This window comes from the organism of the source record quoted next, unplaced genomic scaffold (assembly GCF_019419815.1).
Source record: "Pyrus x bretschneideri cultivar Hongxiangsu unplaced genomic scaffold, Pyrus_bretschneideri_v1 Contig8, whole genome shotgun sequence".
NCBI lineage: Eukaryota > Viridiplantae > Streptophyta > Magnoliopsida > Rosales > Rosaceae > Pyrus > Pyrus x bretschneideri.
The window spans coordinates 11,175,510-11,319,688 of record NW_025999820.1 but is presented as its reverse complement, the minus strand read 5'-3'; the positions used below and the strand labels follow the sequence as shown (position 1 = coordinate 11,319,688).

The 144,179-nt window shown below is 35.2% G+C and overlaps 9 protein-coding genes, 3 long non-coding RNA genes and 5 pseudogenes across 18 annotated transcripts; 5 read left to right on the top strand and 12 right to left on the bottom strand.

The window, feature by feature from the left end:
* Positions 1-2,842: 2,842 nt before the first annotated feature.
* LOC125473046 (beta-glucosidase 12-like) lies at positions 2,843-6,315 on the bottom strand. Its single transcript, XM_048575282.1, has 13 exons — positions 6,095-6,315; positions 5,829-5,898; positions 5,594-5,652; positions 5,381-5,456; positions 5,172-5,249; positions 4,926-5,013; positions 4,568-4,823; positions 4,289-4,404; positions 3,986-4,203; positions 3,860-3,891; positions 3,663-3,765; positions 3,384-3,492; positions 2,843-3,299 (listed from the first exon to the last, which is right to left on the bottom strand). Exons 1-13 carry the CDS (start codon positions 6,272-6,274, stop codon positions 3,071-3,073), a joined length of 1,614 nt encoding a protein of 537 aa, XP_048431239.1. The 5' UTR covers positions 6,275-6,315; the 3' UTR covers positions 2,843-3,070.
* A 17,713-nt stretch (positions 6,316-24,028) lies between these two features.
* On the bottom strand, positions 24,029-25,897 carry LOC103944962 (PRA1 family protein F2-like). The gene has a single exon (XM_048575713.1). The coding sequence runs from the start codon at positions 25,639-25,641 to the stop codon at positions 25,072-25,074; it is 570 nt and encodes a 189-aa protein (XP_048431670.1). The 5' UTR covers positions 25,642-25,897; the 3' UTR covers positions 24,029-25,071.
* A 3,231-nt stretch (positions 25,898-29,128) lies between these two features.
* On the top strand, positions 29,129-37,290 carry LOC125473077. The gene is made up of 5 exons (XR_007254993.1): positions 29,129-29,465; positions 34,600-34,666; positions 34,814-34,856; positions 36,106-36,150; positions 37,244-37,290. It is a non-coding gene; the product is annotated as an uncharacterized LOC125473077 (long non-coding RNA).
* A 2,283-nt stretch (positions 37,291-39,573) lies between these two features.
* LOC103936253 lies at positions 39,574-51,370 on the top strand. Of its 4 annotated transcripts, XR_007254991.1 has the most exons (10): positions 39,574-39,663; positions 41,406-41,499; positions 44,228-44,333; positions 44,686-45,050; positions 49,255-49,402; positions 49,738-49,901; positions 50,207-50,331; positions 50,402-50,481; positions 50,565-50,697; positions 50,874-51,370. XR_007254991.1 is itself a non-coding variant. In XM_048575362.1 (4 exons), exon 4 carries the CDS (start codon positions 45,380-45,382, stop codon positions 46,634-46,636), a length of 1,257 nt encoding a protein of 418 aa, XP_048431319.1. In that variant the 5' UTR covers positions 39,574-39,663; positions 41,411-41,499; positions 44,228-44,333; positions 44,686-45,379; the 3' UTR covers positions 46,637-47,131. The 4 variants fall into 4 exon arrangements, 2 of the variants coding, with proteins under 2 accessions (XP_048431319.1, XP_048431318.1); XR_007254992.1 differs by lacking the exon at positions 44,686-45,050; XM_048575362.1 differs by lacking the exons at positions 49,255-49,402; positions 49,738-49,901; positions 50,207-50,331; ... (1 more) ...; positions 50,565-50,697; positions 50,874-51,370 and having other exon boundaries at positions 41,411-41,499; positions 44,686-47,131.
* Positions 51,371-52,843: 1,473 nt separating this feature from the next.
* Positions 52,844-54,775, bottom strand: LOC103945038. Its single transcript, XR_007254994.1, has 4 exons — positions 53,812-54,775; positions 53,200-53,718; positions 53,027-53,088; positions 52,844-52,929 (listed from the first exon to the last, which is right to left on the bottom strand). It is a non-coding gene; the product is annotated as an uncharacterized LOC103945038 (long non-coding RNA).
* Positions 54,776-56,080: 1,305 nt separating this feature from the next.
* On the bottom strand, positions 56,081-58,591 carry LOC103951847 (thioredoxin-like 2, chloroplastic). Its single transcript, XM_009363314.3, has 4 exons — positions 58,311-58,591; positions 57,703-57,888; positions 56,820-56,984; positions 56,081-56,446 (listed from the first exon to the last, which is right to left on the bottom strand). The coding sequence occupies exons 1-4, from the start codon at positions 58,506-58,508 to the stop codon at positions 56,309-56,311; spliced, it is 687 nt and encodes a 228-aa protein (XP_009361589.1). The 5' UTR covers positions 58,509-58,591; the 3' UTR covers positions 56,081-56,308.
* A 2,312-nt stretch (positions 58,592-60,903) lies between these two features.
* LOC103951848 (ectonucleotide pyrophosphatase/phosphodiesterase family member 3-like) lies at positions 60,904-63,006 on the bottom strand. Its single transcript, XM_009363315.3, has one exon. It carries the CDS (start codon positions 62,863-62,865, stop codon positions 61,384-61,386), a length of 1,482 nt encoding a protein of 493 aa, XP_009361590.2. The 5' UTR covers positions 62,866-63,006; the 3' UTR covers positions 60,904-61,383.
* A 261-nt stretch (positions 63,007-63,267) lies between these two features.
* On the top strand, positions 63,268-66,664 carry LOC103951849 (annotated as a pseudogene).
* Positions 66,665-70,904: 4,240 nt separating this feature from the next.
* Positions 70,905-83,080, top strand: LOC103951852 (annotated as a pseudogene).
* A 500-nt stretch (positions 83,081-83,580) lies between these two features.
* Positions 83,581-86,045, top strand: LOC125473190. The gene is made up of 2 exons (XR_007255063.1): positions 83,581-84,333; positions 84,445-86,045. It is a non-coding gene; the product is annotated as an uncharacterized LOC125473190 (long non-coding RNA).
* A 3,677-nt stretch (positions 86,046-89,722) lies between these two features.
* Positions 89,723-92,822, bottom strand: LOC103951946 (annotated as a pseudogene).
* A 6,771-nt stretch (positions 92,823-99,593) lies between these two features.
* Positions 99,594-100,754, bottom strand: LOC125468073. Its single transcript, XM_048575663.1, has 4 exons — positions 100,600-100,754; positions 100,409-100,514; positions 100,001-100,084; positions 99,594-99,924 (listed from the first exon to the last, which is right to left on the bottom strand). Exons 2-4 carry the CDS (start codon positions 100,496-100,498, stop codon positions 99,631-99,633), a joined length of 468 nt encoding a protein of 155 aa, XP_048431620.1. The 5' UTR covers positions 100,499-100,514; positions 100,600-100,754; the 3' UTR covers positions 99,594-99,630.
* Positions 100,755-102,191: 1,437 nt separating this feature from the next.
* On the bottom strand, positions 102,192-103,678 carry LOC125473085 (annotated as a pseudogene).
* Positions 103,679-109,075: 5,397 nt separating this feature from the next.
* On the bottom strand, positions 109,076-116,222 carry LOC103951947 (annotated as a pseudogene).
* A 289-nt stretch (positions 116,223-116,511) lies between these two features.
* Positions 116,512-122,293, bottom strand: LOC103951948. Of its 4 annotated transcripts, none has more exons than XM_048575631.1 (11): positions 122,003-122,159; positions 121,761-121,850; positions 121,606-121,657; positions 121,454-121,527; positions 121,224-121,354; positions 120,984-121,107; positions 120,348-120,658; positions 119,122-119,934; positions 118,792-118,887; positions 118,514-118,581; positions 116,514-116,736 (listed from the first exon to the last, which is right to left on the bottom strand). In XM_048575631.1, the coding sequence occupies exons 1-11, from the start codon at positions 122,025-122,027 to the stop codon at positions 116,610-116,612; spliced, it is 1,911 nt and encodes a 636-aa protein (XP_048431588.1). In that variant the 5' UTR covers positions 122,028-122,159; the 3' UTR covers positions 116,514-116,609. The 4 variants fall into 4 exon arrangements, with proteins under 4 accessions (XP_048431586.1, XP_048431588.1, XP_048431587.1 ...); XM_048575632.1 differs by having other exon boundaries at positions 116,516-116,736; positions 121,761-121,814; positions 122,003-122,162; XM_048575629.1 differs by lacking the exon at positions 121,606-121,657 and having other exon boundaries at positions 116,512-116,736; positions 121,761-121,814; positions 122,003-122,293.
* Positions 122,294-122,602: 309 nt separating this feature from the next.
* On the bottom strand, positions 122,603-125,655 carry LOC103951853. Its single transcript, XM_009363318.3, has 2 exons — positions 125,391-125,655; positions 122,603-123,110 (listed from the first exon to the last, which is right to left on the bottom strand). Exons 1-2 carry the CDS (start codon positions 125,629-125,631, stop codon positions 122,917-122,919), a joined length of 435 nt encoding a protein of 144 aa, XP_009361593.2. The 5' UTR covers positions 125,632-125,655; the 3' UTR covers positions 122,603-122,916.
* Positions 125,656-127,581: 1,926 nt separating this feature from the next.
* Positions 127,582-129,621, bottom strand: LOC103941292 (GATA transcription factor 21-like). The gene is made up of 3 exons (XM_009351484.3): positions 129,150-129,621; positions 128,458-128,907; positions 127,582-128,299 (listed from the first exon to the last, which is right to left on the bottom strand). Exons 1-3 carry the CDS (start codon positions 129,366-129,368, stop codon positions 127,943-127,945), a joined length of 1,026 nt encoding a protein of 341 aa, XP_009349759.2. The 5' UTR covers positions 129,369-129,621; the 3' UTR covers positions 127,582-127,942.
* Between the last annotated feature and the right edge of the window lie 14,558 nt (positions 129,622-144,179).

The following is a 144,179-nucleotide window of genomic DNA, read 5'->3' as shown; positions in this document are numbered from 1 at the left end:
CTCCTTCGAAAAAATTCAACACAGTAACTGTGAAAGCCATTTTTAACAAAATAAAATTTTAATACGAAAATATTAAATAGTTCTAACACTTGCAACCAAAATTGTAAAACTTTATTTTTTTCATTTGAAAATGCTTGTTTTTATTTCCGAGAACTCTATAGGCTTATTAGTTTTGTAGTTTGCTGCTGGTGTTTGAAGGATATAGGCTTATGATTTTAACGCCCAAAAATATCAACTAGCAAAGTCCAAACAGAAACGACTATATCGGATATGAATTTGTTTGGTATCTAGAGGGACTTCAGTTCACTTTGTCAAACTGTAGCATACCCACCCATACGTATAGTTAGCAAGTAAGCAACAAACATCCACTTAATTTGAAACAAAATATTCCATTTTTTATTGACAAAATAAATAATCCTAAGCCAAATTCATTCGGATAAATCATTCAACATTAACCTAACATTATTCATTCAGATAAAATAGATCGATACATCTCATAAACTGCCATCCAACTTTGGAATGCAACAGGAACAACGGATATTTTCGTGTGAAGCAACGCTTTAGTCACGATGATGAAACTGCATTTTGAACATGCACCAAAAACAGATCCAACAAAAGTTCTAGGATACTCCAGCCGTTCTAATCGTTAATCTTTAATTACAATGACTAGAAAATCAAAAGGCATGAGAACCCAATGCATGAGTTGGGTTTTCTTTGTATAATCCCCTCCAAAAGATATCCTAATAATAGAGTTCAGATGAAGTTCAAAAGTCAAAGCAATTGAAGAGCAAGACAGAGAGATGAAATGGTGTTCATGCTCATAGCGGTGCGGTGTTGACAAAATCCAAACAAGTATAGAATCATAGTCGTGAAGTGTGATGATATTCGATAACAATAAACTCTCAATCCGAAAGTTGATTGCTTCTTTGAAGGAACGAGTTCTGAATCTCTGATTGACATGTAACCCCAAGAAAATGTTGCAACTACGAACAAAGAATTCAACTTAAATGTGAGAACCAAAACCACATAGAAAACCAAGTACAAAAATTTCAAAAAATAAGAAGTGAAGCAATAGAGGCAATGAGTTGAATCACAATTCAAATGTGATTTCATTTGGGCATCTAATCAAACTTTTTATAGGCGAATACAAGCTTCGCAATCGAAAACTCACAAAATAAAAATTATGTAAGCACCAAGGATTATATGTACCATCATATTTCATTTCTTGCGGAGGCGCACTTATTTCGGTCTACCTTACTCTGGATAGTTTTAGAGTAAGTTGGAGGAATATGCAATTCAGACTTCTTCATGTGCAGAAATCCAAATCCATAATGGCCATGTGATGTAGGATTCGTTCAAATTCATGAATTTTTCTTCTTCTTACTTGATGTAGTATGCCCCCCGACCTTTTCCATTACAAATTAGTAGTGGAAGAGGGCAAGTGTGAATTTGTCACGCAGTGCTTTGCGAGCGACTTTGCTTTCAGCTTGTCAGAGCGGACTTGAATTGGTTAACCCTCAGGTTAATCATTAACTTGATCATGACTGTGTGTGTCATGAACTCATAGATTGTTGCGGCACGTTATGCGTCGTTTAATATTAGTTCGGGGAAGAACTTGAAGAATTTTGCAGAGGATATTAATGGTCAACCGACAATAACGTTTCCCACATAGCTCGAAATTGAGTTCTGCAAAATTCTACAGAGTGCTAACATCCACATATTCATGATGGTGTATAAAAAGAAACTTAGTTTGCTTCGAGAAGGTACAATTTAATATGTCAAGTTGGAAGTGCTGTTCCAATGTGTTGCTTGGGCTGGCTTACCGCCCAGCTGCTTAGCATGCCAATTTTGGGATTGTTCTATTTTATGAAAATTTGGAAAAATAAGAATATTGAAGCTTTGCATCGTATCTTTCCAAGTGTATATGGCATGTCACTGAGAAACCTTTGAAATTTTCGTTTTTCCCTAGATGTGCAGTTTTGATAAAAATGCAATTTTGCCTGTTTTTAATTGAAAAATTGGAAGGATTGATTGTGTAGAAAATTATGAAAGTTCAACATTATAATTTTCAATGTCTTAGCTTTTGTGTCCAACTAGACTTGTGTCCAAATTCGTATGCAAAGTCGATTTTCTATTAAAAATCATCCAAGAAAGAATGGTGTGATGGGTGATATATCGTGAACCATTCTTGACGAATAGGCTATGGTGGGGCATTAAGGAGATTAGTTCTCCATGGACGTGTCTACGAGTAGACTGTGGTGAATATGACAGAATATGCGTGTTGCAGAGCATTATCTTTAGTTTCATTGGTTAGAGTATTTATAGATGTCTTGAGAGTTCTTGTTGGGAAAGTAATCCTAATTAAATTGGGGGACTATCTATGAGGAAATCTACGATAAGATATCCAATCTTCCTAGGATTACCTTGCCTATTTCCCAATATATCCTAATTTGACTTGAATTAGGGTTTTCAAACTTGGTTGGCAAGTAATATCTTCAGTGGACTTAACCCTAGTATGTTAGACTAAGAATGTAGGACTATGCTTCATGGGCTATGAGCATTTTGATCATTTTTGCTACCCAGGTGCCATGTGTCATGGTTTTAGAAAATTATGGTCCCCCACACTTCAAGTGCTTTTCGATGATTTACTTGCATTTTTACTAAAGATTGATTCCAAAAACATTTTCACTAGAAACACTTTCAACCATTTTAAATAGTTCCAAACGAACCCTTAGTATATTTTGGTTAAGGAATCACTAGCTGGTGTAATGTGGCTTAAGGCCATTGATTATCTATCGTAACTTTTTGGCAGAAGGCCACTGAGGGTAAGTGTACAGTTTAATTGAATACTGAACATTCAAAAACATTTATTTTCATAAATAGTACATTACATTCATATGGAATTCAACCGCGGCAGAGGCACTAGCCATAATGGTAGTACAAATATAGAGAGACACACACTAATAACATATACAACAAACTCATAACGATTTGTTGCAACTTATTCCAAATCAGAAGGAGTGAAGTTGAAAAAACTAAAAACAAGCCCCACAACATTCATCATTTGAAGTTACACTTGATAGAGAAAATCAGTGTCTCCAACATTATTGGCCAAAATATTTGAACTTCCTTTGCGCTTCTTGAGGAAATTTGTGAACCAATGGGTCGAATTTTTTGGGTACCTTTGGAGTCCGTCAAAATCCACATAGTTAATACCAAATCGAACTGTGTAGCCTTCACTCCATTGAAAGTTGTCTAAAATTGCCCATGCAAAGTATCCTTTCACATTACTACCCTTCCTGCACCGCAAAATAAATAAATGATGACTTGATAAAACTATAAAATGCAATATAGTCCTAATTAGTATTTCAACAAGCACTTACTTGATTGCTGCATGAACGTAACAAAGGTGGCGATTGTAGTAGTCAATCCTATTGGGATCATGGAGGGCATCATCTAGTGATAAGTTGGAATCATTGAACTCATCAACGCCTACAATATAATTCAGTACATATGTAATTAGTACTTTCTCTCAAAAAGAGAGATGTAGTTGGTTTTAAATTTAGATTTGGAATTACTCATCTGTATTTTACATCAATATATACATATATAAGTCAGAAATTAAAAAGTGAAATTAAGTGAGGCTTAAGAGTATCAATTACCATTCTCTGTAATGTAAATGATCGGATCACCATACTTATTCTTCGTGTAGAGTATAAAATCGTGAATTCCTTTCGGATAAACATATAACCAGTCTGAAGCAGCCTGTAATACGATTTGAAGATATTTGAGATTGTTAGGAATTGTATAAAATTAATCCTCCAAACACAAATAACTTAACCTAAAATTTGATGCGTACTTGAGGACCAATAGGAATGCCATCACGTTCAGCTGCCATAACACATATGAATGCGATCAATATTAGAATGTAATAATTCTAAGATATTAATTAATTAGTCGACAAAAGGTTTCCATTTGTACTCACTCAGTGTAATAACATGTGGATCGTATAAGTAACTTGCAGGTTTAGAATAATTCTTAGGTACATCAGTTGCATATAGAGCAGTATAATAGTTCAATCCAACAAAATCAAAAGACCCAGTTAACATCTTGGATTCTTCTTCCGTGAATTTTGGCAATCGTTCTTTAACAAGGCCTCGCATGCTGTACGGGTAGTCACCTCTTGTAATTGGATCCATAAACCTACAAAGATGTGAAAATTCCAATAATCAACTTTATAAGTCATAAAAAGTAACCCACTTGATTTATAAATTAATAATACACTTGCCATCCAAACATAAAATCCATAGCTCGATTTGCAGCATCTATATCTTCCTTTGCATCTGAGGCAGGCTCAAACCAATGTGACAATAGTGTTATTCCTATCACCCCATTTTGATATGCCTACAAAGAAAATTCAGAAAATGATTTGATGTAGTACCATACAAACTCCAAACTGTTTACCTCGCTATACAAAAGGTTTCCTCTTGTGGTGGAACCTAATACTAGTGACTCAGAGAGATTTCAGACCCAAAAAAAAGGGAACTAACTACTTAATTCATTATACCTGAAATTTATCTTTGTACACTTTTACAGCAGCTGCATGAGCAAGGAGTTGGTAGTGTGTTACCAAATAGGGTTCAGTAGCCGAATCTCCACCAAGGCAGGTTGGGTCATACCAAGCAGAGCATCGTCCCGGTGCGTACATCCCGATTGTATAACCATGGTTACTGATGGTATATGGTTCATTCAATGTGATCCAGTGCTTCACTCGATCACCAAAAAGTGAAAAGCAAAGTTCTGCGTAGTCTTTAAAGTCATCGCTGCGTGTCCAAATTTCAAAACATTTTTGTTATATGTGGTACGTTTTTATTTAATTAAGCAAATGACCAATATTACACTTAGGATAAAATTTGTTTACTTACACAATACGAGGGCTTAACAAACCACCATATGCATCTTCTAACGCTTGGGGAACATCCCAGTGAAAGATTGTCACAAATGGCTGTATGCCTATATATAACAATATCGGAACGAAAAAAAAATTAATAGTTTGATTCAATATTGTTTTATGAGGGCACGTTATTAAACTCTAATTATATATTAATGGATGGGATGATATATGAGATTAAATGGGAGGGATGGTATATGAGATTAGGTAGCTTTGTCACCATTGCGAAGGAGTTCATTGATGAGATTGTCGTAGTATTCAATTCCCTTCCTGTTGACACCCCCACTTAGCGTGCCATCTAATAATTAGAACAAAATAATCAAGTGAGTTAATACCTATCTATATATCGAAATCGAATTAAGTAAAACAGCTTAATCCATGAAGTAATTGGTCCCAAATCAAGTATATGGAAGCGGATGTCAACATTACTTGGTAACAATCTGGGCCATGAGATAGAGAACCTATAAGCATCCAACTTCATATCCTTCATAATTGCTACATCTTTCTGTAATGACAAGAAAGGCATACATAATTATAAGAAAGAAGCTAAAAATTAATTAAGGATCTCATGTTCAATGTGCTCTTCAACTTCATAGTGGGAATTTAGGGTTTGGAGAATAATATTATTCCTTGATTGACAACCTTATAGAGGTGGTATTGATCAATGGCGACATCTCCATTGCTGCGATCATCGATTTTTTCTGTCATTAACCATAAAAGTTTTTATTATTTAGAGCATAAAGATGGTAGGAATCATAGAATGAGAACTATTATATATGTCCATGTAGTGCATGTATAGTCCATATGTATCGAAAAATATACAGACATATACTACATGCCCGAGCGTATTTGATGATAATATGTAGAAGACTATAACCTGGATGGTTGTGGGTGAAGGTGTCCCATATGCTTGGTCCTCTACCATCTACGTTCCATGCACCTTCTACCTGAAATATGCATATGCACATTCAAACTGAAGATGTCAATATTCATGCTTGGAATGAAACTGAAATGTGCATGTGCATATATATATATATATGCTATAGTTTTTCTGACATTGAAATCAAATTAGACCTATGTGATTATATGAAACTCAAATTAATTAAAGGGTAATTAAATAGCTAAGCCCTAGCAGGGACTGGCCTGGTAAGCTGCTGTAGATCCACCAAAGACGAACCCTGGTTTTAGAGCATCAAACTTGGTCCTGTCAAGTGAGTTACAGACAATGGGTTTATCTGGCTTAGCAGCTTTGGTGTTTGTCAATGCAAAGCCATTGAGTAGCAAGACACACAAGAGCAAAGAGCCTAAATCATGCATTGCCATAGTTAACTGGAGGGCTTTTGGTGATCGAGATAGCTAGGTTGGTTCTTCCCCGCCTATTGCATGGGGTTTATATAGCGGGCTGCGTACCACGTCTAAACGTGAGAATAATTGATAAGCATTTATTTACTAAAATTTGATAAACACGTGCAGGCTTTAAAAAAGTGAAGACCACTTAAAAGTCCAAAGCAAAATATACTTTTGTCACAATAATAATTAAATATGAATACTGTTGGGATAATACATATTTATACCAAAAACTAAATATACTTTTGTAACAATAATAATTAAATATGAATACGTTTGCAATATTATATATATTTTTATTAAGTAAATAATTTCTCAAGCATGCATGTAACGTAAAACTTTGGTGGATTGGTTTTGGGAAATATATCAAGGAATGGAATTAAGTAAAGACAAATATTTAAAAAATAAATAAATAAATTGAAAAATGGAGAAACGCAGTTCAAGATACTATAAGATATGATACTTTTTCACCTTTCGACTTTTTATCCTGTTGGGACCTCACTTACAAGCAATGGCGGTACGCGCATACACGGAATGGACCAGAAAAGTTAGAATTCGACCTCGCCGGATCTTTTTTATGAAAATAAAAGAGATTATATTTTTTTTATATGTCAAAATTGATAGCACATAATCTTTATGTTAAATCATGTAGAATTGACAAATCGATTAAAACTTATATCTACTTTCAAATTTTATTACATAACATTCTCCTTAGAATAGACATCTCCTTTGAAAATGCCCAAATTTAGTAAATTATCATACAATTTATTTGACCAATACATAAATTAATACAATTTCAATATTTCAACGTGGTGAATGTGAGAATTGAAATTTCTTCATCTATTTTGAAGAATCAGCCCATATATTTCAACCGGTATTATCTGCATTAAGAGAGTGAATGAGTGGGTTAAGCCTCATAAGGAGACAGCAATAATGTGATTCAAATTCATATTTAGCGAGAATGAAACCTAAGACTTCTCACTTACACCAAGTGAGAAGGAATATCACTAAACCGTAGTACTAAGCGACTTCTATCGATAAAACTTAAACTCACACCTTTAAATTAGTTAAGGTTCATTTAATTCTTATTCTGTATATAATAATAGTTTTTCGGATAAAAGTAAATTAAATACTTAGTAATAATTAATTAGCTTTAAGACTAAATCTCGACCATTTATCAATGGATAATGCTAAAGAGATCAAATTTTCAAGTCACATAATGTGGATGTTGATCATTGATTCCAAAGCTTGAACCAATTTCAACAGAATGCGAGGAATTTTGATCAAGAACTAAAGCTTTCCCTTTGTTGATTGTTGTACTAGCCACCTTTGCAGACCCAAAAGATGTTGAAGACTCAAAATATTGACCAATTGTAGTCTCTTCTGTCAACAATTGAGACCTGAAATCCTTTAGTGAAATATTATTCTCTCCTCATCGTATAACACATCCAAAAGGTATTGAATTCTGCAAGAATACCTTTCAAGGCAAGAATGATTATATCATCATCATCAAAATGAACGCCTGCAGCTGCGCCTAGATGATCCCTTGCATCCTTGATCTTTTGCAGATATACAGAAATAGAGCCATACCCTTTCTTGATGTTTTGGAGTTCAGTTTTCATCTAAAAGATTGTGGCTTTTGTAACTTTTGAAAAAATTTCAGCAAGATTAACCCACATTTCATGAGAACTTCGGCTCCCAATGATGCATGACATTGTAGTTGTAGACAAAGTTGCAATGATTAATTGCATAAGGGCACGATCGTGCATCTTCCGAACGAGATAGTCATCTTTTTCAATCCCTTCATTTGTATAATCATCATCAAACCGTGGAGGACACTTTCTTGATCCATCCACAAACCCCATAATGCCAAAGTGTGATCTGAAAACTCCATGTAAGGTAGTTAGAATCATCGAGCTTGACGGTAACGGATGTAGAGATGGTGGAAATAAGACTGGTGATCGGAGATTGAACAATCTTGAGCTGATCAGCAGTAACCATTGTTGATGCTGTGTAGAATTCTTTCAGTAAGACAATTTATCAAACAGTTGATAGGCAGAAAAGAAGAGCAATTTCTTGAAGCTCTGTGGAGATCGGAAGAAGACAATTGTTTTTGTTTATCACATAAGAGATTGCAAACTAGAGGGTAAACAAGAGAAACAAATACTTTGATTGAGGGTGAAAGCGCCAAATCGATGTTTGACGAAGATACCATGTAAACATTGAAACAATAGCTTCAATGGAGAAAAATTAAGAAAAACAGACATGTACAGAGAGAGAGAGAGAGAGAGAAGCTTTCTTGTATTTCTTGAGTGTCAAGTTACTTTCCTTACACCTTTGCTATATGTATTTATATGATTACATTGCTTAATGCATAAGCTAGTGTTCTAACAACCAACAGATTCTAACAACATTATAACTTCCCTTGGATCTTGTGACACTTGTCATCATCTAGACCCTTAAATTCCCTTCACTTGGATTCTCATTTTTGTCTCTTACATACTTGAGGACCAATAGGAATGCCATCACGTTTAGCTGCCATAACATATATGAATGGAATCAATATTAGAATGTAATAATTCTAAGATATTAATTAATTGCTCGATAAAAGGTTTCCATTTGTACTCACTTAGTGTAGTAATATGTGGATCGTATAAGTAACTTGCATGTTTAGAATAATTCTTAGGTACATCAGTTGCATATCTAGCAGAATAATGGTTAAATCCAACAAAATCAAAAGACCCAGTTAACATCTTGGATTCTTCTTCCGTGAATTTTGGTAATCGTTCTCTAACAAGGCATCGCATGATGTACGGGTAGTCACCTCTTGTAATTGGACCCATAAACCTACAAAGATGTGAAAATTCCAATAATCAACTTTATAAGTCATAAAAAAGAAATATAACCCAATTGATTTATAAATTAATAATACACTTGCCATCCAAACATAAAATCCAAAGCTCGATTTGCAGCATCTATATCTTCCTTTGCATTTGAAGCAAGCTCAGACCAATGTGACACTAGTGTTATTCCTATCACCCCATTTTGATATGCCTGCAAAGAAAATTCAAAAAATTATTTGATTTAGTGCCATACAAACTCCAAACTGTTTACCTCGCTATACTAAAGGTTTCCTATGATAAGAGATCCAACGGCTAAAATGGCATTATAGATCAAGTCAGTTTTCAATAGTTAGATAGCTGCCAGCTCAATAGACAGTTAGTTAGTTAGTTAGTTAGCGAGAGAGCTTGCTAGCTAAGATCCTGTGTATAAAGTCTGACATACAACACAGATTGTGATCATCCATTCTTTCTCTAAGAATCAATACACATAATACTTTCATTCTTTCTTTATCTCTCTTTTGCATTCATTCTTCTGTTTGATGTTATTCACAGAACGATTTCTTAGTTCTGTTAACATGGTATCAATCGCTCAGGACGATTTGTTTGGTGTTTAACATTGAAGCTCCATACTCTGAGGGCGTTGTTACAAGAAAGATTTCTGGGTTCTTGCTGGTGCATTCATTTCGTTTCTAGGTTGCTGGTGTTCTCGATCTTTGATTCATTTTGGTGCTTGAAACTTGTAACTCAAAATATATACAAGAACCGAGTCAATGAAGATGCATTCCTTAGTATGTCGTCATCTCAACAATCTCTTTTTCTTCTTCTAAATTTGGGTTGATTAAACAATACCCTTAGTTTCATAATCTGTTACGCTTCTGCGATTCTCAACTTACATGCTACCAGCACCATAATCAGAAATAGTCTATATATAGAGCATAACCCCGCCAAAAATAAGAAGAGGAACATATGTGAAACGGAGGCCCCAATGTGACTGCCGTTTTCTAAACCCAGCAGGGCGTCATGCATTGTAACTTTTATACATGCAATTGCATGATTGCTTTGAGACACCTCCGTTTCTATGCAAGTCCTTCTCCTAAATAAGCGTTATGAATAAAATAGTAAAACAATTAAGAGAAGTTCATTCCAATTACAACACACAAATTGCATGTTAAATATATAAAAACATACACAGATCTAAGCTTAGAACACTAGAAGAAAAAAACTCATCTACCATGGTCGATGTTCATGATAAATTACAATCAATCACGGACACTATGTCCATTAATAATCTGAACATGATAAAAAGTCTCAAATTCTACTACGGGCTATGTCTGTTATCAAATATAAGGAAACCACAAATTGTGCCCGTTGACAAATTGAAGCAATCAATTGAAATAGAAAAATAATTTAATATTCAGCTTGCAATTTAAAATTTGTAAAACCTTATTGGTAAATCAATTCTAAAACTTCTAGACTGAACTTGAATAGGTAAAACTATTAATCAGTTATTCGAAGGTGATTTGATTAAAGAAAGCATTTATGTGCTTACATATAGTTCATCGCGAGTTGGATAACCGGGTGTTGATTGGTGTTAACATATTGTATAAAACATTCGGCAAGAAGAATCAATGGCCACGTTCCAAAAATATTGTTGAAGGGTTTTATCAATATAAATTCATTGAAATACTTTTAACTTTTCTGGTCTATTCCATGGAAAAAAAATTCATTATGACTGCCACACGAATAGTACACCACGTGTTTTTATATAAATAGTGAGAAATTTTATTTTTTGAGTTATTAAATTTTTAACACACATATCTCACAATTTGTATAATAACACATAATGTATCACTCCGTGTTCTAATCACATTAAAAAAATCTCTTCATTCCATGCATGCACGTACTGCCACTGCTTGCTAGTGGAGTATGGTCCCAACTGGATTAAAAGTCTAAAGATGAAAAATTATCATACCCTACAATATCTTGAACTGCGTTTCTCCACTTTTCAATTTTTAATTTTTTTTTAATACTTCTCTTTACTTAATTCTATTCCTTGATATATTTCCCAAAACCAATCTACCAAGGTTTTACGTTATATACATGCCTGAGAAATATTTATTTACCTATAAAATATATATATATATATATATATAATATTGCAAATGTGTGTGTATAATTAAATAACGAGACAAAACATGTTTGTATATAATCCGAGATCACAACCGTCAAACATGTCTTTAAAGTTATCGCTGTGTGTGCAAAATTCAAAAGATTTTTGTTAGATGTAGTACGTTTTATTTAATTAAGCAAATAATTATTATTAAATAAAAAATTTCTCTAGTGGAATTGTCTACTTTATAATGGGGCACAAGGAAAGTGAAAAAAAAATATATCAAGGGTATAATCCACACATTTTATTTCACAATTATCACATTTCTCATGTTGCACCAAATATAAAGTTCCCTCATTTTCTGTTAGGGCCAAACCACGGGCGGAGTCACCCACAAGGTTAAGGTGGGTTGTAGTCTAGGGAGGTTTTTTTTTTTTTTTTTAAATTTTTTTTTTAAAGTGTAGTGCTATTTAGACACTTAATTTTATTTCACACACATCTCTCTCAATTTTCGGCATTCAAATGAAATGAATTAATGAAGATTAATGACAAAAAATTAATAAAAATGTGTGAATATCATTAACCTTTTTTAAACTCATGCTTTAATGGCTTATGTTAACGCATGTAGCATATATAGCACATCAATTCCAAAACAGGTTAATATTAATAAATAACAATTTTTCTACTAAAAATAATAAATTAGTTCCATCTTCTCTCCTCCTTGCCGGAAAATGCTCCAATTTCACTCGAACCCATCGGAACCCTAAAATGGGTGGCTTTCAATTCCTGTTCACAGGTGCTTCAACGCCTCCAATTTTGATTGGGTTTTGTTCCTGGAATCCATTGAAGTCAGATGGTAGTGGTGGCTCTCGTCAGATCATGCAGATTTGCTAGAATTGACGATCGTGCACCCCGCAACGCCGTCGGTGTCAAACCCCACGAAATGGAGCCATTAACTCTCGGATTTGGAGTGCAAACTGAAGAAGGGCAGTAAAGGTGTTGTTCTTAAGTGGTGGCTGGCTTCGAATCGTCGGAAAACCGCCTAAAAAGGCGTCGGAAAAATTACAGGATCCGGGTCTGCAACCGGGTCGAACGCGGGTCGAAAACTGGGATCCAGGTAGGGTGGTTTTCACTCCCCCTCATTTCCCTCCTTTTCCCCTCTCTAATTGGCCATCGCCTTCCTCTCTCATTTCCAATTGGATCTCTATTTCCTTTTCCCTGATTTGGGCAGCCAATGCCTTTAATCTTAACTTCCCCCGCACCTCTCCTACTTTCCTCCCCTTTATTTTAACTCCTTTAACCTTTAACCCACATGTGGAAATAAATAATTCCCAATATATAGTTTTACAACTTCAAACGTCTGTAACTATATCGATATAATCCGGATTCACAAACGGCTTTCGCTTATGCTTTCATACCAACGAGTACTACACAAATGCGAGAAGTAAATAAGTCATATGTTTCTCTACACGTTGGTCAAAGAAAGTCAAAACCTTCATCTCTAGGACATTGAGCATAAATTCATTCTTTTAAAATTTATAAAATCGTAGAATTAGGGACGGATTGTCACATAATCTCATGGTAAAAAATTTGTGTCTAAATTCTGAGAATTATAGAATTCAGATTCCCATCGTATACTAAAAGTTTTCTAGAATCAGAGTAAGAATAGTAATGATGTCAAATATGTTTTTTTTACCGTGAGCCTTGTGATTCCTTCTCTAGAAAGCATTCCTGCTAATAAGTGCTTAACTGGTCAAACCATCGGTTCGCATTTTCATCTTTGATGTCATTTCTAACCAGAGATAACTTTGAAAGCTAATACGTGCAAGAATTGGAAACTTAATACATGTTAAAGAATTGGACCATCTTAATTAAATTCCATCCAACTAAATAAAATTTCATATGAAAATATTAACAATCACCTACATGAATGGAGTTTTGCTCTCAACATTTTGCAAATGAATACACACTAAGAGAGAGAGATTCAGTTAAAAAAGTACCGTATAGATATGTAGTTTTTGGTTTTGAATATTCTGTAGTGCATCAGCATTAGATGTACTTGACTAATCAGCGAGCACGATGTTATGAACTATTTAGTTGTTTGTGTAAACCAAGACAATAGTAATCACACTACACATTCCAGACCCCCCGTAGTCACTCAGTTGTGTTTTCATTCCTGAACAATTCCTGAATTCTCTTGAGTGCTCTAAATTATCATAATTTAGTTGTCCCACTTGAACCCAGATCTTTGAATCTCCAGACAACTTGGGTTTCCATTATGGTGACTCTTAATTACGGGCCCTTAACCCGTTCTCCTTAATAATTAACTTACTCTCTAGCCAAGCCATGGTACCACTCGGTTGACCATCTTTTTTGGTGTGCACTCTCCTTTTAAGTTCTTAAAAAAATAGTTGTTTTGCAACGTTAAGTTCTTCAAAAAACATATGTTACGACTTACAAAGTAATTTGCTATTAATAATAATAATAATAATAATAATAAAAAGAAGTTGATATAAAATCTCTAAGATAACCTTCTCAATTGTGGTTGCTTTAAATGCTACCATTAATTCATTCTTTTACTTAAGAAGTAAGAATATATATATATATATATATATATATATATATATATAAAGATAGACCCTTATTTTTTAAGCATCGCTAAGCCTCTACAATCCAGTCAACATCCTTACATGGATTCCAAAACTCACTAGTGGTTCCATTACATTACTTCTCTTTCTAGAAAGTGCTCATCATTCTGTTTCCCATAAAGAAAGAAAAAATGTACTCATGATTCTCCTTCGAAAAAATTCAACACAGTAACTGTGAAAGCCATTTTTAACAAAATAAAATTTTAATACGAAAATATTAAATAGTTCTAACACTTGCAACCAAAATTGTAAAACTTTATTTTTTTTTCATTTGAAAATGCTTGTTTTTATTTCCGAGAACCCTATAGGCTTATTAGTTTTGTAGTTTGCTGCTGGTGTTTGAAGGATATAGGCTTATGATTTTAACGCCCAAAAATATCAACTAGCAAAGTCCAAACAGAAACGACTATATCGGATATGAATTTGTTTGGTTTCTAGAGGGACTTCAGTTCACTTTATGATTTTTAAGTGAACTAGTCAAACTGTAGCATACCCACCCATACGTATAGTTAGCAAGTAAGCAACAAACATCCACTTAATGAAATATGATAATTACTATATTGAGAAATACATAATAAGATTACGTATCCTGAGAGAGCAGAACTAACGTTTAAATTTCCAATTAATTAGGTATATACCATCAAAGCATAATTAACCTTTTTTTTTTTAACGGACAATAGTATTCACACTAAGGGGTGAGAGAATAGGTTAAGCTTTAAAAAGGAAAAAGGATCTGGAGAGAATCCTCACAAAGAGGATCCGGAGAGGATCCTCATACAAAGATATGTACTAGCTGAAGAGTCTTTTCTCTCTTTTTCCTTTCTTAAAGCATTCAAACCCCACTGCAAGTGACACCCATCCGAAGATGGGATTCCATCTGGATTCAAATTGTGGAGACCCTAGAGATGGGATCCCCTCACAAGACATAACCCTAACCCCTTAGGGACAATGACATCTTTTATATGACTGCATTTTTTATGACAACAACTCATCAACTTTACCAAAAGAAAAAGAAGGGAAAGAGTGGGAATCTGATTCTTCATTCCACACGTGGCGTAATAGAACTGAAATGCACGTTGAAGAAAAAAGTGTCGTGGCTAGTGATTTTGTGCCGGGGTTTTGTATACCCGGTGATTCGAATGGGTAGTGCGAGGTTTATAGTTTGCTGGAAGAGGGAAGACTTTGATTTGGAACGGATTTTTCAATCTAAGGGCTTCTTGTCTTTGTGCACACTAGATTTGGCCAGATTTTTAATTAAGAAACTGAAAATGGTAGGATAAAAATGTCAATATAGATGGCTCCAAAGGGGTTAGTTTTTAACATTTCTCTAATAAGTATTGTTTGGAGTGTACGAGAAATGACACAACATGAGGAGGAGATAGAAGTTCCTTCCCAAACAAGAAGGCTAAGGAGAAGATTGCTAGCACTCTATAGAATTATTTACTTACTAAAACGACAACACTAATGCTATTAATTAGGCACACAAACTGACCACATGTATTTGCAATAGTTGGGCCTAGATGTATTTTTTTGAACAAACGATATTGTCTACACTAAAGGAATTGGGGAGTGAACTAAGAGGCTAAGCCTCAAAATAGGCTAGTAATAGTATGGTTCAAATTCGTCTTTGACGAAAATCAAACTAATACTTCTCAAATTCTCCTTTAGATAGTGTGGTAATAATGTTGTTAATTTTATTTGTCTAAATATCTCGATTATTAAAAGAGCAAATGGTTTATTTCTCAAATATCCATGTTTTTAATGAAATACGATAATTACTATATTGAGAAATACATAATAAGATTACGTATCCTGAGAGAGCAGAACTAACGTTTAAATTTCCAATTAATTAGGTATATACCATCAAAGCATAATTAACCTTTTTTTTTTTTTTAACGGACGATAGTATTCACACTAAGGGGTGAGAGAATAAGTTAAGCTTTACAATGAGCTTGCCATAATAATGTAGTTCAACTTCGTTTTTGGCGAGAATCGAACCAAAGACCTCTCGCTTATAGGTAGAGATGAATAACATTAGACCGTAGTACTATGTGGCAGAGGAGAACTAACTTTAACTTTAAAAAAAAAAATGGTAAAATGCATAATTTCTCTTTCCTTTTTTGAAACTCTTCTGACTTCATCTTCCACAAGCCACCAGAAGGAAGAAAACCCCAGCAAAACTCTCCTCCCTTACTTTGAAATTCCTAAAGATATCATTATCCCTCGTAAACTTGGGTTTGTTAATTGGTGGATATTGGAAGGCTATTAATTTATTCTCGGATCGCCGTTGCATATATAAAGTGGCCCGAAATGCTTTATTTGTACTTTCCAATAATAAGATTATGAATAAGGGAAATAGGATTGAAGTTTTGATTCTTGACAATTTATTAAGAAAAAAATTATTTATTGATACAAAGCCCTTCATCCCAAATCTTCTAGGTCAGTACGAAAATAATTTATTTCTATAATTTCGGTTGGTTGGAGTTTGGGAAGATGGGAGGGGTTAAAATAAAATCTGGTTCTTTCACTCAGTGTGAAAAATTAAAAATTAAGAACTGCAATGGTGAACTGAGGAAATTTGAGGGAAACAACGATGGGGAGTTTTTATATTGATAAATTTTATTTTTTTTTTGAACAACCGATATTATCTGCATTAAGAGAGTGAAGAAGTGGGTTAAGCCTCATAATGAGACAGCAATAATGTGATTCAAATTCATATTTAGCGAGAATGAAACCTAAGACCTCTCACACCAAGTGAGAAGGAATATCACTAAACCGTAGTACTAAGCGACTTCTATCGATAAAACTTAAACTCACACCTTTAAATTAGTTAAGGTTCATTTAATTCTTATTCTGTATATAATAATAGTTTTTCGGATAAAAGTAAATTAAATACTTAGTAATAATTAATTAGCTTTAAGGCTAAATCTCGACCATTTATTAATGGATAATGCTAAAGAGATCAAATTTTCAAGTCACATAATGTGGATGTTGATCATTGATTCCAGAGCTTGAACCAATTTCAACAGAATGCGAGGAATTTTGATCAAGAACTAAAGCTTTCCCTTTGTTGATTGCTGTACTAGCCACCTTTGCAGACCCAAAAGATGTTGAAGACTCAAAATATTGACCAATTGTAGTCTCTTCTGCCAACAATTGAGACCTGAAATCCTTTAGTAAAATATTATTCTCTCCTCGTCGTATAACACATCTAAAGGTATTGAATTCTGCAAGAATACCTTTCAAGGCAAGAATGATTATATCATCATCATCAAAATGAACGTCTGCAGCTGCGCCTAGATGATCCCTTGCATCCTTAATCTTTTGCAGATATACAGAAACAAAGCCAGACCCTTTCTTGATGTTTTGGAGTTCAGTTTTCATCTGAAAGATTGTGGCTTTTGTAACTTTTGAAAAAATTTCAGCAAGATTAACCCACATTTCATGAGAACTTCGGCTCCCAATGATGCAGGACATTGTAGTTGTAGACAAAGTTGCAATGATTAATTGCATAAGAAACGATCGTGCATCTTCCAAACGAGATAGTCATCTTTTTCAATCCCTTCATTTGTATAATCATCATCAAACCGTGGAGGACACTTTCTTGATCCAACCACAATCCCCATAATGCCAAAGTGTGATCTGAAAACTCCATGTAAGGTAGTTAGAATCATCGAGCTTGACGGTAACGGATGTAGAGATGGTGGAAATAAGACTGGTGATCGGAGATTGAACAATCTTGAGCTGATCAGCAGTAACCATTGTTGATGCTGTATAGAATTCTTTCAGTAAGATAATTTATCAAACAGTTGATAGGCAGAAAAGAAGAGCAATTTCTTAAAGCTCTATGGAGATCGGAAGAAGCCAATTGTTTTTGTTTATCACATAAGAGATTGCAAACTAGAGGGTAAACAAGAGAAACAAATACTTTGATTGAGGGTGAAAGCGCCAAATCAATGTTTGACGATGATACCATGTAAACATTGAAACAATAGCTTCAATGGAGAAAAATTAAGAAAAACAGACATGTACACAGAGAGAGAGACAGAGAGAGAGAGAGAGAGAGAGAGAGAAGCTTTCTTGTATTTCTTGAGTGTCAAGTTACTTTCCTTACACCTTTGCTATATGTATTTATATGATTACATTGCTTAATGCATAAGCTAGTATTCTAACAACATATTCTAACAACCAACAGATTCTAACAACATTATAACTTCCCTTGGATCTTGTGACACTTGTCATCATCTAGACCCTTAAATTCCCTTCACTTGGATTCTCATTTTTGTCTCTTACATACCTAAGGACCAATAGGAATGCCATCACGTTTAGCTGCCATAACATATATGAATGGAATCAATATTAGAATCTAATAATTCTAAGATATTAATTAATTGCTCGATAAAAGGTTTCCATTTGTACTCACTCAATGTAGTAACATGTGGATCGTATAAGTAACTTGCATGTTTAGAATACGTCTTAGGTACATCAGTTGCATATCTAGCAGAATAATGATTAAATCCAACAAAATCAAAAGACCCAGTTAACATCTTGGATTCTTCTTCCGTGAATTTTGGCAATCGTTCTCTAACAAGGCATCACATGATGTACGGGTAGTCACCTCTTGTAATTGGACCCATAAACCTACAAAGATGTGAAAATTCCAATAATCAACTTTATAAGTCATAAAAAAGAAATATAACCCAATTGATTTATAAATTAATAATACACTTGCCATCCAAACATAAAATCCAAAGCTCGATTTGCAGCATCTATATCTTCCCTTGCATTTGAAGCAGGCTCAGACCAATGTGACATGTTATTCCTATCACCCCATTTTGATATGCCTGCAAAGAAAATTCAAAAAATTATTTGATTTAGTGCCATACAAAAAATTATTTGCACATAACGCCAGTCTTCATGTGATAGTAGTACTAGAGTGTATATCATTGTTACACCCAGTCTTATTGATGTCAAAATACCTCTGCATGAACACATGTCGATGAGCACTCGATATGATATGTTTGCTTATGTGAGATTATATGATTACTGACGTCATGCACTTATTTACGAATTATTATGCCATATTGAATTCTTGTGATTTTGCAAGCTACGGTAAGTATTTTCTTACTATACGTAGTATGTATATTTTGGAAACTATACTTGTTTTATGGCGATGGGTTATAATGTTTTCAGAAAGGTTTTATTAAAACTTTATTTTCAGGCACACTCACCCTTGTTTTTCACCCCTCCAGGTTTTAGAAGCTGAGCTTTCGTATCGACGAGGATTCTTGGCAAACATCGGTATTGGAGATTACCTTCAACGGTATAATTCTCATCCTACTTTATTGTACTTTACTTATACTCTGACATCACGTATGAAATGGGTTCATTCCCGCTCACTAGCGCACTCTTACATTTAGACATTTTTAGGTTTAAATTTAATCACATTTTCGACATCACTACACTTTATGGCTTCTTCACCCTCAAAGTGTCGGCCAACATAACTCAATTCGAAGTCCAAGTGGACATTCCGGGTGGGGGTGCGTCAGTAGTTATTTATATTAATGAGATTTTAAATAAAATCCATAATTTGTGGGATTTGAAATATTAAAGGATAGAATATACTCTCCACTACATAAACAAGAGTACATACTTTCAACACTACAAAGAGGAAAAAAAAAAAAAAGAGGATACTAGGCTTAATAACATTATTAAATTTCTTCAATTAAACTTGACATGGATACATTATCAAATCAAATGAAATATAATGTACCCATATAAGTTTAGAAAATGGATTAGGACTAAAATGAATGGATTTTACATTAAAAAATGGGTACAATATTACAAAAATAATACATTTCACATGTAACAAATTGATATATTTAAGAATGGGTACATTCATGATTCAAAAAAATTAAAAAATTATACGAATGGGTAGATTTAAGATTAAAGAATTAAGTTTGTTTTTATAAAAAAAATTAATGGGTACAAACTTATTCTAATTTTTTTTATTTATTTTGAAAATTTTTTGAATTGAAAATTAATTAGGAGTTAATAAGGGTGTGAGTATTAAAATCCTAAATCAATTACTAATTTTATTTTAAAAAACTATGTAAATTCATTAATACATTAATGTTATGAACTTCGATCAAAATCTAAAAACTAATAAGGTTTTAGCGAATAAACATTAGTAACTAGGGACTATATACTAATTTTTCCTTTAGATATTTTTAAGTATTAGGTTTTCTTGGGTACTGTTGCTAATGCATTTGTCCAATCTGCTGATCGACGAACTCTTTGTCGCTACTGTGCTTTGATATGGTGGTATTGCAATCTTGCACCCACCGTTCCCACTAACTTTGGGTTGCACTACTGCATTCGTATCGACCCGCACAATATTCGTCGTTGTCCATGTCACGCTGCCTAGATAATGCTGATGCAAATTCATCTTCTGTTCCCAACGAACCCAATTACCACTACTGCTTGTTGCTAGACCACGAAACGAGATCACATCAAACCACTTCAGTCATTTTTTGCCTTACCAAACTCACATGTGTCGTAATCTGACCACTTGTGTCGTGATCTGATGAACCCATGAATTTGATTTTGCATTAGCACACCCACCAGGCATGCTGCGACACCTCATTTCTACCCGCATCGAGTTCATTCCACTTTGTCCCACAAAAGAATAAAAAAGAAATAAGGGAAAAGAAAAAAGGAAACGGAAAAAACAGAGAAAAACAGTTTTGTTGATAAGAAAGTATTTGTTGTTATTCTAGCCTATAAGGGTGGCGTGAGAAAGGTTGATGTTAGGTCTGTATATAGAGTATGTTGCCAAGGGGAGCCTTTGCACACTAGAAGTGCTCTAACGGAGTATGCATGTGCATTTGTTTGTTGTCAAACTCATGTCGTTTACCACCATGAGTTTCATAGGATTGTTGAAAAATATTAGTATTTTAGATTTATTTTAGGGGCATTATGATATAGATCCAAAAAATTGAAGTACTATTGGCTTTAGTCCAATTTTTTGAAATTTCTAATTTAGGTCCACTTAACTATTTTTTAAACATATTTTATCACTTGTTTTCAAATTTTGAATGTTTAAACATCTGCAATCTACTAAACATTTAAAAAACGTTTCAATTCTTTACCCTTTAATAAAATAAAATATTTTTATCATAGATTAAGTTGCAAAAATATACAACCTAATTAAAATGTACTTATACATAAATGTACATATACCTATAAGTAAGATATCAAACGAAAAAAATATATTTAATCAATAGATAAACGAATTGATAGGTACAAACACACAATTTACCTACCTATAAGCAAGATAAATTACTATGTAATATAGGAAAACATATAGAAGCAATCTGTGATAGAGATAGATAATAAAAAAAGAAAAATATAATCTACCTATAATAGAGGTAGGTTATATAACAAAATCTTGTGATACAGGTAGATTAATATCGGCCAAGAAATCTGTTGACGCACAAAATCGGCGAGGACTTTGGTACGACAGAAAGTGTCAAGTTTGTGACCTTCGCTAGGTTGCTCTGATCATTAGTGTGGATAAGTATGTAAATGAATAGAGATAGGGAAGCAAACAACACAAGATGTACGTGGTTCACCCAAATTGGCTACATCCACGGAGTAGAGGAGTTCTCATTAGTTGTGAAGGGTTTACACAGATACATAGGTTCAAGCTCTCTTTTAGTGAGTTCTAGTGAATAGTTTAGTACAAATGACATTAGGGATTATTGTGGGAGAATGATCCCCTTTTATAGAAGAGAGTTTCTAGTTTTGTTCTGACATTGACACGTGTCGTGTTGTGATTGGCCTCTGATATCGACACGTGTTGCGCTATGATTGGCCTCTGATACCGACATGTGTCGTGTTGTGATTGGCCTCTTGGTTGGAGGAAAAGTCTTATGGGTCCTTGACGGTATGCTGTTGACCAGTGCTTAGTAGTTTCGGGATTGGTCAAGTATGGTGCAAACAAAATCAATTAATTTGAGTAAAAATACAACTCAAATGAAGATCCAATTTTGACCATGAAATTAACTAATTTGAACACAACAAGCAATTTGATGAAAGAAGCCACCGACCTCTATTCTTGATCAAACATAATCAAATTTCATATATAGTGGAAGCCTGAGAAGAGAAGAGGAAAACTGAACAATGATAAAGAAGAAGAAGATTCGCAAGGCAAATGATAAATCCTAACTAAGAAAAAGGTTTTAGATAACAAACTAAAAGGAAATAATAGATAAATGAAGAAGAAATGAAGAGGCTTATATCCTCGCTTAGAGATATATAGGAAGTAATTTTATTCCAACAATTATCCTATCATTAAGGGAATTTTATTATTTAAACCTTAAATAGGTAAAACTTATCACAAATACCAATCCTAAAATCAAGGGATAATATTGATTACTTATAAGTAATTTTAGGAGTAAATTGGTATGAAAATGAAAAAAAACTGACATGGAATATAATTGGACTTATCTCAAAAATAACTCACAAAATTGGATTCGTATCAGATTTTCCCTTTATTTTATTATTTGGGTGTTTTATATTTTTGCATATTAACTCTTATAGGGTCACTTATTATAAACACAACTTGTAACTCAATATATATACGAGAACCGAGTCAATGAAGATGCATTCCTTAGTATGTCGTCATTTCAACAATCTTTTTTTCTTCTTCTAAATTTGGGTTGATTAAACAATACCCTTAGTTTCATACTCTGTTATACTCTGTCATTTCAGTTGTAAATGTTTTCCTTCATTATTCGTATTGATTTACAATCCTCACTTATATAGGTGTTTTCAATCCCAATCTTACAGAGTAAGTAATCCTCCTTTTAACTAATTAACTCCTTATGTCAACCAACAATCTCCTTATCCCAACTAACTATGTCTCTAACAACTAAGATTCCAACTAATATACCAACCTTTGTAATCTCTTGACAAGTGGCATTGTTTTAACCATTGATATCCTTCTCACTTGGATCACTATTTTCCACTTCATTCTTCTTACACTAAATAAGCGTTATGAATAAAATAGTAAAACAATTAAGAGAAGTTTGTTCCAATTACAACACATAAGTTGCATGTTAAATATATAAAAACATACACAACTCTAAACTTAGAACACTAGAACAAAAAAAAAACTCATAAAAAAAATTTAAAAAAAAATAACATTTGCCCTATGCAAATTAGCCTCTATACTTGTTACTCAAGAAAAGAAAAGAGAATTTTCTTTTAGTTCACAAGTAAATCCCTATATCCGCAGTTCCTTACTTTTCGTTACGATTTTCCAATGAATGTAATATTTGGTACATTCTTAATCGCTTTATTTACTTATTCTTGATTTATTTAGTAGGTTAATTATTTATATGGTCCTTGAAGTTGTTGGTTAGGGTCCTTGAAGTTGTTGGTTAGGGTTATGATTTCAAGAATTGTTTATATTCTATTGTTGTTTTTATATTGATTATTATATAATTTTATATAAGAAAAAAATAAACATATAATTTTATGGTACTAATTTTAGCTAGCCCACCAAAAAAAAAAAGAAGGGGAAACTTGATATAAGTCCAATTTTTTGAGCCAACAGTAAGAATAGTCCAGTTTATTAAAATAAGTCCAATTTGTTATATTTAATTTTTTAATTATCAATAGTTATCTATTCAATGATAAGATTTATTAAAAAAAATCAAATTTCTTCCCAATTATCTCTTTGCTTATTTATTTTTATTTTTCTTTTTGTTATTTCTCGTTCTTCCTTCTGCTTTAAACCCTATTTGTAGATTTAATTTTTAATTTTTATAATCTACCTATGTCATAGGTTAATTATATTTATCTACCTATATGATAGATTTTTGTTTTTTTTTATAATCAACCTATATCATAGGTATGTTATGTTTTTTCTACCTTTTAATTAGGTTTCATATCTCATGTATAGGTATAATATACATTCATATATTTGTTACTTAAGTTGGGGTAGAATGTTTTGCAGATAAATTTATGTTAGTATATTAGTTTTTTTGTTATAAGATATTAATTATATTTTTTGGAGTTGGAAAATGCATACTATTAAAAGATTTTAATTGATTTTTAATATTTGTAGAAAATATAAAATGAGTATAAAAGAATAAAAACATATAATTAGATAATTGGACTCACTCCTAAAAACACTATATGTTTTTGAACCTGGATCTAAAAACCCAAAAAAAAAAAATATATTGGCTCCGCCCACCAAACAAACAAACCAAAGGGTGCGAAATGCATTACAACTCCAAAACTCAAAACCCAATTCTTAACGTTAAAGATTGCTTTAAAACCTACAAGCAAAAAGATGAAAACATAAAGAAAAAAAATAGTTATCAAACGAGGGCTTAGTTTTCATATGAAAAGGATTCCAATATGAACATCCAATTCTCTTATGATATGCATTGGTATCATGACAGAGGCTTCAAGATAATTAACCAAATTCCAAAAGAAACTTGCCAAAGCCAATCATCCACACATCAACATATACACCATGTTTCCCATCCTCTACTCTAAACCTACATGTGAGACACATTCAAACTTGGGTGAAAAGAGGTGGGTACAATGCCCCAACAAACTGGTCTAACTCATATTTACGCTCTGCCCTAACCTTTGAATATATGTTCTTCTCCCATCTTGGAACTTTGGAGGAAAAGGGTGCATTCTTATCGACGCATCAGTCCACTGTGACGATGGGGGAAAAAGTTGGAGTTGGTTGAATTCTCATAGAGGAAGAATCTGAATTTTCCTTTGATCTCCGTGGAGTTTCTTGCAGTTTCAGCTCCAATTGTATGACACCATTTACATATGTAATTACAGATTTTGAGTCCTGGAGACACGTGTCATTGAACCCCATAATTCACCATCAAGAACAAGGAAATTACGAGTTTCCAAAAAAAAAAAAAAAGAACGAGGAAATTATGAAAAGAAAATAAAGAAAATGATTTCAGCACTCATGTTTTCTCCTTTGTTTATGTCCCTTGATTCTCTTTCAATTTTGTTAATCCAAGCAAAAGAAAAGAGAGGGGTGATGAGAGAGAAAAGGGGAGTGCAGAAATCATTTTTGTTTCGGAAAAAGAAAAGATGGAGAAAATAAGGCCTTGTTTGTGATTCTCACTATTTGTGAGGCACTTTGTGAACATGTGCACCACCTCCACCTGATCCTGGCCCTTCATCATCCACAACGAAGACATCCTCAGGCTCCCTCAGAGCTCCATGCACCAGAACAACCGCGAGGCCAATGCAGAGTCCGGCGACGATATGATATCTCGCGTTAGTAAGGTAAAGCGCGACGAGTGTGACCACCAACAGGGCCATCATCACCACTTGCAAGTTGATCCGGTACCCTAGAATCATCAAAGGTTGGTCATGCAGGAAAAATAGAAAGATCCATGCAACCATCATGACGATGAGGACGATCAACGAAATGGGGTGCCATAGGAGGCTTAGGAAGAGGATGGAAAATGTGATGATGGCGTAGTTCATGCGAAAGAAGACGACATTCGTCTTGATTCTATGGACTGATTGGTTGAAGGTGGAGGGAAGGGTGAGATTTTGCAGTTGTATAATTTCCTGCCATGGTCTTCGGTTGCTTAGGGCTGATTGGATCTGTTCTTTTGCGCGTGGGACGAAATGTTGGTTCAAGGATGCCAGGGATTCGGTCGGGATGGTCCCGTACGTTGTCATTGTCCGGTGGTGGAGACAGAGAGAAGAATAAAATGGTATGGAGGTCTGTGGCAAAGATAGTGCCGAATGTGTGTAGCTTGGATTTCTAATTTTGGGGGAGAAGTTTAGATCACTGATCACATATCAGCTACGTGTTAGGTTAATGTTTAAGCAAGTTTGTTACGATCACATGATGCTTTATTTATAACATTGGATGTACAACAAAGATTAGTTAAGTGAGATCAGCAGGCGCATTGAGAATTGGTGTCAGAACTACTATGAATTTATGGCACCAAAAATGCAAGCTGACAGAACGTAGAAATGAGACCTGATTCCTCGCCCATCACTCAATGGTTCCAGAAAGGAAACCAAATAGTCATCTTGAGATCGAACAGAAAGGAAACCCTATGGTGACTCGATGAAAACCATGAGAAATCTCCTCTTCATGTCAGAACCGGAAACACACACATCTTTCCCAAACCCTGTTCCTCCACTATCCGTAATTAAAATTTAGAAATCAGAGCGTAGCAGATCTATGATTAAATCATTAAAGCTCATGCTAACGATAAGCTAGACCTATTGGACTAATCAAAAAAGTGTGTAGCCAATTACGCATCAAACGCTACTCCTTCCAGCTCCAAAACCTGTTTCCAGGTCTGACACCTCTCAGCTATATACATATGGTATCAACTCATACAATGATATATATACCTTCAAGCACAAGAAACAATGCCATAAGGCATTCTATCAAATGACCTCCCCCAAACTACACATTGTTCAAATAAACTCAACAGGTTTACAGCAAATTTCAGTCCAATAAAAGATTCAAGAAGAAACCGATCTTCGTGCCATGGTTTCGTCTAATTTTCTAAGTACTAAATCTTAGATTTATCAGCAAATTGTTAGGACAGAGATCAATCAATCAATAGGCTTCAAAATTTCAGTACATTTATGCAACATTTGAAGCTGAACAAAAAGAAGGAAATTCTCCAACTTTATTTTTCCTATAAACTACGGCATCAAAACTAAAAACCCCATCTCAAATTTTGGGTTTTGATCAACTAAATTAACCCAGAAAATTAACAATAATAGCAATAAAAACAAGCAAAATAAAAAATAAAAAAAAATTAATACCGAGCAAAGTGATTACCTTGTAAAGCTGCTCAGTGATAGCAGAACCAATCACACCAGTGTTGAAAGCGGCGACGTAGATGGTAACCAATGGGGTGAACGATTTGGGCCTGCTGTAGGGCTCCACCATGTTCCAAAGAATCATTCTTTCCCACTTTGTATAAACGTAGTCTGCGTATTTCCTCCATAGATAGCTCGCCATTTCCGATCGGTTCGAGTTGGGTGTTTTTGCAGTGCCGCTGTGAGAGGTTTTGTCTTTGTAGTCTAGGGTTTGGTTTCATTGAATTTTTCTCTTCTTTTCCCGAGCTTTCTCGGCAGCCAAACGGACTATTTGAGTCGGCCGAAAGAGAAAACAGAGTTGGTTTCCCAAAAAAAATAAAAGGGAAAACAGAGTTGTAGTTGGAAGAGAAACAGAGTCACGTGACACGAACCAAAACATGGTTTTAAAACGACAAGTCGTTCACATTTTACTTTCTATTGGACATTTTATATCGAGTAAATTATAGCAATGGTCCCTTAACTTTAACTCAATTGGAGCAATGGTTCCTCAACTAAAAATTTATTACTATTGGTTCCTCAACTTTAATCCAACTGGAAAAATGATCCCTCAATTTTAACTCACTTGAAGCAATGGTCTCTTAACTTTAACTCAATTAAACCAATGGTCCCTCAATTAAAAATTCATTACTATTAGTCCCTCAATTTTAATCCAACTGAAAAAATGGTCCCTCAACTTTAACCCAATTGAAGCAACGGTCTCTCAACTTTAATCCAATTGTAGCAATGATCATTTTGACAAAATTCTAACGAAATTGACGAAAATGATCATAGCTACACGTTTTGATGAGTTGATGGACCCCAATTGTAGCAATGGTCCTTCCAACATAACTTATATTGACAACATTCTGACGAAGTTGACGAAAATGACTATAACTACACATTTTGTGAGTTGAGGGACCACTAGTAATGGATTTTTAGTTGAGGAACTATTACTCCATTTTTATTAAAGTTAGAGACCATTGTTACAATTTACTTTGTTATATATATATATATATTAAAAAATATCCAAAAGCCCCAAATTAAAATAAAAAAGCAATCCAATCTAATTGAAGCGGGAACCAAAACGCACGACCTTTACGTGTTTAGAGAGAGGAAGAAAACCTCCAGTATAGCAAATACCAGAAAATAAAAATATGAAAATCTAAGGACTTTAAGATCCAAAAACTTATTTGGTATGAGATTTGAGAGTGTTGACAATGAAAAAGAAAGCAAAGAAGGTCGGAAGAGGGGCAAATTGGAGAGGGGAGTATGAAGGAGAGAAAAAGAAAAGAGAAGAGGAGAGAAAGTAGTAAGGAGATCGCAGGTTAAGAGGAGAAAAGAGAAAGAGGGAGTATCAAAGGAAAGAGAGATTCGGCGTGAGGAGAGAGGAGAAAAAAAGGTGCGGACCTTTGAATTTAAAAACTCTAAAAAAAAATTTCTTTTTTCTTTTCAAGGAAAAGACTATTGTTTTAAGTTAGTCTTGAAATCAATTTCTAAAAATAGTTGTACTTGTACCAAATAAGTTTCAAGGCCTAAAATTTAAAAACTATTTTTGAGTTCAAAAGGTTGGATTTGAGTATAATACCAAACGAGTCCTAGTAATTCCGTGTCCAAAACAAAATCCTGAGATGTGGATCAAATAAATTCTCAAACGGAGAATAAAGAAGTAGAAATTTAGCATAAGAATACGAATATAAAAAGGAAAGAAAATAGAAAGAGGGTGCTAGCTAGTTACTTATATGCAGTACGGATTTAATGTCCAAACCCTAAACCACAGCCTAATTACAGTGCTTTATAACTGGTCCAGCGTTTTTATTTCTTGGGCAATACGGCACCACTTTTCTATACAATCTTCTAGCGACGACAATACCTTCCACTGACAAGAAGCAGGCCGGGTTACGAACCCAATCGTACTTCAAATCCCGCCGATAACCTGAAGCAAGAACACACGCATATGAGCTGACATGGTTAACCACACGGCCCTACTATGAGAACACTAGATGCATGAAAACATAAGTTTTCATCCTTTTCGATCAAAAAGGCGGCGAAAGAGGTTCCTCAGATAAGCATAATCGGGTTTTTCATCAAACCTTAAAGACCTGCCGTAGTTCAAGTATGCCCCAATTTCCTTTGGATATCCTCGGCATTACTTTAGTCTAAAGTAGGAGGGGAAATCGCACTATTCATATGAACAGTGTTTTGGACCACATTTCAGTTTAATTACAAGACTGCCACTTAAATGATTTTAAACAACTTTTTCTTTAACCCCCGATTTCCACCCTCTGCATTTCAACCTTTGACTTGAGGAGAGAGAGCGGAGGGAGACAAAACGGCTGACAAATTGGAGAGAGAAGACGATGCCTCTGATTTTTCACTGGGACACAGCTGGGTGTGGCTGTGCCGAAAGGAGAGGAAGGGGACAGAGCGAGTGGAGAGGATGGAAACAGAGAGGCTGACAGATTGGAGAGAGATGGGAGCTACGGGTTTAGTGCCAGGATCTATGGGATTTTCTGCCATTTTTGAGAGAGGAATTATCAGAGAGAGATACAGAACGGAAAGCATGCGTGTATGCATTGTTTAGGGTTAAGAGGTCACGCACAGAGTCGGTGAGGAGGGGATGGGTGAGGGAGGAATGACAGTGTGTGGGTTTTCAGCTTTCTCCCTTGATTCAAAAGGTAATGCACTGTATTTCCTTAATTGTTTAGTGTCTAATTTGCCATTTCCTTTGTTAGAATTGCCATTCATATTTGGTTCTTTCATTCAAATTGCAATGCATGTTAATAATTTGTTTGGTTGGGTGCTAGGATTAAGTCTCAATTTTTGTAAATTAGGGCCTTGCACTGATTTAATTTATTTGTTTCTTGATAAATTTTTGTATGATTCATCATTTTTCTGTTTAGCAATTGTTATAGATTTTGTGTTCTTTCATTAAAATTATCAATAGATCGTTGTAGATTTTTAGGTCATCTTAGGGTTAACTCTATTTCAAGTTATTGTTTTAAATTGTTGTTCACTGTTTGCTTTGCCATTGCATTTATTAAAATTGTCATAGATATTTTTTCCTATCATTAATGCTCTCATAGATATTTTATATTGTTTAGTTAACTATCAGGGTTTCCTCTTAGTCATTTGTAGGTTGTTTAGTTCACCTCTAGGTTAGCTGCATGTCCAAACTTATCCTAGAATTTAATCCATTGTCCTAATAACCAAACTGTACATTAGTTTCTGGTGCTCCATTGCATATAGGTAGTTGTTACCTGTTAAATATATCAATATTTGCATAAGAAGAACCAACATTTGACAAGTATAAGCAGCTGGATTAACACTGAGAGAAAACACTTGAATTTACAGCAAAATGAAAGGTTGACACCAAAACAAAAAGAATTTAAGTAAAAAAGCACCTTAATTTACAAAGTTTATTGTTTGAATTTTGCTGTTCACTGTACCGTTCCCTTTATTAAAATTGGCATGGCTAATTTTTCCTTCATTAAAGCTGTCTTAGATATTTTAAAATTGTTTACTTACCTATTAGACTTTCCTCTTAGTCTTTGCAAATAAGGGGACTACACAGTGTTGAAAATTCTGGTATTTCTGTTTTTCATAATTTTATTTTCCTTTGCTTATGAGTAAAAGACTCCTTTTTAAGTTTATTGCATGTAAATTAGGGTGTGTAGGCTGTTTATCTCACTGTTTAGTTCACTGTTTAGCTGATATTTCTGTCTTTATAAACAAAGGGGCTGCACTGTTTTCATTTTTTTGTGTTTCTTCATACTTTCCTACTGTTTGCTTCTTAACAAATCATCTTCAGGTTCATTTTCCACTTCACATCTTTCGAATCCATATGTTGCTAGGTTGTTTTTTCATTTCTTGGTTTCTTATATATTTCTGAAATTAACTTTTGATTTCATTCTTGATATGCATGTAAATCCAACACAACCATACAGATCAAACCATCCATTCACACAGCAGCCACAAGACAGACCATTAGTGAGGTATCTATCTATCCATTTTAAATTTTGTTTATACAAAGTAATTTCTGATGCAAATCTCTTTACTGTGTTTCAATACAAACTCTTTTTCCTTCTAATTCCTTTACTATGTGATGTATCCTTGCAGCTCAAGTATACACACTTTTTTCAGAAACAGAGTCTCATCCACTGGAATCTGAATTTCCTAGCAGCAGGTATATCCTAACCCTTTCACAATCATCTGTTTCAGGCATTAGAATTTTTTTCCTTCTAATTTTTTGTTGATACAACAATGATTGATTATGAATACTTGACTTCATCTTTAGGAATGGGTTTAACAACCAAACTTAACTTTTTTTACTTAAAGCATTGAATTTTTGCTTTTGGTTTTTTTGTTGCTTTGATTGTGGTTATCAAAATTTGTTGTATGTCTATGTACAAATGTATGTGCAAGTATATGTATCAATATATACCTAAGTATATATCTAAATATATATATATATATATTGGCATCTGTATAGCTATATGTATATGTGTGCATATATAAATGTGTATGTACATATGTATGTATGCATCTCTGTTTGTATGTACATGTATATGTATGTATGTATACATCTATGTGTGTATGTACATGCCTATATAGGTAGGCATGCATGCGTGCATGTGTATATATGCATCTGTTTGTGTACGTGCATGCATATCTATAGACATGACTAATGTTAAATAACAGCCACCAAAAGTTTTGTTTCGCAGAGTGAGTTTTATGGTTTTCCACTATGTTTTTTTGAGTTTTATGGTTTTCCACCATGTTTTTGAAGTTACCTATTTTCTGTTATGTTTTGCATAATTTTATGCCTGCAAGTGGTTTGGTTTAGGGTTCTAACAGAGAAAGGTTTGGGGTATCGCAAGAGGATTTGACAGATTAGATTTGGGGTTTGATTTGTGCGATTTGCAACGAGAGAGAGTAGAATTTTATGGATTTGGCTTTGGGTTCTGACACAGAGAGGTGGGGCATGTCCCAGAGAGGGGATTTCAGGGATTACGTTTGGGTGAGATTTCAGGGATTATATTTGGGGTTTTATTTGTGCGAGAGAGAGAGAGAGAGAGAGAGAGAGAGAGAGAGAGAGAGATGGGACAAGGGTAAGTGAGAAACAATGGACAAGGGTAAGTGAGAAAGAATGTAAAAGTCATTTTTAGGGCCCATTTCGAGGGATTTGTTTGCTTGCCCTTGCTGCATCCTTTTGATTCTAAAGGTAAAAAGGTGATCTTAAAGTCATTTGTTTCGAGATGTTGAATCCCATATTGGGAATTCAAGCCTTATGTAAATAGTTTGAATGATCTCGGGCATCTCCGCCCATCACCAATTGGTTTCGGATTGGATGCTCAAATTGTAATGGAATAAAAGGTATTGTTCTTTTGTTCTTTTTTTATTATCTTTGATTGTTTGAGTGAGGAATGTAAAGTTTATACAAATTGCTTCCTGATGGTGTTTATGACTGGTTTCTGTCAATTGGTGTATCTTTTGACATTTGTGCTAAATGCTTCGTGAAAATTGATGTATGTTGTCTAAATAGTTGTGTTTCAGTTGCCTTTTCTGAGCTTCTTCCTTCCTGTATGATATCTGTTTTTCTAACCTTTTTCGTAGGATATTTGCTCCATGATCTGCTGGTTGCCTGTGAAGTTTTGGTGTTTAATTTCACTCCCCAATTTCTAATTTTGTGGAATATGATTTTACCCAAGTTAATATTTTTACGAAAACCACACAAATTACATTAGTTAAGAAATTGTCTCGATGGGAAAGTGTAATTTGGGATTCTGCAAGTTTGTAACTTTTGATGTTGTTCTGATGCTTTCTGTTTCTTAAGCATAATGATGTTACCTAAACATGTAGATTTTGCATTGCTTTTGTATCATGCAATATTAACATTCTATGTAGCCTCTTAGATAATATTACAATGAATTTACATAAACTTTTAGTTAGTTTTCATAAGACAATTTCAATTTCTTCACTTTGTTTGAAAATTGATGTGTTTACCTTCTGACTACTTAATCGATTTAGCTTGCAGTTTAACTATTGCAGTTTTTATGGATTATGGTTTTATATGGATTCCATTTCTGAAATCAGCATGTGTATCTCATTGTATCTAGAAGTTATTTCGGTTGAAGTAACACGCTTAGCATTTGTACTTAGGAGTTGCGTAATTGTCCTTGATGTATTTTTTTGTTTGGAAAATTTTAGATGAGAAATATTGGATAATTTAATTATAGCCATAACTTGCAATTCTAAATGAAAGGCAGTTAAAAAAAACGTGGATAAACATGCTGTGAAAGGACTGATTCCAAAACACATTTTAACAGCTTTATCCGGCTGATAATTCAGAACATTATCAAGTATAAATGATTGGTCGTCAGTTAATCCTTTATGACATTTACCCTTTGTTTGTTGCACTTTCACAAATTTAATCCATTCCACCATCACAGTTTTTTTTTACTTTTACAGTTTTCCCATGGTTTCCAGAATGCGTTTTCGATCTTAATACTATCTGCTCTGTTGCTTGCAGTTATCAGTTTTTTAAAATTGAAACAACATAATAGTTCTAGGTAAAATTTGTGAAGACCAAGGATGTAACCATCTTCGGTTTCACATTGTTCGCCATTAGATTTCCTAATATAAGTTTTTTTTCACATGATCTTGCTGGTGAATTGTTAAAAGGCACAAAGAGAGAAAACAGCCTCCAATTTTATAAACTAAAGTTCACATGCATTTTCTTTAGTATGGGGTGTTCGAGAAAACAAGTTTAAGGATTAGGTTTGGTTGGATTTCAACCATTACATTTCATAGATTCCAAATCTGTTTACTATCTCATTCAATTGGTGTACGTTAGCTCATTTAACTCAAATTTAATGAGATTTGGTCCTCCAATTTCTCGGATTTGCTAACGGATTTACTTTCTTTGGAAATTTCAGGAACCCTGATTGTGGGAGGAACAAGCTGCTTCATTGCCATTTTTAGGTATACAATTCTGCACACTGATTGCATGTTCAAAGCCTAATTAGTTATACACCATCTTTTTGTTACCTTTGCAAAGCTTTTGTACTTGGATTCTAAATATGTGATTAGTTTGTGAAGAATAAACAAGAAAACTAATCATGGGGACATTCTTCTTTTTCGATGTTCTCCTCTCCGGGTGTAAATAAAAGGTCTAGGCGTAATGATTTCAGGGTTTAGAATTGATTCGAAAATATGAAAAAATGCTGCTTCTCTGTTTGTTTTTGCGGTTTGCTGTAGTGATTCCAACTTAGTATATACTCATTTTTATAGAACCATGAATGCTGGTTGTTAAATGTTGTGCCATTTGAAAATCCTTAGTTCTGCGTTCGTTGGTTTTTTTGCTGTTTTCTGTTGTGATTTCAGGTTAGTTTATACTTATTTTTATAGCACCATAAATGGTGGTTGTTAAATGCAGTCCAAATGTTCTGTTTTAACTCAAAACCCTCCTCTTCCAAAAATGAACATCATCTCTGCTGAAAATTCTTTCGTTTTTTTTACATCTGTGGTAACCTCTGCAATGCAAAACAACAAAAACCCTCTTTATAACTTTATTTATTGTCTCCATGAATGTTACATGTACAATACATTGGTAACTGCCTAATAAGAAAACTAACTGGACCTGTAATTAATGCATGTAAAAATTTATGTAAGCAATATTTACAGAAGCAGGTTTCAGTTCTCAGCAAGAACGAACTATTTTGGTGTTGCTTGCTAGGTTGTTATTTCATTTCTTGGTTTCTTATATATTTCTGAAATGCATTTTTTATTTGATTCTTGATATGCATGTAGATCCAACACAACCATACAGATCAAACCATCCATTCACACAGGAGCCACAAAACAGACCATTAGTGAGGTATCTGTCTGTCCATTTTAAATTTTCTTTATACAAAATAATTTCTAATACAAATCTCTTTACTATGTTTCAATACAAACTCTTTTTCCTTCTATTTTTTTGCTATATGATGTATCCTTGCAGCTCAAGTGTGTGCACTTTTTTCAGAAACAGAGTCTCATCCACTCGAATCTCGATTTCCTAGCAGCAGGTATATGCTAAGCCTTTCACAATCATCTATTTCAGTCATTAGAATTTTTTTTCCTTCTAATTTTTTGTTGATACAACAATGATTGATTATGCATACTTGACTACATCTTTATGAATGGGTTTGACAACCACACTTAACTTTTTCTACTTAAAGCATTGAATTTTTGCTTTTTGTTTTTTTGTTGTTGCCTTGATTTTGGTTATCAAAATTTGTTGTATTAGCAGCCCTACTGCATTTGTTGGGTTTTTTAGGCATGAGACTACACAAACAAAGAAAAGATAACATAGTTGTAAAGCTTAGGCTCCAATCAGGTAAATTGTGAGATTTCAAACACGGAGATTTAGTCCATGTTTAAAAACTGCCAAATACATTGGCAACTGTTAAGAGCACGAACTACAAATCTGTAAGGTAAAAAAGCTTGCACATAAGTTCAAACGATCAACTGTCAACCTATGATTGTTACTGTTTTTTAGCTGGACGTTATCATTCTAACATGGTATCAAAAGAGATTATAAGCGTGTGTGGTCTTAAACCACCTAACACCATGTATAAACAAATAATTAACATCTAAAGATGGAGACATGCAACACGAAACCTGCACATCATAGCAAAACCTAGATGGATCCTTAATATTCCTTATGACAGTGATTAAGTTATACACATAACTCTTGCTCCATAATTACATCACTTCCAAATGCAGCTATGGGGTGAAAACCTACCAACCCCAGCTAGCATGAAAAGAGAAAAGAAGGGTCCATATGGCAATCGAAATACCTCGGGCTTCTTAATGTAATGCTTAGAATCACACTGCTCTAGCCTTATCATTCTCCTCTTAGCGTCCTCATTCTGATATTTTGAGCCTGCACATAGAGAACAGCATAAAATTACAATTTATAAGGCATATTGATGCAGTGAACCTACATCACATATGCCGTGATTAGAAATGTTCTAATGTTCTATTTCAAAACATATCATTTACTATGAATGCTGTATCTTCTGTCAGTTAAGCATGAATGCCACATAATAAACACACTCATTACATAAATGCACACCATTGTACTGATAATACGTACATAACCTGGAACTAATGGCTATAGTGTATTACTAATTTGGTGTAGCTTTGCTGGGATCTCTGTTTCACCTATGTGTGATTAGTGGTAATAAAATTTTGCCACTGTCTCTGAGCTATTATTTTCATTGCTGTTCTGTGAGTTAGTGCTAATTGATTTGCTTTGTTTGCGATTTTCAGAAAGTTGGATCGTTAGCCGGAAAACATGCCCCTTTGACTTCTGAGGTATATTATTTAACACTGGTTTAATTACTGTTCTTACATTTTTTTGTGCACATCGGGATTATATGTAGCTATCTAATTATGCCATCCTTTGACTATGTATGAGCACGATAGCAGTAGAATGTGTAATTGTTACATCCTAAGTTGGTGTAATGTAAAAAAAATTTGTGCCATCAAAACTACACTGACACATAATTCTAAATAAAAGGCAGTTAAAAATGATCAGCGTGGATGAACATGCTGTGAGAGGACTGATTCCAAAATACATCTTAACAGCTTTATCCGGCTGATAATTCAGAACATTATCAAGTCTAAATGACTGGTTGTCAGTTAAACCCTTCTGAGATATACCCTTTGTTTGTTGCACTCTCACAAATTTAATCCGTTCCACCATCACAGTTTTTTTAGCTTTTACAGTTTTCCCACGGTTTCTGGAATGCTCTTTCGATCTTAATACTATCTGCTCTGTTGCTTGCTGTTATCAAGTTTTAAAAATTGAAACAACGTTATAGTTCTAACCAAAATTTGTGAAGGCCAAGGATGTAACCATCTTTGGTTTCACATTGTTAATTTGAATTATGAAGTTGTGAGTGAATAAATTGGGAGTCTGAAATGTGTGTCTGCCACATGGGTTGGGTTGGGTTGTATTAGTGACTCTGTGTGAGTGTAGAGGTGGGTGTGGAGGTGGAGGTGGAGGTGGTGGGGTGGTGGTTTTGTTTTTGCGCCATCCCAAGACCAAGGAGAATGCATGTGAGAAAATGTGATGAGTTTTAAACTCATCACTCACTTATTAGTCAAGTCAACCATTTTCCACTCAACTCTGATATGCCAATTTGCCAACTGCCATATGGTTTTAATTTGAATAGGTTTAAGGATTAGGTTTGATTGGATTTCAACCATTAGATTTCGGATTAAAAGCATTAGGTTGAACGATTAGATTTGGTTGGATTTCAACCATTACATTTCATAGATTTGAAATCTGTTTACTATCTCATTTAATTGGTGTATGTTACCTCATTTAACTTAAATTTAATGATATTTGGTCCTCCAATTTCTCGGATTTCCTAACGGATTTACTTTCTTTGGAAATTTCAAGGACCCTGATTCTGGGAGGAAGAATACACTGCATTGCCATCTTTAGGTATACAATTCTGCACACTGATTACATGTTCAAAAGCCTAATTAGTTATACACCATTTTTTTTATTACCTTTGCAAAGCTTTTGTACTTAGATTTTAAATATGTGATTAGTTTGGAAAGAATAAACGAGACAACTAATCATGGGTACATACTTCTTTTTCGATTTTATCCTCTGCATTGTTTCTTGAATGAAATTGGATTCATAGATGTAGGGATACAGCAACAACTGAGGTGTGAATAAAAGGTCTAGCCGTAACAATTTTAGGGTTTAGAATTGATTCGAAAATATGAGAAAATGCTGCATTCTCTGTTTTTTTTTTTTTTTTTTTTTTTTTGCTGTAGTGATTCCAACTTAGTATATACCCATTTTTATAGTACCATGAATAAAGAATATGCAATTGCTAGGATCTCAATTTGATAATCCGATTATAAATGGATCTATATAAATCAAGGCTAATTCAGTCCAACTTGATATAGTATGACTTAATATAACATATCCTTTGATCTTTATATTACTTATGGTTTTCTGTAGTGGTAGTTTAATTAAAATCGAAAAATATAATAAGAATGAGGTTACTCATTCATTATATTTTAATATTTTCTAGGTTTTAAATTAACTTTGATCTATCCTAATATGATGTTAATCGATTCTGAATCAATAAATAAGATTTGATGATCCAAATAGGATTCAAATCTGTTAATTCGATTTCAAATATGATGTTACATGTACTGTAGATTGGTCACAGCCTAATAAGAAGACTAACTGGAAGTGATTTAGCCCTTCATTCTCATTTTTTTTGTTCAGTCCAGTGCCAACAAAAAATAAGGGTGCCTGAAAATCATTTACCTAAGCATATATGTTTAACAGCTTCCTTCACTGTAGATTAATATCCAACGATTCTAACCTATATTATATCATTTATATACTTTTGGAAGTATGTCATAATCAATTTGATTTTTTATTGGTATGTGTGAAACCAATTTGATTCAGGTTACAAGGTTGAGGGTTGCGGATAGTTAATCATGTTCAATAACCTTAGTTACAGGGCCATTCACTTAAATTTTGTTTTCAAGTTATAGAAATACGGCTTTTCATTCTTACTTAATATAAGCTTTCATTACATCTTCAGTTTCACATCATTCATCATTGTATTTGCTAATATCAGTTTTTAGTGTGATAAGCTTACCGGTGTATTGTTAAAAGGTAGTGAAATAATCTGTGCTTGACGACTTACCTGCTCAAACAGCGCTTTTTGTGTGTTTTGTTAACTGCTAAGTAGGTTTTTAGGAACTTTGTATTTTCATGTTTTCACGAATTTAGAAAACAGTTTTGACGATGGAGATTGCCTGTTGAGTAGGAGGACTTGGCTTTTGGGGACATGATAAATTCAAATTTTAGCAGATGTTTGTTTCCTCCATTTTCCCAGTTTGTTGGTTTCTAATTTCTCTTTGGAATCAATTGAACCTCTTCAGTGTGGTCTGGTGTGAGTAGATAACATTGTAATTGGTATTGTTTAAAGAATCCACAAAATGCTGTCTGTTTATCTCCTGTCAGTTTAATCTTCTTCTTCTGGGTGAAGAGAATGAATTGGCAGAAAAAAGTTTTGATTTTGCTTATTGGGTTCAATCCTCTTCCTTCCACAAACTGTTTGGTTGCCGAGAAAATGATGGAACAGGAAGAAAATAAACATTGATTTGGTTGTATTAATTTTTCCTCATTTGGGTAATTACAGATGCGGTTTATATTCCTCTTATGTAAGAGATGAGTTCTTGAAACCAGAAGAAGTTATTGTTGAATTGATGCTGAATTAGATGCATTTAGATTTAATTAGTTATGAATTATCCATTTTTCTAATCAGCCATTCATTCTTTTCCTTTTCAACATGAATTGGCCAAAATTTTCTTTAACCATTGAATGAAGTGAAAACGGATGTTGGTCTGGTAGATGGTTTTATGAAATTCGGTTGATGAAACTGAACCATGTAGTTGAATTTAGCTCAGATGTGTGCTGGTTCGAGTTTTCTCATGTCTCTGTTTCTTCAGTTTCATATGGAAACAGACCTTCTGCTTATTTTTTCCTTTGAACAGTTGTGGTTACAAAATTAGCTACTTGAACGAGTCCTCAACACTTTCTATTTTTAATTACATCTTGAAATGGTTGCCTACACTGCATGACACATCGACATCCTCAAATGAATGCTTCTTCTTTTATTAGAGTTGCAATAATCTTCCCATACATGTTGTAATACCCACATGAGCTTGCCAAAGGTACTGACTGGGTGCTAATTTATGGTTCACGTACAAGGTAAAGTTCCATAAGGAGGTGCAAGCAGAAGAAGAATTGGCGTCACCCTTCAGTTTTTCAACCAAAAGGAGGTAACCTTTATAAATGATTTATACAAGCTTCTCTGTTTTGTATCTCTGAAATTTGAGTTCTTTCACTAAAAATGTGAATAGGGATTAGTAAATATTTCGCATTTTTTTTTTCTATGGGCCATTTGTGTTCTATTTCAGTTGTATTTTGAGTCGTGTAATATAAATTGCATACAAAAGGCTAAAGAAGTAAATCCAGTATACAAGCTCTCACGGTGAAGTTGAAGTTGAGACTACACTATGGAATGCTAAATATTTAGTCTAAATCTGAAGACCGAAAAATAAAATAACTGAAGCTAAAATGAGTAGAGTTAACTTTTTAGCCTCAAATATCCTTAGGCGGGCACAAAATTTTGACCACAAATCCAAAATTTTGATCCCAACAGCGTCGATAAACATGATGTCAGACGACTGATTCCAAAACACATTTTAACAGCTTTATCCAGCTGATAATTCAAAACATTATCAAGCATAAATGATTGGTTGTCAGTTAAACCCTTCTGAGATTTACCCTTTGTTTTCTTTAAAATTGTAATGGATGTTTATAGGCTGTTTAGTTGGGTGTTGGGGAGATTAGGCTGTTGAGTGCACTGTTTCGTACAATGTTAGAGTGAGGTTTCTGTCTTTAAGAAATGGAGAAACAATCTAATTTTTCTCATATAGTGGAAGGTATTAATTTAGACTAATCAATGTTATTTAAGATCCAATCTTTTTTTATCTTTTCTAAAATTTTTCGCACTCCTATCAAAATTATTTTTCCTTTGAATATCATATCAAGTGAGATAATGTAAAACATAATTCCTCATGCATGTTCTGTATTTTAATTTATTCTGGACAGATGCTGGCCAAAATTTATTTGTTGTTCTAAAATCCATAATTTCCTTATTTGTATTATGTCTGCTCAACTTCGGTTTAGCCAAAATAGTATATTTATCAATATATACCTAAGTATATGTCTAAATATATGTATAGGCATCTGCATAGCTATATGTATATGTATACATATATACATGTGTATGTACATATGTATGTATGCATCTGTGTGTGTATGTACATGCCTATATAGGTATGCATGCATAGATGTGGATATAACTATATATGCATCTGTTTTTTTACGTCCATGCATATAATATGATCATTGAATCTGTTGTCAAGACATACTATATTAAGGATCTTGCAATCATGAATTTGGCTGAAATGACTATTAGTACTGATTCAAGTGTTTAATCTTTTTGATTGTGGAATGTTTAATATTTAAAACTATTTAGTCATTATTCTTAAGATATAAAGTGAATAATGAAGGCAAGCGAATTGAGGTGTTTCTAATTTGTATCAGTTCAGCCTCTAAAAAATTAGTGTTTGTTTTTGACAATTTTTGATATTTTCTATTATTTTAGGCCGTACATGAAGTGTAATGTGGTATGCATGCTAGGTCGTGAACCATTATTTGCTCTATTTAGCCTATTCCTTCTAAAACCAACGTTCTCACACTCTAACCCCTGTACTCATTCAAAACCGACTATGATACCTCATCCTTACTTTAGGCCTTTAAATTAATATGGTGACAGAAGATGCATTCCCATTGTTAGCAACTTTTCTTTCGTTAAATGTAAATTTGTCGTACATTAAGTCCATTGAACTGTCCCAGTTAGAGTCCATTGCACTGTCGCAAATTGAGTTACTTTTCCTGTATCCATTTGTTTGCGCTTCGAATTCTAACTCTCAATCTCATTGATTTGTTGTAGTTTAGATCAAAGTCTCATTACAACGCCGTGATCTGCTCTTCTTGCTGCCTTTGATCTAGGGGTCCGGACCTATTGCATTTGAATCAAGGCTTTGGTATGTCACCTAAACTAAGCTGCAGTGTTTGCCCGTGCTTTCCATTTGAGTTAATGCAGATTTATCATTTTTCAATCGATTGTTTGGTTTTATCAGCTTATGTCATTCGTTTGCTCTCTGCTTTGTTTCTCATTCTCAGTTATCTCTGTGATCCTTTGATACTTCATGAGTTCATTGGTTTCTTTGTTTTTGTTGGTTTTAATTTAGTCTCAACCATTCTATTATTGTTCAAAGATGCATTGATGTCGTCTGTGATTTTGCTTTAACCAGGTGTTCCTAAGTCCAGTGTTGTTAGCCATTTTATATGTTTTTTTGTCAATTGTTTTCTTTCTTTGTTGCGTTTTCAATTTTCCAAACCATTCTTCAGACATCAGTTACTTTGGTTGGTATGGTTGGTGTTTTCGTTAGGTTTTCCTAAGAGTTAACCCTCATCCCTCCCTAAGTCCTTTAATGAGTGCTGTTAATAACTACGCTCTCCGAACAAAGCTAACTTATTTCCAAAAAAACTCACAGCTTCTATATTTGAGTTTAAAATTTTTTTTTTACAATGTTATTTTAAGACCTACAAGCTAACTAGAGTTTTCTTTCTAAAATACATAATATTAACGCTGTATTTAATGTCATTCAGGTTAATAAAATGGTGAAAGAGATTGAACGAAGCGAACAACAAATTCTAGGACGCGTTTTGGTAAAAAAATTTAAGGGAACTGATTAAGGCTCGACACAATGAAAAGAATGAAGGAACAATAAAGAAATATTCCGACACTGCCCCAGGACCCAATACAAAGAAATCAGTCAAAATAGAAAAAACAAGGTTCGGTTTGCATGTTTATGGTAAGGGCCCAAACCGAAACAAATTGGTGGTCCACACTATCTTTTCACCTGAAAATCGTAGTAATTCACTCAAAGAACAAGTTCCGTTGGATGAAGCAGTTTAGCTTCTGTTTAAAAGGTTTCTCAGTGGTATCTACACGTTTGGTTGCTGCAAGAAGATTCTAATTTTTTTGCTCTTCCTTTCCTCCACCGTAAGGGCTTTTTGGGCTTTAATTGTATAAAGACGGAACAGTTGTTAGATAAGATAAAGGCCGTGTAAATCTTTTTTGTTGGGTCATGATGCCAATTATGTAAACAATTAACCTTTTTACCGTTTTTTGAATAAACTATTGGCATTACTCTTTTTTGCACCTCTTTGTTACACTCCTATCTCGCGAATTAATGTTTTTTCCTAACAATAACCTAATCGATCTGGTATTATGTTTCTTTGCTTATATGTTTTTTGCATTTTTTGCTGTTGTAAATAACATCATTTGACTCATGCTTCTTTGCTAGGTATAAACTTTTAACACAGTTGTTATATTTATGTTTTGGAATTCTTGGTGAACATGCCGTTCTCATAAACATATCATTTATTTCACTATGTGCTCTCATGGCGAAATTGAGAGAATTTGTTTTTAAATTCCTACTTTAGTTGGTATTTATGAAAATTCTATTCTCTTTTTAAACTCTTCAAATTTTAGTTAGTTCCTCGACAATTTATAATTCGTTTCTCCAAAAAATATATTTGTGTGGATGTTTGGCTTTGTGAATATTTTTTTTTTGCAGCCATATCCAAATTGTTAAAACTGTGTTAATTAATGTGGTTTTTCGGTTTGTTTTTCAAGTGGGGAAGAAGTGAGCAACAGATTTATATTGTTACTTTCGGTTACTATGTAACTATTTCAATATGGAAGTCATGGATATCATGTAAAAAATGCAACAATAAAAAAATACAAAAGGTACATACGGTGTGAAAAAGGTGGGTTTAAAGATGGTCACGTTTGACTGCATGCCAAGAGTAATACTCATTGTTTCATAGTTGTGAATATAGTCGCAAAAAATGATGACAATGTTTTGGTCTTGAGTAACTACTCAACTTAGTAGTTTTTAACTGCTGCACAAATGTGATTCATAAAGTTGAATTTGATTCTACTCAAGGATGTCAATTTAAAATATGAATTGGGGTTTACATTTTTAGGATCTTCAACTATGGTTAAAAAACGGTTGATCATTTTTGAGCAGAATTTCAACTTGAATTACTACCATGATAAAATGTTTAATATGCTTACTCACCTCGCACTGACTTCAATCCATTTATTCCACTCTTAATGATTTTCATGATTGTTTTCATTTTTTGTTTTCCTTATAAATAAATTTGTTGCACTTGACTTATGGATTTGTTCAGATGTTTAAGTGGTGGTGCTTAAACTCAAAGTATTTGAGACTATATCTATCATTATTAATATATATCAAACTAAACGTCTACTAAGAGTCCGACCTAAGAGCTTTGTGGACAGGAACGATGAAATCACATCATGGGTTTCTATAAATCTCTAAACATATTTAATGAAACTGTTTTGAAACATCTACGAAATCAAACATAAATTGAATGCAAACTTTAATCCTCCGACTCTCTAATAATGCATATCCTTTAGGATGCATGACAATTGTTTTCAATGTATGTTGTTGATGTTTGAAATTAAAGCCTTACACTTTACATCTTGCATAATCTATTGGTCTTAAGTAAATCAAACATAAATAATTTTCTCCTTTTTGTCAATTTTATGAATCCATGTCTTGCAATATTAATGTTGTTGAGTTCTGCATTAGTTTTTATAGTTTGATATTTGTTCTATTTTTGGCTTCTCTCTAATTAAATATATTTTTATATTTTGTCTTCCTCTTCCTGTAGGTTCTGTTTTTATCGTTAGGGTCCTTTATTCTTTTTTGGTGGCATTCATACACGTGTACGCTTTTTGGTGGCATTCATACACGTGTGCGCTTTCATCTATATAACGGTTAGATTTCTATCACTTTAAAGAAGTTTTACCTTTTTCATTTGCTTTTACTTTTTTCTCAATTTTCACGTCCAATTGTTGATCCATGCTTTTTTAGATCATAATAACATCATTATTCGATACTTACGTTGGTTTCATTTATCACAATTTTTTAGCAATTGTCGTTCACTTCATTTGTTCATTTTCCACTCTTTTTACTTTTATATTCACACGTGGTTGCGATTTTGAAGACCTCTTGCTTTAATGGGCTATGGTTTACCGCTCATTTCATATGGTTAACATAGTTGTCCACCATCACTTTACTTTTATTAGAAAGTAAACAACTGCCGTTTGGTTTTTTCCGTTTATGTAGAATTATGTCCAGCAGAATAGGGGTATCCAAGCATAGCAGAATAGGGGTATCTAAGAAGGCCACTAGAACTCAACGTACCGATTTGCCTGCATCTATTGAGGTTGTTAATCTCAATGATATGGTGTTGCAAGATGTTCCCACCGCTTATGACGATGAATACAACAGTACTTCAACCTCTTTAGTATTTTCAAACAAAGGAAACAACAGTCTCCAAACATTTACACCAAGTTTTGAACAAAATACTCCCGTTGGTGGTGTTTTTACGTCACATTTGGTAGCTGGAACAAGTTCTCATCAAGTTTCTATACCTCTTCTTATCGCTGATCGTCCCACTGTGCATTGTCTGTTGGCCAGAAATACTCCAGGTATTCATTCTGTTACAAACCCGCTCATTACCGGGCAGGCCACCTATCAGAAAAAAAGAAAGCGTATGTACTCTTTCAATATAACTTTTTGTATTTCCTTATGGATTTCAAAATTTGACTTTCCTCTGTTAATTAACTTCTATCAATTCGTTTGATGTACTTTCTATTACTCTTTCTTATTTATAGGGATTGATCCAGAATATGTTGGTTTTGGATTAAGAAATTACCAATGTCAGTATTGCAGTGCTCTATTTTGGTCTGCAGAACAGACAAAAAAAAATCCTGAGCGTCCTTCTTCTGTTTCTACCCCGCAGTTTACTGCGTGTTGCATGACTCAAAAAGTGCAATTCCCACGTCCTAAACCCACGCCCGCTTTTTTGGATCGTTTGTTAAACCCCACAAATTCTCAAAGTTTTTTGCAGTTCAAAAAAAATATTAGATCATATAATTCAATGATGGCATTAACTTCAATGGGGGCCAAAGTTGATGGATCGATCAACAAGGGTCAGGGTCCATATGTTTTTAAAATAAATGGTCAAGTACATCATTTGATGGGTTCTTTGTTGCCTCCAGAAGGTGACAATCCTAAATTTACACAACTGTACATTTATGACACTCAGAATGAAGTCAGCAATCGTATCGGTTGTTTCAACAGATCAGAAGCATCTGAAAAACTCGATCAACAAGTTGTTGGTGGCCTCATTAAAATGCTAGATGAGTGTAATGAAGTCGTTCAACTTTTTAGGCAAGCCAGGGATAGAATTGATGAAAGATCCACAAGTAATTTACGCCTACGTTTGTACGGTGCACATAGCAACCATGATATGCAATACAATCTACCGACATGTGACGGGATTGGTGGCTTGATAGTTGGGGACATTGGCCAATTTCACACCGAAAGGGATATTGTTGTGGAGCATAAAACAGATGGCCTACAGAGAATCACAAAGTTACATCCTAAGTACATGGCTCTTCAATATCCTCTTCTTTTCCCATATGGTGAAGATGGGTACAGAAAAGGACTTCCTTGGAATCCAAATTTTAGGGGGAAAAAACCCAAGAATGGGGGGGTAACAATGAGAGCATTTTTGGGTTATCAAATTCAGGATAGACCAGGACAAAGTGACACCCTGTTAAAAGGCGGCAGATTGTTTCAACAATACTTAGTTGACGCATATGCGACTCTTGAAGAAGATCGGTTAGACTTCATTAGGTTAAATCAAGATTCTTTTAGAGCAGAAGGTCTTAAAGGAATTCATGAAGCTCTCAAAGCAGGAAATGCAAGCAGTTCTGGTGTTGGCAAGAGAGTTATTCTGCCAACTTTGTTTACTGGCAGTGTTAGATATATGATAAATAATTATCAGGATGCTATGGCTATATGTCGCCACCATGGAAATCCTGATTTATTTATCACTTTCACCTGCAATGCTAAATGGCCCGAGATTATTGAAGATCTACGTGATAAACCTGGTTGTAAAGCTGAAGACAGGCCAGATTTAACTTCCAGAATTTTTAAAGCAAAACTTGACCATTTGATAAAATACCTCAAGTCAGGAAAACCTTTTGGTGTTGTCGAATCAGGTTAGTTCGTTACACTTGACTAATTTTTTCTGTTGATTTGTTTCAATCTTATCACTACAAGTCCTGAGAGTCCATGGTTTTAATATATCTACATGTTTGTTTGTTTTGTTTTTTTTTTTTTTTTTTTAACAGTGATTTACACGGTGGAGTTTCAAAAAAGAGGTCTTCCTCATTGTCATATCTTGCTCTGGGTTAATAAACATTATAAGTGTCATTCGCCTTATGATGTTGATTCTATCATTTCGGCTGAGATTCCTAATGAAGGATGTGACAAAGCTGGGTATGATGCAGTTTCGCAATACATGATACACGGCCCATGTGGTGTTCCGAATCAATTTTCACCTTGCATGAAAGAAAACAAATGTTCAAAAAAATTTCCTAAATCTTTCACAAGTGAAACCACTTTTTCCACAGAGGGATTCGTTGCATATAAGCGTCGAGATATAGAGAATCTGTTTGTTCTAAAAAAAGGAATCAAGCTTGATAATGCATTTGTTGTCCCTTATACTTAACCGTGAGGTTGCTGCTAAATTACCAAAAAGGTAGCTCCAGTTTTGATCATTTGAGGACCGTCAAAGGCATTCTTGAACCAACATTCCGAGCTGCATGCACCTCGCTTGGCTTACTAGGAGATGATAAGGAATGGAATAGTGCCATGTTAGAAGCGGTTGTCACAGCGTCATCTTTCCAATTAAGGCAATTGTTTGTCACATTGGTTCTCTTTTGTGATGTTGCTGATCCATCAACTTTGTTTGAAACACATTGGAAAACGATGTGTGATGACATTTCGAAAAATATGATCAATGCTTTTGGCCTGCAAGATCTCTCTAACTACCAAGACCAACTTAGAAACTCACTTTTGTACGAGTTAAAGAAATTGTTTACTGCTTCAAATAGTTCTTTGTCGAAGCATCACCTACCACAACCAAACAATTTGATGATGGATAAACTTACAAATAGGAGTTTAAGGGAGGAGTTAGATTACGATGTTGACTCACTAAAACATGAGCACTCGATCCTAATCAGCCAATTAAATAGAGAGCAAAAATATGTTTATGACAATGTCATGGAAACAATTCAGAACAACAGATCTGGATTGTTCTTTGTGCATGGTCATGGTGGAACAGGCAAAACTTTTTTGTGGACCACCATTATAGCTAGAATTAGATCCCAAAATCAAATTGTTTTGGCAGTCGCTTCATCTGGAATTGCCTCCCTTTTACTTCCTGGTGGAAGAACGGCTCATTCTAGATTTAAGATTCCTATCAACATCACGAATTGTTCGGTTTGTGAAATTAAAAAAGGGACTCATCTTGCAAAACTAATTGCTGAAGCTGCTCTCATAATTTGGGATGAAGCCCCCATGAATCATAAACGATGTTTTGAAACTCTAGATAGATCCCTTCGTGATGTTCTTAAAGGATCAAAACCAGGTTTAGACCATTTACCGTTTGGAGGTAAGCCAATTCTTTTCGGAGGTGATTTTAGGCAAATTCTTCCTGTCGTTCCAAATGGAAGTGTCGCTGATATTGTTGAAGCTTCATTGACGAGTTCATACCTTTGGCCCTGTTTAACAATTTTTTTCTTAAAGCAAAACATAAGGCTTTCGAAAACAAATCTAGATGAAGCAGAAAAACAAGAACTCACAAATTTTGCAAAGTGGATATTAGACATTGGAAACGGTACTATTGCCAATTCTTTATCTTCAACTAATGAAGAAAGCTCTTGGGTTCAAATTCCAGACCAATTCCTTATTCGTTTTGATGAAGATCCCATCAAAACCATGGTTTCAGCTGTGTACACAAATTTCAAAACTAATTTTCGAGATGTACCATATTTGAAAGAAAGAGCTATTGTGACACCACGCAATGATACAGCGACCGAAATAAACAATTTTATGTTGGGTATGGTGCATGGCGAAAATCGTACCTATCTCAGTTTTGATTCGGTGTCTTCTTCAACAGAAAATTTAGAAAATTTAGATGTGCTTTATCCAAATGAATTTCTAAACCAACTTGATTTACCTGGTTTACCGCACCACAAGTTAGATTTAAAAGTTGGTACTCCAGTGATGTTGCTTAGAAATTTAAACCAAAGCAGTGGATTATGCAATGGAACACGATTGGTTGTGATGCAATTGAACAACAAAATTATACAAGCACAAATCATAACGGGAAGCAACATTGGTGAAAGAGTTTATATCCCCAGAATTATTACTGAATCATCTCAGCATAAATATCCCTTTACTCTGCGAAGGCGACAATTCCCTCTAAAGATTTGTTATGCAATGACAATCAATAAAAGCCAAGGACAATCCTTGAAAATTGTTGGTCTTTATCTGTCGCAAACTGTTTTTTCACATGGCCAACTATATGTTGCGCTATCCAGGGTCACCTCCACAAAGGGTCTCAAAATCGTTATTGCTCACGATAGCGACATGCCCTACGGTTATACAAAAAACATAGTTTATAAAGATATTTTGAAACATTTACATGAAGGTATAAGTTTGCGTTATTATTTTATCCTTTACTTTATTTTTGTAAACATGACTACAACATTTCTTTGATAAATCACTGTATCCAGTTTCAAATTTTATATGCTTCTTGATTGTTTGTATATGTAGATTAATGGAGCAGCAACCAATCCGTTTTCTGAAGTCATACTAGCCGGCAAACAACCTCCAAATCAGGGTATGCAAAATGTGAACCACAAAGAGCATCGGAGATAATCCTTAACCTCTAAGTCTTGATTGTGTCTTTGTTGATATACATGTAAGCCATCTACACCTTTTTACATATCGTTCAATGCTAGCATTCTTTCGTATCCATAATGTACACACCATATTCTTAATACAATAAACATAAGATCTTAAATGTTATCTAAGTAGCCACAACTACACTATACCTACTGTTTTCGCTATTCTTAAAACTACATGCGTTAAATGTTATACTGCTCATTTAGTGTTATCTCTTATTTTTAATTTCTTCTTCTAAAAGGGAGATGTGGTTCACAGAACCATGAATGCTCGAGACAACCAATTTTTTTTGGACCATCTAAGTGTCGGCAATGCTTATGAACTTAACAAATTTCGTGTCTTACACAACAGGAGATCAAGCAAGGTTATCCCTCATGCTGCCATGATTGAATTGAATAGGAAAACCACAATCGTTCCTATTCAGAACACAAGTAAAGAGCTCCCAATGCATTGGTTCAATTTAATTTAACTTGATCAACTTGATCAAAGAATCAACAACGATGTTGAGCTTACAGGTAACAAATTTAGTTTCAAATGTCGCTCTAACATCTAACATGATAATTTAATTTAATTTTTTTTTTTTTTTGGCTTCAGTGTGCTCATTCCCGCCGCTTAATATTATATGTAGATGTGTTTGTTTGCCTAATAGTTGTACAGCTGACTAAAGAGATCATTATCCAAAATACAAGAGTTGCAAAAAAGAGAAATCTTAACCTGAAAAATATTAGATAATTTTTGTTTACATTAAACTCTGAATATTATTTATATGGAACTGTATTTATAACATATACAAAACCCTCATCGTTTGTATTACTTACAGAGATGAATTAGTGAGAATCACCTTATGGGGAGAGACTGCAACAAATTTTGAGAACAATAGAATACAATCACTTTTGCCACCCGTATTTATGGCTTTAACAAGCCTCAATGTCAACCAATACCGAGGTTGTGCCCTGCCATAATTTATCTAACTATTTAAAGTTTCAATTTGTTGATTTTTATGCTTTGTTTATAGGAGATCCTGTTCTCGGAAGCACAGGATCAACCGTTTGTGTTTTCAATCCAGAGATTCCGCAACTCTCCGAATACGCACAAGTAAAATGACAACCCTTCTTTAATAACTTTTGCGTTTATATTTCTTCGATTAATCTTTCTCACCCTAAACATGCACAAAACAGGTTTAAGCATCTTAGATCACCTGTTCAAATCCTACCCACCTCAGCTAAGATGTATACAGGGCGTGCAGTCGGTGCTAATGCTGAATAAAAAACAATTGACCAATTGCTACAACTTGATCATGCATTGCACAAGGTTAGTTAGTCATCACCAACCTATTCACCAAAATCACCTCTTTTTCAAAATAGAATTTTCATGTTGCATCTAACTTGACAATATCTTGCTTTGTTTCTCTATTTGTTGATACTCCATGTTTGCAAAATGATGATTAATATCTTTAATGAGTTGAAAACCCTGTTTTTCCATAACAGAATACAAGTTTCGTAAGCCAATCAACTATTGTTGGATTCGATTTGACTAGGGGTTGGTGGTACAAATCATGCCCGTTCGGCCATAAAGTTGTTAGAAGCAAATCTGAATCGTTTGAGTGCAATGAACATGGTTTCATAAACAGATTACCCGAACCATGGTAATATGCTTTTACACCTATTTTATATCTAATGGCTATATTAAGTTGGTGAGTCCTTTTTTATTATCTTGGGATTATGACAAATAAGGGTCATCTCCCCAATCATTACGTTGTTACAACTGTTTCACCTTTGGGGGTATATTATTAGCATCATTGTAAATGTCTCTGCTATAATGTATCATGGTAGTGTGCACCTATACTGTTTTCCCCACCTTTAAATAAGAAACTAAAGAGTTTGAAGAACAACCATATTCATAATACATAAATGATACTTCAAACTTTCAATCATATACTTTTCATTTTGCATAATATGTTGACGTGACGTAAATTATTTCTTAATAATTTGTGACTTTCCATCAATTTTATACATGCATACCCTACATTACAATAGTTCTACTTCACTTCCTACATTTCTCACAAGAGTGATATTAGCAGTAATGTTTACCTAACAACCGTATATCCTCATCTTACCTAGGTTCAAAATAGATCTTATTGTGGAAGACAATACAAATCAACACAACTTCCTCATGATAGGAAAGCATGCTGAAAAAATACTTCGTGTTTCTTGCCACACTATGGTGATAGAGGATGGATATGAGGATCTTTTCAAAGTTACACCAACTCTAAAAAATTTGGTCAGCAAGACAAAACAATTTTAGCTCTCTTTTGGAAACCAAAACACTAACTTTGGGAAAACAGACTTCATCGTTCATAGATCAACCACACTCGAACCCAACAATTGCCTTAGTCACACCACAAACACCTGTTACCACTGTAGCAAAACAAATTTTAATTGAAGCAATCCCCAGCCCATCTACTCCTTCCCAGCAACTGCATCAAGAACCCCAACCAACTACACCCACAAAGACTTCAAAGAGAGCATTGTTTCCTGATCAAACGGAGAAATCTGATGGGTAAAGTTCTCTTCGTGCTTAATGAACTCATGTGTAATTCTTACAAACCATGCTTCTCTTAGGTATATGAATATGTTTTCCTACTCATGAAAAAGCTTCACACCACTCTTTCACGCTCTTTTGTCACTCTCGCAATCATCTCTAACCTTTTAAATTTGTACCTTCACTCATAGCAAAAAACCTCATGATGACCAAACAGAGACAACCAATTCTGCTAGAATTGCTAGAGAATTGCACAATCTGGTTGTCCCCAAAATTGAATCAACCGACAAAGTACCGTTAGCCGCACTCAAAACATAATCTCAAAGCAAAAAACCCAAAGATAGGTAACTTACAATTTATTTTTCATGCACACACCTATATAACAAACATTATAGTATTCTTAAACTATGATTTATATTTTTTGCTATAGTGCGGAAGATGTCCACTCTCAAAAAAAGTGAACAATGCAATCTCTGTAAGCCGTTCTACATCTTTTCAGCTAGCAACATTTTTGCTTCAACACCTGCATGTTCTTTGCTTTGCACGTTTGTGCTTGGAAACTTAGATGCTAGAATGAGAACAAAACAGTCTTTATCTTTTTTGTCAACTACTCAAACATGTACCTAACCTAGAAGATATACAGTTTTTCACCTTCGCTACAAAGGCAACATGTCTATGTCTGTAAACTATGTGTTACTTTTGTTTATTCTAGGTATTAGCGAACCAAAACGTTTCGTTTCGTCCTTTTAATTGTACAATGCAGTTCAAGGTGATGCATTCAAGCCCCGCAGCATCGCGCGGGCATTTCTTCTAGTAACTCCTATGAACGGATTAAGAGAGCAATGACTAATCAATACTTGTAAGTAACTCTTAGCACGCACGTTAATTGTACTTCAATCATCAATGTTTCAGCTTACCTCTATTGAAATTGACTCTTTTATTTCACACATCTTCTCACACTCTTCCTCTCTAGTACTTGCTGACACCTCTTGCCAAGGCAGACTGGAAAAATAAAATTATAGAGAAAGAAACACCGTAACTAAACACAATGATCCCAATAAAACATACATAAAGCATAACAGCAAGGCACAAGGTTTACCTTCCTCGTAGAAAGTACGTAAGCACATATCCAAGTGATTCTAAATCATCCCGGCAGCTTTGCTCTATGAACATTGAAGTAAAACAGTTTAAAGACAGATGGACGGAGGGAGAGGAAGAGAAAGAATGTAGGGGACAAGGGGAGATTAAAAGACGGTGAGAGAATTCACTTACCAACGCCACGGTGAGCATTGATGCTTGAATATGCTACATTATGTTTCCACTTCTTACCGTCTCTGCGTTATATACATGAGAACTTGACATTAGAAACTCGGTAGCCACAAGTTCACTTATAATCATAATGTGTGGATCCATTCTCAGTGGACTACACATCTAATCTAGCTTAAGCGCCGGAAAATAAACATTTGGGTTTTCAAAAACACTTTAATCATTGAAAATAGAGACAGTGGAACCCAAACTGACGGCATTTCCGAAGTGCAACTTTGAAGCAAGATACAATCAGCCGCTGAACAATAAAGACAACACCGAAAGAATAAAACAAGCCACCAACCTATAAGGAATATGCATCAGCATATTCAGAACACGGAATAAAGCTATAGTGTTTACACAGGACATAAAAAAACATATCGAAAGAACCTCATTAGGTTGTTTAATGGCACCAAATAGGAAGTTTTCTGGCTTGATATCCTGGTGTAGAAATGATTTGGAATGGACAAACTCCACACGATTGATCTGACACAAATTTCAAGACGAAGATAATCAGGCTGCAAGTTAGACGACTAGATTTCAAAAAATATGCATTCGTGAAAAAAAAAACATGTCTACCATTTTTTCAGCAAGCATGAGGACAGTCTTCAAAGAGAATTTCTTGCTGCAGCAGGTGAAAAATTCTCGAGACTAAGTCCCATTACGTCCATCACAAGAGCATTGTGGTCTCCTTCCACTCCAATCCATCTCACTTTTGAAATTCCAGCTGCCAAAGTCCAATACAGAAGCCCACCAACGAAGAGTTCATAGGGGTTAGAACTAAACTATATAAACATATGTGTACATATAGTAAACAACAAATAAACAAATATACAAAAAGCTTCAGGGATAGTGGCTGAGGCCATGACCTCCTCCCTTTAGTCTGTTATACACCTCTGATTCATGGATCAACGCGGGATACTCCGCGTTCACATTTTCCTGAAAAAATGTACAACAGAATTCCAGCTATATATATAAACTGATAACTACAAGGAGTAAAGCATTGCGGTCCTTTCGATTAAAGACAAAGTAGGCATAAAGATGAGCAACATGATCCATATATGAAAACGAAAGATGAAATATTCCAAAGTCAGAAAATATTGAACACAACGGAATGTATTTTGATTGTGACCTTAATCTTTGGGAAAAAAATATGGAAATTCAAGAGAATAATATCCTAGATAAATTGGAGACCGAATCGTGGTCATAAAGCCCCAAATGATTGTTGACAACTTGTATTGGACAGTAACTAGAAGCCACGAACAGAGGCGAAGTAGGCAAACAATTGTTATACCCGCAATTTCAACCATACAAAACACATAAGATTTAGGTGATTAGCGCAGCGAAGGACGTTTTCAGAAGAAATTGTGTCGCAATAAAACATCAAACCACCGAAAACTTCCAACAATCGTCCCTACATTGTTCGTTTCTATACAGCATGATCATGGAACAAGTATCGATACAAACACAAAGTTTCAAATTTATCAATACTTTTTTTATTTCAATTAGAAAAGATAATTTAATAGAACAAAAAATCGAAAAAAAAGATCTCACCAGCTTAATCTCAACCAACTGCTTCGTGAAAGTATCAGTTCCTGAAAATCAAAGAACAGAAATTGAAAAAGAAATTTAAAAAAAATTACCAAAAATTAAAAAGAAAGGACGAACAGTAAAAGAAATTGCAAGAATTAAAGAGAAATAATCATAGCCAAAAAATTGAAAAAAAAAATTCAAACGAAAGAGAGAAAGAAACCATGGTAGACCACTCCGAACTGCGAGAAACGGATTATCGGGCCGACTTGAAACCTTCCGCTCACAACAGGTCGAGACTTCCTATCAAACCATCCCTTCCCTCCAACAACAGACTCCATATCTCAAAACCCGAATCAAAGCCCTAAACTCTCAAACAAACAACGACCGATCTCTCTCTCTCTCTCTCCCTCCGTATCAGGTTTTTGCCCGCCTTTTTCTATAGCGGCTATATATATGTATGAAGTTAAATATTTAAAAACCCCAAAATATCCCCACATAAAACTGAAAATTAAAGGATAGAATAGTAAAATCAGTGGGTTTTTATTTTGAGAGGTTTAATCACACTCCGGGATTGTTCACTTTTAACAAAAAACCACATTTATACATTTTCCTGGTACTATTCACTATACCTTTAAAAAGGGCTTTTCATTAAAATGGAAGTTTTTTTGAACTTTTCGTTAGTTTTTCTTTTTATTTTCTCGCTTCATACGTTTCCTACTACTCGTACAATTGTGTTTACGTATGTTCCCTACTTCTCATACTAGTGTAACTTTTTGAGTGACTGCGCATGTATGTCACGCTCCCATTCCAATTGACGCTTAAGATCGAAACGTGACGTCAAAACATAGTAGTAAATTATATATATGAAATATAATTACATAGCTTTCTAACTCAAAAACAGATTTATCCAGCGGGCGTATAATTCCTAAGCTTTGATTTTATGAAGTGAAAAAAATTGGTGAGTATTGTAAACTACTCTAATGACTCATTTGGAAAGTGTTTTCAAATGTCTGAAAGTACTTTTAAAGAAAATGTTTATGAGTTTAAAAAACACTTGAAGTTCTTTCCAAAGCTTCTTCCATGAAACACTTCAAGTATTTATTCAAGATAAACCTCCATTTTTTTTACTAAAGAACTAAGTTTAAAAATGTTTTCTCTAAAAGCACTTTCATTTATTTAGAAGCACTTTCCAAACAAGTCATAATTCAAACAAGAGGAGAATTCGAGCTCAAGTACATGATGCGAACATATTCGATGGTGACGATAGAATGTTTGGCAAACTGAAACCTGGATGTTCACTTGTCCAAAACTCTGGTAAAAAGAATAACTCATATCATATTACGTACCTGGAATTTCTTTATCCACAGAAATTTCAATTACATACATGACATCCAGAACAAGAATGGAAAACAAGGTGGCAGAAAATAGCAACTTGTGCTTACAAAAATATACAGAATACGAGTAGAAAGCGTAAGCCGACTATCGAGGGGCTTTATACTATGGACCTGTTTTCTGTACTACAATTGCTTGAGTCGAACAAGTTCTATGATGAGGCAGATTCCGAGGGCTTGTCCTTCGAAGCTGAGGATGGTTCCAGTGTAAGATCTCCAACTCCCTTCGCAGGACCAATGCTGCAACGAGCTGTGTTGTGTAATGCAATAGCATCCTTTAACTTCTGGAACTGCAGAAGATTATGAACACAATCAGGTGGTTTCAGATGAAAATGGATGTGAAACTTCCTAAAAGCATTAAAGTAATACTAAAACTTGGGCATCCGCATTACTCGCATGAAAATTCTACACGCTTACAAGAGTATAACGGAAAGATGATTGTTTCTGACAGTATCTCAACAAGTTTACTGTAATCCTATTCGGCTTTCTAATCGGGGTTGGAGTTTTAAGCCAATGATGGTTCCCATTTTCAGAAAACTAGGTGCTTCAGAAGGTGTATTCAGTTCTTAAAGATAAAAAAAAATATAACAGAGACTATAGAAAAATTCTGTTCCGCTCCTCTTCCCCGGTGTCTAACTGATAAAAAAGAAGTTCAAGAACTACCTTAGCGAGTGAACAAGAAAAGGATTCAAGCTGTCCCTCAGATCCACGATAAAAGTGGAAATACGGAAGCACCTTCACGTTCATACTTTTGCACATTGGTTTGTTCTCGTCAAAATTCACTTTCAGGAATAAAATCTCAGGGTGGTCTTCAGCTGTTCTGCAGAGCTGACACATGTAGTAAACAGTGATATCAGGAACATAGCTCCTCAACCATATAAAAGCAAATTTGAAACAGTGTAATACGTTTAACTTTATCTAAGTTTCGATTGAAGAGCGTTAGATTCCAGGACATTCACAAAATGAAATTCAAAATTGAAGGGTTCTTATGTTCCATTAAACATTTAAGTTGAAATTTTGGGCAGAGCCATCTCCTCTGTTCAAGAACCAGTTACCACAGATTATTTCCGATCAGTCAAAATCTTTCACAAGTAATAATACGTCTAGATAACAGAAGGCAACAGTCCAAAAACAATAAAACAGCTCAACAAGGTATGCTCACCATCTAGATACGATTAATACAGTTTATACCATAGGGGCCTATAATTAGTGTTGGAAAAATATTAATGCTTTAAGAGTTTATATGTTATGCTGGCATTGCACATAAGACACAGTTCTCGAACAAACGAGGAACACCATTAAGGATGCATGTCCAGACAAATTTATAACAACAAAATCAGTTTCTGTCTGGATCCCAATTGCACAAACATATGTACAGCATTTGGATGACACCAGTCCTATAATACACGTATGTATTCACATATAAGCGCATGGACATTACCTTCTTCACTGCTTGTTGTAATGTCCAAAAAGGATTATTGTCTCGGGAGTTGTAACAAAATTTTCAAGCAGAAAGCAACTAGAAACAACTGAATTATGAGATTACCTTAGGAAACAATGCTCGGCAAGAAGCACACCACGTTCCATAGAATTCTACAATAACTAATCTATCACCAGCTTGGCCCAAAGCACTCAAAAACTCTTGAGTGGAATGAATGTCGACCATATTCGGAACACTTCTTTCCCACCATTTTGGCTGGTCCTTGTCTCTTTCGGCAACAGTTGCCTGCACCTGCATTCAGTACACAATAACCCATTACACAAAATTTTGGACACAAAATCAGCAATCAGCATAGCCCAAAACTTGAGGAAAACTAACAAAACATCAATTTCCACTGGATTTTCGACTTCCCTTTTAATCTTTTCCTTTTGTGCAACTGCCACCATAAGCCAGGTTATCAAAATTATAAAACTTGGCAGCTAAAGCAGCGAAATGCAATGGAATATGACAACTTCATCAAAAGGGGTTCCCAAAAATGCTTCTAATTTGCAGAAAACTTGCCAATTGAAGCCCAATTCACGAACAAAATTACCAAAAGCTATTACATGCGGCCAAATTACAACATTTCAAAAAATAGGTAATCGTGAATTCAATCAAATACTAAGCAGATAACAAAAAAATGAAAGAAAAATGCCAAGTATGGATAGAATTACCTTGATATTAACCAGCTGCTTTCTGGGTCTGAAAGCGAAGTGAGCAACAGACGAATACGAAAGGGGATAAACCCTCCTGTATGGGTTTTGATTGGCTGGGAGGCCCGGTTGCAGAGAACTGACAGAGGAGGCGAAGGACGTGAGCAGAGACGAAGAGAAACGAAGTGAATGGAATGGTAATCTCAGGACATCAGCCATTTAATTGAAAGAAAGAAGAGGAAACTACAGTGCTCTGGAGAAATCTGAGAAAAGGGTAAGAGGTGGGAGAGGTCAAGTCTTCACGGAGATTGAGGGTCAAGGCAGAGAAGAAGAAAGGCCATGGCTTTTCGGAAAAAAAGAGGGGGGTTTTGTAATAGTATCTGCTCTGCTTCGTGTGTGAACCATATGGTACCAGAGGAAGACCAAGTTGTTTGGGTCCTTCTACTTTTTTTTTTTTCTCTTTTTGTAATTTTACAACTTTTTAATTTTTTAACTTTCCAATTTCACGGGTTTGTTCAATTGGCTTTTTTTACGTTAAATTATTTTTTTTTTAGATTTTATTTTAATAAATTATATTTATTTATTAAAATATGCAAAAAAGAAATGAAGCCTACCACAGAAAACCTGGGTACTTTTTCATTTTTTTAATGTGTAATTTTCATTCAAAATTTAAACGGTCTTGAATTACTATTTTGTCTCTTATTAAGTAAATTGTCTTTTTCAAATGCTTTAATAAGGAAGGGGCGTTTAGTGGCATTTTGAATGTTTGCCCTTTTATCCTTCTCACTCTACAGCAACAACATTAAATGGTTGGGTCGTTAGTTGTTAAGAAAATTAGTGTGCATAATAATTGTTTTTCATCGTTGAGGTAAAACACCATATGCACAAAGTGTCACTAATTTATCGTACAAACATCATAATCAAATCTTTTATTCTTTTTATCATCATCTAAGGATCATCTTTAAAACTTTAAGAAATTCATTTAATATTAAAACCATTTAATCATCTATACGAATCAAACAAATTAAAACTCATCACAAAAATGTTACTATTATCATAATTGTCTATTTGTTCGACACATATATATGTATTGTTAAATGGTTTCCAAATAATATTTCTAAAAATAATCTCCCGTGAAAAATGCGTATCTTTTATTGTTTAGAGTCTAAACTCGTCCATACACAGGATCTCGTCCTCCACATTGGTCTCGTCCTCATCGTCGTCATCGATGCTGATATGGTAGTCTTATTCTATTTCTTCGGCATCATCCCAGTACCGTGATAGGGTAGTCTTATGCTATTTCTCCGCAGAGCGCAGAGGCCCAAACTCCGCAGCGACGTATTTGCGAAGGCCATTCATTATTTCAAGTGCCTGAAACCAAAATGTAGTGCCCTCAAATCAGAAAACTAATGAGAAAATAGTTCAAAAAGAAAAGAGGCAGTTCAAAGATCATAATTGAAGTACAGATACGGGTACATTTTTGTTTTCGTAAAAAATGCACCCGTATCTGGTACTTGGCCAAGCATTTTTGGTCCTTGGTCTCATCCCTTGCTGTTGGGATAATACTGGAAATTGCTCTCCGTTCATATATAGGAGTTATGCCGAGGATGTACAAACGAATTTGCGGCATACTTTTTCTACCGCAGGTCTTTGAGGTTTGATGAAAAACCAGATTACGCTCATCTGAGGAAGCTCTTTGGCCGCCTTTTCGATCGAAAAGGTTGAAAACTTTGTACTTAGTATGTTTTTCATGCATGTACTGTTCTCATAGCAGTGCCATGCAGTCAACCATGTCAGCTTATATGCTTGTTTTCTTCAGGCTGTGGGCGTGATTTTAAGTATGATTGGGTTCTTGGACATACCCGCTTGTTACATAGCCTGAAAACGCTTGCAGGTGGTGATGAAGGCCTCTCGTTACATAGCCTGAGAACGGTCGCGGGTGTTGAGGAAGGCCGCTTCTTACAGTGCCTGAGAACGGTTGCAGGTGGGGAGGAAGGTGTGTCGCTTGAAGATCTCCGAACCTTGCTCCAAAGTTACCCAAGCTAGTAATTAATTAGGATGATAATTAATCGCCTCAAATAGGCTTATTATACTAACACTCTACAAATTGTTAAATAAACTCTACATACTTAATACACCCCACATTTACTTTTTCAATGAAAAATTATCTTAATACACTTCACATTCTCAATATACACCTTACATTTTCTACATCCATCCCATATTTTCTATACACCCTACATTTCTTAAATCTTATAAAGCTTTTATTTGGACAAAAAATGCCTGATTGGAATTTTGACAAAAGATGCCGCCTGAGATTGAAAGCATATGTGGGTTGTTTTCAATTGCACCATTAAAACCCATGTCGTCTGTTTTTAATATTTGGTAGTAATTTTAGATGTTTAATTCTTCATGTAATCCCTGTAATCCCTAAAAAATGAATACGAAAATAGAAGCTTGAATAACGCAGCAAAAGCAAGATTAAATAATTATCGATGTCATCAAAATCACTAAAACAATAAAGAATATGAAGTCTTACCTTATGTGAAGCTTCCGAAACATCAATTTCGTGTTTCATTCATCAAAAATAATTTTCTCATGAAGGACTGTTGAATAATGACAATATAAAATGCTGATATAGAAATAAGTCGATGGACTTCAATCAAAAGTTTAAAAGACGCAAAGTTTCGATCAAGGAAATGTCGTCACCAGGAATTGGAACCTAATTTTTACTAGTATCATCTACCGAATGATGCCTCTTTACAGAAGTACAAAATTACAACTCAGCATTTCGAGGGTGCTCCCATTACATGAAACGAGTAGACAGAAGAACGACGTTGCCAGGGAAACTAAGATGTCGCAACAAGTGAGCTCACAGATCATGGCTAAGAAAACTAAGCACGTCGCAATTAGTGAGCTCCCAGATCATGAAATAACTGATACTGCTACCTTTCTGCGATGCTGGATCGTAACTATTCATGACCTCATAATCTCGCAAGCACATAATCTTGCGGGTTACATAATAGCGAAACCTCTCTGACCACCGCTCAAACTTCACTAAGCTGACTCCACCGAGATACTCTTTGTGTGGACATCAAGCAGCAGGCAAAAGAACAGAATTTGGAAATGATAGAGATCCATTATTAGGAGCACCCTGAATATTGAGAATCGTCGTGACCAAATTGTATATGTGGACATTTTCAAAACTAGGAACCTTGCGACCTCTTGCAAACTGAGGACCATGCCCAACGAATATGGTCCTCATGGAAAAAACAGCATTGTCATAACCATGTGATCCTCCACACTCTCTCCGCTTCGTCCTCTTTTGCTCTACCTTAAATCCCTCTCCAACCAACCCTACTATAGGTGTAATTCGATCACTCGCTGCATAATGGAGCCGACTAGGAAGCTCCTCCTTAAGATACACTCTCAAATTCTTCCCATTCTCAACCTTGCCCGATTTCAACCCTTCATTCATCTTCTCAACAACATTAGCAGGATCAACTCCCGAAGGCGGACGAATGGAAAGCAATGGAGTATGTGACTGGACCCAATCATCAGGAACTTCAATCCAAGGGGCCAAATCACTTAAAAAAATTAGCTTTTTATCGCATGTACCAACCATCCCATGATCACCTACCATAATTATAGTAACATCCTCGAAAACCCCTCTTTTCTCTAAACCTTCAATCAACCTGCCAATCATTTTATCAATTCTAGCAACAGCTTCAGTAATCTCCGGATCATCAGACCCGACATGGTGACCCTGATGATCCGGATCCTCGAAATACAGAGTCATAAACACTGGAATTTCGTTACTAGGCAGATCAAAGTAATTCAAAACGGCATCAACCCGTTGTTCGAAAGGAACAGAGCTATTATACTGCATACAAAGCTTATCAGGGCAAGTCCAAGAACCTTTATTTACCTCAGCACCAGGCCAGAAGTAAGTGGCAGCCTTCAAACCGTGATTGACCACCGTCTCCCACAGCGGCTCGCCGAGCCACCACTTGGGTTCGTGGCTTCCCATGTAGAAGGACTCCCCTGTGTGCGGGTCCACAAAGTGATTGTTGACAATGCCATGGTAAGCAGGGTAAAGACCTGTGACAATCGAGTAATGGTTAGGAAATGTTAGAGTTGGAAACACCGGAATCAGACCCTCTTCCGCCTCCGTCCCATTGGCGATGAGGCGGCGGATATTCGGCGTCGGGGCCTTGAATTGGTATCCGAATCGAAACCCATCTGAGGAAACCAACAGAACCACCGGATGATCGAGCTTTCTCAAAGGTCGAGCCTTGGATTCCACTGACGAGGAGTCGGAAACGGGGGCGGATTTTGGTGAGTTGGAGAAGAAGAGGAAGGCAAATGCAGCGGCGGCGGAGAGAGCAATGCAGGTGGTGAGGAGGAGAGAGATGAATATAACAGTGGTGCTGTGTTTGTGAGAAGGGGAAGACGATGGGATCGGAGAGGCGGATGAGTCGGTGTTGAAAGAGAGCAGCGCCTCCGATTGGTCCGGCGAGTCCTCGTCGTGGGTGGGGATCGGAGTGGCTTTCATGGGTGGCAAATCCGAACCCATCTGAAGAAACCAGGTGATTGATTCTGGTTTTTTCTTCGATGGGTCGGAGAACTGAAGAATTTGGGAGGTGGGTATTGGTGGTGAGGCGTTTAGAGAGAGAAAGTGGGGGGTTGGAGTGAGAAGCAAGGATTAAAGGTCGAGTCTTTCGGTGGAGCTGCAGACGCTGGTTTGGTGGAGGTGAGCTTTCACAGCTTTTGGAGAAGAAGACTTGTCAATGGCTGTTGGTGGACTTGAATTGAGCTGGAAGGAAGGTTTTCTACGACACCGAGTTTGATGTCAAATTTGGCGCATCGCACTTGGATTGGATATTCCAAGACAAACGGTAAAAAAAAACATATGGAAAGGGAAATATTTATACGCAACGTCATGTCGTTTTCTGCACCTCCTTCCTTTCCTGTTCGTTCCAGGAAAATCAAGAAAACAAACAATGGCGGAGCAGAACGACGCCGTCGCGACCCTTCTGAAAACATAGTAAGCAAGTAATAAAGGCGCGTGCTTGCAGCTACTGAGAGAGTGTTTGATCGAGCGGAGAGAGAGATGGCGTACTTGAGCATGGGAGAAGCTCACAGAAGAATCACCGACTACCTCAACCGCTTCTCCGACGCCGTTTCCACCCAGGACGGAGCTTCCCTCAAGCACCTCCTCTCTCTCTCCTCCAACAGCCCCGCCCTCCTCTCCCTCGCCGACGCCCTCAACGTTTTCCAGGTAATACATTTACTCCAATGTGTGTATTTATATACGTATTTGTATTTGTTTCAATTGGGGAATTTAGGGTTTTGAATGGTGCTGTTTCTGGGTGTGTGACAGGACTTTAATAGATTGATCAAACAGTCCGATAACGACTCGCAATTTGGAGAAATTCTGGTTCATCTGTTCCGGGCTTTTCAGAGTTACCGAATTGGGAATTTCATTGATTCCTACCAAGCATTTGAAAAATCCGCAAAGTATTGATCTTTTTGGTTAATTATTTACTTTTATTTAAGTCTGTTCTGTGTGTGTATAATTTTGTGTTTGGTGGTGCTTTTTGAACTAATGTTGGTGTGCAGTGCTTTTATTCGGGAGTTTCGGAACTGAGACACGGCGTGGGCTTTGCCAGCATTGTATGTCATTGCTTATGAGATTAGGGTTCTAGCTGAGAGGGTGAGACCCACAATTTCCTTTCTTTTGAATAAAAAGATATGTGCTTTATTTCGTAATTGGTTGTTGATGTCTTGGGAAGACAAATTTAGCAAGACTGTTATGTGTGGCTTTGTAGGCTGATAAGGAGTTAGCTTCGAATGGAAAGTCTCCGGAGAAATTGAAGGGAGCTGGTTCTTTACTGATGAAAATCTTTGGGGTTCTTGCAGTAAGATTCTTTCTTTTAAAGTTCTATTAATTTTGCTGATCTTACTAAACTCTGTTCTGTATTATGTTCTCTTTGCAATAAAAGTTCGTTGCTTTACTCAAACTTGTATAAAACAAGATTTGACAATTTCTTGGGTGTTTATGAACAATACTTTGAATGTCTAGTGCTAACTCTTTCATTGGTGTATCCACGTAGGGAAAAGGCCCGAAACGTGTTGGAGCATTGTACGTTACTTGCCAGTTGTTTAAAGTTTACTTTAAGGTAATACTTAATGCACACTTATGAGTTTGCCAACTGCTTTTCTGAATTAGCTATTAGGCCTCTTCTGAATGCTGGATAAAATGCCTCAGCTGCATTATGATGAATTATCTTTATTATTTTGCAGCTTGGTACAGTTCACCTTTGCTGCAGTGTCATAAGGAGCATTGAAACTGCACGAATATTTGACTTTGAGGAATTCCCTAAAAGGGATAAGGTCAGAATTGCCGTTGTTTGGGCAGATGCTATTTTCTTTTCTTGTACTCCCTCACCTTTTCAATGGGTTCTCTATCAACTAATTTTTTTGGTTTATTCTCGCTGTTGTACTGTGAAATGCAGGTGGCCTACATGTATTATACAGGTCGTCTAGAAGTTTTCAATGAAAATTTCCCTGCTGTAAGTATCCTTATTTCCATGATGTTAATGATGCACAAGCTTCTTGTTTGCTAAGCTATTTAAGTGGTGTTATGGTTTTGGTTCGGGGGGTCACCATCTGGAGTCTTGAATTCTACAAATTAGACATTGGATAGAGAAGTGAGCAGCTCCACCCTTAATCACTTGAAATAAAGAAATTTCTCCCAACTATTAACATGGAAGTCTCAGAAGATGCGTGCTCGAATTAAGGATTTGATCTCAGTGGATAATTTGCCCAATTTCACTTATTTCTATGCATGAAAAAAGCTCAACTGAAATCTGAGTTTCCATCAGGCGTGTGCTATTCACTAAATCTACTTTTGGTACCTTGCAGGCTGATCATAAATTATCTTATGCCTTGACGCATTGCAACCCTCAGCGTGAAGCAAATATAAGGTTAGGTTCATGTGTGCTTGTTGCATATATGTTGTATCTGCATGATAGACTTTAAGGAGGCATCTTTGTAGACAAAAATGTTGTTGTTCTGCCTATATATTCTTCAGCTTGAATCGTCTTTTTATTTGTATGATGTTGAACATCTTGCAATAGGAAGTCAAACATTAGATTTATTAGGTGGTGTACCATCTTTTATTGTCCGTCTCATTTTTTTCTCTTTTTGTATTTGCGTAGGATGATACTGAAGTATTTGATACCTGTGAAGCTTTCGCTAGGCATCTTACCAAATGATTGGCTTCTGGAAAAGTATAACCTGGTTGAGGTATGTCGGAATTGTTATTTCTGCAAGAGATCTTATTTAAGCTTGATGATGGGAAATAAGATATTCTGGTATCCCCCGGTTGTGTTGGTTATATGCTACATAAATGTATTTATTAGTGTCTCAATGAAGATGAATGTTGACTTTAGCTTACCCTCCCTCCACTTTCCATAGTTGTGTCTAAATCCTAGTTTACAACTTGCCTCCGCAGTATAGGAATATTGTACAAGCTCTAAAAAGAGGCGATCTTCAACTTCTCCTGCATGCTCTTGAAGAGCACTAAGATCGGTATGCTTATCTTTTATTTTGAAAATCTTGGGATTGATACAACCGATTTCTGAAGTTGGAACTTATGTCTTCAAAATGAAACAGGTTCTTGAGATCAGGTGTATATCTTGTCCTAGAGAAGCTAGAACTCCAAATCCATCAAAGGCTAATAAAGAAAATGTAAGTTCTCATTCCACTTTGTAAAATTGACGGTAAAATTCCTCTGAAGAGTTCATGACGTCCACATGCTCATTGTGCAGTTACTTCATTCAAAAGCAAAAGGACCCGGTTAAAGCTCATCAGCTGAAATTAGAAGTAATTGTTAAATCTTTGAAATGGCTTGAGATAGCCATGGATGTCGATGAGGTACTTGTTCTCTCCGCCTCTCTCTCTATCTCTCTGGTAGCTGATCTTGGTTTCTCCGTCTCTTTCGCTGTATTCAAGTCTCTGGTGTTATTTGCAGGTGGAGTGCATAGTGGCCATATTAATTTACAAAAATCTTGTAAGGGGTTACTTTGCTCACAAGAGCAAAGTTGTGGTTTTGAGCAAGCAAGATCCTTTCCCTAAATTAAATGGGAAGCCCGTCAACTCATAGAGAAGATCGGTACAAGTAGGCAGGTGATGAAAAATACAATACTAAGATGAGATATGCCGGCAAGTTCATCGTCATTGGAAACCATTTTTGTCGGCCTCGTGAAGAAATCATGTCTACTTCACCTAGTCATGCTCGCTATCTCGTCAAACTGAACATTTTTTACACATGTTTGACATAGTTTTTGTATCCTCTGTTCCTTATGGTTTCCATTTTCTTACACATTTTTTACCAACGATTGCTGACAAATAAATACGGTAAAATCCCAAGAGATGCATAACGTAAATTAACTCAGGCGGATGAATATATTGAAAAGGAATCAACAAAAACACCTGGTTAAAAAGGGGACGGAAAACCGAAAACAACTGTCGCTTCAAATATGTAATTGCTTCGGTTCATAAGCCATCCCACCATTGGAATACGATCTGATGAAAGAAACTGATAAACTTCGAGTTTCAAGCAACATTAGAGATCAGAGGGAAGGGTGATCTGTATGTTTGAAGGCATCAGAATATTATAACCATCAGCCGCAGTTGAAACGAGCATGCCAGGAATCTGAGTATGCCAATGAAGTTCTTTCAAGTCCTTCTGTCCCTGTTCACCATAATTTACCACGAGTTCAATGACTGAAAAACTGGGGGGCTCTTGGAGTAGAACAGTCGGTCGGAAATGATTACCTGTTGAACAAATGTTTACCTTATCACATCACATTAGAAACCAAACCTAGGCTTCTTCGTAATCTTTACCAATGCATGCATCCTGATCCCCACCATTATCTCTTTTTAACTGACCACATCTGCCCAAACAATGATGGCATTCTCACATCATCATGTGATCCATGGTCAAGAGATCACCTCGTCGCTAATGAAATTTTTTTTCCTTGTAATCAGAACACGAATGGTATACCACGTGTTTTTATACAAATGGTGAAAAATTGTATTTTTTAAGTTATTAACTTTTTAACACACATATCACACCATTTGTATAATGACATGTGATGTACCATCTCATATTCCTGTCACACTGAAAAATCTCTCTCTCCAATGCATCCATAGGCTGAAGCGTATTCTTTTGTTCAGATGTCACCTAATCACATCAACATCTCATAATTTTACCTTTATCCCATGCATAGAATAATTTCACAAAATTGATCCAGTAATAACTATATTGCCGCGTGAATCTACCAACACCAATATACTGAGTATTCCCAATTAATTCTAAACTGTAGTTTGCATCACGTTTATCCTGTACAAGATAATTCATTACTTATCATAAAACAACCAGCTGGATATAGCTAATATTAGGCTTAGATAATCTAATATATATTAAAAGAAAATATTATGATTAAACCCACAATATTATCCCTTAATAATAATAATAATTGAAAATCATCTCAACCACTTTGTCATCCAACGGTCTAAAACTCTACTCATCCAACGATCTCGATTACTCAGACCGATAGTGTAAAATTAGGTCCAAATATTGCCTCTAGTTTCCTTGAGCTTTGGTTCGTAAGCCGAATGATTAAAAAAATTAATTATTCGTAGCCAACAAAATATCGCCGTGTGTGTGTAGCAAACCCCATTATACCGCTAATCACGATGTTCTTTGGCTATAACATGTTTGTTCTGCCAACACTATGATCTTCCTCGATTGCCACAATTCTATACAAGGCTCAACAACTTTGCTAGAAAAACCTTGTAATTACTTCAAACATCCAACTCATACGGTGGAAAGACTCAAAACTTGCAAATGGGGCTGAGAAATACTGGACCCAGAGTAACCTGACTCTTGGTCGCTCGGCAGTCCCGCATCATCATGAATGTTGTAATCACTTTTTCTGAAACAATCACATGCGGACAGCTCGGCCAAGTTTGGTCTATCATTCAGCCATCCACTCCTCAGCATCATTAAATTACTGTAGTTGCATCCTGATGTGACATTGCTATGTGTATATATATAATCAAGGTCATAAAAAACAAAATCAAATCTTGTCTTGTTGGCCAATGATTGGAATGATGTTGTTGGCCTGCACATTTCTATCACATTTTTATTCTTTTCGGTACACAACTTGTAGACTGACCGCCGAGCCAGTGTGAAATTACCATAAATATCTGGACTCTGAAAAACCTCTCTGCTTCGTTCGGTCGTCTCAAATGGAATCACAATTAGCACCACCATTTTACTAATAACAAGCATGGTCTTCGCGGTGAAGTGATCTATTTCTCCATCGAATATGAATTTGGCTTGGTACTCGAATAGAGCTTCCACGATGGGGTGGCCTTTTGCAAACATCTTTCCTCGGCTCGGCTAATGCATTAAAAAACAACATTTTAAGTCGAGCACACCATCTTTTGGGTTGCGGCATCATCTTGTTGTCCCTTTTATTTTCTTATGCATCGGTGCTCACGGCCGAATGATTAAGAAAATAATTTGTTTTCGCCGACACCACCACATGAACTGACACCACTAAACTCGGCAAATGCTGCATGATTTCTGTCCAAACACCAAAACTCTACAAAATATGTAGTCTCGGCAAGACTAAAATATTAATCGCCGAGCATACAGTTTGCACCTTTATTTTTATGCATCAGCTTGAAAGGGCGAATGGTTAAGAAATTTTTTTTTTTTTTTTTTTTTTTTTAAGAAAATGAAAATGGCCGAACCATAATCAGGAAGAGGCCAACAATGCTTTATTCCAAGCCGAGATCTTTTTATATCAAACTTTTCAAATTGATTTCGCTAGGCTGAATAAAGACTTTTCTCCAAATATTTCTGACTTGGTGAAATATTTTTCATTTTCGGCCGTCGAATATGTTGAACAATTATTATGCCCCTTAGACATAATAATTTCACAAATTTCGGCTTTTAACTCAAACAACTTAGCCGAACGAGATTTATCTATATCGACTTTATCGTCAATAATCATATCAATTGGCGTAGTTTCGGCGTCTAAGACCATGTCTTGGCCATGCCCATCATTAGAACACTCATCTAACGTATCCTTTTCTTAATCGACTTTTGGTTCATAAACTTGAACTCTTTCTCCTAGGCCTACCACACCTTCAGTCTCGACTGAGACAACAGGTGGCCTAGCTGTTTCTTCAACTGTCTTGGCAATTTCCTGAGGCCAAATTTTGATTGTGGCCGAAGCGAAAAATTATCTGTAAAAGAGCTTCAATTATTTTAAAAGTACGTCCAAACAAGCCCTAAAGCTAGCACCAACTTTTTAGATAGGTTAATGTTCGGAATATTATATTTTTACTTATAGAAAATAAGAAAAATTAATAGAAATAATATGAACATTTTGAGTTTTAACGATAAGAATAAAATAAAGGGTATAATAAATCGTACCAGAATTGACTTTTTAATGTAAAAATATAATTTTTCGTTAAAGTAAATAGTATTAGAAGATTTTCATTAAAATTCCGTAAAAAATAAATATGCTAATCAAAATTTAACTAATAATATAATCATCAACATTTATAAATTTCAGTTTATAAAAGTAATAGTGATAGGACAATCTGCAGTAATGATTTTTTTTAGGCATGCAATTAGGTAAGAGGGACAAGATTCGGCTGCGTACTGTGTAATAGTGACAGGACTGTCTTCACCATTGATTTTTTAGGCATACGTGGGTGGAAGTACGGCGACACTCGTTTTCGGAGGGAGTTTCGTGACATTTCATTTTTAAATTTGAAAATGCTACTGTTATCATCATTTGCAACGTTTAAGCAGTAAGTGTAGCATTAATCTTTTAAATTAATTTAAAAAAACCTGTTTTAGTGGGTTGTATATTTTATTTTTTAAACAAATAATATTCTTGTTATATATACTTATGTTTCGGTCCTATTAGATTAAAAATATGATTGTGTAAATCCTAATATATATTAGAATATCTTTTATATTTCTATTACGAGTAGATTACCTATTAAATATTGTAATCGTAAAGGAAAATGTTTTTACCTATCATACTACTATGAATAAAGATACAATGGGGTGGAATAGAACACCTTACAATTACATATATCTTTCTTCTTCTCTCTATGCCACACCCTCTCTCTATACGACCTTCATAATTGTTCAGTAAATTATACCTACAACAACTTATACTATTAAGAGAATCCTTTTTGTCAATTTTCTATTTTACCCTTATTTTTTATACACATTATTAACAAGATAAGGACAAAATAGTTTGTGCCTTTTGACAAAATGACAAGTAAAGCTAAACATTATTTGCAATGGACCACTTCAAGATATTTTGGGTGCTCTTCATTGGGAAGGGATTTTTCAATTTATCGGTAAATAAGGTGGTATACTATGTGTCATTATATAAATGAAGAGATATTTGTATGAAAAAATTAATAATTTAAAAAATATAATTTCTTACTACTTATATAAAAACGCGTAATTTAACACTTGTGTTTTAATCATAATGAAAAGTTTCTCTCTACTGAGTACCAAAGTATTTTGTATTTAAAGAATCATTCTTTATGAGAAAGCTTACTTCTTACTCTCTCCCTCCCTGTCCTCTCTCTCTCACTCCCACTCTCCCTTCTCTCTGTAACGCAGAGGCTAAACCGCCTCCGACCAATCGAGCCTCCAAACCCACCACCATCGCAATCGGCTCCTCAAATACAACACAGCCGTGACTTCGGTGTTCGCAAACTCGGACCCAAAACCCGAGAACCACGAACTCAGTCGCCCTCGAACTTTCCGACGAGTTTTCCGTCGTTTTTTCGGCTAATGTAAGCTTTTAATCGCCTCGAATCGTTGCATTTCATCGAGTAGTTTAAATTTCCTATTTGGTTGGTTGCAAATGGCGAGTTTTGACACAGATCAATGGAGAAGTGCACTGCAGAACTCCGGCGAGTTGCAGAGAGAAACCGCTGATTTTCCGACCAAGCGTCGTCCCGTTCGACGCACCAGCATCCCTAGGCTCAGTGTCAAATAACCAGTGGGTTCGAAATTCCGAAATTCAGACCGAGAATTCTCCGGCCAACTTCGAGATTTTCCAGCCACTTTTTGGCCAAACCAAGGTGATATCCCGAATCTACACCCTCAAATTGGGCTACGTTGTGAATTTCGTGAATTTTGGATGCGTCTTTTTGTAACTCACCGTGTTCTGGAAATTTTTTCCGCCCAAAATTTTAACATAATAGGTCGATCCTCCTAAATTCTGTTAGCAAAGGATATAGCATCATTTGAACTTGAGTTATGGCGGACTCCATTGAAACTATAAGGTTGGTTTTTTTAAGTCTGTAACTGTAAGATCACTTCTTGTTTTCTTTCTTTTTTTTATTTATCAGAAAAATGACATAATTATATTAAGTTGAAAGAAGAATATTGTTAAATGAGAGGGGAGGGGAGGGGAGGGTTACTGTTATTCATATGTTTGGCGTATCTATGATCTTATTCATGGACGGGTTTGCCCAGGGTTCGGACTGAGGACTCCATCACTGTTGCCAAGAGTTTGGACTGAGGACTCCACTGCTTCAGCACTTGAAGTCTCAGGTAGTAGGGCTTCAGTACTTGTCTCTCTATTGGTGTATCTGACTGTTAGTTTGCCATGCACATGCATATTTTGACATCTACACTTATCATTTATTTATTATAATGAGTTTTAACGGAAAATTTACGGTACTGTTCATTTTAACGAAAAATCAAATTTTTATACTAAAAAGTCAATCCTACTATTTACTTTACCTTTTATTTTATCCTTATCGTTGAAACTCAAAGTTTTCAAGCACTTTTCATTAGTTTTTCTTTATTTATAACATTTCTCTAGTAAAAGTAGGATCTGCTAATGCGGATCTCATCTCTTGTAAAGAGATGAGATGGTACAATTAGATGGTAAAAATATTTTTGTTGGCAAACTAATCATTGATATTATGAAAATGTTATTTTTATCATTTATTTGTTCTATTATTTATAATAAAAAGATAATACAAATAAATAATAAGTGCAGTAATACTCTGGATTTTATTTTGTGGTACTTATAGAACTTTACCAAGCTAGCTATTGTGTGGTACTTGTAGAACTTTGCCAAGGTAGCTCGCTCCTAAGATTCGTTACCACAAGATATAAAGGTATCATACGAACGTCAGTTATGGCGGACTCCATCGCAACCCTAAGGTTAGGTTATTTAATTCTGTAACTTTTAAGATCATTTATTGTTTTCTTTCTTTTCTTTAATTATACATAATTATTATAAGTTGAAAGAAGAATATCTTAAACAATTACTTATCCATTCCAGATCCAAAATAAGGAGAGATTTTTCAGTGTGACGGATACACGAAGTGGTACATTACGTGTTATTATATAAATTGTGTATTAAAAAAATTAATAACTTAAAAAATAAAAATTTTCACTATTTACATAAAAAGATGTTATATACCATCTGTATTTCCGTAACAATACAAAATTTCTTCCAAATCAGGTCTAATCCAACCCTATTACAACTCATCTATCAAAAAAACTCCTAACAACAACGAAAAACTCCAAACAATTATTTTTCTTTAATTATACATAATTATTATAAGTTTACTTGAATGACTCATAATCCTACTTTTACTTGGAAAATAATTCAGCTAGCTTGTGAGCATGTTTAGAAGGGATTATTCAGTGTGATCGGAATTTTGGATGGTACACTATTTGTCATTATAAAAAATTAAGAACTAGAACAATAAAATGTATCATCACTTATATAAATATATGTTGTGTACCACTTGTGTTCCGATCATAATAAAAAAAAAAAATTCCATGTTTTGGGGCAGTATGTGGGGTCTAGGCAAATCTGAGTGCTCTTTCTTAAATATACAAATTATATATAAAAGTATCGGGATGGGTTATGTTTCATTTGGTTGAGTTTTTTTGCCAACATAGAAAATCAAACCGAAAGTACGATTCAGATCGGGTTTTTTTATTTATAAAATCTGGAAAATTGTTATAAAAAAAACTGATAACTCAAGTTTTTTTTTTTTTATAAAACGATATATTTTACATTAAGGGAAAGAAAGTTCGACTAAAACATACAATGAGCAACCTAATTTTGTATTGAATTCATCATATACAATATATGAACCTAAGATCTTTGATTTATAAATGAAAAATAATATCATCAGAACGTAATACTGAGTGATTGAAACCCCAAGTCATGTATTTAAAACCCAATTCCCAATTCATCAAAACCCAATCCCCTGATAAAAGCAGCACCAAGTCTCTCGATAATATTTTCAGACCTCTAAACTCAAATTCAATAAGTCCCTGTATTCAAAAAATACAATAATTCGAACTCAAATTCTGAGAAAACCAATGCATAGATAATCGAAAAGCACAGCATAAAACTCCAATTCATAAAAATGAAGTGATGTCCTCTTCCACGGTCCTTTATACTATAAAGCGGACGGCATGAATTCATCCAAAGTGGCTCTTCATTGCATATGTTATGTACATCACACTGCGAATTCCAAATTGCAGTAAATACAAGAAATTCAGAAAAGTAATCAATACAAATCAAGAAACAAAAATACAATAAAATTTGATTAACCTAAAATCAAAGACCAAAACGCCAAACTGGAGCACGGAGTGGGGGAGAGGCTGAACGATCGAATAGAGATTTTAGTTACTTCCGTTGGCAATGGAAACTGCAGCCTGAACTGGAGAATGATTTGGCAGTGGCGTTAGTAGAAGGACGCGAGAAGGAGAGGAGAAAGAAGAGGAAAAAAAAAGAAAGAAAGTAGGAAGATGGGGCTGTTGGGAGAAATAAAATAATAAAGCAGAGGCAGAGAAGATGTTTTCTTCTGGGAGAAAGAGAGAAAATGATAGGAAATTAAAAAAAATTTAAGGTAAAATGATGGAGGTTGAAATAATATACTTTTATTATTAAAAATTTGTGAATTTTTTTGTTTTATTAACTTAAAAGAATAATGAAATTTCAAAAATAGAATTTGTTATTTTTAATTCTCAATCAAAGAAATTTGAAAAATGACATTTATTTGCATGAAATTTGAACTTAGGAATTAGAGGTATAAAATTTCAAGTTTTTGTTCCACATGGAAATTTTAATTTTTTATGATTATAAATCCAAACAAGAGAATGAATGTATATCAATTTATAAATTCTAGCTTTTGTAAAAATTTGAAGTTTATTTTCTTTATCCAAACCTAAAGTTAGGGTTTGTAGTTAATAAGGCTTTGATTATGAATCCAAACAAGAGAATTGATATATATCAATTTATAAATTCTAGTTTTTGTAAAAATTTGAAGTTAATTTTTTTCATCCAAACATAGAGTTAAGATTTGTAGTTAATAAGGTTTTTTTAATATACTAGTATTAGTGGCCGCGCATTACTGTAGAATTTAAAAGTGTACAAAACACGTACAAAGTTTTATACATATGCACAACCATATTAGGTGTTTAACGGTGGGTCTTCCAATCCTATTTACAATTGAATTTACACATGTGCAGTGATTAGTAACTCAAAACTTTGTTGTTCATCACTTCACAGCATTTTTTTGTTTTTTGTTTTTTTTTTATCATTGTTACAATTTGAAAAAAAAAGTTGTTAATGTTAATGAATAACAATTTCTGCAGTTGTTAATGTATATGAATAACTTTCGAAAATAACCATTGATAAAAATCTGTTCTAATTTCAGGGCTTAACAATGTAATATTGGAATTTGCATTTGATTCAAATAAGGAAAATTGATAAAGCAAAAGGTAACAAAATCTATATCGATTTAATTATTCACCCAAAAATACATTTGAATGAATATATTTATAAGGATCCAAACTGCTATTAAACTAAACAATTAAAAGTAAAAAAAACATTCATAGAAGATATATATAACGTATTTGGTTCTTATACCTAAAAGAAAAACATTGGCTTTCTTGTATACGCTGAAGTATGTAAGTGGCGGAAATTTACAATCCATAGAGTCAATCTCATAATCAAAAGACATGTAAAGGATAAGTAATAAGAAAAGTAAGTAGTGGTTTTTCCTGTACTCCTTGTGCGGACTCCAATTTCCAATCATAATTCAAAATTCAAGAGGCTTATAAATCAAATATATAGGAAAAGATTAGTAGAGGAAAAAGAAAAACAATCGAAATCAAAATAGCATCTAACAAATCATTTAGAACCAACAAAGAAATTTTTTTTTTTTGCAGAAAAGTAATTTAATAGAATACCATCAGGTCATGCATATATATGACATATCCAATTAGAAAAGTAGCATGTCAATAATTGATGATCAATAATACGCAGTGCATCGTTTAATGCACGGGTTGACCGTCAATTTCATAAAAAGTATAATTTTCTGCAGCTCAAACAAGTGGCAGAATAGGCAAAAACTATCTCATGGCTTGTAAATGTAAACAACTCAATATTAAACTTCTGTTGACCCTAAAAAGTATAAAGTCTATGTGGCACACAGGTCGAGTAACTAATAAGCTAACTACGTCGTTGGGTTGTATGCGGGGCATGCCAACTCGTCGGCCGATCTCGATCGAGGAGTAAAATTTGTTGATGTTGTGTTGAGCGCGTTGTTGACTTCTTTATCTTGCGACTACGGTCGAGGAAGGAACAAATCTCAGCCTTTGGATTCTCGAGCTTGAAGACAAGGCTGCTAGTTCTGTGAAGTTCACAACTCGTTGGCGTCGGATTCGGTCACGGTGATTATATTCGTGAGAGTATAAGCACGTCGAATCGACACCAAATTGAAGGTGCTCCTCGATCGGCTGATTCTACGGCAACAGTGTTGTTTATCCAAACTGAAGGTATTCGCCGGTTGCCTTCACAGTGCTATTTATCCAAATTGAAGATGTGTTGGCAGGAAAAGGAAAATAAAAAAAATCTCAAGATGTTTGAGAGGTTTTGCGCAGGATAGTTGTGTGTTGAATTGGAGATCCTTTGTTTGTTGCATGATGTCTTGTATTTATAGCATCAAATCCTCCTTGAGATCGAGTTGAAACTACATTCAGATTTGGACTTCTTGTTTTAATCAAACTTTATCTCGACCAATCCTACTTTTATTAGGACTTTGAACCCACCCCCTTTTCAGGCCGTATTCATTTCCAGGCGAGAATCCATATTGCATTAAGACTCGGCCACCTTCACTAAACGGCTTAGGGCTACCGGGCCCATAATACATTTGGAAAAGCTTTGGGCCCAAACAATATCCATTTTTCATCAAGATGTGTTAAGGGCTATGCTCATTCAACGGTCTAGATTACTCGGACTGATAGTGTAAAATCGGGTCCAAACAACTTCACAACCACAAATAAACCAAAATTCCTCCTATCACCGTTAGTCAGCGTTGGAGGCTTCTACCTTTCCATTAATTCAATACTGAAATTAAATTAGTGAAATCAGCCAAATATGTAAACAAATACACATTGTGGTGATAAATGAAGCTTTGAACTAGAAGTTGAGACAGTGGATTGACAACCTATTAAATCAAACGAAAAATAATAATAATGAAGGAGATGAACTCTAATTGTCTCTTCTTGCACCATTTTTCAGTTGGTCTTATAAGAACTCAGAAGTCACCATTTTTTCAGTTAATCTTATAAGAACTCATAATTCTAACAAAATAAGGCGGTGACATCAAATTGAAAGTCGAACCGAAAATTAATCTGCCAAACGACGCAAACAACACTCCGAATAAAAGTAAAGAATAGATAAGGGAAAGTATGGCACATACCATTTTTTTGGTCTTAACCAATCTCATTCGAGAATCTTCTTTAAACCCTAAACGTCATTAAAAATCAAGGATCCGAAAGAATTTGACAAAATCAAAGATTTGAAAGCAAAGATCAAACCCGCTGAAAGAACAAACTATCCATTAAAATGATTGAAAACTTAAAAATTAGATGAATTAAGAAAAAAATCTTATTGTAGGTCGAGTACCGGCTCCAAGCAATAACAATCGATAATCGGCATTGGTTCTACTCAATTATAGACTTCAACAAAGGATTGAAGTAGCTGCACATTAACTCCATCCAAAGATAAAAAAAAATGTCAACACCACACTACAAAATTTGAAGTTGAATTAAATCTCTAGATTGATTGACAATCCACACAGATTTCGAATGAACAAAACCCAATTTCGAATGAAATTATAAAATTTGAAACAATCCACACAGAACGGAGTTCAGGGTCAAATGTACCTGAAAATTTAACAAAAACCCAAATTCGAATAAGAAATTCTAAAATTCGAAATAATCTGCAAATCTAAAGCCAAAAGCAATAAACAGAGCTAAAAACACTAAAAACAGAGAAACACATGTATGCTGGGAAATCAAAAGAGAAGGAAATAGTGGGGCTTTTTTTTCAGTCCACTGTCCGTGAACAGGGCACCCGAGTTTGGGTTTGAAGTTAGGGTTTCAACACATGTGGATTTGGAAATTGGGCTTAATATTGGTCCGGGAAAATATATATATATTTATGTGTAAATTTATGTGCTTTGATTTGGTTCCCTTTTTTTTTTCTGTTTTTGTGAATATTTAAATTTATGTGGTTTTTGTTCTAAAACTAGGATTTTTAAGAGCCTATCTCTCGAGAACTCTAATTTTTAAATTCTTATAAATTAATCGAGGCGTTAGCCAGTTGACTAGCGGACTAGGTGAAGATTTTTAGAACACTATTTATATATGTTGTATATTTCTTTTTATAGGGGAAAAATGTTGGGATAGTATGTTTATTGTGTCTTGTACAGTGATCTAGGTCATAGCAGTAACACTTTAGAGGAGGGGATAGCTACCACGGAAGATGGAGGACACAGAAGCATAACCACTGCAAAATCGCCAAAAATTGGGCGACAACGTCATCTATCAAAAATATTCTTTCCAACCTGGGATATTATCTTTGCTGTATCATCAGCATTCTCTCTCTTTGTTGATCCCTTGATCTGCTATATTCCGTTCGTTGTCGAGAAAGACACTTGCTTCTTGTGGGACCTACGGTTGATGTGGACATTTTTGGCTTTACGATCAATCGGGGATCTTTTTTATTATATGGACATCGTTGTTTTTCTGAAGAGATTTCACACCGAACTTAGTGCCAAGTCTTCTACATGGGCCTCCGCAAACACTAATGACGATGGTCTTGTTACAACAGTTCGTAATTTCATCCACAAGAAACCAGTAAGGTTCTTAGCCATTATAGGTCGCATTTGGGTTGCTCTTCCTTTTCTACAGGTAAGACCTAAAAAGAAGGTGATCTCTTGCAAGTAATTAAATTTCACAGTTAAATGCATGCATGCGTGCATGATACTTCGATTTTATTTGAAAAAAATTAGTATCGGGTCTCTAGTTACTAATGTTTTTTGAGTCAGACCTTATTAGTTTTAGTTTTTGATCGAAATATGTAGCATTAATGTATTAATAAAATTTAAATGTCAGTTACATAGTTCGCCTGAGTTTTAGGCCCAAAATTGACATGCCAAATGAAAGTTGAGTTAATCCAAGTCCAAAACATTCGCTTTAGGAATTTGACAGCAACAAATAATTTATTAACCCTTAAATTACTAATTCTCCAATCATTTTTCTTTGTCAAACGTCATTTCCTCCATCTAACTTTTTATTGAACAAAATATATTACCTACATTAAGGAGAAAGAGGTGGGTTTAGCCTCCATTTAACTTTATTGAATATAAAATAACATAATTCTTGTCCCACACCAATGCTATATTTTTTAGGATCAAGGCCCCTTGACTTTTTCTCATGTTATTATTTGAATGTTAATTATATTATTTACAAGTCATTATATGTCAATTCTAAAAATAAAAACCCTATTAATCATTTTCAAATATATCTTTTTAGTATTTTTCATATATTTCTTTTTATAATTTGTATCTTTTCTTTATCTGTACAGTTTTCCTTTTTAGTTTTAATTTGGGCCCATAATTTTGAATTTTAATACGAACCCTTTTATATTTTTTGTGAATGTACTTATGCTTATTATATGTATTTATTTTATGTTTTAAAATATATCAATAATTATTTCTTAAACTATATTAATAATTATATGGGTACATTATTTTTGTGCTAAAACTATGTGAAAACAATATTTCTCTATTATTGATTTTTAAGTATTTGTTACATTGTAAAGTATTATTTGAATTTGTTTATATTTCATAATTTGTGGAAAATTGAATGTATAAATGCATGAGTGAAATTTCTTAAATGATGTTGCGGACCTCAACCAAACTATTTAAATAAATAAGGCTTCGTTGTTATAGTTAGATTGATTAGGGATTGGAACCAAAATGACCATATTTATTATGTTCATTTCTCTTTTTTTTAGTAAAACGATTTATTTTTACAATGAAAGGAAGGGTCGTTCGGTAAAGCCACACAATGGATAACATGTACATTCCTATTAAGTTTGTCATTTTGCTACCTATTTATGGTTGTAAGGTAGCGTTTGCCTTGTGGGTCTAGGATGAGACTTTAAAACTTTAACACACATTAGATGGATTATTTAGTAAAGGATTTTTAGCCAAAATAATTTTTGAGATTTGCATAACTCTTCATTTTGATAATTGAGATTTGAAATCAATAGAAATTGTCTTTCAGTTTGTCCACTATTAATTATTTTAATCCTTTAGTGAGAAATTATGTTAAATAAAGATCAAAATAACAAAAATACCCTCAATTTAACAAACAATGGGTCAAAATGATTTGACAAAAATTGAGAGTACTTTGGTCATTTTACTTTATTTAATGGAGATTTTTTAGAAAATGACAAAAATGATTGATGGTGGACAAACTCAGAGACCACTTCTATTGATTTTAAATCTCAGGATCAAAAGTGAGAAGTTATGCAAATCTTAGGGGTCGTTTTGGCTAAAAAGCCGTAAGTAAATTAATGATTTAATAACATTGGTTAGCTAATAGACCAATATAACTGTTTGTTCGAATGTCTCCAGGCACTGTTGCTCATTGGAAGGTATACATACTTGGATAATTCTAAGCTTGTTTCACTAATTCCATTCCAGTATATACTGAGGGCTTATAACCATTACAAATGGCTTGATCGGCGTGCTAACATAGAGACTGTACCAAGAAGATTCCTTAAAGCTATATTAGACTTCCTTCCGTTCATCATTGCTTCTCATGTAAGTTCAAATCTTCATTATTTCGGATATTTGGGGTGAAAAATCTAAATTTTGTTGAAATCTTATTGTTATTGTTGAGATATACGAGTGTAAATATGATGAACTTTTTAAAACTAGCATGGTCACCACCAACATATTTACTAATATTGTTCTCCATGTAACCACATACCACTAGGTGCGGAGTTTTCCACTAAAAGCGTTTGTGCTAGTAGCATTGAACCTTTCTCATATAAACTGTAAATTATCTTTTTAAATCTTCAATGTGAGACTCTATTCTCCAACAATAGATATAGCAATGCCCAACCATTAACCGGTTAGTAACCAACAACATCATCTCATAATCAACATCCAAAGAAGGAAAACTTTCACAATAACAATGCAAATAGTGAAATGATGTCCGATTTGGATAACTTTTGCAAGCTTGATCTTTGAAATGACCTAAATTATGAGCCAGCTAAATAATGAGATGACGTTGTGTAGCGGGCTTAAATATATAGTTAGTATCATATTTACATATTAACTTATTAGTACTTGAGCACTCCTAATAATAGGTACAATTAACTTCTCATATGGTTTTGAATAAACAAAGGGAAAACATATGACAATACTGAATAGGAGTAAGAGCATGTTTACTTCTTCTTTAAAGGCCATCTTGTTTGAGGGGTGTGGTGCTTTCATTTCATTATCTTTTATCTTTTTTCAGTACTTTTCAGAAACATTGATTATTAACTATATCGTCGTGTTTGTCCTTCAGCTATACGGATCCTTGTGGTACTTTTTTGCTGTGGATCGAAAGATAATATGTTGGCAGGACTATATCTGTAAACATGGACAAATATGTGATGATTACATCCATAGTTTCCATTGCGGTCGTACTAGTCGGACATACAATGGGCGGATCAATATCCCACTTTTAAAACTATCATGCTCTGCACCACTTCCAAACACTAGGACATCGTTCGATCACGATTATGGTATATATCTGTCTGCTCTCCAATCTAATATGTCAACATCAAGATATCTTCCAAGAAAGATGTTGCAGTGTTTTTGGTGGGGCTTGCGAAATCTTAGGTTTGTATTGGTATGACTTTTCATGTTTGATCACCTAGAAATATTTATGTTGTATTCTCATAATTTGTCTCCTTGCAGTTAAATCCTATAAAAAATTTATGCCAGTTTTCTAAAAGAACGTAATCAATAATTAATATATTGCCCCCCATTTCATTTTTTTGCAGTTCTTTTGGTTCAAACCTTGAGACCAGTTTCGACACGGCCCAAATCGTCTTTTCTGATGTGGTCTCTATAAGTGGCGTGATACTATTTTTAGTATATCTCAATTCGAGGGTGCAGGTTAGTGCCGTGATCAGTAGTCTTTTAAGCAAAATTTTTGTCATTAATTAAGCTTAAAGCTCCTCCATGCAATTTTTTTTTGTGTATTAATGCACGTACGTATGCTTTTGGATTTATTGAACTCGTCATGAAATCGCTTTATCAAGTTACTAAACATGCAGTGGTACCAAAAAGCAGCCGAGCGGCGGATATTGAGAAACAAGAAGGAAAAGACATATCCAGTCTTAATAGAACAAACGCTTATCGTGCCCCGTCACTGCGTGAATTCACTAAAGAAAGTATGTAACTAGAAAATTTTGAATTTAATAGTCAATAAAGATAATATACGTCATGCGTAATAAATTTTATCTAATTGAACATTGGTATGCAGGTTCCAATTATTGGAAGTATAGATAAAAAAGGGTTGCAGGCAATATCTGAGCGTCTAAAACCCGTGATTTATAATGAGGACGTGTATATTATTAGGGAAGGTGAACCGTTGCGGAAGATGTTGTTCATTTGGCGAGGCACTACTTTGACCTACACCACTACTAAAGGTGCAACAAACGTATGCAAATGCCTTGAGAAAAATGATTTCTATGGAGAACAACTTGTAATTTGGGCATTGAAATCTGCCTCATTTTCTGAGTTGCCTATCTGCACTACAACCCTGGTGTCCCAATCAAAAGTTGAAGCATTTTCAATCACGGCAAACGACTTGAAGTCTGTAGTCGCTAAGTTTTGGTTGCACTTTAGAAGGGATCTTCTTCACTCTCAGGTGGAGTGTTTTGCAGCTTCTTCCATACAAGTAGCATGGCGCCGCTACCACGCAAAAAAGCTAAGAGATCAACTGGCTGGGAAAAGTGGAGTATTTTGCAGCTTCTTCCTTCCATACATGTAGTCTGGCGTCGCCACCACTCAAAAGAGCCAAGATCAACTGGCTGGGACTAATATGTATTTTGAGTTGGTATCACTTTTGTTTTGTGTGTGCGTTTTGAGTTGGTATTGCATGCTTTGGTTCCTATTTATATTGCTTTAATCTCTTTTGGCTTTGGTTTCCCTTCAATTTCGTGGTGTCTTGCGTTTTGGTTTTTGTGGTATGAAAAGTGTGTAATCATTGAGGTTAATGAGAACGATATTATGTATGAATTAAAAGCTCAAATTTTGGATAATCTTCTTCAAATTGAACATGGAATGGTGGAACTGGTGTTTATGTTCATTAATATTTGTAGCATAATGTGAATACTGGTGCTGGTATTAATGTTGTAAGAAATAAATCAAACTAGTATATGCCCACACACAGTGTGTGTGTGTGTGAGAAATTACATTACTGCTTTAACTTTTTTGCCGTGACAGAAAATTAAATGATCTTTTCATCCTCTTTTGATTGACAAAGATGATTATGTTAATATATAGTTTAGATTCTTATGTTGTAGCATAAGGGTTTATGGTTTATATAGCTACAATAACTCTGCTGTTTTTACAACGACTATGAAGAGCGCCAACATGCAAGCTATAGCTAGGGCCGGGTGCACAAACGGCTGGAATTCATGGTTACGGTATCGGGTATCCCTATCACCATAAAGATATTCAAGATCACATAAGAAGTTTCGGTTTCTCCATATTTGTCTCATACCCAAATACCCATTTATAAATCCTCCCCAAACGACTGTGTACCTGGGTGAAATGATTTTAACAGGTAGGAAAATGTCATCCCTAATGTCAACAGTTACCCTTGCACTCTAGTTTCCAAAGTTGTATCAAAAGTCGAAGGATAATGCTATTCACATGCTGATTTTTACTCCTCAACACACCCTTCTTAATTTTCAACCGTCGAATCAATAAACTGTAAAAGATCAATTGTAAAAAAATTAATAAGGGTGTGTGAGGTAAGAAAAAAGTGTGAATAGTACTATACATGTTGAAATAGGGATGATTTGAAATCAAGCACAATCCCATGCACGGTTACTCTAAGAATTGCATGATAATTATTTTTGAGTGCCAGTAAACAAATGAAAAGAAGCTCATGCCTATCCACCATGAATTGCATGATAATTGTTTTTGAGTGCCAGTAAACAAATGAAAAGAAGCTCATGCCTATCCACCATGGTGTCAATTCAATCCCTAATAAGTCTCTTTTCTTCAAACAACTAACTATTAAACTCACTTTAAAAAAAAAAAAAAAAAAAAAAAAAAAACCCATTGCACCTAAGTCGTATTACTTTTGGGCTGAAAAAAAACAGCATATTATTGTTATTATCATAAAAGGCTGGAGCCCAATAAGCTAAAACCCTGGCCCCACCTAAACCCTTCAGTTTTGCTTTCTCATCTTTCCTTCATCAGAGTCTCTGTTTCTGAAAAACCTGAAGAATTAGAAATGGTCAGAAGCATCAAGAACCCTAAGAAAGCCAAAAGAAAGGCCACGGTCAGCTCCAAATTCCACTACCTTCTCCGTTTATTATTTATTTTTTCGTAAATTTAGGGTTTTATCTTTTTCCCAATTGATTTGATTGAATTGACTTGAATTTTTGTTTAGGGCTCAAAGAAAGAAGATGCGTCTTCTTCCTCTTCGGAACCGTCGATGCCAGCGAAGGTATGGCAACCGGGAGTGGACAAGCTGGAGGAGGGCCAAGATTTTGGTGTAGTATGCATGTCGAGTGAGTGCATGTATACATAGCAGAATTACACCAATTAATCTGTGGGAGGAAGGATATAGAACAACTCATCAGGTAAAGAAAAAGAATCATGATTTGAAAGTTTGGAAGCCATTACATACTCATTTCTTGCTGCTCTCTGTAAAAGATGTTTTCAAGAGCTTCTTGGTAATCTAAATTTATAGTTCCATTTTTTTTTCAACGATATCCAATATGATTATGTATTTTACTGCTCGATATATTTCCTACTCATGATCATTTCTCAGAGGCTGTCAATACTGGGTTATCTGCGGTTATTGAGGGTTGTTTGGCTTGCGACGAACTCAAATACAATAGTATTAGGAATTATTGGTTTAAATCTCTGTATGAATTGGTTGTTTGTAGAACTAGATCATAAAAGCTTGTTTTAGCCCTACCCATAGTTTAATTGGTATTTTGGATGTGCATGTAAAACCAAGCTGAATAATTTCTTACGAATGGTATTACTATTTGATTTGATTAGATTTCGTAATATTGGAATTTATGTTTTTTTTTAATATTTAACCTATTGGGCACAATAAGTAAAAGTTGTGTTAATATGGATGGCAAAGTAAATCTGACAACTTGTCAGAGCGGAGGCACAAAACCCTTCATTTGTGCTGACATTATTGAGCGCCAAAAACTAGTATTGTGCTCTCTAATCAATGGTAACGCCCATATAGAAACATGGTTGCTTCATTGTTATCATTGACCTATGAGCACATATGTTGGTGCCTTTGGCATTAAAGGGCACATATAATTATAATTTATTGTGTGCAGTGCCCAGTTTTGTTGTAGTGGGGACTGCTAAGATGCGTTTGTTCCTGCGCTTTGCTTCTTCTCTCTCTCCCTTGCTCTATCTTTTTGCACCGACAACCCAGACGCGGAACGATGTCGACGCCACCCACTCCTCTTCGCCGAGGTGATAGAACACTTCCTGGGTGGTGAATCAATTAGAAAAGAGAAAATTTATTTGATTATCGTGATCGGCTGAGGGCTGGGGTCGACGGCGGCGGACCGAAGGCTAGGTTTGAAGACTGAGTTCGAAGATGGCGGCCTAAAGGCTAAGGTCGACCATGGCTGCACGAAGGCAACGAAGATGCATTTGTGGCGCCGTCAATTGGATTTGTGGATTTGTTGTTGTGACGCCGTCGTCGTTCCAATTTGTGGCACAATACACTTTCTGGGCTTACATTTCAGAGCCTCAAATGGCGATGGGCAAAAGGATTCCATACAATATTTTCCCCAATTTTTTTTGGTGGATTTGTGAGAAATCTATTATTATGTTTTAATTCTGAAAAATTGTTTGGTTTTGGTTTGAATTGGGTGTTGGTAGAGAAAAGTGGATTTGGTTAATTTCAATTTTCCTTCCTGTAATTTGAGATTTGATTGTAGGTTGGTTAGTTTATGATGTCGTAGTGTTGAATTTTGTTGTTGTGATTGTTCAAATACTGTTTTATTTTCACTGATTTTCAATGCTTCTTAATCCCCAATAATGCGTCAAACACTTTACTAAAACAATTCAATTTAGTTTATTTTAAGCTAGTTCAGTTTAATCTTTGAAGCTAATTTAGTTTAAAATAGTTAGGTACAACAAATGTACCTTAAATATTTTCCAAGCACGATTATGAGTCATTCAAGTCGAAGTCGGACTATGAATCATTACTTCCCGACTTTGGATATGTTTGTTGTTTAGACTTCAGAGTTCTTTTTAGCTATATAAGCTATATTAGAGTAGGATTAGCCCGTATCGAATGGATAATTATTTTTATAGAAAACTAGATTTTAATCTCTAAATAAGAGTTTAGAAAAATGTCTTATACAAGATTAAAAATTGATTTTAGTCCCTAGAATCTACTTAATGCCAGCATCTCAATGTTTCTTTTTTTATTTATGAATTAATTTATGAAAATATTATAAATTTTAATTCTCATTATGATAGGCATCTTATATAAGAAAATATTTTCATAGAGATTTTTCGGTACATTTATGTTTTTGCATATTTTCTTATCTACTACTAATTCATAACAATATATTTAGGTACGAATATTTTGATACAATGGGTTAGTATAATATGTTTAGGTATGGACATTTTGGTACACTAGTTTAGTATAATATATTTAGGTACCAACATTTCGGTACACTAGTTTAGTATCATATAGTTAGGTACGAAATTTTGGTACACTTATGTTTTTACATATTTTCTTATTTGTCACTAATTCACTATAATATATTTAGGTACAGGCATTTCGGTACACTAATTTAATAAAATATATTATTGTCACATCCCGGCCCTAGGCTGATCACTTCTCGTTGGGCTCCCAGCACACCCTCACGGTTTTGTTTCTGGGAACGTACACTAATTTAGTAAAATATATTATTGTCACATCCCGGCTCTGGACGGATCACTTCTTGAGTCCGCTCCACCACCGTAGCACAATATTGTCCACTTTGGGCTCCCAGCACACCCTCACGGTTTTGTTTCAAGGAACTCACACGAGAACTTCCCAGTGGGTTACCCATCATGGGAGTGCTCTCGCGCGCTACTCACTTAACTTCAGAGTTCCCATGAAACCCGAAGCCAGTGAGCTCCCAAAAGGCATTGTGTTAGATAGGGATAGGAATATACATATAAGGATCACTCCCCTGGGCGATGTGGGATCTTACAATCCACCCCTCTTAGGGGCCTGACATCCTCGTCGGCACATCACGACCAGTGTTAGGCTCTGATACCAATTGTTATATCCCAGCCCGGGACGGATCACTTCTCGAGCCCGCTCCACCACTGTAGCACAGTATTGTCGGCTTTGGGCTTACTATTCCCTCATGGTTTTGTTTTTGGGAACTCACGAGTAACTTCCAGTGGATCACCCATCATGGGATTGCTCTAGCCCCCCTCTCGCTTAACTTCGGAGTTCCTATGGAACTCGAAGCCAGTGAGCTCCCAAAAGGCCTCGCGGTAGGGATGAGAATATACATTTAAAGATCACTCCCCTGGGCGATGTGGGATCTTACAATTATGATATAGACGTTTAGGTACACTAATTGGAGAAAATTAAATAAAATTGTATAATAATAAATTTAAAATTTAATGTAATAACATTAAATAAGTTATCTATTAAACATAAAAACAAATATATAATATGAATTTGAATTAAGTACACATTAAAGGTCTAAAATCAATAATCAATCTAAACCAGGTTTTTATTAAATTTTAATCTTCTTGAATGATTAAAATTCAAAACCCCCTTATTTTTATGGCATGTGAAATGAAAAAAATTATGACCAAATTGGAGTTAGGAGATGAATTAGTCAACAACAAAAATTATCCATTCCAATCATTCTCAAAAATAAAGTGGGTTTCCAATCATTCTCAAATTGGAGTTAGGGGATGTAGGGATAGATTCTGGTCCATCCCAGGCGACGGTTTGGTGTTGACATAGGGCCTGAAGTGTGTTTCCTCTGGCTATTTAGCACAGGGATGGGGAGCCGGCATGGGGCCTGGAGTGTATTTTTTTCTGACTGTCTTCTTAGAGACGGTGTGTCAGCATGGGGCCTGGGGGTTATCAAACATTCACTAGTGATTATTATATATACAAGTTATGATTTGAGACATTACACTACATGCTATGTTTCGGAAAAACCTATGTTTATCATAATATATGTGTTTTCATAAAACCTGAGGGTTAGTATGTTGATAACTGTTTTATTATATATATCAACTCGGTTCACTCATGTTTGTTTTGCGCCCCCTTAAGGACTTAGAATCGCCTACATATATTATACAGGTCGTCTAGAAGTTTTCAATGAAAATTTCCCTGCTGTAAGTATCCTAATTTCCATGATGTTAATGATGCGCAAGCTTCTTGTTTGCTAAGCTATTTAAGTCGTGTTTTGGTTTTTGGTTCGGGGGGTCACCATCTGGAGTCCTGAATTCTACAAATTAGATAAAGAAGTCAGCAGTCCACCCTGTGCCTTACAATCACTTTAAATAAAGAGATTTCTCCCAACTAATAACATGGGAATCTCAGAAGATATGTGCTCGAATTAAAGATTTGATCTTGGTGGATAATTTGCCTGATTTCACTTATTTCTACGTATGCAAAAAGCTCTGGAACTGAAAATCTGAGTTTCCATCCAAGTGTGTGCTATTCACTAAATCTACTTTTGGTACCTTGCAGGCTGAGCATAAATTATCATATGCCTTGAAGCATTGCAACCCTCAGCACGAAGCAAATATAAGGTTAGGTCCACATGTGCTTGCTGCACGTATTTGGCATATGTATGAGAGACTTTAAGGAGGCATCTTTGTAGGCAAAAAGGTGGTTGTTGTGCCTTTATATTCTTCAGCTTGAATCCTCTTATTATTTTTATGACGTTGAACATCTTGTGATTGGTAAGATCGATTTCTGAAGATGGAACTAATTTCTTCAAAATGAAACAGGTTCTTACGGTCAGGTGTATATCTTGTCCTAGAGAAGCTAGAACTCCAAGCCTACCAGAGATTAATAAAGAAAATGTAACTTCTCATTCCATTTTCTAAAATCGACGGTAAAATTCGTCTGAAGATTCAGTTCATGACGTCCGCATGCTCGTTCTGCAGTTACTTCATTCAAAAGCAAAAGGACCCGTTTAAAGCTCATCAGCTGAAACTACAAGTAATTGTTAAAGCTTTAAAATGGCTTGAGATAGCCATGGATGTCGATGAGGTACTTGTTCTGTCCGCCTCTCTCTCTATCTCTCTGGTAGCTTATCTTGGTTTCTCCGTCTCTTTCGCTCTAATCAAATCTCTGGTGTAATTTGCAAAGTTGTGGTTTTGAGCAAGCCCGTCAACTCATAGAAGTAGGCGGGTGATGAAAAATACACTGCTAAGATGAGATACGCCGGCAAGTTCGTCGTCATTGGAAACCATTTTTGTCGGCCTCGTGAAGAAATCATGTCTTACTTCACTAGTGATGTTCGCTATCTCATCAAACTGAACATTTTTTTACACATTTTTGACATAGTTTTTTAATCCTCTGTTCCTTACGGTTTCCATTCTCTTATACATTTTTTACCAACGACTACTGCCAAATAAATACGGGTAAAATCCGATGAGATGCATAACGTAAATAAACCCAACGGACGAAGATATTGAAAAGGTATCAACAAAAACACCTGGTTCTGCTAAAATCATTAAGCCAAAATTGCAGAGGTCACTCCATACAACTAAACCAAACCACCCAAAAAGGGGAAGGAAAACGAAAACCGAAAACAACTGTCACTTCAAATATGTAATTGCTTCGGTACATAAGCCATCCCACTATTGGAATATGATCTGATATATATCTACTTTCCGGTGCACGAAAGAAACTTATAAACTTCGAGTTTCAAGGAACATTAGAGATCAGAGGGAAGGGTCATCCGTACGTTTTAAGGCATCAGAATATTATAACCATCAGCCGCAGTTCAAACGAGCATGCCAGGAATCTGAGTATGCCAATGAAGTTCTTTCAAGTCTTTCTGTCCCTGTTTACCATAACTTACCACGAGTTAAATGACTGAAGAACTGGGGGGATCTTGGAGTAGAACAGTCGGTCCGAAATGTCTACCTGATGAACAAACAGAAGCTGCGGAGGTAAATCTTTGGGAGCATTCACTTCCTCTTTTGTCTTAGCTTTGAATTCTGCCTCTTCCTCCTCGTCATTTTCTAAAGATAGATCCCATATTCTGGTAACAAAAGCCAAATGACAAATATATTGAGTTCATACATAAACACCAGGAAAGTTAAAAGTGTTTGTGTCAGGCACGCCATTTATCACTTCAATCTGATCTCTGTATATTACTTACGTCAGCTGATTGTCAGAAGACGTCACGGCCAAAGTGGAGGCTTCGTGTGGACTCCACTCGATGGATGTGATAGGGTCCTTCCTACATTCAGATAGAGGAAAGAGGACTATATCATTTTAGAATTATCAACTTAAATGAATCACTCAAAAGTCAAAACAATTTCATTGAACCCAATTTAACACTAGTGGGAATTCCAACAAGACGTACCTTCAGCAATCTAAGATCGCGAATGGAAAAGGTGCCATCGTCACTTCCAGATGCCAGCATACAACTAGCCAGCCTAATAAAAAAAAAAAAAAAACAATACCAAGGTCGTCATTTCATACGTGGAATAAAATGTATTGAAACAAATAACAAGTAAGAAACAGCGAAGGTTAAATAAACACCTATTCCAAGACATAACATTCACATCTGCATTATGCGCCTTAAAAGAAGTTGCTGGTGCCTTCCCTATGCGGATATCCCATATTGCTGTATTCCCATCAACAGAACAAGAAGCAAATACATCAGGTTCTGTAGGACTCCACTGCAAAGATAAAAGTGAAAAAGAATACCGTTAGACGATTGGAAAACTACTCTACTGAGATCACGAGACTGAACATATGCTTTATATCAACAGATCAAACTTTAGCTTCCCATCTTAGTTACATACTTGTAGATCCTCCACGCTTGCAATATGTCCAATATATGGAGTAGTATTAACAGTCCATGTTGAACCAGATGTAGGTTCCCATAAATGTATACAATTCTTGCAGTCCCCTTTTAAAATCAGACATAAACGAATCATTGGTTTCAAATCAAGAAAGCAATATACAATATACCATTAAATAGACTTGATAAAGAAAAAAAAAATTAAAGTAAGTTATACCATTAAATATGATAAAGAAAAAAAAATATATTTAAAGTTAATAATAGTACCAGATAGAAACCGTCCAGGTACAAGTGGACTCCAGTCTAGAGCAAACCCTTCATCTTTATGCCCAAACTTAACCAATGGAGCCTGGTTAAAAACGGAAGGAGCTCCCTGGCTAGCTTCAGTCTCCGACTCCGCTAATGCATTCAAATGGGAACTGAAGTCCCAAACCTGCAAGAGTAGCAGGATTAAGTCAAGTACAAAGTATATATAAATGGTCATTATTCAAGCGTCAGTATGATATATATACTCATATTCTTGACATAAAGTCTGACCTGCACATGACCGGTGTCTGCCCAAGATGCACATATATGTGGATTTTGTGTCATGGCGCTTATACGATTCACACATCCTTCATGAGCTACCTTGCGCAACTGTACATGGAAAGAAGAAAAATGGAAGGGCACAGAGATGAGATAAAAATTAAGAAAGATGAAGGTGAGCTGAATCAAGTGTGGGCTATTAAAAAAATATTGCCTGTGCACTGGATCCACCGGACTCGCTATCGTCGTCACTATCACTGTCCTCACTATCCATATTAGAGTCATCATTTCCGGCATTGGCTGGCACTAGTTCCCGCTTTTACCCGGAAATGTTAGATACTTTAAATATTCCAATAGAGTTCCAAGCAGCTTTCTCTGCCTACAGAACAACAAGTTTATGTTTTCACCATCAATATTGAATTGGTAAAAGAAATTAGATGAATAAATCAGTCAGACAAACAAAAAGATAAAGCTCACCTGAGTCCCAGCAACGAAATACACGGTATGGGGGAACTCAGTCCGAACCAACCCCAATGTATCCCGCACAATATCAAAGCTGTAAAAAGAAATTCACTTTTAGCAGTGAACTGGAAACCTCTCTTGTTAAAGATTGAAAATTTAACTCTGAAGACATAGCAAATTTCGCAAATAAACTTTACCCAGAAATTAAGTATAAAACTGGAACTTCAAAACATAATTCAACATTACTAGTAAAAGCGAGCTTTTCCGAAAAGTAGAAGTTATAATTATTAACACAAGCTATAGGTTTACTATTAGTTCAATTAAGTTATACTCAGTTCAGCTAATCATGCATTCATGCTCCAATAATTCAAACACACCATCCAAAATTCAAACTTTATGCTTTTCCTGCACTTTCTATGCAAACCAAAAAGAAGAATTCATAAATTCAGAGCTACCTTAAACAAGGCCAACCGATGTGGAAGGCATGGAGAGAATTGTAAGCCGAAGGGTCACACTGGAGCTCTTCGCCCTCCTCCAGCTTGTCCACTCCCGGTTGCCATACCTTCGCCGGCATCGACGGTCCCGAAGAGGAAGAAGACTCATCTCCTTTCTTTGAGCCCTAAACAAAAATCCAAGTCAATTCAATCAAATCAACTGGGGCAAAGATAAAACCCTAGATTTACTAAAATAATAAATAATAAACGGAGAAGGTAGTGGAATTTGGAGCTGACCCCTTTCTTTTGGCTTTCTTAGGGTTCTTGATGTTTCTGACCATTTCTGATTCTTCAGGATTTCCTGAAACAGAGACTCTGATGAAAGAAAGAGGAGAAGGGAAAACTGAAGAGGGTTTTGGTGGGGCAGGGTTTTTAGCTTGTTGGGCTCCAGCCTTTTATGATAATAATAATATGCTTTTTTTTAGCCCAAAAATAATACATGACTTTATTCTAATGTTCTTTTTTCTTTTCTTTTTTTTTGACAAACAATAGAGTTAATGTGTTAAATAATTAGTTACTAGGGGAGAGAATCGGTGGAGATCAAACATGAGCTTGTTTTCATTTGTTTACTAGCATTCAAAAACAATCATCATGCAATTGTTGGTTAACTGTGCATGGGATTGTGTTGGATTTCCAATCATAACCCTAAAAATTTCGACATTTGACTTACTTTGGAAACTAGTATGCAAAGGTGACCTTGCATATATTCATGGTGATAGGGATACCGTAACCATCAATTCCAGTCAGTCGTGCACCTATATAGCTTGCATGTTGGCGTTCTTCAAGTCGTTATAAAAACAGGAGAGTTATTGTAGCTATATAAACCCTAAAGCCTTATGCTACAACATAAGAATTTGATTTATTTCTTTGTGGTGATCAACTACAGCATTAATACCAGCACCACTATTCACATTATGCTTCAAATATTAATGGACATTAGGTGTTAAAACACCAGTTCCACCACTCCATGTTCAATTTGAATAAGACCATCAATAATTTGAGCTTTTAATTCGTACATAATATCGTTCTCATGAATGTCAATGACTGCACACTTATCATACCACAAAAAATAGCATTAATGCGTTTAATGGTTAGTTATTAAATGAAAAGAAAGCAATGAGTATCGAACCGACACCATAATGGATAGGCATGAGCTTGTTTTCATTTGCTTACTGGCACTCAAAAAGAATCATCATGCAATTGTTAGGGTAACATACATGGGATTGTGTTGGATTTCGAATCATAACCCTAAAAATTTCGACATTTGACATAACTTTGGAAACTAGTATGCAAAGGTAACTATGCACATATTTATGGTGATAGGGATACCGTAACCATCAATTCCTGGCAGTCGTGCACCTATATAGCTTGCATGTTAGCGCTGTTCAAGTCATTATAAAAACAGCATAGTTATTGTAGCTATATAAACCCTAAAGCCTTATGCTACAACATAAGAATTTGATTTATTTATTTGTGGTGATCATCTACAACATTTATACCAGCACCACTATTCACATTATGCTACAAATGTTAATGGGCATAAGGTGTTAAAACACCAGTTCCACCGCTCCATGTTCAATTTGAAGAAAATCATCTGTTGAATCCCACATCGGCTAGAGAGTTGAAAGAAGAAGAGTTTAAATAGAATTACTCTACTCTAATTAAAATCGAGACCTTTTATCATTAAACCCCATATCTGGCGGATTGGTCAAGTAGTAATTACCAAGTTGAGACAATTTTGAATAGACAATTAATTTTTGTTCATAGATATTCTTTGATTTATTCGAACCGAAAATTACAAATTAAGAAGTGTGGGTAAGGGGTGGGGTAGTCTAGGTTTTAGGTTCGAGGTTTGGGGCAATTAAAAAAAAAAAAAAAAGAATACGAGGGAATATGGGAGTGTGAGAGTTTGAAGGACGAAATAGAAATTTTATTGATAATTGAATGCCTTTTTTAGAATTGAATCAATAATTTGTTACATAGAGGGACTCTTTATAATTACAATAGCACCTTTACATAAAAGACACAATCCTTGAATTATATCCATACAGACACAACCTTAGACTTCTAAAGAAATACAACTCTTCATAAATATGGCTTTTCCTAAGATACACAACTCTACATAGCAACTGATACAACTAATCTGAACTTCCATACTTGTAGATCCTCCATGCTTGCAATATATCCAATATATGGAGTAATATCAACATTCCACGTTGAACCTCTTTGGGTTCATATTTGACACTGGGCTTTGTAACGATGAAGGCCCAAGAATGCAAAAGCAAAAGGAATTTGAAAATCTTTTCAGCAAGGCATGGGTCATATGCCTATGTTTGAAGTGATAATTGACAGAGGGCAGCTCATCCCAGCACAAAGCACTTTTCAAGGGTATGGATGAGTAAATAAGTGATGATTCATCACCCTTTGAAAGCCATCAGCTAAAGGCAAAGTTTGGACAGTCGGGCTAACTTGTCTATAACGGCAGAGGGACACCAGAGACAAAGACACTCAACCATTCAATCAAAAGATATTCAAAACTTTGCTCTCAGACAAGTTCGTACCTAGATGATTGTATTTTGTCCAGATTTCTCCTCTTTTAGTCATAGATTCCACTTAGAAAGTCTTTTTTTTTTTTGTAGTTTAGTAGCTCTACTACTCTCCCCCAGTGTTGTAGTATCAATTCTCTCTAAGTAAAACCTATTTACACTTTGTTCCCCAGATTCTACAAATCCATGTAAACCCAAAGAGAAGTGGTTGCAAGAAGTTGAACATTGCCCAACATAGTTAAATCTTGCCCAAATCTCTTTTGTTTGTACTTACTTAAAGTAGATCTATTGTTTAAGAAAGATTATATTTACACACTCCAAATTACTTCTCCTACACCCTTTTAATTTTTTAATTTTTTCTACACACCACTAACACTTGAGAGCAAAATATTAAAAAATTAAAAAAGTGTGGGAGAAGTAATTTGAGATGTGTTAATATAATCTCCCATTGTTTAATGCATATCTCGTTTTGTTTTTAAATCATTTCCAACTGTTTTCCATTTAAATCATTTCCAACTGTTTTCCACTCAAAAGTCGCATCTGTAATCAAAACTGAATAAGCTAATGAACCCGCATTCATTAAAGTGAACTTTGATCAAGGAAATGGTTGGAAGGATCCTGAACCCCTTTTATTTTGGGACATACAATATTACGAGTTAAAAGTCCTTGTTTACAAGGTAAGAAAATGAACTTTATATAGACTTAACTCATCTGTGACAATCCATTGATAATCAAGAAGTCTAAACAACTTGTGGCGCAAGTAATCAACTCATTTCACAACTAAACAACAATTTGTTATATAAATATAATAGTGGCACGCTCAGATCCTTGTTAGTTTTGATTATGAGCCTCAAGGCCTAACCAAAGGCCCTACAAAGACACCATTCAAACTAACAGCAACTCATATTGCAGCACACCAAGCAGCAAACCTTGTCCGACAGGCAAGAGCCCCAGAAGGCTGTGTGAGGGACAGATCCGGTCCGAACAGAACCAGATGCAGGTTCCCATAAATGTATACAATTCTTGCAGTCCCCTTTTAAAATCACACAAAGTATGACCTGTACATGAACGGTGTCTGCCCAAGATGCACATATATGTGGATTTTGTGTCATGGCGCGTATACGATTAACACATCCTTCATGAGCTACCTTGCGCAACTGTACATCAGAAGAAGAGAAATGGAAAGGCACGCAGATGCGACAAAAACTAAGAAAGATGAAGGTAAGCTGAATCAATTGTGGGCTGTAAAAAAATATTACCTGCAAAACAGGTGCACAAGATCCACCAGACTCCTCATCCTCGCTATCATCGTCACAATCACTGTCCTCGCTATCCATATTAGAGTCATCATCTGTGGCTTTGGCTGGCACTAGTTCGCTTTTTCCCGGAAATGTTAGATACTTCAAATATTCCAAGAGAGTTCCAAGCAGCTTACTCTGCCTGCAGAACAACAGGTTTATGTTTTCACCATCAATATTGAGTTGGTAAAAGAAATTAGATAAATAAATCAGTTAGACAAACAAAAAGATAAAGCTCACCTGAGTCCCTGCAACGAAATTCGCTTTTAGCGGTGAACTGGAAACCTTTAACTCTCTTGGAAAGCTTGAAACTTTAATTATTAACTACAACCATTACCCACAAATTAAGTATAAAACTGGAACTTCAATACATAATCAATGAAGGCATTTCTGAAAAGTAGAAATTATAATTTATTAACACAAGCTACAGGTTTAAGATTAGTTCAATTAAGTTATACTAAGTTCAACTAATCATGCTCCAATAATTCAATCCCACAATCCAAAATTCAAACTTTATGCTTTTCCTGCACTTTCTATGCAAACCAAAAAGAAGAGTTCATAAAATTCAGAGCAACCTTAAACAAGGCCAACCGATTGGAAGGCATGGAGAGAATTGTAAACTGAAGGGTCACACTGGAGCTCTTCGCCCTCCTCCAGCTTGTCCAAACCCGGCTGCCATACCTTCGCCGGCATCGACGGTCCCGAAGAGGAAGAAGACCCATCTCCTTTCTTTGAGCCCTAAGCAAAAATTCAAGTCAATTCAATCAAATCAATTGGGGAAAAGATAAAACCCGAAATTTACTAAAAAGTTAAATAATAAATGGAGAAGGTAGTGGACTATGGAGCTGACGTTGGCCCTTATTAGCGTTCTTAATGCTTCTGACCATTTCTGATTCTTCAGGTTTTCAGAAACAGAGACTGATGAAGGAAAAAGGAGAAAGCAAAACTGAAGAGGGATTTGGTGGGGGCTACGGTTTTAGCGTATTGCGCTGCCAGCAGTGCTCTCCTAAGCTCTTTTTTTTTTTTAAGGATCTGTAAGGACCTCTTTTATCTTAGTCAGAATTAATCTAACAGTAGAAAAACTATTGAGTTTATATTATCCTATTACACTAAAATAAAATCAAAATAACAAAAAAAATAAAAATAGGGTTCACGCTCATATTTTTGATGTTGAAGGAGAGCAACGTGACCCGATTTTACAGTTTCCTCGGAAAATTAAAATTCTCTTCGAAGCTACAAAAAGGTATTTCCTTTGTGGTTGTATTGATTTCAATTTCTCCCTCCTCGCTGTTGAAAAAAAAGTAGAATGGAAACTGTAATTTAATCGAGAGCACCATTCTTCTTTTAATTGGGTTTCATCTAATGCTCTCCTAATAGCACCATTCTATTTTATATTCCTTTGTGGTGATGGTTCAACCTCGACCCCATTCTTCCTTTTTTATTTGCTTCACTTTTAATTTTAATTGCAGATTGTTGTATGAGGGAAGCACAATCTTCCCAGGGACGATCTCTAACTGTTAGCGATGATCTTCAAGTGTGGGAGCATAGCAGTAAAGAGGGAGGGTCGGGACAACGTCCTTGACAAAAGATTTCCTCTGAGATTGAACGGGTTGCAAATTTTCTCCTCTCTCACGAAGCAGGAAGGAAGGATGAACGTGAAGCCTATTAGCGTGTTTTGATTTTGTTTTGGTGTAATAGGTTTATATAAATTCATAAATTTTTTTACCGTAAGATTAATCCTATGACTCATATAAAAGAAGTCCTCATACGTCCTCAGAAAAATAACCTTAGGAGAGCATTGTTGATGTCATGAATACTAATTATTGAATTATTACTAAGTGTTGGTAAACGTGTTTATTTTTTATTGTGACACATCATATAGTTTGCAATGTGGTCTAAAATGTTGATCTCTAGCATTAATTTTTTCTAATTGTTCAAATTTAAAAAAACAAATGGGATATTTGAACAGAAATTCTCATGGAAGCGGCATCAACGATCAATGCTCCATGTGGAGTAAAAAATAATTCAAATTTTTTTTAAACTGACACATAGATTTTTATCCACATGTGACGATAATGCCTCTGTAGGACCGTAGTAACACCTTTCCGTCCAGGAGCAATGATGTCAAAGAACATCATCCTCACATGTAGAAATGAAAAAGAAGAAATACTTTTGCATAGACGCAGCATGAATGCCATAATTTGACTAAAGATGAAATACTTTTGCATAGAGCAGCAATTATTGGATGAAAAAGAAGAAACAAAAGGAAGAAACAAAAGAAGAAATGAAGGGCGTGGAGAAAGGAACCAATAGTGAAGAAATGCACTATTTTCTTAATTTAGAGATTAAAATAAGATTTTTGAGATATGCTCTGCACAGACACACGACATGCACACTAATATAATAGAAATGAGATTTTTCTAAAATATGAAATGACCAAATTGCCCTTCCATATAAACGGATTATTGCAAAAACTCACTTAGTAGTTTCTCCTTCCTTGTCATCTCTTGCGATCCCCAGCTCGACAAACACTAACCCCAACGGCGCGACCCAAATCCTTCTCCAATTTTCCGACCCACGCCAAGTTTCCAATTTTTCACATGGCGCAACACAAATCCACACGGCGCAACCCAAATCCAAAAGAAAACAAAACCTGAGAGCTGTCGATCCCAAACGAGAAAAGCCTAATCCCATTTGCTCTAAAAAAACTCTCCGCACTCCTCTGGCACAAATATCTAACCCAATCAAAACAATGATTGGTTGAAATTTTCCAAATTTAATGAAACGAAAACCAAATTTGAATCTAAATTAATCAACAGAAACAAAGTTTATTGGAATTTGACTTGCATGATGGAACGGAGGCCTAGGGATTTCAACAAGCTGAAATTGGGGGAATGAGGGAAGCCGGACCTAAACACACCATTGTCGACCATAGCGAAGTTCGGAGGTGGCATATATGTCACTCCGCACCTCTCATTCTCGTCTCTGATCTCCAAGTTTCTAGTTTGGGATCAATGGCTCTCTCCGAAATCAGAAAAATGACGCAATGAGCTGTGAGTTTTTACAATAATCCGTTTATATGGAAGGGCAATTTGGTCATTTCATCATTTTGCTTTTGTGCATAGTGAGCATGGAGAGTGCATAGTCGTTTGACTGCCGGTGGTAAAAATTCTATCACTAATATGTGGATTTTGTGCCATGGCGTGTATACGATTAACACATCCTTCATGAGCTACCTCCCGCAACTATACATCAGAAGAAGAAAAATGGAAAGGCACACAGATGAGATAAATACTAAGAAAGATGAAGGTGAGCTGAATCAACTGTGGGATGTAAAAAAATATTGCGTGCAAAACAGGTGCACCAGATCCACCGGACTCCTCATCCTCGCTATCGTCGTCACTATCACTGTCCTCGCTATCCATATTAGAGTCATCATCTGTGGCTTTGGCTGGCACTAGTTCGCGCTTTTTCCCGGAAATGTTAGATACTTTAAATATTCCATGAGAGTTCCAAGCAGCTTTCTCTGCATGCAGAACCTTCACCATCAATATTGAGTTGGTAAAAGAAATTAGATAAATAAATCATTCACACAAACAAAAAGATAAAGCTCACCTGAGTCCCTGCAACGAAATTCGCTTTTAGCGGTGAACTGGAAACCTTTAACTCCCTTGGAAAGCTTGAAACTTTAATTCTTAACTACAACCATTACCCGCAAATTAAGTTTAAAACTGGAACTTCAAAACATAATTCAATACTACGAGTACAATGCGAGCATTTGTGAAAAGTAGAAATTATAATTTATTAACACAAGCTACAGGTTTAAGACTAGTTCAATTAAGTTATACTAAGTTCAGCTAATCATGCTCCAATAATTCAAACCCACAATCCAAAATTCAAACTTTATGCTTTTCCTGCAATTTCTATGCAAACCAAAAAGAAGAATTCATAAAATTCAGAGCAACCTTAAACAAGGCCAACCGATATGGAAGGCATGGAGAGTATTGTAAGCTGAAGGCTCACATTGGAGCTCTTCACCATCCTCCAGCTTGTCCACTCCCGGTTGCCATACCTTCGCCGGCATCGACGGTCCCGAAGAGGAAGAAGACGCATCCCCTTTCTTTGAGCCCTAAACAAAATTTCAATTCAATTCAATCGAATAAATTGGGGAAAAGATAAAACCCTAATTTTATTAAAATAATTAAATAACCAACGGAGAAGGTAGTGGAATTTGGAGCTGGCCTTGGCCTTTCTTTTGGCTTTCTTGGGGTTCTTGATGCTTCTGACCATTTCTGATTCTGCAGGTTTTCCAGAAACAGATACTCTGATGAAGGAAAGAGGATAAAGCAAAACTGAAGAGGGTTTTGGTGGGCTAGGGTTTTAGCTTATTGGGCTCCTGCCCCTTATGATAATAATATGCTATTTTTTCAGCCCAAAAATAATATATGACGCTTCAGTCCAATGGGCTTGTTTATTTTTTTTTTTTGGACAAACGATAATGTTAGTTGGTTAAATAGTTAGTTGTAAGTAGGAGGATATTCGATGGAGATCAAACTCGCACCATGGCGCATGTGCATGTTTTTATTTGTTTATTAGCAACTCAAAAACAATCATCATGCAATCCTTGGGGTAACCATGCATGTGATTCTTTTGGATTTCCAATTATAACCCTATGGGCTGGTTTGAGGTTGTGATGTTTCTAAAAAAAAACAACTTATTAAAAAACAGGGACATCAAATGTGTTTGGTTAAACAAAACAAAAAAATAAAAAATAAACTTTTTTAAAAATATTGTTGTTATTGGCAATAGAAAAATATAGAAAAGCAGAAGCAGAGTCTACTATGCTTCTTAAAAAAGTGTCTTTTTTTAAAGCATGCAGGTGAACAGTTCTCATTTAATGAAATTTTCAAATGGCAAATACACATTCGCATATGTTACAAAACTACATCCTTTGCCCCTACATTTATTATATTACATTCAATACCATATATTTTTTAGTCATTTAGCATAGTCACAACAGTTTTATATAAAAGTTTACCAAACACTTAGACACTGGTTGATTTTTTTTTTTTTTTTTTTTTGTGAAATACACTTTTACGAAAAAATTTTACCAAACTCTCAACAACTTTATTTACAGTTGTTTATTCTCACAACACAACAAAAGCAATTTAAAAAAAAAATAACAATACCAAACTAATCCTAAAAATTTCGACATTTGATCTTTAGAAACTAGAGTGCAAGGGTAATTGTTAAGGTTAGGGATGTCATTTTATTACCTGTTAAATTCTTTTCCCGCTGGTACTTACCACTCTTTTGGGGAGGATTTATGAATGGGTATATTTGAGTACGAGACAGATATGAAAAAACAGAAACTTGTTATTTGATCCTGAATATCTTTATCGTGATAATATACCGTAACCATCTTCCAGACAGTTCTTCTCCCAGCCCTAGTTATCGCTTGCATGGTGGCGCTCTTCAAGTGGTTAGAAAAACAAGAGAGTTATTGTAATACCAGCACCACTATTCATATATTATGCTACAAATATCAATAGACATAAAATAGTAAAGCTCCAGTTCCACCACTCCATGTCCAATTTGAAGATGATCCATAATTTGAGCTTTTAATTCAGAATATCGTTCTCATGCATGTCAAAGATTATACACTTTTCATAACAAAGACACACCACCGCATTGAAGGGAAACCAAGGCCGAGTAAAGCAACATAGAGAGGAAGCAAACCAATACCAACTCAAAACACACACACACAACAAAGAAATGCTCCAATTTACTCTTACTAATCTACTAATTATTTGTCCCAGCCAGTTGATCTCTTAGCTTTTTTTGTGCGGTGAGCACGCCAGACTACTTGTATGGAAGAAGCCGCAAAATACTCCACCTGAGAGTGAGGAAACTCCCTTTTAAAGTGCCACCAAAACTCAGCGACTACAGACTTCAAGTGGTTTGCCGTGATTGAAAATGCTTCAACTTTTGATTGGGACACAATGGTTGTAGTGCAGATAGGCAACTCAGGAAATGAGGCAACTTTGAATGCCCAAATTAGAAGTTCTTCTCCATAGAAATTATTTTTCTCAAGGCATTTGCAAACCCTTGTTTTACCTTTACTATTTGTGTAGGTCAAAGCAGTGCCTTGCCGGATGAACAGCATCTTCCTCAACGGTTCACCCTCTCGAATAATAGACACATCCCTAGTATAAATCTCCGACTTTAGATACTCAGATATTGCTTTCAACCCTTTTTCATTTGTACTTCCAAGAATTGGAACCTACACACCAGTGTGTAATTAGATACAATTAATTACGCATGATAAATATTATCTTTAATGAATGTACGTTACATTCAAAAATTTCTCGTTACATACTTTCTTTAGTGAGCTCATGCGGAGAGAGCACGTGGTTCTTGTTTGTTTTAATAAGATTGAATATGTCATTTTCATCTTCTGTCTCAATTTGCTCTACTCGGCTATTTTTTCCAATCCCTGCATGTTTAATAATCTATAAAGCAATTTCATGACGAGTTCATTAAATCCAAAAATAACGTACTTCATGAATACACAAAAAATTTGCATGAAGGAGCTTTAAGCCTTAAGCTTAATTAATGACAAAAATTTTGCTTGAAGTAGCACTGATCAGCGCACCAACCTGATTCACCCTCGAATTGAGATATACTAAAAATAGTGCCAAGCCACTTATAGAGATCATAACTGAAAAGATGATTTCGCGCACGTAGAAACTAGTCTGAAGGTTTGAACCAAAAGAACTGCAAACAAAAAAAAAAAAAAAAAAAGAAACGGAGAGCAATATATTTATTGATGACATTCTTTCAGAAAACATGACAGAAATTTTTTATGGAATTTATCTACAAAGACGAAGTTGATGAGAGGGTAATGATAAAAAAGACATTGATGAGCTTACGACATAAATATGCATATTAATTTCTAGGTGATTAAACATGAAAAAGTCATAAAAATGCAATCCTCAGGTTTCGGAGACCCCACCAAAAACAGTGCAAGATCTTTCTTGGATAATCTCTTGACGAAGCCAAATTAGATTGGAGAGCAGACTGATATATACCATAATCAAAAGCGAACGATGACGTATTTTTTTGAAGCTCTACCGAGCATTGTACACGTGGGGTACTGACATTGATTTTCAGAGAAGAACGACCACAATAAAAGTAAGAGTAAAATCTGTCAAGGTCACATATTGTTTCATCTTTACAGACATGCTCCCTCCAGCATTCTAGCTCTCGAATCACTGCAAAAATGTACCACATGAGTAGTCATTTAATGACTTAAATAAAAATTTTGTGTCCCTAAAAAAAAAATATTGCCTTTAATGGTAAAATCCTTATAATATAATCCTTATAGTATAATCCTTAAATTTGAAGTTTTTATGATTTTATGTGATAATTTGATTAGATGCACATTTTTTTTTGTTTTTGTTAACCTTTTTTTATTAATTAAAAGCATTAAATCTTCAATCAAGATTGTAAGTCTCGTTTTTCAATTAAGATGCACATTTTTTGTTTATGTTAACTATTTTTTTATTAATTAAAAGCATAAAAACTAAAAACATTAAAAACTTCAATCAAGATTGTGGGTCTCATTTTCCACTAAAGGTTGTTCTTATATAGTCCATATATGTGATGATATATACTATGTATCAGGCAAGTTCCTATACTTTAAGGACTCATTTTTCAATTCATTAGAGATTCATTCTGTCTCTATATTTATTTTATACAATAATTGTCCTTATTTAGAGACACCACTAGATATGCTGTTACTATTTGGGTGCGTGGCCTATGTGCACTGTCACAAAATCAACAAGATACATTGGACCCGTGCACAGTTTGATGTGTATTTTTAAAATTAAATGGCCAACAAAAAAGATACAGGTGTTACCACCCACAGACCAAGCATACGTATGTCACCATCGATGCTACATTCTCTGAAAACTTTTTTCATCACTGATCACACCCACTATACTCTTCAGGGGAGACGAATACACGAGAAAATTATAATTGGATTGATCTTCCAACTGGGCAAAACAGCCCTCGCCAGCGTGACAGCACTGGGCAAGACAACCCTTGCCAGCGTGACAGCAGTACCTGCTAGCAAGGCCAGCAGCAGCCTCAGTTGGATCTGTCTGAGCCCAGCTTGAGTGGGCCCAATTTGGGCTTGCCTACTCCAGTCATAAAAGAGCCAGTATGTAGGCCCTAGCCTGAAAATGGGCCTGACAAACTGCAGCTGCCCACTGAACAGTGGCAATAAGGCACCGAGTGGCAGCAACAGAATGAAGAGGTTACTGACAGCCCAAGCGCACAAAAACAAATAAAATAATAACCCTCCTCTAGCGGTATCTGTCCATGTCCTCGAGAATATCCATGAGGTACGTACATCTCAATCTGATGTAACTCAAAAGTTGAACAATATTGATAGTACTTATATGTTACCTCCTAGATAAAATCGTGGAAAACCACCTGATAGGTAATCTCCCAATGAAAAAGTGAGATATGCCTTTGCAAAGTATGTGTCTACTCATCGATGGTCACCTAAGTACCAAGCCTTGGTGAATAATATGGAAGGAATAAAGATTCCAACAAAAGTCGAAAAGGCCTTGCGAGATCCTCAGTAGACAGAGGCCATAGAGGTCGAAATGGAGGCCTTATAGAAAATAGAACTTGGAGTGTGGAGTCATTACCACAAAGGAAAAGACTTGTGGGATGTAAATGGGTTTTCACTATCAAACACAAAGCAGATGGAACCATAGACAGATACAAGGCAAGATTAGTAGCTAAGGGATACACACAAACGTTCTGAGTCGATTATCAGGAAACATTTGCCCCGGTTGCGAAAATGAACACTATTAAAGTTCTTCTATCCTTAGGTGCTAACTTTGATTGGCCATTGAGATGGTTTGGCATAAAAAAAATGCTTTTTTACATGGGAATTTGGAAGAAGTGTACATGGATTTTCCACCTGGGTACGAAGTGAAAGATGGAGTAGGCAAAGTATGCAGACTGTGAAAAGCTCTTTATGGACTCAAAGAGTCACCAAAGGCCTGGTTTGGAAGATTCACTGATGCGATGAAGAAATAAGGCTACCGATAAGGGAATGCAGATTACACCTTGTTTATCAAATGCAGGGAAGGTAAGGTCATCTTGTTAATAATATATGTAGATGATATGATGGTTACAAGTTACGACACAGATGAAATAAAAAGATTACAAGAGTATCTCTCTTCGAAGTTTGAGATGAAAGATCTAGATCATTAAATTTGTGATAGCGTCCAATGACAAATCACATAAACCAACAAAACTCACCAATCACAGTCCGCCAGAACATCCCCATGTGGCTCAAGATGACAATCATCAGCCGCCAAGTAAGTATGGAGATCCATATAATAACCAATTTAGCTAACTACTACGTTTGATTAAAGTCTTTCTGCCATGAACGTTGAACAAGCTTCTTCATGTCTCAGCTGAGTTCTACTAATTTATATATATTGAAAGTAGACTATCGATCGACGAATCCTGTAAAGTGCAAAGCTGTCGGTCCGTGATAGTCGCACTGCCAATTTCCATATCGAGCTATGGTCCACAAATGATCACAATCAAATTATTCAAACGTGATGGCATATGTTTCGTTCATAAAAAACTAGAGGAAGGAGCCACTCTTTTGGGGCTGGGAAAACTCATTGAGGCAGTTCAGCCTCCATAACCATCATGTGATTTATTAGCGTTAGAAATCAAACCTAGAACATACCGTATGAAATATAAGCCTGAAAAGAAGAAATAGAAACCTAGCTAGGGCATATGTCTAGTTGCCATAGCAAAAAAAAACACTAGGGTATATCTAGAAGGTTGGCATAATTATAAGATATAAAAATAAAATAGTTGACATTTGGCTTGGAAAATGATTTAAATTATGGGGTTTGGTGTAACCGTGTCCGTGTGTGTCAAGATATATTGTCAACAAGCAACTCTGCTACAGAGGAGAAATCCCAACCATTATATTCACACTAAACCCTAGAAATGAATAGATCAAATTAAATGATGAAAAATAAAAAATATTGATGCTAGATCAAATTAGAAACAAAGTCGGCCCTAAGAATTTGGGGGTTCTAGGCGAGCCTTCGAAGTAGAGCCCTAGAGTTCTTCAACCCCTCGTCTTTTGTACAATGATATGCATAAAAAAAATTCACTAAATACATGAAAAGTCTATTTCTTCATCAACTATCATTAAAATTTAATATCAAAAGAAGAAAGATCGATATACAAATATTACTTAAATATTACGTACAATTCTCGTGTTTTTAGACGCAAATATACTAATTAAGTTTACATAATCTAATTTTCAACCAATTCTTTTTCAATTCCTATGATTTTATTTATTTATTTGATATTTTAATTGAATTTGAATTGTAAATATGTTAAGGTTTTGTAATTGTATCAATTTAATGAGTTTTTTTAGTCAATTTGGTACAAATGTGTCTTACATGTCAACCCAATTATAGGTTTCGCGCTCATGATAGACACTCTACATTAGGCTACTTCACATTTGTGGCAGGAAATCTTGTAACTTGGAGAAGCAAGCAACAAAGCGTGGGCTAGGTCCATGGGAAGGCAGAATACCGAGGAATTGCACATGGAATTTGTGAATTATAGTGGTTGAGGATTCTTCTTACGGAAATTGGATTCAAACCACAAGGAGCTATGTTATTGTACTGTGATAACCAAGCTGAGAGACAGATAGCTAATAATCCAGTTCAACATGATTGCACAAAACATGTTGAAGTGGATGGACATTTTCTCAAGGCAAAGTTAGATGTCAAGTTGATTGACATTCTGTACGTGAGGTCTGAAGAACAGTTAGCCGACGTATTAACTCATGCAATATCAGCGAGAGTGTTGCAAAACTCACTTGACAAGTTGGGCTTAGGAGATATCTACGCACCAACTTGAGGAGTGTTGGCGTGAGTAGTTAACCTTGGATTTAAGGAATATAGATTTATTTTGGGTATGAAATCATGTAATTGATATCCTTGTATAATTGGGATTCTTATTTCCTAATTCAGAGGAACTTGTATAAGTATATATATCCCTCTCATGAGAAGAAAGGCAAAACACTTTAAACCCTAGAATTACAATTATATCTAAGCATACTGGATTCAAAAGATTTAGAGGATAATCCTATATATTTATTCTAATTGTTTGTCAAATTGGGCAAAGGACAATTGGAAAGAGTAATTTGCATGTAAAAGAGACAATAAATAATATCTCTTATTATGAATAACTTTTAAAGTGTGAAGAGGTTAAAGACTTTCTTTTACTTCCTAGCAAATTACTTATTAGTAAGTCCGAACATATGTTTTGATGACTTAAACATTATGAATAATCTACCTAAATGGCGCCAATTATTAAAGGTTAGACTAGAGAGTAAGTTGATCATCGAGGGGGATGAGGTTAAAGCCAACATAACTAATGAATCAACAAGGCGGAAACCTAACTTAGTTGATTGGAGATCCCATGGTCTAAGTTCAATAGGCAAACTGGTTGGACATGATTCAAAGAAGTTAGCAAATTATATACCTCATTCCTATGATAGAAGAAGTGTGTTGTTTGTACACATTTTAGGTTGTATATTTATACTTAATGACAATGATATCTTATAAATAAGAGGAATATTGCAGAATATTCTTAATCAGTGGTCACTTATGTGAAAATAGAAGTGGGTCGCTTCTATGAGAATGAGATGGCTAAATTCTCTAAAACTCTCATTGAATCCAGGAATTTTTAGGACCAAAATGAACACAACCGTATGAACTGTAATATATTAGGATTAGTGATGTGTGTTGCTTATTTTCTCGGTTTACAGCTACGGTGAACAGTTTAAGATCTTCCACATCCACTGCGTCACCAAGTAAATCTAATAAGTATTCACTATGGTAGGTTCAAGTTCAAAAGACACATTTCCTAATGTATCTCTTATCTGCATGTACTCTCAAATTCTTCTAATTTTTCATTCATGTGGGGGATTGTTGGGAATTATATATTATAATATGAAATATTGTAATATATAATTTTAATAATTGAATGAAAAATAGTGTTAGTTGTATTTCTTAGAAAAGGTTACGTTGTTATATGTGCATTCTCTTGCTAAATGATACTTAATGAAAAGTTACATTCTTTAGTAAGCAGTACTTGGGTTTTATATAAACTCATGAAACCATTGGCATTAAGGATGAAATATTAGAGTTAATTTTTACTCTTGAGGAATAGGGTTTTCCCACTTTGTTTCTCTCGTTCTTCGTTTGTCAAATTTCGACTCCTATCTTGAGAGTACGAAATATATAAAGTTCGTCAGAATCCGAAGATTGAAGTGCTTCAACATAGGATTATAGATTATTGAATGCTGGGAGACGGACGCCTACCGAACTACAGACACAAGAGTAGGGGCAAAATTCTGCCTTTAGGACATTGCATTTGTGTAAGCCTCAATCTTCATGTTTGTCAGTATTTCTAACTTTCTCTCTTGTTGTTTATATTAATCTCATACATAAGTGATGTTGTGAACTTCTTTATGATTATTATTATTGGAATTCTTGTGTTGTGAACTTCCAACACAAATATCAATGGACATAAACTGTTAAAACACCAGTTCCACTCCATGTTCAATTTGAAGTAGATCATCCATACTTTGAGCTTTTAATTTAGAATACCGTTCTCATGAAAGTAGATTAAGCAACATAAAAAGGAACCAAAGCAATACCAACTCAAAACACACACACACAAAACACAAGCAACACCAACTCAAAACACACACACCAAAACAATGCTCCAATTTACTCTTACTAATCTACTAATTATTTGTCCCAGCCGATTGATCTCTTAGCTTTTGTGCATGGTGGCGGCGCCAGGATGCTTGAATGGAAGAAGCTGCAAAACACTTCACCTGAGAGTGAGGAAGATCCCTTCTAAAGTGCCACCATAACTTAGCGACTATAGACTTCAATGGCTTGCCGTGATTGAAAATGCTTCAACTTTTGATTCGGACACAACGGTTGTAGTGCAGATAGGCAACTCAGGAAACGAGGCATATTTCAATGCCCAAATTACAAGTTCTTCCCCATAGAAATCATTTTTCTGAAGGCACTTGCAAACACTCGTGGCACCTTTACTAGTTGTGTAGGCCAAAGCAGTACCTCGCCGGATGAACAACATCTTCCGCAACGGTTCACCCTGTCGTATAATGTACGCATCCTCAGTAAACATCACCGACTTTAGGTGCTGACAAAATGCTTTCAACACTGTTTCATCTTTACTTCCAAGAATTGGAACCTACGTACATACCATGTTTAATTAGATAGAATTAATTACGCAAGAAGAATATTCATCTTTACTAACTGTTCCATTTAAAAATATCTCATTTCATACTTTGTTTAGTGAATCCATACGGAGAGGGCACACAATAAATTTTGTTCTATTAGGACTGGATAAGTCGTTTTCATCTTCTGTCTCAATTTGCGCCGCTCAGCTATTTTTTGGAATCCCTGCATGTTTAGTAACTCTATAAAGCGATTTCATGAAGAGTTCATTAAATCAGAAATATAGGTAAGTGCATGAATACACAAAAAAAATTGCATGGAGGAGCTTTAAGCTTAATTAATGACAAAAACTTTGCTTAAAAGAGTACTGATCACCGCACCAACCTGCACCCTCGAATTCAGATATACTAAAAATAGTGCCAAGCCGCTTATAGAGATCACAACTGAAAAGACAATTTCGGTCGCGTCAAAACTGGTCTGAAGGTTTGAACCAAAAGAACTGCAAAAAAATGAAACGGAGAGCAATATATATATTAATTACTGATGACATTCTTTTAGAAAATTTAGATAAGTTTTTAATGGAATTTAACTCTAAGAACGACATTGATGAGAGGGTTAATGGATGAAAGACGACATTGATGAGTTTATAACATAAGTATGCACATTAATTTCTAGGTGATCAAACATGAAAAGGTCATACAAATGCAAACCTCAGATTTTGCAAGCCCCACCAAAAACATTGCAAGATCTTTCTTAGAAGATCTCTTGACGTCGACATATTAGATTGGAGAGCAGGAAGAAATATACCATAATCGAAAGGGAAAGATATCATATTTTTTGGAAGTTCTATAGGGCATGATAGTTTTAAACGTGGGAGATTGATCTCCTGATTGTTTTGCTGAGTATTATCACCACAATAGAAGAAATAATTAACTACGTTCCGATCACATATTTTTTCATGCAGACAATAATCCTCCCAACATATTATCTCTCGATCCACAGCAAAGAAGTACCACATGGATCCGTAAAGCTGAAGGACAAACAAGAGCGTAGTTAATAATCAATATGTTTGGAAAGAATTGAAAAAAGATAAAAAGATAATGAAGTGCTGAAGAACTAACCAGTTAACATGTTAATATGATACTAACTACTTGTTTAAGCCCACTATATAATGTTATCTCATTATCCAACCGGCCATTTTTAGGTCAATTCCAAGATCACTTTTGAAAAAATTATCCAAATCGAACATCATTTGACTAGCTATTTGCATTGTTATTGTGAAAGTTTTCCTTCTTTGGACTTTGATTTCAAAAATTGTTGGTTAAAATTATGAGATGACGTTGTTGGTTACTTGTTGGATAATAGATTTTCACATCGAATTCTTAACAAGATAATTTACAGTTTATATGTGGATGGGAATGCCTTTAGTGGAAAAACCCGCACCTAGTAATATGTGGTTATGTTACAATATTAGTAAATATGTTGGTGGTAGACCATGCTAGTTTAAAAAGGTTTATCATATATACACTCATATAGCCCAACAATAAGGCTACAAGAAAATTTAGATTTCTCTCCCCAAATATCGGAAGTAATTAAGATTTGAACTTACATGAGAGGCCATGATGAACGGAAGGAAGTCTAACATAGCTTTAAGCAATCTTCTTGTTACAGTCTCTACGTTAGCACGCCGAGCAAGCCATTTGTAGTGGTTATAAGCCCTCAGTATATACTGGAATGGAATTAGTGAAATAAGCGTAGGATTATCGAAGTTTGTATACTTTCCAATGAGCAAAATTGCCTGGAGACATTTCAACAAACAGTTAAATTGGGCTATCGGCTAACCAGTGTTATTACATCATTAATTTACATAATACTCTTATCTAATGTGTGTCAAATTTTTAAGCAGGTATCAAAATGACAAATCGTTAATTGACATAATAATCTACCTAACTACCATGACTAGATAGCAAGATGTGAGGAAATAAATAATACGCTAAAAGTGATTTGGGGTGTATGTATAAATTTTTATTTTTTTTAAAACCTAATAAGATCAAAATTGTCATTGCATAGTGGTGTAAATAAGTCATTTAATATTAAATTTTAATGTGGGGTGCATTCAACATTTTATGGGATGTTAATATAAAAAACCCAAATTTAATAGGAATGTATGTAAAAAATATATATAGCGTCATGGTTTATAATAGGGTATTTAGCGTGTTCATGTAAGAGAAGAATTGCGTTATTTTATATGCAATAAAGTTAAAAGAAGAAAGCGATGTTTAATGAAAAATTGACTGGAGAATTAATAGTTCAATAGTTAATAGATTATTGGTTGCTGTCATATCATGAAAGTGGACATTTTGGATTTTTTAGGCTGTTCATATTAACACAACTTTTGTTTGGTGTGTTAATTTTGGGCCCGAAATTCGGGCAAATTATGTCGTTTACCATGTTAAATTCAGATCTTTTTTTTTTAATGTTTCTTTATTTGTCTATTTCCTTTTTTTATCTATATTCTTAGGGTTTCCATGGTTAAGAACATTACGGCGAGGGATTGGAAAAGCTGACTCGTACGACAAGTTCAAGCTAGCTGCGTAAATAGTATATTTCAAGTTTTTGGTGTTCAATTTGGACCCATGATACATTTTCAGAAACAGAACAATGTGACGAATGCAACTCGCCACTTTGTTGTGCAATAAGATGGATTAAAAACGTTTGAAGGGTCAAAAACAGCTTTTAAGTTTTAAGGGTGTTTTTTGGAACTTTTGTAATTTTCTAGTTTTATTTCCTTTACAAAGACTATATAAACAATTTTAGGGTTGTATTTTCGTCACCTTATCATGTTATTAATCAAAATTCTAGAGCTTTTCTCAAATTTTTGGTATTCCAGAAACCTATTTATGGATGACCGTTCATGATTCCTTTTATTTGTAACTTGATGTGTCACATTATAAATAGGTCATCTTACCCTTAGGTTTGTAATCAATTCATTACCCCAAATAAAATCTAGGTATCATGCATGCATGCAGTTAAATGTGAAATTTAATTACTTGCAAGAGAAGGTCTTACCTGTAGAAAGGGAAGAGCAACCCAAATGTGAATTAGAATGGCTAAGAACCTAACTGGTTTCTTTTGGATGAAACTACGAACTGTTGACAAATGATGATCATCAATGGTTTTTGTGGAGGAGGCCCTTGCAGAAGACTTGGCACTAAGTTTGGTTTAAATCTCTTCAGAAAAACAACAATGTCCATAACATTAAAGAGATCTCCGATTGATCGTAAGGCCAAAAATGTCCACATCAACGGTTGGTCCCAAATATAGCAAGTGTCTTTCTCGACGATGACCGGAATATAGCAGATCAACGGATCAATGAAGAGAGAAAATGCAGATGATACTATAAAGATAATATCCCACGATGGAAAGAATATTTTTGGTTGATGACGTTGTGCCTCAATTGTTGGCCTTTCTGCAGTAGTTCTACTTGTGTGTCCCCCGTCTTCCTTGGAAGCTTCCCCCTCCTCTAAAGTATTCCAACGACCTAGATCACTGTACAAGACACAATAAACATATTATTCAACATTTCCCCATATATATATATATATATATATATCTGCAGGGCCTTTAAAGAAAAGGATTCCTATTTTTTTCAAAATATAGGGATTAATTTTTAGAACCCACACAACATCAAACTTTAACAATTCAAAACATCTATTTTTCAAGTTGTACTTCATTGATCATCCTTGTAAAATACCAGCCAAATCGAAAATGCTTGAGGCATCTAATTGAGATTCAAAGAATTGGCGAACAATATGTTTAAACATTGAAATTTCATCATGACAATTAAAGAGGCAAATATTTTTTAATTAAATTGATTTTTTGCGAGGATTTGTATATTAATATAGAGACTTAATGAGTTCGATTTGGTGTACGTGGGTCCCATAACTAATTTCTATTTTTTTTATTAAAAGAAATAAGAATCCCTTCCCTTGAAACTCTGTATATATATGAGTGTATACAAGTGTTGAAAGATTTCCAAAATATATGAAGGGCGACCGGTTGAGAGTCAATACTTAGTGAAGGAAACTGATATGTTTCATAAATTGTTGAACAAGATTAGCATTCTCAATAACATACCTTTCCAAACTATATATATGAATTTATGAATAACCTATCAGTTTCGGCCGTTTAAAATTTCGTTCCAATATTTAATAGGGTGTATAACTTATAAGTACATGATAAATTTTTAAAACCCTACAAGACCACAACTTTATTCACTGAAGTGATTTATTACTTCATTTTCTCTATTTTCAGTTTTTAACGGGAAAACGACTTTTCGGAAGAGAAGAAAGCTAATATGTTGAAGATGCGTACTAACGTGATTTTTCTAGAATTGATTACAATGCATGGCTCACAAGCTGGCTGAGTTGTTTTCCAAGTCAAAATAGGATTATGAGTCACTCAAGTCAAAGTCGGAGTATGAATCATTACTTCCCTACTTTAGATTTCTTTGTTGTTTAGGGAATTTTTTTTTTCCTGTTACATAAGATCTATTAGAGTAGAATTAGGTCTCGCTTGGTATAAAGAATTGGATTGAAATAGATAGGTTGTTTTTAAGGCTTATTAAAAGAAGAAATGAAAAAATTGTGATCAAATTGGTGTTAGATGATAAATTACTCAAGAACAAAAGTTATTGTTTCTAATTCTTCCCCAAAATAGAAGGATTAGAAGGAAGAATATTTCATATCTAATTCTCTTCTAATCCTCTCAAATTAAAAATTATTCTCATAAGGGTTCCTTTATATAAAGCCGGCGAAATCTCTACTACAAATACATTCTTTATCTTCTTTTATGTTTGTGTTTCAAATAAATATTATGACTATGCAGAAGTAATCTAGCAGTAACCCTCCCCCTCCCCTCTCATTTAACAATATTCTTCTTTCAACTTATAATAACTATGTCATTTCTCATAGTTAAAGAAAAAGAAAGAAAACAAGAAATGATGTTAAAGTTAGAGAAACAGACGAACCTTATGATTACAGTGAGTCTGCCATAACTCAAGTTAATAAGGAATGCACCATTTAAGATTTAAACTTGACGTGGTCCTTGCTTGTTAAAATAATATCAATGATTAGCAGTCAAATATGCATGTGCATGGCAAACTAAAACTTAAACACCAGTAGAGAGAAGACAAGTGCTGAAGCCCTTGTACTGAGGTGATGCTTACATAAATAGAAGAGAGAGAGAGAGAGAGAGAGAGAGAGAGAGAGTTTTCAACTTTAATTATTAAAATCGGAATTCAATTCCAAGAACGTGGTGAAAAAAAGGTAGAAAAAGAAATTAAGCATAAAAAAAGTTGAAAAAGAATGTATAATTGTACTTCCATGTCCCAAAATTATTCTCTCCCTCTCTCTCTCTCTTTTTTTTTCTTCAGTCGTCAATAATAATTTCTTCTGATTTTTTGGAAAACGATGAGATACTTTGCTTTTCAGTGTGACTATACAATTTCTGCTTTAGTATGGAATCAAATTCTTTCTTAAGGCTGCTAGGGATTGCCAAGTTTCAAGAAATTAAGCTCAAATATGTAGTAAGAAATGAATTACAAAAAATTAAAATGGTGAAATTAAAAAAATTCTTCACGAGAATTACAAAGACATGTAAGATAAATTTATAAATAATAATTTTTAAGTAAAGTTTTATTGATTATTCACACACACCTTTCCAATGCTCTTAGAGGAATCTTCTAACCTCTTCTATCTAATTTTTTGCGAGCAATTTCTTGCTAACTTGACCTCAATTATTTAGGGGTAGACGGCTAGGAAATCCTTGACCCACCCATAACCTAAAAGCATATTGCTTTATTCCTCCCAAAAAAAAAAAAAAATGCATATTGCTTGAAGAGTGGTTCTCCATCCATATCTTTACTTCTCATCCACGTATTGCATTCTGATTAAAGAAAAAAAATTGACAAGACTTGCCACTTGTGTCTTTATACTGTTCCTCCTAATATTACATTTCCGTATCTGAAATTTCTATATTACAAGAGGTTTTGTGGAAAAATTGTACTTGTGTTTCCTATGAACTTACTTGTTCTTCCATTGACGATTTATGTTTTTTACCGTATGAATATCATAATGGTAATTATTTATTCTCTTTATCATTATGTCAAGATCATATATGCGAAAACAAAAAAAATCATCCATATAAATCAAACAAATACATGGTTCATCCTGAGAATATTACTTACTACTTAGACCGTTGATTAATTTGACATGTATAAATAACTAACCACCTGTAATTTAAAACTTAGATATAGTTATCAAGTTAAATTACAACCTAACACGCCTCAACACAACCACCACTCACTCTCGCATTTTTTTTTCAAACACACAATTTAGCGCTTTTGCTTCTGGATATAGCTGTACATACTTTTGAAAATTACATTCAATATTTTCATCTGCAGCGAGGTCAAGAGATTCTGCCAGTTCCATTGGAGGGGCCTCCTTCTCCACTATGGCGTGTTTCCGAAACGGGAATGAGGTAAGTGGAATCGAAATTGCATTCCTTTCAATGCATTCATTTGTTTACTTGTATTTGGAGAATGCAAATAGGGAACTTTCATGAAAAGGGCTTGGACTAAGTTTATTTTAATAAAAAATCATGCTATAACTTTATTTAATATAAAAGACTTAAATTTTAATGCAAAACCCTTAAATTTTAATAAAAAGGACAAAAGAACTTAAATTTTAATGAAAAAGACATAATTTTAATAAAAATGACAAAAAATCTGACGTGCAGACTCACAGTACATTGTTTATGAAACTTACTACACTGTTTATGAAAACTTACGACATTGTTTATGAAACTTACAACACTATTTATGAAAACTTACTAAAATGAAACTCTGAAGGGTCCTCTCTTTCTGCACATAAATCCTTCTCCTCTACATTCTTCTCCCTCTTTGAACCAGACTGCTCAACACCGAAGAAGAGTTTTTGAGTTTTCCTGTAAGTGGTAGGAAAATATTACAATATATAAACTTTAGGTGCAAGTAATCTAAACTATATATATGGGGCTACCGTAAATATGTCTCTAACAGTGTGCTTAAAGAACCAAGTGCACAATTTGGGATTTCGCATTCTTTTGACATAGTTGAGCCTCAACCTTCAGCCCTACCACCCATGTTTAATCCATTAGCTACAAAGGCAGCTACAATTTGTATCTCAGTCTTTGGTCCTGGAGGGCCATTCAGTTTCGATGCATGGAAGAAACAGCAAAGGAAATCTAATTCCTCGAAAAAAGATTCTAATAATCACGAGGCATTGGGTAATGAGTGGCTGCAATCTGGAAGCTGTCCGATAGCAAAGTCATACGGTGCTGTTAGCAGTGTCATTCCACTAGTCGCAAAGGTTTTGCAGCCCCCTCCAGGAATGAAACTCAAGTGCCCGCCAGCAATAGTTGCAGCTCGAGCAGCCCTGTCGCGAACTGCATTTGCAAAAAAACCTCCGCCCTCAAAGATGGGAAAAAGATGGAGTGTTTGAAGTTGGCCCCCCAGGGGGGGGGGGGTGGTTTTGGGGGGTGGGGGGTTTGGTTGTGGAAGTACGCACCCATTAAAATGTAAGGATTTGAAGTTCTTTTCGTTAAGGAAAATAAAGGTAGCGTCCATCCAAAATGGGGAATTCAATTCCAGATTTATCCGGAATCCGATTACCAATATATAGCTGGTCATTGAATTCCGAAAGAAAGGGTTCATCAGTGATCAAACTTTTCTTCCTAAAGTGCCATTGTACTTCTTTTGATATCCCAAAACACCCCTGCAGCTTCAACGCTCTTGCTTCTCTCTCAGTCGTCGGGACTGGAGCTTTCAAGGTCCATCTTCCTCCTTGCCCTCAGTCTGTTGTTTATCCCAAACCAATTCATGTCCCTATGCTTATATATTCTCATTTTGACTCTTCGATCTGCCAACTCCATGGTTAAAAGCTCACTCACTGCCTCAATTGGGAAACTTAAAATTGGGGTAAAAAAATCAAGGCTGGGACATGGAGGGAGGGAGCACGAAAGGTTATTAGCAAATGTGGGGTGGGTTGGCATCATAGAAAGATAGGAAAACTAATAAAATGATATGTTTGAAAAGGTTAGGTCGGCAGAACGTCGGCAGCAAAGAAAGATGGGGAAATTTTAGAAACTTTTTTAGGTCGGGAGAAAGATGGGGAATAGAGGGAGAGACCGAGGGTCACAAAAAAATTGGAAAAATGAAAGAATAAAATTTTTACTACAAAATAAAATAAAATTGTTCTCTCTACTAAAAAAATGAAAGGATAAAAGTTTAAAAATAATTAGCATATAAAATAGATTAGTTAAACTAGTGGGTATTTCAGTAAACACATCAATTTTCATTCTGATTCATGTAAATTAGTAAATAGATTATATATATATCAATATCATTCCTACTTCGATTCTAGACAGTTTTAGTAAACAATTTCAACTGTAATCTAATTCTAATTTCATCTCATTCTAATTCATTCTCAATTCAATTCCTCTGGATCAGTGAACGTGCCATAAAACTAATGATGCGTAGGCGTACAGCCACACAAAATAATTTTTCGATAATCTGCCTGTAGCTTGGGGAACTACAAAAGCAATTTGAACTTGCTACTTTTAACAAACTAGTCACGGAGCAACTATTGCCAGTGGTTTACAGAAATGGCAGGGACTTGGAAACAAAAAAAATACTCATGATCCTGCATGATATCTCGCCTTCTCTGTTTGGTAATATGCTTACCTGTTTGTTCTTTGTCTTGTAAGGAGAACAAGTGTGCCAAAGCCAATTACAACTGCAACTTTTACTGCCTGGTAAGGGAAATGGGAGCGCCAAAAAAAAAAAAAAAAAAAAAAAAAAAAATTTAGATATGAAGTTTCATACTCTTTAGAATCGGTTTAATAATCATCGAGTAAGATAAAATGGTTATCGAATGAACTCTAACATTTTAGACTTTAAGGTTACAAAATGTCAACATATAACTATAGTTTCATGGATTTGATTAGGAGAAAACATATAACCTGCCCAACCGCCCCACCAAAAGTTCCAGCCTCCTCTGATGAAGTCTCAACCCTTGATCTTCTTCTTTGGTTCTCCTCATTTCTATCCACATTATACTACCAAGTGATCACATAAACACAAGGATTACACTGTTAGAACACCAAATCCACCACATGATTAAGTTCTAAGAAACCGCATTATTCGAACTTTTAAGCCGGATAATATCAATCTCTCATGTTAATTATACATTTTTCCTTCGTCACATGAAGATCAGATTGCTCTAGTTGAATATAGGTAAATGCAAGATGCGTAATCAAGATTTTTTAGCAATATAATAACTAATAAGTTACCAGAAGTTCAGCCGAAAAATTCAATACCTCTTCAACATTTTGTGGTAGTGAAAAATTCATCTTTTGATGGATACTTGGATTCTCTCTGCAACCTCCTCGCGAATCCATCATATTTGTACCACTAGTCGTTATACAAAAGTGTATTGCTGCATCTGGAAATATCCAGGCACCAGATCTCTCAAGGGGATCGTGCCTATCTTTACATTTTGCTACTGATGTGCATACATTGGGACCTGTATCTCCTCGAATGTGCCTATCTTCCAAGTTTGCTTCTGATGTACATGCATTAGCACTATCTGAAGCTCCTTGAACGTCGGTGATTTGACAATTTCTTGAAGAAACTTGTACTCGACTCTCCTCTATACCGTGAATGCCACCAGAATGTCGCTTTCCACGGGGTATATCAGAAGGTTCGTGCCTATGCTTGCCAAGAATCTTATCTGATACTTGAACCGTTTCAAATGTTGATGGTTTAACGAAATTTTTGGGAAAGTTACCTTTCTTTATGTCAACTACTTGGTGTACCTCTAATTGTTTGATTTTATTCTTTATCCCAGTGGGATGTGAAGATTTAATCGCATCCGAAGCTCCAGGTAGACTTATTTGCTCACCGCTTTTTTCACCAGATGTTGGCCGAATATTCAAGTCCCCTGACCGAAAAGGATTCACTACCGCTTTTGATATTGACTCTGCAGTTTCTGTACTTATCACATTCTTGTGTTCTTCTAAGTTATGGCTTTCCAAAGGAGCTCCTGTTTTAATCTTATTCGAACGATCTTGTATTGGTGGCGGTTTGATTTGAGGCCTCATATCCTGCGGTCAAAGCAAACATTATTAAGGAAAATTTAGTTCAAAATGATCACTACATAGAATTAGAACAAGTGATTACTAAGATTCGTGCGGGAGCATATACTTTAAATTTTAAATAGAGTGTTCAAAAACATATTTATTATGATTCAGAGGGAGAATTGCACTGGAGTATTGCTTATATCTCACCAGCAACTTTAAAAAAACCTTGTGAATTGACTTGGGTTACAGGTGTGGTTTTGGGTGTATTGAACCTGCATTTTCAGTGGAACTGGTTATTCCTTACATCGGGACCAAATTGGTTATTGGGCAGTAAAAATTGTAACAGGCGTACTAGACGCTTTCCTATAATAGGTTCGCCTCTTATCCACTTGAAAAAGAATATATTCATCTCTTATAAAGCAACATGCCCGACATACCTCGGCTGAGCCGCTTTCAAAGGCGCTTATCATTTTCTTTACACTGCTAGGAGTTTTCTTGATCGGACCCTGCTTCTCAGGGTTTCGAAGCCTATCTTCCAGAAGATTAGGACGATTTGTTGCGCCAGCAGTCGATTGTGAGCCTCTTAATACTATTGAAGTTTTATCCGCAGAAGTGGCTGTGGATTCAACATTAGCTGGAAGTGGTTTGGCCTCAGCCTTCTCAACGAATCTCCCTTCGTACGATTCATTTACTGGGAGCTCAACACTCTGATGAAGATTAATGGCCGATAAAGTCTCTTCATTTCTATCTGCATCACTCTAAAGCGGGTTAAGTGATCGTTAAAACAACTCGCGAACCCTTTCAACCTTTATGCACTTAAATTCTGCTTCTGATCATGATAAGCACTTCTTATTCCAATTACCATCTGAAAACAAAACTACCATTCTACAAAAAGTTTTCTCACGAACTTTTCAACTATAGGATTTCCTCATGCATTCAGAACATCCACAAAATCATTCACGAAAACATAAATTCTAATACCACATAGAAAACTAAGGACTGTCACATTATTCGTTCCTGTTATATTATGCCTGAAGATTCTAAATTTTCTTGTTCAGCAATGAAGATCGAACCTGAGATCTCTTCGCGAAGGTACAATGATGATGCGACATTGACCCCAGCACTCAGAGTACTTTGCACACTGTTGGGACTGCTATTGATCAACTCCCCTTGTTTCTTTTTCACTGCAGATTCTCTCTGCAAGAAAATTCAGAAGATATACCAAACACCAGTTACAAACTTACAACTATAAAAAATTTGATTACAAACTGAAATTGACCATTCAAAACAAAAACAGCAACACAAGACAGTACCATCATTCGGATTTTGTTGCGCTCTTCTTCGTTGAGCACAAACTGCAACTTCATACGCACGAACCCGCCTCCTTTCAGGGGAAACAAGTCGTCCCAAAGACCCTTCTCGACTATCGACTTAACCTCAACTCCTGATCCAAACATGATCATACATATTAATCTTCCTCCCATCTTTTTGTAAACAAAAAAAAAAGAAAATGTTTATACATATAGGAATTGTTTTGACAAACCTGCGTGCGATATCTCATTCCCCTCCGAATCTTGAAGAAGAAGAACCAAATTGTCACGAAGGGTCGTCAATGCGCTGTCCATAAACACAACCTGGATAAGATACGAATTGAATAACAACATCTATGACTAGAAGCAGTTTTCTGATTTTTACAAGGTAAAGTCTCCCTTGTCCCAAGCTTGGCACTCTCTTTTTCCCATAGAAACTGCAATGTGTATTCATTCAGTGACCATTTTGTTAAACTGTTTGAAATTCTAGTCCGAAACTAAAAGAACGAAATTAAGCTAAGGAAAGAAATAATTTCTTACCCTTGATGGATATTGGGGAAGAAGGTGGTGAAGGAAGGTCCATGAACTGGAGAACTGCAAATTCAGCAAAACGTGAAGAAAAAGAAAAGGCTTAACATATGTTAGACTTCACTATTTTTTATTTTTATAAATTAAATAGAGGATTAGACGAGATTAATTCCTCAGCGCTGTTCTACGAAGCGCAATTATACATCAACGCCTTTTCCATGTTTGAATTATAGTTGACAAATAACTTTTAGTACCTGAAATATTGATGGTTCCCGGCATTGCAGAGACAAAGATTTTGCAAACCTCTGTTTTTTATTATAATTTTTTTTTTTTTAAGATTTGGAATAGGATGAATGGTTGATGCCTTGAAGGTGGGAGATGGGATTGGATGCGAAGTGTGGATATCGTTACAGGAGGGAGAGTGGTGTACAACAATGGTGGGTCCTGTAATAACTATGAGCCACATCAACTGGTCGGGCTCCCAAAGGAGGCCATCAATGACCGACAAATTTGAAGGTCACACTATTCGAACCACATGGTTGTGAGGCCACATATACAGAAAAAGAGTTTCTTGTATCTCCTTTTCTTCCGTTTCTACCCGGATTCTACCGGATTGGGAGAAAGGCCGTACGTTGGTGATCGTACACAAGATTCTCTCCTCGATGACCTTCGACCTTTCATTAGTATGATCTCTTAGATAAATTAGTCTTCATTTGAGTACTGATGACAAATTTGAATTGTTCGTTTTTGTGTATTAATATGTGGGGCAATTCGAAATTGAGAGCTCGTTCAATTTTGTGCAAAAAAGTACTACTAGACTAAGATCTAATCGCTTCATATTATGTATGCGAAAAGAAAAAAGAATAATCTATTATTTCGCAATACAGATAAATCTCATGCACAAGGGACATCGTTATGTCGTGCAAAAATTGACATGACAATATGTTGCAAACATGTTGCCCACAATCGAAATTAGTAACAAAGCAATCCGCTGAACTCAACCTAGTTAAAGATCCATTTCCCTGTATAAGATTCTAACTGTTTAAGATTGTCTTTTCTTCATCGCTTTGTTTCTTCTCAGTATTGTTCATCTTGAATTTCGTCCTTCCTGACGTCATCTACTCAAAATGTTGATGTTGCCGGTCTTCAGGGATAGGCGGCTGCGCCCTCACATATCCCATGTCTCAGAAGTTGTAGTAGTTGTTGCAGGAGTTGTCGTAGGAGTTGTTGTAGGAGTTGTGGCAGGAACAGAGGGCTCTTCTACTGCAGGTTTCTGAATTTCAGCGCCTGTTTCTACAGATTTCAGATTCAATGTGCCATGTTCTCCACGATCTCGCTTCTTGACTCCAATAAACATGTAACCTGCAAGATTTCAGATGCAAATCAGTTAATCCTGCCTTTGAGGTTGACTTTTGAATTTGACAATGATGTTATTCATATTGTAGCAAATTTGTGTGATACATCAACAAATGGTGAATAGATCTTTATCAGTAAGAAATTATTCCAAATGTTAGCTTTCCCCGCTTTTCCCTTAACTGATTATTTCTTAGCCAACGTCATAAGTGATGAATATATCACCTTGGAGATCTAGGCTGCAACCCCAACTACTCGATCTAACGAAACTATCAATGCATCCGTTAAGTCAAAAAATAGGCATGTCATTTTGACGATTAACCAAACTGATCAAAGTAAAGGGGAGGGAAAGTTGCTTTTGCCTGGATGGCAGTAGCCCGCTCATTATCAGGGTAGCGAGGGGACTAATCCTTCCTATGGGAAGATTGACAAGGAGCCAGTCGCATAACTCATTAACAAAGACACTCACAGTGCAAGCACATGGACATACACGGAAATAAGAAGCATAGAAGGGACATTTCACACAAAGATTAATATCTTCATAAAGTAAACACTGGCAACCTCTTGTTTTGCACAATTGATGTGATAACCACATAAGTCATTCATCCCAGGAGAACTGCTGTAACAACCTCTAACCGCTTGCCCTGTTCCCCTTTTAACATATAGTAAAAAAACTTAAACCATTTGGATTAAGAGGGAAAAGCCCTAAGTACAAATGGATGTATACTTCCGGCAAGGTTTCTGTCCATCACAAGACAGCGAAGAATATCTTGTATACTTGCCCCTAGAGATGCGGGATAACAGTTTCTATAGATGAAGTAATTTAATGTCAAATTGTCAAAAATATTCCAACTTTACGGCAATGAAATTCAGTATTACTGGTATAGAACTCTGACACTACAGCCATCAGAGTATTTAAAGTTCTTTCCATACAAAAGAAATCACGGTCATCATTCCAGTGTTTACTTACTACCAATTGATTTTAAAAATCAAGTTATTAAGCTTTTCAAGTCCTATCAGGCTACAACCAAGGCCTTCCAAATTTAGTAATTCAAATTTCAATCAGCATACCACATGAAAGCTGTCCGAAATCGGTTGCCTATGATATTAATTGGCTGATTTGGACCATACTATGCCAGTTACAATAACATCCATCAATTCCATTATGATTTGGTCCCCAAAAAACACCTTAAAGGCTTTGCCTGAAAAGTTATCAGACAAGGCGGCTGAAGAGGCTTAACTTTTTCCTTCTCTCTCTCACACTGGATCCCTATCCTAACTATGGGTACCATGAAAAAGAATTACTTCTTTTCGGTAACATGGAAGACGAAAAAGAAACACTAAGGAACAACTAATCTAGCTATAGCAACTCCGGAGCAATCATCAGAAAGAGTTTTCACTAAACAAGGGGAGGCTCCACAAGCTCATGAAACTCCATCTTGCTATTTAAACCCAATTTGGCTAATCCGTCAGCCGCAAAATTACGCACTCTATGAACATGCTGCACATTACAGCTCCAGTTCTCTATGATCAAACTTCTGCACTCCAAGACAAGACCATAAAGAGGCTGATTATTAAGGCTAGGCGAACCATGGATGAGAGAGAACACCAAAGCAGAATCAGCCTCCACAATAAGATGAAAGAAATTTCTAGCTTTAGCTATCTTCAACCCATAAAACAAAGCCCAAAGCTCAGCATGGAGGACTTCCCCAACTCCTTTTTTAGCAATCAAACCAGTGATCCAGTTACCGTGCCAATCTCTAATTAATCCTCCACTTCCAATCACCCCGTTAGAACCAAGCCTAGCACCATCCACATTTAACTTAAAGGTCCCACACGGAGGAGGAACCCAAGCCAAGAGAACCTGCACGGGGTTGTGTTTACTAGAGATGCTAACATTAGCTTTGAGCCATTCAGTAGATTTCCAAGATGCATTTCTTTGGGACAATAAATTACCTAAAAGAATTACACCATCATAACTTACCATTAAACAACAACAACAAAAGATTACCCTTCAAACAGTCCAAGCTTAAAGCAGAATTAAAACATCAGCTCATCAAAGCACACAATATACTCCTCTGGGACAATAAATTAAACACATTACGTACAATTCACTGCAATCAAACTTCTGCTCAGATAAACAAAACCAATAACCCAATTTTCCTCAGGCAATCTAATGGTCATAAAATCTAGGGTTTTTCAAACCCATAACCATAAGCTAATAATCCAATACCAAAAAAAAAAAAAACATAGAAAAAGTAGAACCGAAAGATGAGAAAGCTGGCTGACCTCCGAGAGCAAGATTGGAGATCATGAGGACTCGCCAAATGAACTTGTAGCGGTTGATTGGTAATTCCTTCGGCGGTAATGAAGGCGGGGGTTGCGGTGGCTCCGGCATCTCTTTCTCGGCGTTTGACTGTGTGGAACGCCTGAGATATAGTCTCCTTCCAGTCGTCAACTGATTTTTCGGGACTCCAAGTGGACCAACGATCAAAGATGCGAAAAACGGGGGCGATGAATAGTACGACATGTCGTTTCATTTAAGCGTAAAGAGGCCTTAAAGTTGCTGCAGGGCCTAGTTAGGTCCAAACTTTAAATGGGGCCCGTTTCAGCAAATGTTGTATAAAGCCTCAAATGCCCATATATTCGAATGGGCACCTCAAAAGAATTGAAGCCCTTTTTTGGATGACATGAAGAAATTTTTCAGTGTATTGAGAATACAGCCCAGTACATTAAGTGTTATCATACGAGTGGTCAGATATTTGCAAAAAAAAAAAAGTCAATAACTTTTATTATGACACTTTGTGTATCGTGTCATATTCCTAGCACATTGAAAAACCGCAACCAATTATGAGCTTGACCTACTCAATTTAAATCTAAACAGTAATAATTTCAAGGAGACTAATTAGGTTATCTTTAAACTACCATCCAAACGCGGCTCTTGAGTGGAGAAGATCATCTTTCTGAAGAGACAGATAAACCTACAATGTCATTGATCCCATCTCTCTTGAAATGATTAGAATACAAACTTTGTTTCACTTATTGTGTGGGGGCTGAGATGTACGACTGGTTTTACTTATTTGTGTGGGGGAGGAGCTGAGATGTACAACTGGGATAAGGGTTTTGTCCCGTGACCGTAACCAAACTAAGAGTGAACCATGCAAATCTCTAGTGTAGTCTGAATGCATGTACCTCAATCTCTCTGTTTACAAATATTGGAACTCTCATATACACCCTTCCATGAACTAATTAAACACAAAATACAGAAGAAACTCTAAGTTGTTATTTCTGAGATTGTGTAACTAATCTATTTCTCTGAAGTACTTGACTGTAGCTAGCCTGCAGAGGTCACGTACTGCGCTTCTTCTTGTCTGCAACTACAGCTACCTTTCTCGAATCCAGACAATGTCTAAGACAAGAGTAGTACAATCCTCTAGGTGACCTTTCCAAACTCTAAAAGCTGTATATATATCTCCACTCTGAATCATCACAATCATGATTGCTTTGTCAGTAACCCCATTAAACTTTTCAGAAAAATGGAAAGATAAAAGGAAAATTTGTTAAAAACTGTAAAAAGATCAGTTGTTGCTTTCTCATATCATCATACCCTACAGCCCTAAAGTTCTCTTCGATTTAAACTCAAAATTTAGGGTTCTTTTTCTTTTTTATTAAACTTGAGAATTGCTCATGATTTGTTACCATTTACTGGGGATGGGGTGCACCATAGCTACTGATCCAATCGAGTGTTGAAATTTTTTAGATTGACGGGCCCGGGGATCCCACTTTAACGACATTAATATTGTCCCCAACTTTATCACCTGTCCAATCCGTCAGGTGTGGGGTTTTACCACAAAATTAATGTCTCGGTATTAGTTAGAGTTGAGTAATCCTATTTAAAATCATTGTTTTTCTTTACCCCACCAATGTGGGACTGCTAACACGTCCCCTCACATGTAACCTCATTTAGTGGTTTACACGTGGAGATCCACACATCGGCAATTGAAACTCAGAGGTCGGCTCCAATAAAGTCCAGACTTGTTTTCAATCTTTTCAGAAAGTGATTATTAAGAACTCAGAAGCTAACTCTATATTAAGAGTCTAAGCTTGTTTCCAAACCTATGCTTCCTGGTGACAAGCCTTTAGATTGCACGGACCCTAACCGTGGGCTATGATACAATTAATGTGGGATGATCTGCACCCCTCAATCTTCGTGCCCTACCGCATGCAGTATATGTTCCATTAAGTTTAACGGTCATGTGATTCAAAAGTCAAAATTTTTGTTTGTCTCTACAATATTTCCAAAAGTTATTTTAATTACTGATCTCGGTGACATACGTGGAACTTCAATTTAAACTCTTATAGTGATGGAAGAACCCTAGATCTAGTTAATTCTCAACTAAGATTTGTACCAATTAACTGTGCAGCGCTAGGTAGCAGCAGCACTGAAATCAAACAACAAAGGGACAAAGAGGCAAAAGGAGTAGCGGCAGCACTAGTAGTATGATAACAATTGATCGATAAAATGATAACAAAACAAAACCTAAATATATAGATGAACGAGCAGTTATATAGAAACAACCATTATTTTGGTGAATTCTATATCTACTTGTAAAAAAAAAACACACCATAAGTTCCCTCTCATAAGATCACAACACAATTATTTTTGGCTTTTATTGAACTGATTAACTAATTTGCTTCCTCATCACTGATTTTGGTACTCTCTCTCACTCTCTAGCTTAAACTTAATTAATTGATTTAGTTCTAATATATAGCTAAAGTACTACTACAAAACAAGTACTAGTAGACTAATTCAATTTGAGGATGCATGTGTTGAAATTTATTCAACCATGAACAAGTCCACAAGATAAAGCCATTAGCAGGATTGCAGCTTCCCTCTCGTCCTGCGGGAAAACTCGTTGAAGAGCAGTAGTGGCGGCGGCGGCAGTGGGGGCCTCAAAACAAAGCTTCTTTGATTTGCCTCGAGATGATGGGGATGAGGTCAGTTTACTGTACGGCCTTTTCTTGAAGGGAACAGTAGAACTTACTCTTGATTTATTGTCTTTGTGTTGCACCTTACTACTCTTCATAGATGGTGCGGCAACTGTCAGGGTTGTGTCACTTGCTGCGGCTGCAGCTGCCGCTGCTGCCATTGCCCGCCTCGCCTTCCTTTGCCGGATTCCACAAGCGTTACAAAGTGACTGCAAATTAATGATTAATGAGTAAGAAATGAAGCTGATTCCAGTTGGAACTGTTGTCAAAGATACAATTAACTTTACCTTTTGTAGCTAGCGAAGTTACAATTTGATTAAATGCATTTCAAGAAATAGATTAGTTAGGATTTTAACTAATCAAGTACCTTAGGGCCTCTCGGTCCACTCCTCCAGAGAGGTGTCTTAGTAGTGCTGCAATCGGAGCAAACCCTAATAATTGGGATGCTGTTCATGTTGTTTGATGAATTGTTGCTGCAGCTGATCATTTCGGCTCCTAATTGCGATGATGGATGCTGCGACTTCTGCTCTTCAAATTTGTGTGATGATAACTTCATGGAAATTGGTTTATCACCACTACTCTTAGAACTGCTTGATGTGTGATCAGGGTTCGACATCTTCCGCATCATCCTCATCTTTGAAGACATCCACTTAACTGAACTAGTATTAACCTCATGATCAGTACTTGGATTCCCACTTCCGACAGCTCCATTCTTGGAAATGTTTAATTTCAAAACAGTACCATTGCCACCTTCATTTTCAATGGCTTGATGATCATGATCGCGTGATCCGCCATACGGAACAATGTTATGATCAGCCTAAAAATAAGAAAATAATGATCAAGATAATCAGCTACATATTATATATATATAAGGATGCATAAGATCAAGTTCTAATGAAGATAACTAATTAATAAGCTAGGAAACCAAAAAGATACATATATATTAAGCCCTATCATCCCTTTTTGCTACAGTATCGATTATCCTGAGAAGGGGCATGTGTGTGTATAGATCACATAAATAAGTGTGCACATGTTATGTGATCATTGGTTAATTAGTACCTCTAGGAGTTGGAATTGAAACTGTTGTGGTTCTCTATAATGATCATCGGATCGTCCTTGGACTTGAGCTGGAGTTAAGAAAAGGGGACTAGAAAGAGAAGAAGAAAAGGAAGTTTGAGGTTCAAGATTGAAGTGGTGGTATTGAAGATCATGATCTCCACTAAGCTCAAGATTAAAAGGGGAAGGAGGTGAAAGATTATGATAAGGTGGAGGAGTCATCGATCGAGATCAAAGAGAGAAAACTACTAAAACTTGTATAGTACTCCAATAAAGGTGGAAGAGCTAGCTAGGTCTGAGCTATGGGAGACATAGCAAGTAAAAAGTGAAAGAGAAGCAAAGGGGCCTAAGTTGCAGAGTGGCGTTACTCTTTTATTAAAGAAGAGATCAGCTATAGCAGGCAGTTCTGGGAATTGGCAAAGGTAAGAGAGAGAGAGAGAGAGAGAGAGAGAGAGAGAGAGAGAGAGAGAGAGAGAGAGAGAGAGACGTGTGTAGCTGTAAGTATAAGACATTCACGTGACTTCTAGACACCCAACGGACAAGGTTTAAAAAGACAAACCAGAAGGAGATGTGTGGAATGCTACTACACAGACCCCATATTGGTATCAAAACCCTATCTGCAAAATTAGTTTTCACCCCACAAAACGGCTCCCAGTTAGAAAAAAACGAATATAATATTGTATGGTACCCTAGCAAAAGCTAGATAGTACTGGAGATTGAACTGTGGCCACACAAAAATTTAGGACGGCATATCAATCAGTGATCACTTCACACCTGCAATGAACAAATGATCATCTCAAATATAACCAAATATCATGTGGCTATTGGCTATATAGAGGTTTTGGGAGTTATAATATAAATTTTGGGTACCATTATATTGAGAATTCACCTGAATAGCTTGAAACTTATTCATTTGACAATATGATCGAAGTTTCTAGGATTTGAACAATTTGTAATCATTTTTTGAGTTAATTTTGAGGTGATCTACCCCTTCTGTTACCAAAAAAAAATCTATTGAACCACTCATCCGAGCAAACCATGTGCTCCGATCTGATGGAAGCTTTTATTTTATGTACAGATCTTTTCTAGGGGTCGTGCTGAACACCAACAATTTTGAATTGTGTAGCGTTCTAGTTTTTAATACTTTGCTAAAGTGTTTCGTTTCAATAAGTAAACTAACCTAATTTGGGGTTTACTAAATTAACCTTATTTAACGAGGAAACAACTAACATGTGGTTGCAGTGTGGCAGAAGTCCTAATTTAATTTTGAATTAACTTGTAAACAGAAAATCATTACTGCACACTTTTTTTTTTACGAAGTCTGCATAAAGTAAAAAGAGTGCAAAAATCCCTTCTCATTGTAAGTTTTCTGCAATTTTTTTGTTTTTTAAGAAACTTACGAGAAGAGTAATTCAACTGCAAATTAACTAGTGATGTCATGTAAATTAGCCAAGTTCTATCAACTAGTGATGGAAGGCTAATGGTCGTGACGATCACTGTATATTCTCTTTCTATTAGCTAGGTTCATTCGAATAATGGGAGGAATGTTAGATCGTTATGAGAAAGAGATGGGTTTATTATTGCATTGGATGGGAACAAGTCCTCACCTTGGTATTTGCCAAAAGACAATCAATGTTTGTGCAGGCAATGGACAAAAATTGCTCCCAACCCCTCCCCACACCCTTTCCATATCTTACTTTTTAGGTACTTATATTAAATCTTTAATTTTCGTTATATCTCAACAGAAAAATAATGTATTAAAAATGCTGTCTCCCCAAAGTATCATAAGCAAAACCATCATAAAGTCCCAAGTTATATATATAAAAAATAGGATAGAGAGTACATGTAGGTTTATGATATTTATTATATGTATATATACGTATAAGACGATCGATCATTTATTGTAATTTTATGCAGTAAAAGTAGCCAAACATCATTTATCAAAAACAAGTAGGCCATAGATCAGGGTTTACATTATTGACCTGCCAACAAATTTGTAGTAACCAGTTGGAATTGTCCCAATATAGTCAACCCTAGGAACCTCACGTGAACAATCGAGAGCAATATGCCAATTACCACTTGATTTCTGAGAAGCAATTATTCAATCTCACCCTATATACACAACATACACATGTATACTGTACACGTATACTCTTCATGCACATTGATGCACTTATACACACATAAAATATATACATGTTAATACAGTAGTACCCCATTAAAAAAATAATAATAAACGGTTCACATTATAACGAGTTTTTCAATTTTTTTTAATTTAACTTTTGCAAGGGTAATGCTGCACTTAAAAAATGAAAGTCTAAATCCCGGAATACACTGTGTTATGGTCCAAATGAACTGTTAGTGGTGTCATCAACGATAAGGGAAGCATCTGCGCCTGCCACAGTGGATAGTTCGCGCGATCCAGTTTGATGGTAAGAAAATTTGAGACATTGGGTAGGGATGGGAGGGGGATCGAGGAGGAAAAGCACAAAGAATCAGACGACATTTGAATAAATAATGGGAGTATCAAAATGTTGTCGTGAGACTTTAGCTTTGGGATACCATAAAAGATATCAATGCACAGCAGAAGGAATGTGTTTATATGAATGAAGTCAACTCTGAGTGTTGGGATGGAGCCAGAAATTTCTTTTAGTGGGGGCAACCGAAAACAATTAAGAAAACCTTATTATAGTATGGTTATACGCAATATGATTTAAAGAATGGTTTCAAATGATGATGTATCACAATTCCAATGTTACAAAAATTTCAATATAGTAGCGGAAAGTGGCAAAGTGATGAGAAAAATATAAGTACATGATAGGCGGGAGAGAGTTTTTTCGGTTTGAATGACAGAGCAAGAGCACTATTGCTCATATAATATTTGATATGAAGTATAAGTAGAATGAATGTATGTTGGATATTAGATACATATATTTTCTTCAAAGATAAACCCGTGTATATTATATAATTGTAGTCTGCAACTAAACAAATGAATTACTTGAGTGGGGGTATCTGCCCCAGTGAGCTTTCATTGGCTCCGTCCATGTCTGAGTGAGTCTGTGTATTCAATATATACTCGTTACATGAGAGATTCAATTACAAGGGAGAATTATCTCCAGTAACAATAATTACAATGATAAATACATGTGATAATGATAGGAGGTTTGAACTAAATAGCGGATCCAATCTGTTGAGGAGTTTGAGTTGTAGTCGAACTTTGTTGTAGCTGAGGAGAGCGGAAAGGCAGCAACATTTGGAACTGATTAAGCTGACTTCGCTGCAACCTTACCTCTTGATCGGATTACAGTGAGGTACGTATTTAAAATAGCATCATGATTATCTCGACCGTTAAATTGTTGGAAATCATTACGTTTATAAGGTTGTATCGCTTCATTTGGCATTCATGAGGTCATCGATCGATGAAGTTAAAACCAGGACCATTACTCTAATTCTTCCCCACAATTCTATCATATTTACATACGTGCCTGCATTTCAGTGTTTAATTTCATTTCACCTAGGAAGCAAAGAGATCCTTTCAAACTTTTGATTTTGTCGCTTGCCACAGAAAACAGAAAAATCCAACTGCATGTACCTATGTTCGTTCTCAAATTACCCCCAGACGATCCAGAAAGAGTTAATTTTTCAGGCAAAATGGGTGTACGCTCATTCATGTCAATCGATCATCGGTCACTTTTGTGATATAAATAGTTTAAATATATTGTTTTTTTGCTTGAATCTTTGTAGCTTGTCTTTAAGCATATTGGAGTAAGAAATGGTATCAAACTATTGTGGCAACTCTTGTCTGATTTATGAAAAACAATTAAAATAGTAATGCTGTGCAACATGACCAACTAGCTAGCTAGCTACCGGTATACTTTTTGTTCTTTCAACAAAAGACTAAACTACCGCACATATATACCCATATTTGTATATCGAATGTTATTCAATGAATCAGGTTGGCAATATTTCAATCTTTCAAGTCTTTTCCATTAGACCTCAATTAGTTCTAACAACTAACATATGTGTGTCGACATATTATTTGATGAATTTATATGATCACCCTAACATAAGTTCATGGTTCTCATTTTTCAAAATATCACTATTTCCTTTCTTTGGTGTAATATGTTTATGTGTTAAAGAAATGAATAGTAGATGTTTTACTCAGAAAAGGCAAAAGGATAAAGAGCTGGGGTTATTTTCATATTTCAAAGGATAAGATGCTTTATTCATAGGACATTGTTTGTCTTCTTTCTTTATTAGTTTATATTTTTTACATTCATGTTAATCACAGTTTGACATGTATATAAAAAACTTCACATGTCAGTCAGTGCATGGGATTATTATTATTATTATTATTATTATTATTATTATATTATATATATATATTTTTTTTTTTTGGGTAAACTGGCAGGCTTAAGCCCTAAAAGAATCAAACATTACAAAGGAAAAACCCTAGATCTAGAAGCTTATCAGCAGACAAGAGGCTTACAAGCTTGTGGCCACGGAGGTCATTCTTTATTTCCAAAGGGAAAGAGCCAAATATTATCCTTAAGATAATAAATCAGTAGGGTTATTAGCTAAGTGGCCACGGGTCACGGAGGTGCAGAAACTTAGCCTAAATATAGGCTAAAGTAAAGGGATATATTCCAATCACTCGCAATGTAGCCACAACCAGAAAACAGTAGGATACTGCAGTCAGCAGCCTTATGGAATATCTTTGCTGATACTTTAGTGAAACAACAAATCAGATACCAGGTTTAAATGATGCACACAACAACAAAAGACTATCAGATACCAAATCTGGTATTACAGATAAGGAACGTAGCAATTTCAATTGAGTCAATATTCACACAATATATAATAGCCATAATCGACGGATTAGAAAGTTAAGAATTGATCAAAAGCACATAATATTTTGCGATCACGAGGCAGGCTACGTATGCGGCTTATGGTTCACTCCTGTACATGTTGGCCTGTTGGGACGTGGTGAGAAAAAATTATGTATTTATCTTCTATTTTTTGTATGTGATTTTTTGTCAGTTAACATAGTTGCTCCAAAAACGTACGTGTAGTTTTCATATTGGTGTGCATCAATATTTGAGGGACCATGAGTAACGATGGCCATTGGAGACACATGATGACAGTTTTCTTCATTGGCAAAGGACCCCAGAACCTCTCTCCGTCACTTTTGCCCTAGATACGTTATAGGCTCGCAAATATTAATGGGGTCGGATGGGCAAATATTTACATGCAAGGGTTGATATGTAGTTTAGATTAATTGTGAGAGCTACCAAATCAAATGAACCATCTAATCTTGACAAAATTTAAATCAGATTTATAACATTTGTTTCTTGAGCTAAACTTTATCTCCTTTTGGTTTGAAATAATTACATGCATCTAAAGTATATTGTCAATAGAATCCATCTTAGGACATTGTTGGAATTAGAAAGGTAAGCACTCTCAGACAATTAAAAGAGCCTTTGACGACGTTTAAAATAATAACCATATGTATATGTCATTGATTCATGTGGCATTATGTCATTAGCTAAGTAGTTATGCTTGTTAGATGGATTGAGTTTGTTAGAGTAAAGTTATTAGAAAGGGTAATTGAGTCATTTGCACTATAGATTAGTTTATTACAAAAGGTTGTTGTAAGATTCATTCACTGTATATTGTAATACTTGTTCTTCTGAAATACACAAGCTTTCTTTTCATCTTTCTTGCATTTCAATCCTTCTGCTTCCATTGTCCCTTCCGGTTTTTCATAGTTTCAACTTTCATAGGTTAAACTATGAAACTATGATGCACTTGGATTTTGTTAAAATTTTAACATCTTTCTAATTAAAGCTCAACAAAATGCTTAACTATGAGTAGAAGTGACTTAAAAATTATTTTTTTTCCAAATAATCGCTTGCTCAAATATTATAATAACTTCAGCTAAGAATTAAGCAAAATTGGAGAAATTCTAGCTTTTAAACTTGGTCTAATACAGAGAATACATATAAAATATACTCCTGTATATTCCTATCTGCTACTGTTTCAATATAAGATGTTTCTTTCTGCAGGCTCTGATCATGATTCATGATGACGATGAGCATAATGGTAGATTATAACATAATGGTCCTTTTCTTTCAAACCTGGGAGAGATGTTTCTTTCAAACACTGGCCCATGATCTTGACGGAAAAAACAGGTTTTTAATGACCTGGTATATGGGTTAGTCATTCATCACACTCGTCTAGTAGCGGATCCCAAGTCTTTTCTTGCTGTTCCGGGACAACGAGAGTATGGAGGACAGAATTAGCAGAAATAGAGTATTTATGTATAGGTCAACTCAAGAGAACACACACTTATATACATTTTAGGGGACGCTACCAACCTTCTCAGTCAAACTTAATTTTCCGTTTTACTTTCTTAGTTCTTATTCTTATTCTACAATGGTGTGTAATGATTAATAACCAATTACTTTCTAACTAGCTAGCTCACTTTTTAAAGGTTAACTCTACAGAAAATCAATGATAAATCGTTCAACCACTAGATTCACGTTGTTAAAATTTTGAAAACATGGTTCGTCTAAATGAAAAGGTTGCTCACATTCTTCAAATTTTAAATGTTGGCCCCTTCCTGCCCTAGCACCTTTTTCTTTTCCTTTTACATTTTTTATTTATAACAAAATAACCAGATATTTTGTGTAGGGCTGGCATGGTGAACAGACTGGGCCCTCTAACCAAAAAAGGAAAGAAAATCCTTCTGGCCCAGCTTCATTAATTTAAATGATAGGGTCGATTTCATTGGAAAAGACCAAACCACTCCATAGAAATCAAGGGCTTTACAGAGGCCTGGTAGGAGATAGAGAAGTGGGAACAAAGGCCATACCGTGTTATATTAGAACCCAATTTAGTTATGCATGTAAGTCCAACAATGCTAAGCCCATATGCATGGGATTTTGATAAATTGAAGTGAATTTCAAGCTTTATAGCATTTCTTCATCAACGTATCATTTGTTTAGAGATTTATAATGCCATCACTCATTAGGACTGCTATAACATGTGATAAAGAATATAATAGGACAAAAATTCTTGTTTTCAAAGATCGCAACACGCACTTAGACGATTCTTAGACATTGTTTGGAACAAGATTTATCATGAGATTCACATCAATCAACGGTTTACAGTCGTTCACGCGCGCATGTAATAAGCGATTGACACTCTTTGGTGGCAATGAACAACACTATTGGATGTTACAAAACGCACTCTTCTCTATTTCTAGCATTTCAGTTAGTTTTTATAAAGTGCTACTAATCAAATATTTCTATATATCAATATTAAGCATGTCCCAAGTTGTTAATTGAGCAACAAACTAGCAGGTACCACCTTCTGTCTATCTTGATATGTCACCCTGATGTAGGTCCTAATCCAACCTCTGGGGTAGGGCCTGGAACCTGAATTCCTGAAGAGAAAAGTAGGGTCATTCACTGTTGTAAAGGATTGGGATTAACATAATAAGATGTGTTGCCGGCCTAAGCAAGAAAAATTGGATAATATATATACATGTACAAATATATATATGCATATATATGCATATATATGCATATATATATATATGAATATATATATATATGTGTGTATATATATATATTATATAAGCTTGTCGTATTCATAGGGCCATGCATAATGCATTGTTTGTGTGTCGAATTCATCAGATGATGACACATGACACGTATATAACGAAAAGAAATATCTTGTTCTGCATGACTTGGACACTTGAAATGAATAAAAGTGTTTTTTTCCTTCTTATCCCTTAAGAAATAATCATCTGCAATTCCGTTAACAAAAGTTGAATATTTCAGATTAGAATTACCTACCAGAGTTGTTTACGTACGCAACATGCATGTCACAAAAGGAGACAAGTGGTGACTTTGGTGAATAGGAAGACATTGGCTAGCTAGCTGAACCCATTACCTCTGCCAGCTCCCCCAGCTGGTGGTTAGTTTTGGTTATTAGTTGGTTGCGATCCAATTTCAACAAGACCATATTTGTGGCAGAGGTCTGGTCCCAACTCAACCAACAAAAATCATGATATGAAAGGGTTTAACCCAAGTAGCCAACTTCTCCTACAAGGGAAAATATATTCTGGTTAGGAAAATGGTAGGTAGTGAGACTGCAACAAAATTTCCAGCAATTTAGTATTGAATGGAATTAAGACAAAAAACCCTGGTTGTAGACCTGTAAAACTATTTAGCTATGTGAAAACAGAGATAGGAGGTGTGGGAGTTGGTTAGTTGAATAAATGGACTGAAATTTGGAGTGCAGTAGTTTCAACTTTCAATCTCACTCAGGAAAGTTGAGTAGCTGGATTATAATATAATTAACCAAGAACGGAGAAACTAATTAGCGTTATGGGTCATGATATTGGGCAATTAGTAGCAATAGTCCCCTTTTGACAAATGGCTGAACTTTTGATCACACTTCAAAAAATTGCTCTTATGATAAAATTTGGTTATGAAAAGTATCATTCATTCATTAAAAAAGGGAAAGTATGCAGCGAAGCACTAACAACATCTAACGATACTCTCCTTATCAATTGGAACTACCCCAGTCAACCCACTCTTTCTCCGGATTCCTTGTCATCTAATCCACCTAGTTTGGGATTCGGACCGTTGAAATTTGATCTAACGGCTACAGTTATTATCACTTTTAAAGAGGTTCCTATTTGTAATCGTTGGATCAAATTTCAACGGTTCGGATCTCAAACAAAGTGGATTAGTTGGAAAGGGATCCTTCTTTCTATTCCCTAACATCACGACTTTTCACCCTTGTTTTTCTTTCATCAGTCTAACACCTAAGGGGCGCCATCACTGGTCTTATTCTTTAGAACCCATCCTCGTCTTCATTCCATAACCACCCCCTTCACAGTCGCTCAACCCCTTTGACAACCGTCACAGGTAATTTCTCATTAATTTTTTTTCACCGCTATAAATCCCTAATCCCTTCTAGCAAGTTCGAATATCGATAAATTCGTGCAAAATTTGACTGGATTAGGCTTGCTAGACGGGTGTCCTTAATCCAGTTGGATTTTGCACGAATGTATCGAAATTCAAACTTGCTTGAAAGGATTAGGGTTTATAGGGATGAGAAAATTAATGAGAAATTACCTCTTAATTGAAAGCTTCCCTCCTCTTTGGTATCTCCTCCGAACTCTGAAACAAGGGCCAACTGCCTTCTGCTTCAGTTTGGAATCCTGCCTTTGAGGTTTTGATATTATAGCTCCAATGTGCGAGATGTGAAGGTCAACGCTACGTTTTTTTCCTTTCAAATTAAAGAGTGGCTACGTAGACTTTTCACAACCAAATTTGATCACACGAGTAATTTTTTAAGAGTGAAAAAAAACGTAATCACTTATCGAAATGTAACTATTGCTGCTAATTACCTCATTCTATTTTACCAAATAATTCTATTAAGAGTTCGTTAAAACTTCAATTAGTGTACCTAATACTAATTAGAAATAGTTGGCAAGTCAAATGATGACAAAATCAAATCATTAACTACTCAGTAAGGATAATTTTGTTTAACAAGGTTTTGGTTGATTAGATTACATCATTTGTCACATACTTCTTTTTCCGTTTTCAACCGTTTCTGGGCCCCATTACTATTTAACATGTTTGAAAGAACCACAAAAACCTTTGTCACACAGATTTTGGAATATCATGTATCAATGATTCTGGCCAATAAACTGTTTTTGTATAAAATTGACACGGACGGCAGTGATATGGATGTCCAAATTGGTGTTCTACTTGACGGAATAAATCTTGCATGTTATGTAACTAAATTATAACTATTAATATCATACGTTAAAAATTTAAATAAAAAAAATACATGATAACATAACATATGATTTTTAACATCAGTTATTCATCATATGTAAGATTGTCAATTTGATAACATAATAAGTTAAACTAACTTTTTTTTAAGGAAAATTAATGAAAAATGTTTGAAAACTTTGAGTTTTAATGATAAGGACAAAATAAAGGGTAAAGTGAACTAGTACCATGATTGACTTTTTAGTGTAAAAATGTAGTTTTTCGTTAGAGTGAACAGTAGCAGTGTGAACTTTTCATTAAAACTCTTTTTTTTTTTTTAAGACCTTAATATGTTTCCCGATATTACCTTTGCATGCTTATTATATTATATGATTACTTTTATTAACAAACTTGACTTAATTTAATATTAATTGAAGTATAGTTTAGTGGTTGTCCAAAACCACATTGAGGATAACATGGAATAATTGATAACCATTAAAATTTCGATGGCTTCTGCTAATCAACATCATTTTAGCTAATTTATATGACCTCTGATCACATCATTAGACTCACTGATGAGTCATGATATTGAAAATTAGACTCGTGTGGTCCTCGTTCAAACTCGATTCTGATGTACCAAATCTATGAATTCAAAACCCTTCTAGATGAGGTGCACTTCTTTTTCTTTATTTATCTTTTCTTTTTATCGTAACTTTAATTAATTTTCTTCTCTTTTTGGTCCTATTTTCTCACACAATATTAATACGAATACTATCACCACAAAAAAGATAACATACGCACAAAATAATTGTAAGTAGAAAATCGTAAAACCGTTTTATGAAGAGAAGATGGATCAGATGGGCACACTCATTAGGGTTTGGTGAGATCGACTCTTTACATGAGGAGGACAACACTAACGCCTTATCTCTTCGCGAATGACCACAAAGTTACTTCAAAGGTCCCATTTGAGCCGACTACTAAGGCATATTTGGATACCATGGGGCACACAAAAACCTACAATTTTGGATGACTGCCAATCAAGATAAGCCTCAACGAAACGTGGCAAACTAATCCAAACAAGCCAGAAACTGCTTGCCTTGGCCCTTTTCCATTTGTCAATTGGGTGAACCTTAAACGATTTGCCTTATCATTGAAACTTATCATATCCTCCCTAGGACGACTTTCAGTCGTAGTTTATGTTTCATTTGTATGGCTCACAAAGATAATCTTATGTGTTACTGAGTGTACAATTTTATGCGATTGAAGCTTGAATTTGTGTTATTAGCTTAAATATTATAAAGAGACTTTTACATAAATAAACTTCAAGGGGACATTTTATCAAGCACTTTCCTTATTGTTTAAAGTGAAAATCTTAAATATTATAGTTAAATAGGCTAGAATATCTCCCATCTATTGAAAATTTGGTCATGGAGTTGTGGTTGTATCTTCATATTATCATCCTTTTGATCATCATCACACAGTTGCAAATTTGCAGTTTTATTGGATAAATTTGTTAGGTATTGGCTTGTGTTTTTGAGAAAAGCTGAGTTGATCGTTTGTATTTGGTAATCAAGTTGCCATGCTCATTCAATACTTTGTAAAAGGAGAGAAGCAAATCCACTGGATGTGGATGAGAAATTGGATATTGCTTCTGAGCTTCAAATTAATAAAACGTAACGTTCTCAACTTCATGGACACGATGGGTCCGACCTAGAGAGGAGACGGATAACGAAAAGAATATCATCGTCAAGTATTTATCTAAATTTTTAATTAAAATAATAGTTATGTTTTTTTTTTTTTCTGTCAAATGATAGAAGGAAAACAAAAAAAAAAAACATACCCAATTTTTATACTGTAGTCAATCTGGATCATGTAGTAAATAAAAATCTAGTAAATTAACCCAATACGTGTCGTGTGAAATACAAGCCTGAAATTTGTTGTCAACTATTGGACCATCGTGTGGTAGTTGAATTATAATATTAATTATGTTGATAGTAAAATGTAAATGAATCAAATTCGGTAGAACAGCATTATGATAATATACAGAAGCTTCGGGACCCGCCAATTATAGGTTTTGCTACGTAATGAAACTGCATGGCAGGATGGATAGCCTGCCATATCTCAGAAAGGGATTCGGATAGTACTCTCTTTATCAAATAATTTGAACTTTTGAAATTTGATTAAACGATTAAAAATACGAGTTCATTTTAAAAATTATAATAACTTAATCGTTGGATCAAATTTTAAAAATCTAAATTGTTTGACGAAGAAGAATTGACGGAAGGAATCCGTTGTGGATTCCGTTCCCCATATCTCAACGTACTCCCTTTAAACTGAAGTTTCTTTTCTTAAAGAATTTTTTCAGTTGTTGGTTTGGTGTTGACGTAATTAACTGCAAGTGCAAACAGATAAAGTGATAAACAAATGTAAAACAAAAGTAAAGTAAAAGTGTTTTCACCACTGAACCTAAATAAAGTGGCATTAGCTTCTTTTTACTTCGAAGTGGTATAATTAGGAAAAATCTAAGTATGTCAAAAATATTTTTTTTATTTTTGCATCACTTAGTATTACAGTCTAGTGATATTTTTTTTTAATGTAAGTGAAAAATCTTAGGTTTGATTCATGCCAAAAGCAAATTTGAACCACATTATTATTAACCCATTATAAGGCTAAGCCCACCATCCTTCCAGAATATCATTTCTTTCAAAAAAAAAAAAACTTTTCTTTGCAGTTGGTCTGTGAACAAAAGACATATCTTTTTATTTTTATGTCAAGCGTGTTCTATTAAGTGACTTTTTTATAACTCTATTTAAGAGACTAACTACAATATTTATATATATTTAATACGATCATTATTTGATGATCAAATATTATTTATGTGAATATATGTATTTAATACAATCAACATTTGATAATCAATATGATAATTAGTATTGTGGTTAAATGCGTTGAGATCTGAATTGACTACTTTTTCTTCGATTAAGTTTACCCAATAACAACCGTGAACTAAGTGAGGATGGTAGAAAGATGAATCTCATTGCGTATGATTAGAGAAGACAAAAAAATATGTTCACGGTTCGCTTTTCGATCGTTTGTCTAGCCAAGTAAAGTATCATGCATTTATCTCTTATCTCTTTTACATTAATCTACTCATCCATTTTTTAAAATAGAATAATAGCTATGTGTTATTTACATGCTCATTTTTACTTCTTATACATTTTTTTTAATTTTCGGGTCGTCATGTAATTAAAAAAAAAAAAATCAATTACCAAAATTTAACAAAAGTATGTGGAAAGTAAAAATAAATGTGTGAGTAGCAATATCCGAATAATATTCCTTTCCTTTTCTTCTTTTCTGAATAGTGGTGAGAAATGCATAGTATGTACTGAGAAAGTATATCACCACACTTGTTTTGTGCATTAACCTGAATCATACCGTGATCTGAATGGCATGCCATGCTCATTATGAATTAAGTTAATTGGGTAAAAAATAATGTTTATGTCATTATTTGACAATTTTATTTTACATATGCAATATTTCACAATAATTTATTGAAATTACGAGAAGGTTCAAACTTGTAGGAGGAAATCAGACTACTCTAAATTTCTAACTAACTTGACTAAGCCCAAATCCACGAAAGAAAAATAAAAATTCCACCCGTTTGCTTAATTACTAATTGGTGACTATATATTAATGTACAAACAAATTTGTAAATTTGTAAATCATCTACCGAAAATGTTTGTTAGGGTTAGAGTCTTAGAGATAAGACAGAATATCTATTAGGGCTTGAGCGTCGGCATGCCATGAGAATCAAATGAGTATTTTATTCATAAATTTTGGTGCTACAATAAATAATAATCTGCATATATATGATACATAATGGGTAATTTAAGCGATCTGCATTGGACCGATCTCGAGGTAGCTCAAAGAAGATATTGGAAAAACGATTACAAATTTAAATTTAAGCAATTGAACTTATTTTTATTTGTATTTTGTTGAAAAAAGAGACTCGTTGCATTGTGTTAAAAGTCTTAAACTAATTGGTTTAGTGGTAGGTTACTAGTCACCAAATCAAAGTTCTATGGTACAACAACCGGCCTCCATAATTATGTGTCCACTTTGTTTTGAGAAACTTCTTCTGTGCTCCATTAAGTAGGCATCAAGGCAAAAAAGCCAACCAACTGATTGCAATATTTGTTACAATCGTGAGAAAGAAAGATGCTAGTTTAAAAAAAGTTTCATGATATTTTAACGACAAATCAAAATCGCTTACGCATGCGTAGACAACTGATATGGAAAAGTCATTTTAAGAATAATATCTTTATTTTGGAACCTAGGATGTTTTTTACCACATAAATGATACCAGGGCAATTTCTTTCGACAGACTCTTTCTTCAAATGGTACTGTAAGAATCCAGGGGGAACTAAATTATTACAACAATTAATACTAAAATCAAATGGCACTGCAAGAATCCAGGGGGAGCTAAATTATTACAACAATTAATACTAAAATTTGGTTTTTTTTTTTTTTTTTGGTAAAAAAACTTAGGGGGAGATTGATTACTCTCACTACCAGGGCCAAGATATATCCACAATTTTGAGTCAGAAGGACTTACGCATGACATCTAACTGTCAACTGCCACCAGTATGAATTTACTTAGGAATTTATATATCGCACCGAAGATAACTATTGACAACAGGACTCAAACCTTGAGGGGACGACACACAAAGTAAAGACCTTACCAACTGAGCCAACCCTCATGGACTAAAATATGATAATTTCATGATTAATGTAAGTAATAGAAACATCAATTATTTCTTGATATATAAACAAATTTTAAATATTCAATATTCAAATTAGACCAACAAACATTGTTGAGTTTGTCTCATGAGATTTGGGGATTGATGTACGATTATAGTCTGAACTTCGAAGGTTAAATGGAGAAAAAAATGAGAAGAAAACAAAATTTACATGCAACATCGATTGCGCACGTGTCGGACCACGATCGGTAGCTAGCTTCAATGTCCAGAGTGCACACTGGAAGAGTACGACTGCATCACGGCTTGCAAGCTGTACATTAAATATGTGGCAACTTGATCTTGATACTTTCCGACAAGTATGACCAAAAGTAAAGTAATTTATTTTAATCTTCAAAGAATGAATAGTATGGAGCACCGTCGAAGTAAGGTGATGCTTGTATTTTCTTTGAAGCTTAATTTTACTATTGTCTTGTGAC

Bases quoted from the DNA above. Each gene is read 5' to 3' on its own strand.
- LOC125473046 (XM_048575282.1), bottom strand. From the start codon at position 6,274: ATGGCAATGCATGATTTAGGCTCTTTGCTCTTGTGTGTCTTGCTACTC. The intron at 5,014-5,171 runs GTGACAAAGCTA...TGTTATATATAG, and splicing joins CAATGAACTCCTTCGCAATG to GCATACAGCCATTTGTGACA. The intron at 4,405-4,567 runs GTATAATGAATT...TTTTCTTTGTAG, and splicing joins TGTACAAAGATAAATTTCAG to GCATATCAAAATGGGGTGAT.
- LOC103944962 (XM_048575713.1), bottom strand. From the start codon at position 25,641: ATGACAACGTACGGGACCATCCCGACCGAATCCCTGGCATCCTTGAAC.
- LOC103936253 (XM_048575362.1), top strand. From the start codon at position 45,380: ATGACTCAAAAAGTGCAATTCCCACGTCCTAAACCCACGCCCGCTTTT.
- LOC103951847 (XM_009363314.3), bottom strand. From the start codon at position 58,508: ATGGCTGATGTCCTGAGATTACCATTCCATTCACTTCGTTTCTCTTCG. The intron at 56,985-57,702 runs GTAATCTCATAA...TACATGTGTCAG, and splicing joins GCCGAGCATTGTTTCCTAAG to CTCTGCAGAACAGCTGAAGA. The intron at 56,447-56,819 runs GTAGTTCTTGAA...AATCTTCTGCAG, and splicing joins TTTCTTGTTCACTCGCTAAG to TTCCAGAAGTTAAAGGATGC.
- LOC103951848 (XM_009363315.3), bottom strand. From the start codon at position 62,865: ATGGGTTCGGATTTGCCACCCATGAAAGCCACTCCGATCCCCACCCAC.
- LOC125468073 (XM_048575663.1), bottom strand. From the start codon at position 100,498: ATGCGTCTTCTTCCTCTTCGGGACCGTCGATGCCGGCGAAGGTATGGC. The intron at 100,085-100,408 runs GTGAGCCTTCAG...TAATGGTTGTAG, and splicing joins GGATGGTGAAGAGCTCCAAT to TTAAGAATTAAAGTTTCAAG. The intron at 99,925-100,000 runs GTGAGCTTTATC...TTGATGGTGAAG, and splicing joins ATTTCGTTGCAGGGACTCAG to GTTCTGCATGCAGAGAAAGC.
- LOC103951948 (XM_048575629.1), bottom strand. From the start codon at position 122,214: ATGTGGCTCATAGTTATTACAGGACCCACCATTGTTGTACACCACTCT. The intron at 121,355-121,453 runs GTTTGTCAAAAC...TGTTTGGATCAG, and splicing joins GAATGAGATATCGCACGCAG to GAGTTGAGGTTAAGTCGATA. The intron at 118,888-119,121 runs GTAACTTATTAG...ATCACTTGGTAG, and splicing joins ATTTTTCGGCTGAACTTCTG to TATAATGTGGATAGAAATGA.
- LOC103951853 (XM_009363318.3), bottom strand. From the start codon at position 125,631: ATGTCGTACTATTCATCGCCCCCGTTTTTCGCATCTTTGATCGTTGGT. The intron at 123,111-125,390 runs GTCAGCCAGCTT...GAAATCTTGCAG, and splicing joins CTCCAATCTTGCTCTCGGAG to GTTACATGTTTATTGGAGTC.
- LOC103941292 (XM_009351484.3), bottom strand. From the start codon at position 129,368: ATGACTCCTCCACCTTATCATAATCTTTCACCTCCTTCCCCTTTTAAT. The intron at 128,908-129,149 runs GTACTAATTAAC...TCTTATTTTTAG, and splicing joins TTCAATTCCAACTCCTAGAG to GCTGATCATAACATTGTTCC. The intron at 128,300-128,457 runs GTACTTGATTAG...ATTAATTTGCAG, and splicing joins GTGGACCGAGAGGCCCTAAG to TCACTTTGTAACGCTTGTGG.